The sequence below is a fragment of the Colius striatus genome, chromosome 3 (genome assembly GCF_028858725.1).
Source record: "Colius striatus isolate bColStr4 chromosome 3, bColStr4.1.hap1, whole genome shotgun sequence".
Classification (NCBI taxonomy): domain Eukaryota; kingdom Metazoa; phylum Chordata; class Aves; order Coliiformes; family Coliidae; genus Colius; species Colius striatus.
This window is the reverse complement of record NC_084761.1, coordinates 51,571,339-51,690,701: the sequence shown is the minus strand read 5'-3', so window position 1 is coordinate 51,690,701 and position 119,363 is coordinate 51,571,339. Positions and strand designations below refer to the sequence as shown.

Sequence of the window (119,363 nt, the reverse complement as noted above, 5' to 3'; positions counted from 1 at the left end):
CTGTTCCATGTTTTCAGAACTGCAAGGTGAAATATTAGTTCAACATAATTCTTTATAGCAAATGCTATGGTCAAAGTGTTCAGCAGAGCTACTAATGTCATCCCTCTCAGAATCTGTTGCCTAGATGTCTGAATGTGCATGTCTTTTGTTGGAGATATGAATTCCTACATTAGATCTGGTATTTCTTATCATTCATTCAGGAAGCAGCTTCCATGTGCTGCTACAGAGCCCCAGGGTATGCAGGTGGGTGGCACTGGGTGGCTGCCTAGGATGGCAGAGCAGAAGCCAGCTTGGGAATTTAGTAAAATTGCCTAGAGGAGTTCAGTAGAAACTGAGAGAATACTTCTGTTGAAACTGTTTGGTCTCAGAAGCATGGGAAGCCAGCACACAGATGAAAGATGCCCTTTGTGTGAAACATCTCATCATAAAGCAGATCATTAAGGAATGAGCCTCTGAAATGGTGCCTGTTATGGATGCTGATAGAATCTATTTCATTTCATTCTATTGCTGCTCTAAGCATTTTAAAAACAGTCTGTAATTATTTTTCCTGTGATAATTAGGTTGAATTCGAGATAGCTGTCCCTTACATCCCTATCTCTTAGTCATTAGATAAGCTGTCCTATCACACACAGTTAGATGAGACAGAAATCTAAAGATGACTTATCACAAGCTCTCACTAATCCTCCTGCCTCTCTTCGTTCTGAAGGCGTTCTTAGCTACTGAGGAATAGTTCACCCAGATAGACCAGTAAGAGGCATAATATTTGAGCCCAGACACAACTGATGATCAGGATAGTCGGGAGTAGTAAAGGTAACATAAAATTTAACAAACAGCGTTTGCCAGTCTCAAATGTTGTGTGATCAGTACAATTGTGCAGTGTCTCTAGTGAAGTTTAAGAAATATTTACAACTGGTTTGTATTTTTAGTAATTATAAAATGTAGCAACTGTTATACTTTTGGTCACCAGTTTTACTCCATGTAAATCTCAGGATTTCTAAATAAATTCCAGAAATGTTCTGCTTTCTGTGATTCGGGGGCATGCCTGCAGCAGTAAAAAAAAAATACTGTTGCAGATAAAATGACCAACCACATCTGCATATGTGAAATAGATAGCTTTTAGAAGAACTCTTTTACTATAAATTTCTATACCCTTTTTTTCATGTTACTTACTTTAAAGGCGTATAAGCATTTGTCCATTAAGGGAGGTTTATGCAAAGAATTTAACTACACTGCAGATTTTAAATATGTAACATAGAAACAGTTTAATTAAAAAGTCAGGTCACTGTCAACAAACCAGAATGCTTGTTATAAATTAAATGACCTCTGAGCTACTCCATTTTAAGATATATATTTTTCAGATGCAATCTAGATATCATTTCAGTAAAAAAAACCTATACTACATTTGCTTCTTAGGAAGAGATCTAATTTCCAGGGAAGGTGTTAGAAGAGAAACATGTCCTGTTTAAGATTGAAGAATAATACAGGAGTGAGTTCTGAGTCATGTTATATGCTACATCACAGCCTTTCTTCCACATCTTCTGTGAAACATAGGAAAAACAGAAAATCTGCTTTAAATCTTCAGAAAGCCCCTTTAAGAATTTTCTCTATACATATCCTAAAATATTCATAATAAGAAAGAAAAGCACTATACTTTAAATGCTTGTGAAAAATCATCAGTTACTTCTACCTAAATTATAGTTCACCCAAAAGGTACAAACCACACTTATCCCTTAATGTTTAAAGATGTCCCTAGGCTTTTTTGAGATATAGTTTTGCTTCAGATATTTTGCTTCAACAGACAAATTACAATTTAGTACCATTCTAAAATCATTAGTATGTGAAAGATAAATGTTACATTTACATGGATAGAATCGAAACACTTGGCTGGACTGGTAACTAATACAAATATTTCTACAGAGTGAGAATGAATATGTTACCTTTGAGTGCTTCAGTGACAAAATGAATACAAGAAAGAAGGAAAAGGAGCTAATGAATTCTGAAATGTCTGTACTTTGATGAATAGAAACAACTTAAAAGATTTTGTAATGTATCTTAACTGATATTTACTGATTTATATGTTTCAAGACAACTTTTTGAACAAAAGAAAGTTTGTTAAAGAAATTATATAATAGGATTTAGATAAAAACTCACCTTTGACAATTATAAATTAGTGAATTATGAGACAAACCAAAACAGGTTCACTGCTCCTTTAATAAAATTATTTTTCCTCTCTAAATCAAGATTTGGTTTGTAGGGGCCTGACACTAATTTTGAGAATAAGTCAATTCACTCTGCTTCTAAAGTCGGTGCATTCATAGTCTACAATTTCTCAAATGCTGTAAAATGGCACAGGTCAGCACTACTATCAAAAGAAGTAATCTTGCCTTCCTCCACCCATTTTGTCCTTCCCTATGCTTCCATCATCCCTGATGCAGCCAAAGAAAATCTGTGCAGCTGTTCCCTGATCCAGATTAAAACTAACACCACCACCTTTTTTATGGTTAACTTTAACATGGATCAGTTCTTTGATCTGGTTCACCTGACACCACATAAATCCTTACCCTGGCACAAGAAAGAGAACAGCGTGATGGCAAGAATGAGCTGAGGCACCGTAAATTAGCATAAAAAATATGCAAAGCTCGAAATATGATTCGAAAAATGCCTTTTAACAGATAGGCATCTAGAAACAATTGTTCTCTATCCTATTGTTTATGATTTTTTTGCTGGAGAGTGTCTAAAGAACATGCTATAATATATCCTCTGCATTATCTAAGAACTTCACTTTGTCCTCTTGAAATGCTCTCTTTTTCTCTTCATGCTTTGAAAACACTGAGCTGAACCCTGGACTTGTGCCGTAAGTCCTTCAAGCTGTGTACTTGGGGAGGAGGGAGGCACTAATAACTTTATTTAAAAGAAAAAAAAAAAATTAAAAAGCCTCTCTTCTCACAGAAACAAGAGAAAACCTCCTTCCTTCTCTGTAGGCTGCTACTGATGCAGGGTATTTGCAGGATAGAATTTTTTTCAGTATCTCATAGATTTCTTTTGGATTTGCTACACCATTCTTGCCAGCAAAGATTTATGTCTGGACCCCAGCACATCACTTACCTTAAGAATACAGTTGAAGGATATTTAGCAAAAATATATCCCTAGAGGACGGGTAGCAGTAGACTCTTTAAAGGCTTGTCCTCTTTCTCTAATTACAAGTTATACTTCAAGGTCCAATGGGAGCTTCAGCCAAGAACTACATAATAGGTTTTCTGATAAAAATCATGTTATCAGCATTATTCTGCTTTTTTGGTTATACAGACTATGATTATAATGAACATGGTATTTAAGAAAACAGCTGGAGCTACTCTTCCATAACCTATAATTTGCACCCATGTCACATCATAGTCAATAGTGGAATAACATCCACATTTGCTGTCCTTACTCTCTTAGAAGTCATAGAATCACAGAATGGTTAGGAGGAACATTAGATATCATCTAGTTCCAACTCCTCTGTCATGGGCAGGGACACCTTCTGCTAGACCACATTGCTCAAAGCCCCATCCAACCTGGCCTTGAACATTCCCAGGGATGGGGCAGCCACAGCCTCTCTGGGCAACCTGTTGCAGTGGCTCACCATCTTCACAGGGAAGAACTTCTTCCATACATCAAATCTAAATCTACCTTCTTTCATTTTGGAGTCATTACTCCTTGTCCTATCCCTACATGCCCTTGCAAAAAGTTCCTCCTCAGCTTTCTTGTAGGCCTCTTTAGGTACCAAAAGCCTGCTGTAAGGTTTCCCTGAAGCCTTTTTATTTGACTGAACAACCCCAACTCTTTCAGCCTGTCTTCACAGGAGACGTGCTCCAGCCCTCTTATCATCTTCATGGCCCCCTCTGCACCTGCACCAACAGGTCCATGTCCTCTTTGTGTTGAGGGCCCCAGAGCTAGATGCAGGACTGCAGGTGAGGTCTCACAAGAGTGGAGCAGAGGGGGAAAATCACCTCACTCAACCTGCTGGCCCCACTGATTCTTGTGCAGCTCAGGATACAGCTGGTTTTCTGGGCTATCAGTCACATCTGACAGTCTGGATTTAATTATTTCATTATCTCAGATTTTTAAAAGAACAGAATGTTGACAATTCATCAGTAATTTCAGTAGACTGCAATAGCACTATTGAACACTGTCTCAGATACAAAGCCTCCTCCCAGTTAATTACCATGTGAGCTATGTAAATTCCTTAGAGAAACACTTACTTATTAATAGCTACACAGTATTCTCCCTGTTTTCATAACATCTCAGTTTTCACCCCTATATTGCCCTCCCGAAGTCACACTTCTGTCTGCTTTCATGAAACCTTCCACTTTGTTCTCCTAATACACCATATTTGTGGTAGGCTCTCTAATCACTGAGCTACTGACAATGGGAAATAGGTTACTTGCAATATGGAAAAATCCTGCAGTCTGTGTTTCACAAAGCCTATCTTTCACATGTGAAATCAGACACATTGGATTTTTTCCCCCTGAAATAACATGAATTTGCACCTGCTGGATTTTGTTTCTGAGGTGAGGAGGAAGAAAATGTTATAGTGTATGAGTCCAATGGTCTCCAAATAGTACTGCTGTCCAGCTGTGTGCCTGGGAAGATGCAGTGACAAAACAGGAAACAAAAAAATCATACAAGTCTGCACATCTCTCTTACACTACTTAAAATACAGTGAAATATTATTAAGTAGCATTCTTATGTGAGTGCATGAATACTAATTTCCTCTATGAATGGACCAATACTAGATAGGAGATGAACTATTCAGCTGCTAGGTAAAAAATCTATAGTGAATCAGAGAATAATTCTTAGCACTGTTTTGTTCCTCTGCATGTGCTTTTTAGTTCCTTGCTCAGGCTTGACATAAAGTGATTCTTTGCCATTGTCAGATACTTTGTGAAGTCAGTAGGTATTACTTTCTACAGAGAAAATAAGAGAGAAAAATAAGACTTGCAAAGGAGGAGAGCTTTGGCTTGCACTTCTTGCACATGATGCACAGAAAAAGATTTTTTTCTTGGAAACTCAGTTGCTTTTAATGGTTTACACTGTAGCTTAAGTTCTCTTCAGAGTTTAGGGATAACTTTAAGAGCCGTGAGTATGAAGAAGAAGCCTTCAACTAATATTACGAAAATTTGGTTTTAATTTTTTGCCAATAATGATTTTACTCTTTCCAAAGAAATACTCAGTGCAAGAGAAAAGCTGGGAACCTATCTTTGTGTGAGATTAATTACTTAAAACTCTTAGAGCAGGCAGTTGGACAGAGACTCTCAGAAAGAGACTGAGAACATTCAAGGCAAAACCTCCATTATCACAGAAATATGGCCCATATTTTAAGTCCTTCTTTGTTCTGCAAAGTATTCAATAGGAAGTTTTACTGACATCCTCAGCAATTTGCTGAATCGGAGGTCAATAGCCATTTGGAGATTTGTGGTCAAATAACAGCATTAGTATGTGCTCACATTCTTTAAAATAAAATCCTGTTGGAATTTTTTCAAAAGCATCTGTCAGGTGAGAAGTGCTCATAACCTTTTGCATTTAAAAATCATTGGATAAAATGTGTAGACAGCATTAGGATCAAAAACCAGGCTCCAAGTCTCTTTCTCTCCTTTTGAGAGCTAGTTCCTAGCTGCCAGCTGGTACAATCACGTTCCTCTTGCTTGCTCTTCTCAGGCTTATGTTCTTTGCAGCTTAGTGCCCCAGCTTCAGAAGACTCCTCAGTTTTTGTATAAATTGAAGATGAGTTTCTTTGGCTGAGTTAAAATTAATCCATGCTCTTTTACTTTGTAGGCAAACAGTCTATTAGTACACTATTTCTAGGGCCAACAGCAGCTCCTCAGGAGCTGTGCTTTAAAGTCAGCTCCCTTCAGCTCTTTCTAAGTGCAGTTTCTAGACTCTGGGTCCTAAATATAAAAAGCTTCATTTGTAGCCCCAATTCATACATTGAATGTCCAGAGAGGACAGTATTGCAGTTACACTCTTCTGTATTGCATAGCCCTTTAGCTGTCTCTAAGCAACTCTCTGCTCTGCAGAGATACCTTGGACGGCCTTTTCACGGGGTTTGTTCTCCCCATGCAGTCCATGAAGGATCTGTAATGCAGGTATGAATTTCACTCTAGCATCTGAAAGTTAGGCAGTGCCACCACTGTTGGGAATCAGGCCAGTAACTGAATGCAAAATAGAGAATCAGACATAGTCAGAATTGTATTTCAAGGGAATTTGTCTTTCAGGTGTCTTTTTAGGGTATTGCGGTTGAGTTCTTTTGCTTTTCCTGGTTTTTTTTCACGTATTTATCTCCCCAAAATGAAATTCTGTAGTATTTTACTTGCATTAAGGGAAACTTGCGTATGCTTTGCCACGTACCCATACAAAAGAAAACAATGTGTAGTTAGTACCCTAAATAGATTGAATTATATAATTAAATGTTATTAATTTTTAACTTGGAAATAGGATCTAACAGTATAGTATGAATTGTACACACTAGTTGTAGTTTGCACACCCAAGAACTTCTATATTTACATAATGCAAGCTGCCAAATACTAGTGTCCTGGGATTCTTGATTGTGAGAAATTATTTGGTCAAGTTCAAGCTTGTTTAAAAAAATATCATCTTTAGGGAGTCCATCCTTTAACGTATAGTCATTGGAAATTGCACTCCTGATGGAATTCAATGTTTTTTATTTGTTTGCTCTGTCAGCTGTGCATTAGTAAAATAAATTAATTAAATAAACAGCAACATCTGTTCCAGTCACTAGAGGATTATTGCTGGAGTTATCTGCATCGAATAGGAGGAGAAGTTCTAGTAGAGTAGCAGAGCACAGAAATTAGTGGAATCACTAGGAATAAATATTTAGAATTGTGTGACCAGTGGGAAATATCTCACCTGCCAAATGATGATGCTAACTAGTATTAAAGTCTGAAGTCCTCTAGTATCTATTCTGCATTGTTCATATGAGTAGGAATCCCTTTATATTCAAACAGCTAATATGTTATTAGTCTGTATCTTACTAAAAAGAAAATCTGTGGTGTAGTTGGGCAACTAAGGCTGTAGGGCTTTTCTTAGTTCATTAATCTCAGCTCCAGTATACTTTATGTATGTGCATTGACAGTATAAATGTCTGTGCATATTTAGGAATATACATATAATTCTTTGTATTTATGCATGTGTGAGTGGGACTGGATAACACACATGACATTACATGCTGTAGTGAAGGTACCTCTCTGCCTTATTTTGGTTAAGCAAGAAACATTGGATAGCTGTGATGTACAGAAAGTAAGAAAAAGGGATCTAATAATACCTCAGGATTCAAACTCCATAAAACTCTCCATAAACCTGTGAGAGCAGTCACAAAGTATGTATTCCTATGCAGGTATTTCTGTGCTGGTTTTCCTGCCTGCTAAGTTAATGAATGCTCTGTTACAACTTTTAAAAGGATGCAAAATAAATTCCTAATTAGCCAGACACATGTAATTTGACAATTCCATAAAAAATTGTGAAAGTAGGATACAGCTGTATGAAAAAAAAGTGGCAGAAGGAGACAGAATATTTTACTTCCTTTATTGGAATTGAGAAACTCGTACGGAAGTTGCTTGTCAGTGTTGCAACTACAGACAGAAATACATGCCAATATGTATTAATATTAAAACTGAAAAGAAAACAAAATTGAAGTTTAGAGACTTCTGAAGATGTTTGTGCTGATGAAATGCTGTAGTTGTACAGTGCACAGTTGTTTCAATTGGCAAAATCAGATTTCTATAAAACCAATCCATACTGAGTCCTAAGTGCTTAAGAAAATAATTTATGGTAGTTAATCTGTTCCTAGTTGGAGCCTGAAACTCAAAATTGCTCTTTTGACAGCAATTGCTCTCTTCTGGGAAGGTAAGCAGTTCCCCACCTTCTTTTGGTTGTGCAGACACCTCTTTGGGTTTAATTATAGCGGTCACACTCACAGAAACATAGAATCATCCAGGTTGGAAGAGGTCTCTGGAGCTACCAAGGCCAAGCCCCTGCTCAAAGTAAGAACAAAAAAATTAGGTTGCTCAAGGCTCTTCCAGTCCAGCTTCAAATATTTCTAAGGACAGAGATTCCATAGTCTGTCTGTTCCCTTATTCCAGTACTTGACTGCTATCATGATAACAAAGTCGTTTCAAACACCTAGTGAGAATATTCTTTGCTCTAACTTGCACTCATTGTCTCTTGCCCTGTGACTCTGCACCTTCAGTAACAGACAAGGGCATGCTGCTGGATCACATTTAACTTGTCCAGCAAGACCTCCCGATCCTTCTATGCAGAACTGCTTTCTACCCAGTTGGCTTCTAGCCTGTCCTGTTGCATGGAGTTATTCCATTCCTGACACAGGACTTTGCATTTGCCCTTGTTAAATGTTATAAGTTTCCCATCAGACTGTTTATCCAGGATACAGAGAATCATAGAATCGTAGAATGGTAGAGATTGGAAGGGACCTTTAGAGATCATCTAGTCCAACACACCTGCTAAAGAAGGTCCACCTAGATCAGGTTGCATAGGAACGTGTCCAGGGGAGTTTTGAAAACCTCCAGAGAAGGAGACTCCACACCCTCCCTGGGCAGCCTGTGCCAGGGCTCCCTCACTCTCACAGGAAAATAGTTTTTTCATATGTTTAAACAGAACTTTTTGTGTTCCAGCTTCATCCTATTACTCCTTGTCCTTCTAAATAGCAGCCCTGCCCTCCAATGTAACACCCATGTCCTCCAGTTTGGTATCATTCACAAACTTTCTGCGTCTTTATTATCCAAGTCTTTATTAAAAGTGTTGAACAGTGTTGATGTTAGTATCTAGACCTGCCTGAAGGCACCTCTAGTAAGTGATGGCTAGTCAGATTCTGTAGCACAAGAAGCTGTCACGGCCTTTTGATGCTTATTCTCTGGCATCCTGGGATACATCAGGAAGTGTGACCAACAGGTCAAGGGAGGTTCTGCTTCTCCTCTACTCTGCCCTGGTGAGGCCTCATCTGGAGTCCTGTGTCCAGTTCTGGGCTCCCCAGCTCAAGAGGGACAGGGAGCTTCTGGGGAGAGTCCAGCACACGGCCACCAAGATAATCAGGAGACTGGAACATCTTTCATTTGAGGAAAGGCTGCAGGAACTGGGGCTGTTCAGCCTGAGGAATAGGAGACTGAGGGGGATCTCATTAATACTTGAAAGCATTTAAAAGGTGGATGTCAGGAAGATGAAAGAACATTTGTATATGTAGTGTCCAGAAACAGGACTAGGGGTAATGGACAAAAGCTGGAACACAAAAAGTTCTGCTTAATCGTAAGGAAAAACTATTTTACTTGTGAGGATGATGGAGCTCTGGCACAGGCTGCCCATGGAGGTTGTGGAGTATCCTTCTCTGGAGGTTTTCAAAACTCCCCTGGACATGTTCCTATGTGACCTGATCTAGGTGGACCTTCTGTAGCAGGTGGATTGAACTAGATAAGTTTTAGAGGTCCCTTCCAACCCCTACCATCCTGTGATTTTGTGATACCCATCTGGACAGACCCATCTGTGTGAGCCATTATAGAGTACTTTAGTTCCATCTCTTTTCACATTAAAAGCATGAAAATATCAACAGGCTAAGTGGAAGTGGAGTAGAAGTTGAATGAAATAAGCTGTTGACTTTGGATTGTTATCCAGAAGGAAGCTGAGAAGGTTGGAGTTTGTCACTTTCTTTTCCATTCTTTAGAAACATCAATTTACTGCAAGCAGCAGCGGCAGAAGGGAAAGGAGCAGAATATGAACCATTTACAGTAATTTTTACAGCTCTGGGAAGAATTATATTTACCAGTTTTCTCTGCTTTAAGCACTGAGTGTCAGCCAAGTAAGTCAGATGGATATGTGTGGGTAAAAGGGATATGTGGTAATTGGAAGGAACATGAGTATGCCAGCAAAGGCTTCTCCAACTTTGCATGAATGTGCTTTTCAGTTTTCAAATTATATCTCAAGTTTGATAGGTAATTTTCAGACTTGCTGCAGTGAAAGTTGTTCACATGGAAGTATAATGCAGTCTGTATTTGATTGTTAAGTGGTTTGCATTTATATATCCACTTTTCTCAGTTTTGTATTACTTCTGATCTGCAAAGAACATCAGTAATATGTGGACATCTCAGATATAGAAATTAGAAATTGCAGCATTAAGATATTTATTGTGTAATAATGAAATTTGATAACTGAAGCTATTTGAAGTAAAACTATAAATGGTTCATATAAAATAGTTCTGGTTTTAAGGGTAATGAGCTATATAATTTAGTAGCATGGGAACTATCTTCTTTAAAAGTTGTTGTGGCTAATGCTTTTTTCATACTAATTTCATGCTATTAAAACTCCACCAGCATTAATGGAGTTAACGCTGTTTTTCATTTACACAAATGCAAAGAAAGCTCAGCCTCAGTGGTTTTTTTTACATACTGTTTCAAGTATGCTCGAAACTGCTAAACCCACTTAATTCCACATAAAAATAAAGCTTAGTGCAGGGAGATCTAATTGTGCTTATTTCACACAAAAAGCTCTGTGGCAAACAACAGAACAATGATATACTGTTCTTTGACATTTTAGATCTGCAATACTGGTTGAACATTCAGAGGCTTTTTGATCAATGAAAAGTCTGTGAAAATACTTAACTAAAAATTAGCTTGTATCAATGTAATCCTGTCCACTAGCTTCCACAGATGATGGAAGTACTAACTACCTGTATCAAAGCAAAGAAAAAGCATTTGATTTTTAAGACATAAATCAACTCCTTCGTTTCTTGGTCTTTGATCAGCTTTGCTTATACAAGCACATAATCTGACTCCCGTTGCCATCTAATTTTCAACCTCCTTCCTCTCCCTCCCCTTAGTATTGAGCTTTTATCAAGGCCAGATTTTTTTTTTTTCTCCAGGGACTAGTCATGCTTTATTCATTTTTCTCACTAGTGTTTAGAAACCCCGTTGCAATGTTAGACCATTAGGAAATACCCACTTGGCACATCAAGTACAGATTGGTTGTTGGGTTTTTTTTTGTTACTAGGCTGCCGCTCTATGGCCAAATGCATAAACTACAGGTTTAGTTCTGAAGAAAATTATATTGGAGGAGTTTCTGAGATTTTGTGATAGAGCATCTGGGCTTCATATTCTATGATGAGAGTATGATTACCTAAAGAGGAAAAAGGAAAGAATACCATTTAGCCTATAGGTACCCAGCAGCGCGATATCTTAAATACATTACAGGCTATCTTTTTTGACCATTAATATTGTGTTTCAGTGCCCTAACATGTTATTTACTACTATACTGCTTACCCTGGTTGTCTAAAATACTGCTATTTTGAGCTGAATTTTCAAATTAGAGAATATTTGATCTTTTATGCCAGAAAGCAAAGGGATATGCTTCCAAAATATCCTAGCTAGGAAATCAAGCAGATGCTTAGACTGGAACATGCCTGGTGTCCGTCCTAAGTATGCAGTTTGGATGATGTTGAACCTGTGAAATAACCGAGTCGTGGAAGTGAATCAAACTGTGTTTTAAAAGTAGACACCTATATGTAACCCTACACAGTGGTTTACAAATGGTTAAAAGGAACATCAAAACTTCTATTCTATGAAGAATTTTTTAACTTATGCAAGGTTAGAATACGCTGTCCAGTATGTTATTATGGAAGTCGTTATTTTCACATTATCTTCTGAAAATGGATAGGAGTGAAAATTAGCAGATGTGCCTTCTGGAGTACCCTAAGCAAGCTGTAGATTTGTCTACCTGTAAGCACTTCTTGCTCAAGTTCTACAGTGTCAAGACCTTTCACAGCCAAAGCTCATCTTGAAGAGAGTGGGAATGGCACTATGAATATGGTATAGTATTATTCGTCATCCTTGGGCAATTTTGCATGCTTCCATTAAGAAAGTGGAATATGAGCAAGCTTGAAATGCTTTCCTGCTTTCATTTTTAGCACACCCAAGCTAAGAGGAAAACTCTAAGATTGATGGAGTTCTAATTTCTTGTATATAATAACATCAGAAAACCACAGTCCATGGTCGACATCCTGTCAGTGACCATCAGTTATCACTTAAAATATTGCAAGGACTTCAACGTGATACTGTTTTCTGTATAAAGAATATCTACCATTTGAAAGCAATTGGAAAAATTGAAGTCTGACGCAAAGGAAATAAACCCATTCAGGTGAATAAAAACCAGAGAAGTTCTGTACCTTGATAGCAAGCTTGATATTTTTAATATGTGTTTTTCTTTGAATATTCTCCTGTATGCACTCCTGGGCTTGTTAGAGGGCAGAGGGGAAGGAGGATTGTTAAAAATTAAACAGCTTGCTCTTACTGAAAGAAAAATCCATTTTACAGTCATCATTGATTTAAACTAAGACAGGTGCTGACCTTTGGCCATGTTAGTAACATTGTTCCAGAGAATCTCTACAGCATTTTAATATTTTGTCTTAATATAGATTAATATTTTAACAAGGGATAAAACTTCTTAGAACAGTATTTTCCAGGATATTCAGCTGTAAGGCACTTTTGGTTCCTAAACAGAACTTGCTGTTCTGCCAAGATGGTAACTTTGCCTATGCCTTAATAAATCAAACTGTAATATATATTAGGAGGCTCTGAATGCTGCAGTTATATCCCCCCATTTAGGAAGATTGAAAGTAAAATTTACTATGAAGAGAGATTGAGAAAGAAGGGGAAATCGCAAAACAGTATAAAGCAGGAGCTCAGAAAGAAGCTGGATGAGAGACAGTTTGGATATGAGAACTAAAGCAGTATAAAATGAGATAACAATTACCTCATTTTCTAAAGTATTTCTACAGCAGGCAGTGCAAGCAAGAGCAACATAAGAGGTGTAGCTTAAAACCATGCACTGAAGCTGCAACTAACAATATTGAAATGCAATGAAAGTATTTTTAAAGAACAGAGATGCTGACCAAATAGCCAGAGGTTGGAAGGCAAAAGAAAGCAAGCCTGCCCGAAGCATAATGCTGGCAGCACAGTATTCTCCTCTGTAGCTTATTTGTTGTAGCAGAAGCATTGAGGTCCCTGGAGTATCGATCTGTGCTGTGTACAAACCTAGTAAGTGCTGCAGTGCAGCAGCAGTCTTTGACACCTAAGATGCAGCTGACTCAAGTCTCCCAGCAAGGATAAAGAATAAGATTTAGAGTACTAGATAGTGAGAAAACATCAATGAATTTTCTGTTGAGTGGCACTGTGTCAGTTAATATGCACAAGCAAACTATATGTGCAGAGGCACACTGCTAGCAAAAGCTCAGTTGGTTGTAGTTTGCAAGAATTAATTTACTTGTTGATTTTTAAAATGGTGAATTGAACTGCAAACCAAACCAGATCCTATAAAAGTCAAAACAGTTTTTGAGCTGCTGTGATAAACTTAATTATTTCCTTCACATGGAGATACTAAAAAATGTCCATCTTGTACAAAGTGTTGGGGTTTCTCCTGGAACTTTTCAATAAATTCATTGCCATTTACCATTATTTTTATTCTGCATTTTTTCTAAATGGTTGTAAGTGGCAATGCACTGTATTCCAGATATGGCTGCATTACAGCTGCAATGTGGTTGTATAGAAGAGTATTTATGCTGCTGAATTCCAAATATGATCCATGACTTTTCTCAAAATGACATTGTTTCTTTGTTTTTACAATGGCATGTGACAGGCCTGGATTTAGTCGCATACTTTTCACCTATCTGGTCAGGTTCTGCTTCTGAGACAGTAGGTGTCCAAAACTGATGTTTCTTAGAAATAAAATAACATGCCCTCAATGTTTTAGAAATGTAAAAACATCTTAGTACTACCGTGTGATCCTAATCCCAAGAAAGAGACCTCTTCTTCCTAGTGCATCTAAATTATTCCCAAGGGGAAAAGGCCTATAAAACCAAATCAACTTTAGTGTCAAGACATGGAAATACAAATAATTGCTTTTATCTTATGTTGCTTTTCTCTCGTTCTGTTTACTAGAAATTAGTCAGTCAAATATATCCTGTGTATTTATTTTAACATAGTGCCTGGGTGAATTAGTTATATTCAGAATTCTGCTGTGCCAAAAAAGAAAGTGCCTACAGGACCCAAATGGAGTTTTCCCAGTTTTCCTGTCACTTACCACCAAAGACGTTGAGTAGTGTTATTGAAGTAGCAAAGTAAGAGCCCTAGAGCAGCAGAGTTAATTACCTGCTTTTGCCATCCCTGGTGAAATATCATTTCGCTTTTCTGTATTTCAGTTTCTACATGCACTGTATTTCCTTCCTCTTGTCTTTTGTGTGTGTATGTGTGTCATTGCTTTGTTTTGTGATGGGTTTTCTCCATTTTTGTTTTGACAGTAAGCTCCTCAATGTAGGAAGAGTGGATTTATCCAGTACTTAACACAGAAGTGTCCAATCTGAGTTGGAAGCTCTTTGTATCAGTATAATCATGCTAACAAATTCTTTAGCCCAAGTACTCTAGCTCACTTCATCACTTTATTATCACTCTGTTTTAGTAGGTATGAGCAGATTAGAAGGAGCAGGCCACCCCCCATTCACCTTCGCTAGACAATGGAGGTCATGGTCAGATCCAATTAAGAACTTAAGAGTTGGTATCCCCTTCAGCTACCAAATGCTCTGCCCTCTCTCACCCCAGATCAAGTTTTGCATTGAAATAATTTCCTGTCTTGATTTTCCTGCTTTGTTTAATTATATGTACTGTTTGTACTACTTCTTTTCATGTTATGTCTATTAAGCTACCATTTATTTTCCTGTTGGCTTGACTGCAAAAATCTTATCCTGAATATGCATGGAATCCAGTACAACCTTCAGGCAGTGGTGAATCTCCAATATTGTTATTTATAAAAGATATTTTGTGGACAGCATACACAATAGTAAATTTATTGAAGCGTAAAGAGAAAAATTGCTCAGTACAATGAAACACTTTAGGAACACATTTTGGTATAGCTTTCAATCACACACAAATATGAAGTTATACTGTCTGTCATGAAAGAATTGAATGTGATACATTCTGTGAGCAGTATATTAAATATAAAACTCAAAACGTTAGCCACTTTCACACTACCAGCTTCAGGAAGGTGGCTTGATTTCCCTTCAGTCTTATGTTTAACAAATTACTGTGAAATCATGTGGGTGTTCTTTTCTCTTAAAAAAACTAATTTTTTGAAACGTCACTCTTTAATGTTTTCTGTTTACATCCTAATAGACAAATACTTGTATCTCAGAATTTCCCACAGCTGGCAGAAATTGGCAGCACTGTTGTTAGAAGAGAGGCAAAGGACTGAAATGAGATAGCATCATTGCCCCACAAATATGATCTCATCCAATCACTCTGCAGGTCTGGAAAATTCATAGTTCTTCTGTTGGATATGCCTAGATGAAGTCGGTAGAAAGACTCCATTGTTTTGGTTGTAACTCTCTGGAGCAAGTGTCCTCATCTACTGACACAGATTAAGACGGAAGTATAGAAATACTTGTATCAAGCTCCTATGCCTGTGCTTGCTTACAACATGGAGAAAGCACTCATATTTCTGCTGATTTTTTAAATGAGGAAACCCAGTCCTGATGTAGAAGACAGCAATAATGATTGGGAGGAACAGCAAGTTTGTCCGCACTTTCCTTCTTCTACTGGTATCCCTTGCTACCTGGCTGTTTTGCTTCCACTTCCCTGTTCCTTAAAACTGATTGTACTCATTAGCAATCACATCACATCACAGTCCTTCGTCAACAAAGTCTTATGAGATAGTCTCCTTTCTCCTGATTCCTCACTAGCCCTTAATAAAAGTGATATTTCCAGTAGCCTATGAAATTCCCACTTAAAACAAGCTTTTGAGTAGCATGTGTGTATAGAATCATAGAATCGTTTTGGTTGGAAAAGACTTTTAAGATCATTGAGTTCAACCACTAACTTCACACTGCCAAGCCCACCACTAAACCATGTCCCTCAGCACATCATCTACATATTTTTTAAATATCTCCAGGGATGGTGACTAACAACCCTTTCAGTGAAGAAGTTTTTGCTAATGTCCAGTCTAAACTTCCTTGGCACAACTTGAGGTCATTTCCTTTTGTCCTATCACTTGTTACTTGAGAGAAGAGATTTGCCCCCACCTCACTACAATCTCTTTCAGGTAGCTATAGAGAGTGATGTTTCCTCCTCTCAGCCTCTTCTTCTTCAGACTAAACATCCTCAGCTCTCTCAGCTGCTCCTCTTAAGACCTGTGCTCCAGACCCTTCACCAGCTTCATTGCCCATCTCTGGACACACTCCAGCATCTCAATGTCGTTTTTGTAGTGAAGGGCCCAGGCTGACTGAAGACAGAAGTAGTAAGAGAACTAAGAGGCTGGTTGATTAATATTTTCAATATTAAAAGATTCATGTGACGTGACTCTGGAAACAAGACATTAGACAAATAAAAAATTAAGTCCAAAGGGCATAATTTTTAAATATTTGTACTTGTTTCAATAGAATCTATTCCGTTTTCTTTCTCATGAGATCTGTGAACGTCTGGTTTTCCTATTTCTTCTTGGCTCACTGTTTGTATTCTGGTGTCACTGAATCACAGAAAAAGATTGCCTCCTGGAGAGTTCAGTTACACATACTATTCAAGTGATCCTGACAAGGATGAATGATAATAAAAACCCTCAGTCCTTTGAACGTGATTTGGATTACACTGCAGAAATTATATGTCAATATTGGATAGAGCTGTATGGGGCATATACATGAGGAAATATAGGGTCCTTCCTCTCTTGACACCACTCACTCTACATGCCTTTTCTTTATTTATAGGCAAGAAGCATGCTGACATTTCCATATTCCTTCAGCTCAACAGTTCAGGATACAGTCACAGGAAGAAAAACGACATGTGTAACCAGAAATAGCCTGAGATTCTTTTAACTGGATTTTCTAAGAATTTAATTTTAAATTGAAAGGTAAGCCTCAATGCTAATTTTATAGGAGTTTTGTAAAGGGGAGATCAAATTTTAGCATAAAAAAAAAGAAAGGATATGTGAAAAGCATTCGTAAGATAATGGAGAGACTAGAAAATGACACACAAAATTCCCTTTACATTAGTAATTACAAAAGTCAATCTTATCTTATCCCTATGAATTATGTCTTCATTACTGACAGAAATAGGAATGATCATGCATACAGAAACACATGCAAATGTGGGACACAAAAAACAGTTGTGCTATGGTAATTAGAAAGATGAAAAAATGTATGGATTGAATTAGGCTTCAGTTAATTTTGTTAACATGACAGGTATTGGTATCAGGGGCACATGAGAAACAAGAGTGATGATTTTCCATCTCTGAATGGAAAATATAATTTTCTTAATACACTAGCAAACTATGAAAATGTATAGTTAGTCCCTGAAAGTTTTGACTTGGTAATAATGCAGAATGAATAGGATACTGCTGTAAGTATCCTAAGATACTGGAAGACTAAGAATGTCAAATTATTTCAGAGTAAATAAGATGGAGATTACATCTTGCAAATACAAGATATTGGTATATTAATATAGCAAAAACTGTTGCACTCAGGTAAAAATTCACTTCCTGGAGAGAACAGGAAGTGTCATCTCAGTGTTTTTCCTCACTAAACCTGTTTTTTAACTCTCCAGGCAAAAATCAGACCAAATACCAAAAAACAATCAGAATGTCACTTTTCCAGTTGTTAACACACCAGGTGCAATGTTAGCTCACGTGAACCTGTCTAATGCTAAGCAGTTACTTTTTTTTTCAACAAGACATTTGTCATCAAGAAACAAAACCAAAACTCCTGCTAGACTCAAAAATCTCTAGTTCAGCCAACATTATGTCAATATTATTGGGCTTCTGCTGCTAACAACTTGCAAGCTGGAGAATTAATAACCAGACTCAAGTTGCCACCATTCACTAATGAGGCTGGAACGTGACCTGCACACCTAGCCAGCCATGAATAAAAAAGAAAAAGCTCAAGGCTCATTTATTCCAACTGTCAAACTAATGCATTTTCCTTAGTGTTACGCCAAAAAGGATGAGCCTTAGTGCTGCAGCAGCATATCAACATTCAACCAGTGTAAGCATCAGAGTAAAACAAGATACCATTTACTCCAGAAATTCTCAATATTGTTTTCCTTTTCTACAAACATTTCTAATGTCTTGCCCTGGGACTGGATGATAAACGTCTATTTATCCCTTTGGAAGGTTGTATTTCCTGCAATTGAGTGAGATGGGACCATGGTTTTAGGTTGATATTTTACATCATCCTTTTGTAAGTTTTTGCATTCCTTTCTCAATCTTAAATCATTACTTTGCTAATAATAATTGTGTATGCCAGAACTATCTGCATTATGAAATTCCATATGTTGCCACATAGATGAAATGCAAAGAGAGTAACTCAAACCTACCCCTCCAATCTGGGAGAAACGGGGAATGTACTGTAAATTTCATAGCTGAATTCTAGGTCAAAAATTGTGGTCTATTTACATTTTTAATTAAATCAGAATTTCTCACTTGTTTTCTCTCACTTTGAAAGAAGTCTGAAATTGTTGTCCAGGTACAAATTTGGGCCATGACCACATCCATAGATTTTCAGAATTTAAAGGCTGTGCTACAACCTTGAAGGTTTTGTGTAATAAAGTTGTCTCAGAGAGCTGCTTCAGGCCTGATAGTTTATTCCTGGCTTCAGCACAGTGCTGAACACACAGCTTTTGTGAAAGGATCCCAGAAACTGTTTCTGACACTCTCTTCCTTATTTTCCAGACCATTGAACTCTTACTGATCAGAAATTGAACACCATAGAAGTCCTTTAAACAACTTCTGGCATAAGGAGAAGGGAGTTCATACTAGTTGTAAAAGATTTATTTCTGTGAAGCGGTTCTCAAGCTGATAAAGTTAACCTGAGATAAGCATCTAGAAGATTTTGTCCACAAAGAAAATTTAGTTAGTCAATGGGAAAAACCAGAAAGAGTGTAGAAAGCAGACGTGACCATACCTGGAATACTTTTTTGCCCTATTAATTCCTGGATGCCACTTACTGTCCTTGGAAACAACAAAAACATGTGTAAATTAGAGTAAGGTCCTTTTCAGAGAGAGGAGGAGTTGTCTATACCTCCTACCAAGGTGTAAAACCCCAGGAAATTCTACCCAGGTTTTTTTCCATCTTTCTTGCTTTCCACACTCCCAAAGCTTTCTGCTCAGCAGCTCCTTGAAGAATGTGACCTTTCCTAATGAAGTTTCAAAAAGTAGCTGTAAGATTTGGACTGAATGGGTTGTTAATCTGTGATAAAAGAGTGAAATTTTTTTCTGGGTAAAGTAATAAATATTCTGAAGAATAAACAGTATGAGTAGCTGCAGCCTTGAGTAAGGCAGAGGTTTGGGCCAGGCTAGAGAGTTACAATATATATGCATTGGGGAAGAATAAGAGAGACTACAGTGACATAAAATGTTACAGAAAAGAAGATATGAGAGAAATCTAATAAAAGGTTTGAAAATCACGCCTTAGGGAAAATCTAAGTTACTTCGATTTTCAGCTGAGAATTGATGTATACAGATCTCAGTGACTGGCTAGCACAAAGCTCTGATGCAAGATGCAAGTTTTCTGTGAGAAACTTTATGTGCAACTCAGGAATTTGCCAATAGTATCTTGCAAAAATGCTGGTAACCTTCATCTGTCCAGACCTCATTGGGAACTCCAGACATTTGGCAGACATTTGGTTTTCACTTGTAACTAAAATACAGGAAATGTGGTTACTGTTTTGCCATCATATTTTAAACTTTAACTTTGTATTTTTTATAATATCTTTTCTTTTTTTGAATGATGCAATCCTGTGATTATACTTGATGAGTATCAAAAAAAAAATTGGAACCCAGTGGATGTGCATATGTACATGCAAAGTAATAAGGAAGTGAAAAAATAGGATAAAAAGGATAGGATAAAAGAATAGTTCTGCAGCTCACTTTTTCATCTATCTGAATAGTATAGCTATCTCTACGATTACTAGGAGTTGTCAACTCATAAACTACAGTTGTTTAAATAAGTATGTATAACTGGAGTGCTATGCCTCTAAAAGCCTAGCGAGACAGATTCTTGCAAGCCTGAATGTGAAACACATAAACCTCTTTGTTGATGTCAAACCTTAAATCTCTTTAAAGCCAATATTTGAGGCCCTGATGATGAGGATGCTTGTCATAATCTATTCATCTATTGACATACAATGATTAGAGAAAGGGCTGTGCCATAACATTGAAAAAGACAGGACTGATACTATCACATTGGATTACTTTTATTTTTCCCTTAATTGCTACTGAGGAATGAAGGCCCTTCCTATCAGATAAATTGAAAAATAGATGTGTGAGAAACACTGCTACATCTTGCTTCATGTTTGGTTGGCTGGCTTAACATAAGCAGGTGTTACCCAATGTTTTGTCAAGGGTTCTAGCCAAGTACTCAATCAAAAATATCAAACTGTTTTTCCACTCTTTGTTTTTTATTAAAAACAATTTGTTTGAAGAAGTTATATGTTGTTCAATGTATGACTGAAAGACAATGTCTGTAAGATATCAAAATATTTTTTTATAAGTTGGAAACTCATAAAATACAACTTGTAGTTGTCTATTTTGAAGTTTAAAAAATAATATCATTATTTAATTGCAAAATTAACCTATTGCTGAATCTGAACGTACCTGTGTGACTCCTTTTGGTAAGTGTGAACTGTGTTGATGTTTGATACAAGAGAAACATGATAGGATGCCTGCTTGTTCACAGGCTGTACCATGGGAAAAAAACCCACAACAACAACCAGGAGACTGCAAATATTGTATTATATACTGAAGATTATCCACTTGCATGTCATATCTGTTTCCAGTGAAAGGCAGCTTGTATGGATTTCATGGCAGAAGAACATAAGAAAACTAGATAAAAATTACTCATATCTGTAACCAATTTCAGTACTGTGAAAAATATCTAAATTTACTGCAATGGATACATTTACCACCTTGCTTCACCTTTTGAAAATTCTTTAAGACTCTGTTTGCTGTCTTGCATAAGTTTTTCCTTTGTCAGCTCTTTGCACTGAAGTGCAAACCGCAGCAGAAAAGATGAACTCTCATCCTGAGGCTAGTATTGTGTATTCTTAGGTATGAAACTCACATCTGTGTCCAATGCGATAATACTTCTTACATCATGCTGTTGCCAGCTTGCTTAGCACATCAACACTGTCCACTGATAACTCTGTGCTTACAGAGTAAGCATTAATGCTTCTGGACTCAAGCTAAAAATCAGTTTGGCCCTGACAGCTTCTCTTTCTGAGAAGCATTTGCCTCTGAACCAGCTCTTTTCTGTTCCATATTTTCTCCCGTTTCCTCATTCCCTTTAATCATGAAAGCAGTAGAAACAGATATATTTATTACCCTGTGAGTGACAATACTAATAAAGAAGAAAAGTACCTTTAAGTCACACTTGTTAACAGGACAGGAGAGGAAAGGGTGCTTTTACTCCACAAAAGTTAGAAAACAGTGAAAGTAACCAAAATTTTTAGTAAAACTAATTTAAAAACAGACAACTTTAAGAATCTCCCTCTGAACAGGTTTTCCACACTCGACTGCCATTTTTTTGGTCAAACTGTACCATGTTCTCTGGTCTTTTGAAGTTAATAGAATTGATACTTTCACACTTCTCATTTTTCTGAAAGCAGTCTTAAAATCCCTTGTTTTATATAATTTTCCCAGTGTTTCAATAATAAAAGTCCTTAGTCAAGGAAACTGATAATCTATTTTAATCACTTTCACTCATCATAAAACCATTTACCTTTAGACAGTCATCATGGCGATATGCTGGGAGCCACAAGCAGTTGTAACAATGCAAGGAGAATCCGTACCTAGCTGGAGACCTTTCAGGAAGCCTGCAGGTTCCTGATATGTCATTCTCCCACTGCACTAAAACCCATTGGACCAGCTGAACACAAATGGAGATCAAATTATCAGATTTTGGCCCTCAGCAATGTCAGCTTCCTTTCCTGGCTATACTGCCAATGTCAGTCATCTATTGAACAAGATCCCAGTTATTTTTACTCAGAACAAAAATAATGTTGTCATGTCCAAAGGCTACATTTTCCCTTTTGGAAACACTCTTTTTCACCCTTTGCATTTTTTTAAAATCCTTTGTCTACATTCTTTTGTGGTCTGAGGTTCCTGTATCTCAGCCAAACACTGATACATTCATTGCAGGCTTCAGCTGCTTTGCAGAACCTGAATAGACACTGAGGCTACATGGGCGACTTCAATTAAGCAGTTCTATAGAGCTGATATTTTTTGTTGAAAAACAGTGTCTTTTTGCAGGGCCAAACAAAGTGGCAATTCCAGGGATGCAAATCAGAACAAAATACTTAAAAAATAATGACTACCAAGGCAGCTAATTGTAAGCATTCAGCAGAGAGTACAAAGACTCGTTTACCGAGTTGTTTCCTTCTGTTACTGTACCATTGTGAAATTCTTTATACGTACATTACAGCAAAGATGCATATGATAAAGGAGAACCTCAGTCAGAAATGTCCAGATTACAACAACCACACCGCAGTCTTTTTGAGACAGTGAGTTTATTTTCTTGGAGAAGTGTAGCTATGAAACTACATAAAAGTCTTTTTATTCCTACGCACATGTACACAGCAGAGATTCTCAGTGAAGTACAAGAATGCAATTATTTTTCCTTCACCCTGCTTGTAAGACACAAATACATTGTACTTCATGAAGGGCTTTAGAGCAGCATATGTCACATGCTGATGTGTTCCTCTCAACTACCTGAGACTACAGCAAGTGCTCTGCTTCTTTTTTGATCTTTTTTTCAACCAAACCTTCTGCAATTTGCTTCTAAATATACTTTTAAATAATTTCTATCACTTTATTTGGTGAAAAGTAAAATAGGATCTTCGTTCCTTGACTTTCTGGAGAATTCTTTAATTCCTACTGCACTTGAAATGCTTGGGTCCAATGCATGTTCCCTCCTCCTTTGTTTCCTTCTTCCTCTGGGCCCAGCAACCCAGCAGAAGCTTTTTTTGTGTGTGTATGTTCTGATCTGAGCCAAATTATAGTAAATCACTCTGTCTGGCCTAAGCTATTATTAGATGAGACAGCAACTGTGGCTCTTTTGATTATTTCAACAGCTGGTTTGTTGCGTGTCTAAAGACGCAAAAGCATAGCTCTTTCCTCCCCCTAGAAAGTGCTTACCCAGATAAAGAGCTGTGTCAGGATCTGTTCCAGGACTGCTAAGGTGGATCTGCCATTAATGCTCAGAAGCACTTCGTCAGACCCCATCTGTCTCCTCCAGATCTGATAAAGCCTACCTCCTTCCTAGGTGACCTCCATATACACTTTCAATAGAATCATAGAATCACAGAATGGTAGGGGTTAGAAGGGACCTTTAGAGATCATCTAGTCCACCCCCCCCCGCCAATCAGGTTACACAGATCAAGCCAGTGATGTGATGCTGCATTTGACAGAGCACCCCTAAAGCTGTTGATCACTTGAAAATACCAATATAAACTAGAAGCAAGGCATAGCTCACAGTCAGAGTATGGATGAGTGCATCTGGGAAGCACTCACGAGAAAATAATTACTTAAAAGAATTGGAGCTCTAGACATCCACCCCTCTGTCTCTAGTCTCTTAGAGAGTCCTTGCATATGGGCAGATTTTGCAGCTGAGAGAAATGAAGAGTCTATGAACATACTGCCTTACACATTCCTGTATGTTACCTTACATACACTTTTTCTATGGGCATTTAGAACTTAAAAAAATGCCTCTGAGTTTGAATGTTTCTGGCATTTGTACACCAACAGTGCCAGAACACCTACAACGTACCCTGAAGAACTCTAACTACTGGTAAGCAACCTTCTTTTGGAGGCAATGTGGATTATTAAATGTGTTTTTTTGCAATAAATGTTTCAGATATATGATTAAAGTTTTTCCTGCAATGCTGCATTGCATTTTTATTTTGTTTAAATGCTAATAATTTTTACTTGCTTCCAATGGTACTGATTGGAAGCTGTTTCCAGTAGTATGTTAGTTATTGCTACACAAGTCTTCTATCCACACATAAATTTTGTCATCATTTGACGTCCTTTTTGCTGGCAAAAACTGAGCTCTATCTATTCCAGGTATTTTTTGAATTGCTTCTCCAGCTCTAAATCAGTCCCTGTCCCAAGTGCAATTCCTACTGGCAGAGCTTGGTATACAGATAGGTGCTGGCTTCAGACTTCAGTACTTTACAACATTTAGGTGCTGCACTTTCAACTTTTTATTAGGACTTTCTCTGTGAACTCTAAGCAGTGATGACTGTCAACATGAAATATGCATGATCTTTCCATAACTATATTATTTGAGATTTTGGGGAATGTTTTCTTAGTCATAGCTGGAACTGCTCTGTTAAGCACGCTTTTTCTTAGGCCTAAGATCTCTCTGAATGTGTTTTTCAGTTTTATATGCCTGAAAGCCTCTGTGTTAATTTCATCAACAGCAACAAAAGAAGGTTTAATTCAATTTTCTGGTCTCTTTGAATTTGTGGTACGTTCTACGGTATATTTCTGGCTTTCTCCTTGGTAATTTTACATGATAGCAAGTTTCTTTCCTTCCTCCTCCAGCAGCAATGAAATATGTAATGTAAAAAGGAGGTATTAATGAAGTGGAAAATGGATGGTCCCTGTCACTGTGGTTAGCAGAGTTTAGCAGCTGAATACAGGTGCTGCATTTTGTCTCCATGGTGAAGAACTAGAATACAAACAGCACGTACTGTTTGTTTTATATGGGAGCTTCTCTTTTGTCTCTCAAATGTGCACATACTTGTGACTTCCCTCTCTTCTGCCATTCTTTCTCATACTTTCTGCATTGGAACTTTTTGCTGCTTTTCATTGCAGGTGAGGCTTTGCAGCACAGCCCTAGAGCATACCTGTAGCGGCAGTACCTCTCTGAAGAACTTTGTAACCAACTGCTCATCCAGTACAAGGCACACTAGTCTTGGAATTTGTGAGTTTAGACCCTTTGACTTACTGTGCAACCCATCCACACAGAGGTCATCTGGAGCATAAGGCTTTTGAGAATGCATACCTGTAGTGGAAGGTTTGATTTGCTTGTTACATAGTCTTGCTCCACACCCAGTTCTATGACTGGCCTTATCACAGAATGGTAGGTGTTTCCAAGGGACTTCTAAAGATCATCCAGTCCAATATAAAGCCTTATGTCCTTCTAAAGTGTAACTAATTACACTCCTTGAACACTAAATGTTACAGGGAAGAACAATGCTGTAAGGAACAACGATTGGAAAGTCAAGCACTGAAAAACTAAGAAATGCACAGATAATTGTGATCACATACATTTATTTCAACCTGCATGATTTGCTTTATTTTATTCAGTGTATATAGCAGACAGTGCTTAGTGAGTCAGCACAGATATTGCTCAACATTACGATTACTCAATGTTTTGTTTTTTCTTCCTTATCTAATTTGTGGTCACATACTTCACTTATTTATTGTCCTTATTCACCTGCTCTGAAGCCAAATTTAACTTCCTTATGTGATTTTTTTTAGTGGATTAAAAACATTTATGGGCTAGATTTACAGTAACTGTATCACGTGAATAAGCAATAGAATTTCAATTTTAGATATGGGCAAATAAGGCCCACAGAAAAGTTCTAACTGTCCAGCATGAAACGTGGCCAGACTTTTCATATCGCTTCTATGCTGGAAGTATGTACCTCACCAGTTTCAAGTATGTCCATAAGATCACTTCTGAAGTGGTTTAAACCACCCTAACGAACTCCACACCAAGAAACACACTCTCCTGGCCGCGAATTAGCGCCAGACACCTGCCTTCCCTGAGCCCCAAGACGATGGGCCACCCAGGGTCCAGCTCGACAGGGCCGGGCTGGGACGACGCTCTGCCCTGCTAGCATCCCCGGTGCTCCTGGGCCACCGAGCTTCCCGGCCCGCTCCCATTAACTGCCCTTTTCACCTCCTTACCCTCTTCACGAGGGGAGGATGAGCTCGGGCTCCCGCGTCGCAAGGCCTTTCTCTTCGTTGGCACGGGGGTACTCGGGCTGAGAAGCCGCCCCGCTCGCTACCAGCGGTGACCCCTCTCACCTCTTCGGCGCCCGGCCCCACGGGGCGCTGCGAGGTACCCGCCGACAGCAGAACGCTGCCCGGCGGCAGACGCCAGGTACCTCCCCCCGCCACCGCCTCTCCCGCCCCCTTTTGTGGCCGTGCCAGGCGGCCGCCGGGTTTCCTGCTGACGCGGGAGAGCCGCGGATGGGCAGGAAAGGCCGCCGTCGCCTCTCCTCCCGCCCGCCGCCCCTGCCTCGCCCTTGCTCGTCCCGCCAGCCGCAGCGCGGAGCGGCCCGGACTGAAAGCTCGCCGGGAGAAGCGGGTGGAAAAGGCGCAGGTGCAGGGCAGGCCTGGGGAATCACAAGGACTGGGCGGCTGCGCTGAGGGGAGGTCGCCGGCCGCGAGCGGACATGGCAGCCCCCGCTTCTTGAATGCTGACAGCCGCCCCTCTGCCGCCCATGGCCGAAGCCTGGAGGGTGGAGCAGGACGAGGAGGAGCTGCGGGAGGTCGGCAGGAGGTACCGGAGGGTCGACCTGAGCTCGGCGGCAGGTGAGGGGCAGGGGCGCGGCGGGCCGCGGCGGCGCGTGCTGAGGGATGGAGCCCGGCCCGGTCCTCGGGTCCGAATTCCCGTGTGAGGCCGGGTGGTGGTGACGGGGCCGTCCCAGGCGGCATCACCCCAGGTCAGGACAGTTCAGCTCAGGTGCAGCTGAGCCACGGGCCGGCGTGAGCCGCCAGCTTGCTACCCGTGGGCGCTCCGCCCCGGAGCCTGCTTCTTCTCTGAGGTAGTTGCTAATAAGGGCGCAGATACTGTCCACCAAAGACATAGACATGTCCTGACGCTTAAGATGCCTTAACGTGAAATAAAATACCAGTTTTTGTTGAAAGCACCGAAGTGGAGGAACATCTAGATAGCAGCTGTAACCGTGTCCGTTTATGTCTGGACAGCAGGCCTTGGCAAGCAGGAGGGCATATATTAGAAGATATGGAGACAGGAGCTTGGGAACAAGCAGGCAGATAGGTCTCATTGAAGAGAGACTTGGAGATCCCAACAGGCTTTTATTTGAAATGGTGAAATCTAATGGATTCTGGAGCCATCCTTGTTAATCGAGAAGCAATGTGTATGCCACCTTTCTGTAGGTGTGAATGAAGTGTTTCTTCTGCCAATGCAAAATCCCCTTCAGAATGGTTTTCCTGAGGTCTGTTCCCAGGGAAAATCTCAGCTGAAATCTAAATGAAAAAAATCTGTTTAATTCCCAATGTTCTAATTTTTAATAATTGTGATCCAACCTTAAAACCAGATTATTTTCTATGATACGTATAGTTTTGCATCCATTTGAGAAACAAGAAGTTGAGTGTCCTCTCCTAGAGAACAAAAACACACCAATTTAAGGGATCAAGGAAGAAGACTCACAACAGGCAGGCCTTGCGGCTCCCAGTGACCCTAGTATGTCACTGCGTATCTCGGCAGGTGCAGGATTAGCAGGAACCTATTGAAACCATTGTGGCTTGGCATGTGTGTAAGGTTTTGCCCTGTCTAGGGTAGGGTGAAAAAAAAAAAAAGTGTTTATTCTTGTATGGTTTCCTCAATGCTCATGCTCCTAGTCATTATATCCTTTTTTTTTAAATGGGAGGGCTTTTGTGGGTTTTTTATTAGAGGAAAAAATACAATTGGTGGTACAATTTATGTATGTGTATAACCTTTGTCACCTTCTTGTGAAACAAAGCTTGTTCCCAGAGTTTGTCTTCAGCACAAATCTACTAATCACTAGTAAAGGGCTGTGTCCTTCTAAAATTTTTATTGTTATTTTGTCCTGACAAACCCCTTTTGAAATGGGCTTGGCACTGTTTACCTTACTAGTGTAAAGTATGTGAGAATGAGTAGCATTCTGCTTTAGTTGTCCGCCTTCTTTCCATCTGTTTGCAAGACTACAGTGGAAAACCATACAAAGACTCCCAGTGGAGCATTTCTTGAGGCATCCATGAAGAGTATCACCCGATGTTGGATGAGTTTGCCCTTCTTTCCCTACTTGGCAATTATACCTTTACTAACCCATTGAAAATAAGTGGGTTTTGGCTTTTTTTTTTTTTTATGTAATAGGCAAAATTAATGTAAATAGGTGTTAAATAAACATGTGGGATATTTTTGCAGTGTTTAAGAAATGTAGTTGCATCTTAGCAGACTGTCAATTTAAGCATTTCAGTCTGCTAAGCTAATTGTGAAGGCAAGCAACCTAAATTTCTGGTATGTTCGGCTTATGCATGGAAGTACTAAGGGCAGTTGCTCACCTTTGTCCTGCATGCACAAGAGATGTAGGCAAAGTGGTAGTTGAAAGGTGAAAGTTCACAAATGCTTCTGACGTACTAAACACTCAGACATTGTAATTAGCACTGCTTTATTGGAGGACCAGAACTCTGGAGAGCGTGGAACAATGAAGTAGTATTTTCCCTTGAACCTAGTCACAGTTGTAGCATGCCAGGGACTGTAGGATGAAGCCAGGTAAACAAATATAATAGCTTGCCACTGTTAGAAGTGTGATCTCTTTTGTGGATGTGCACTTCAGCTCTCTTGTGTGTCAGTTCTGCTGCTTCTCTGACCTGTTGGTGAGTGAAGTCGCTGAAGTTGTGGTTTGGTGGCAGCTTGGGCTGATCTCCCCAGTGGCTCTTGAGGCCTCTCTTGGAGCCCTTGTGCTTGCTAGAGCCTGCACCAACCTGTTGTGGTGCATTGACTGAGCAGAGAGCTATTTTCTTTGTTCTTATCGGTGGATGGGAAGCTGCTGATTTAGCTCGCTGGAATAGTTTTGTACAAGTTCAGATGAATGTTGAAGCTGGCACAAGGGAAAGAGCAGGATCATGCAGCCACAGGGGAGGTAAAAGACTATGCCAACCAGGAGTTAATTTGGCTTAGGTTGCTGTGAAACTGCAGCCTGGGAGCTGTTAGGGATCTACTCATGTGGGTTTTTTTTTTTATTTGGTTATTTGGTGGGCAGGTTTGGGGTTTTTTGATGAACTGGGTTGGGGGATTTTCTGCAGGTTTAATGAGCTCTTGAAGAGGCTTGCTTAAACAGTAGACAAGTGCCAGAGCTGGTGTTAAAGCAGGGAGTGAAACTTGGAAACATGAACAGATGAGATTGGCAGAACCATCCTTGTTTGTGGAGTAGTTGTAGACAGCTCAGCTGACTTGTCTGACTGCCTGTTTTTACTCCACTGCACATCATGATGAGGGAATTGTTTTCTCTGAATTCAAGGAAGCTTTTTAATTAGCATGTTCCCAAAATCAGAGAGAAGATATTAAGTGGAGCATTTTGCAACTCTTCTAATGAAATGATTTTCCCCTTGAGAAAATGCTGATTGATTTGGTTTGTTATATTTATAGTTTGTATAAGTGATAGGGAGGAGAACCAGGATACATTCTTTAAAAATTGAGAAGATTAAAGGAGATGCATGAATTCATTAAACTGAATCATCGCATCACCTGCAGTGGGAAAGGATGCCAGTCTTGCTGCAAACCTGTAGGTTTTTTTACTGCAGTATAAATAAGTAAAATAACATGATCGGTTTCTACCCACCTTGTTGCATGTTTCTGTCACATACATTATTGTCCTGGTAAGTAATGGAAAACACTGGATTTTTACTGGATTATTGTTTATTTGTTTATGTTTGTTTAGAATGTTGGTATATTCATTTAATTTGTTTTTAATAAAGTGGAAGCAAAAAACCCCCAAACAAACAACAACAAAAAAGATGAAGTAATCTTATTCTTGTATAGATTTACAGGCTCTCTTTAGTAAAAATTTGGACCTTAATCTGATGTGCGCTCCTATTTTGACTAGCTTTTTATTCTGTGATTATGGAATAAAATAAGTGAAGTTGCAGGAAAGATTATACTGAATATAGCTAATCTTAGTTATTAACTGTATTGGTTAATGATGTGTCCTTGCCACTGCATTAGGGCTGAGGGAGTATCTCAGTATTCTGATGTTATCTAAAGTGCATAAAAACTTTTTCACATATTTCATATTTGTATTATTTTACTTGGAATTCTGGTCAGTGTTCTTTGAGAAAGAATAGTCTGTTATGTATGTGGCATACGTTTCTTAAAATAAAATTGCTAAATATAGAACTTAATAATGAAATTTATTTGAGTTCGTAATGAAGAGCTCTTGTGATTTGTACTCTAATGTGTGATTAAAAGTACAGATGATCAATAATACAAGGAAGGGCTTTGACTTAATTTAATAGTACTGTTTTACGCATCACAAATGCTTGTCTGTGGTTTGTTTCCACATAGTGACTGTAAATTTGCACACAAGTTTTGCTATGCTGATTGAAACATCGGTGTAGAGTTTTTTTGTGGTTCCCTCCCATTTATATTTCTTCTTTCAGATGTTTTCTGGAACTTTTTCAACTCTAGTGGGAAATTTTAGACTATGGGTGAAATAATCTATTTTTAATGGGTTGATTGACTGAGTTCTTGGGGTTTGGGATTGTCTGTTGTTTTGTTTTGTTTTTTTTTTTTGCCAAAACAAAATGTGGTTTAGAGTTGGATTAATTTTTTACATTCACACAACTCCCACATCAAACTAGTGCTGACTTGTTTTGGAAGCTGAGAACAATGAACTGTGTCTTAATATAACAAATTAAGGTTGAATATTTCACTGATCAGCATGCTGAGAAATTATAGGACTACATTTGTGTAGTTTGTCTAATGAAAATCAGTGAACATTATTTGCAGGTATCATGGACTTTTTACAGATAAATGAAGAATTGGAAACAAGAATGCTTAGCAGCTGTTCCCATGTTAATGCAAAATATGTGTTTGGCTTCAGGAAGTAAAGAATAAGATGATCTGAAATTCTTCATGAATTTTTTAGGTCTGAGACTTACTAAGTGATGATGTCCTTTAGGGTTCACTGGATCATGACATGAACATCTTGACCGTAGTACTTCCCAAGGGATGCAAGTGATGCTGGAGTAGAGAGAAAGCATGATTAGGACAAAGGTGGCTCTAGGAGATAGTTGCTCTGTCCTTAAAATCCTAACTAAATCTTGTATTTAAGAAGCAGAAAGATCTGCATTTGATAGAACAGAAGTCAGCATTGTCCAGCTGTAAACTTCTTTGTATGCTTGTGTCCTTCAGTGCTGCTCTGGAAGCTGTTCTGCTGCTTCTTAGTGAGAGTAGCCATTTATTGTCTTTTATTCAGAGAAGAAAAAAAATTCCTGGTAGAGAATATCAACTGTCTTGAATAAAGGCATCAAGTCTACCTATGATCTATTCGTGTACACAAGAAGCCCTTAAAAGAGGGCTGAGAGTAGAGTTGGGTGGGGTGGGAGCAGGTATTTGTTTTATTTATTACTTTATTTAATCAATTGGCTCAGAAGTTCAAGAAGTGATAGAGTTGATAGAATTGGGCATCTATTTCTTCTTTTTCCTGGCATTTAGTCTGTTTAGTTTTATAATCCCGACAAAGGCTTAATGGCTTCAGTTTTAATAATTGAGACACTACCGCAGAAAAACATGTAAAATTAAAGTAATGCAAAAAATGTAATTCTTTAATAATTTCTAACTAGTGCTAATATGTTGTATCATGTAAGTATTAAAAAGTTTCCCTGATTAGACTTTTCCCATAACTTGTTGAAATTACTGCACACATTTCCCCTGGATTTCCCAGTCTTTGATTGTAGCTTGCTTGAGGTAAATAACTTCCTTTGTGGAAGTTAAATAATGTAGCTTATACATGGAAATTCACCAACATATCTTGAACTTTGAGTGTAATGTCAATGGCAAGGAAAAAAAAAAACCTGCTTGCAATTACTTGGCCAAAAGTGTGGGCTGAACCACAAAGAACTTTGTGTCTTCTGAAAAAGCAACCCTTTCTAAAAATGAAGGTCACTGTAAGGAAAACAACTGAATAACTTCTGATAGTCAACAGCATGATTCCCTGGCCAAGGAAAATATAGAAGGACAAATAAGATGGCTGCTTCTTATTATCATCCAAAGCAAGGCACAAAAATGTATCATTGCATAAAGAGCAGTGAGTTTGTAACCAGGGAACAACCCATTCAATTACAGTTGCCCAAAAACCATGCTGCTGTGTTGCAAGCAATTGTTTCCTGTCAAGGTAACAAATGATAAATCAAGGTTGTTGCATAAAGAATAGGGGTAGACAGCGAGGGGCAGAATAAGTCATAACCTTATTACAGGAAGCTCTTACTGTAATGATTGTTCTTTACAGATGGAAAAAACCTTCAATATTTGTAAATAAATTTGTTGATATTTACTTTTGACAGAATAGCCTTGTTAAATCTGGGAGCAGCAAAGCAGAGGTGTTGACAGTCTCTCCATTAAAAGCTAACGTTGTTCTGCATGTGTAGTTTCAATTAGTATCTTACAGTATATGCAGTATGTAAAGAAATTTTATTTTGATAGCACAAAGCCATTTGACAGAAATTACTTCTATTAATGCTTATTCTCTATAGTTGAATGTAGTGTTTTACATTTAACATGGTTTGGTTTCTTTGCTTTGATGATTTTGTGTTTGTGGCTGTGGAAGTGTTGGCTGGAAGGGAGCCCTGGGGTAGCCTAGTCCAGCCTCCTGCTTGAAGCAGGGCTATTGCCAAGACTAGATCAAGCCAAAGCTTTGTCTAGCCATATCTTGAAAAGCCTCTCAGAAGAGAGGGATTTACAGCCTCAGTGGGTAACCTGCTCCAGTGCAGCACTACGGCCCAGTGAAGGAATTTTTCCATGCATTCAACCTCAGCCTCCCAAGCTACAGATATGACCATTGCAACTTGTAATATTGTCCACTAACACCAGGAAGAGTTTGAATTTGAGGTCTTTCTTGCCACCCTTCAGGTAGCTGGATGCTGTGATCATATAGCTCGTTTGCCTTCTCTTTGCTGGAGTAAATAAGCCTGACCCCTTCAGCCTTCTCAGTGCATGGTCCTGGCTTGCTTATTCAGGTTTCAAACTGTACAAAAATTGAGTGAAAGCACTGGCTTCATTCCTGGCCAAGATTTTTACTCTTGTCTTTGAAAACAGTGTGCACCAAAGTTACTGAGGCATTCCAACAGCAGACTTGGGAAGACAATATAGCATCTGTTGATCTGTGGTTTATGCTTGGCAAGCATCTTTCCCTTCAGTGAAGGACAAAAATAAGTTTTGCAGGAAAGCATAGATTTAGTAGGTGATGGCATATAGCCGGAAAACTTCCTTTTCCCCCCTCAACATCATATGAAACACACAGAATTTTATGGATATTGGTATTTTTAAATTGACCATCTGATGTGATGCTGTGCTACGCTGACTGCTTCAGGTGGTGGTATTGTATGGATTGAATGTGTTATCCTAAAGACATCAATTTGATGTTCTGACTTGAAAATTTAGGATCTTCTTACAATATGTAATGGAATTTTAAATAAGATGCTTCAAAGATGAACTTGATTGGTTTATAAAGTCTTGCATATGTTACAAAACAAATCTATACCTATGTTCTACAGCTGTATGTAGGTGTATTTGGATCCAGCTTGAAGGATGAGCTGAAAACGTTCACACCACAGTAGGAGCTGAACGCAGCATATCTTATTTTTAATTTCTTGTGGAACATCTCTCTCTCTTAGAGGGAAAGGCTGTGGAACCTGGGGCTATTTGGTGTGGGAAAGAGAAGACTGAGCAGGAACCTTATCAGTGCTTATAAATACTTGGAGGACATATGTCGAGAGGACGGGGGAGTTTTTTTTCTGTAGTGCCCTGTGACAGGACAAGGGGTAACAGGCATAAGCTTGAACACAGGAAGTTCCACTTGAATATGATGAAAAACTTTTTTACTGTGAGGGTGAGGGAGCCCTGGCACAGGGTGCCCAGGAAGGGTGTGGAGTCTCCTTTTCTGGAAGTTTTCAAAACTTTCCAGGATGTGTTCCTGTGTTACCTGATCCAGGTGGACCTGCTTTAGCAGGGAGACTGGAGTCCCTTCCAACCCCTACCATTCTGTGATTCTGTGATTCTTTCCTTCTGCCCTTTTTTTCCCCCTGTTTTTTAAAAGGTTGTTGTATTTATTTTGTGTGTGAGTCACCACCTCAGCTTGTTCAGGCTTTTGAAGAAAACGGGATTGGAATGGAATGTGCAGAAGATTTCAAATGCAGAAGATTGACATTGTCACTCCCAGAATGAATATGGTATACTGCCTCAGCTTTTCAGAGCTGTGGTAGTAGCTCTTATGTGCCCCAGTTGCAAACTGGAAAAAACATGGCACAAGAATTTTATAATTTTCATGTCCTTAGGAATGCCAAATTGCATCAGACAAAGGTTCAGCTTCTCTGGTGACTTGTTTCTTACCATTGCTTACAAATATCTTCAGGAAAGTGTGCAAGAAATATCTCCTAGGATTCAATTTTTCACTTCCCCTCTGCAGTTAACAAATTAGCAGCTTCTTGGAGGCTGCATCTGAAAGGCCCTGCTGAATCATTGCCAGTGGATTTTTATTCCACTAATTCAATTTGTTATTGGAATCCCTTAACACTTTTGATTTTCAAATCTTACATGGTAGAAAGGAACACAGTTATTCATTTTATAAAATCAGTTACTACCTTTTATGTGTTGGTTGGTATTTGGGTATTATTATATTGGTTGGGTATTAACTAGTTCTTGAAATTTTATGATAAATTTCTTGGCTGTGTTTTGCTTTTTAATATAGTTTTGGCCGTGGTGATTTACACTCCTAAAAACCTTGGTAAATTCTCAAGCACTGTGTTTCCTACAAAGAAATTTCTCTTCCATTCTCCTTCTAGACAATACTGCGTGCACAAAAGAAGCCACTTGATTTTTTTTCTTCAGCTGTAATATTTGGTTCTATTTATAAGAGAGAAGCTAAAATTAATATCAGTTGTTTTCTTAAGGTGATAAATTTGTATTCATTGTGCACTCTTTCTTGCATTAAAACCTGAACAGTCAATATCACAAATCTGCACACAAAAATTGATTCAGGTAGTGCACATCTGTGCTAAATCATTTACAAGAGTTTTTGAGTGTACAGTGTGCTGTGATATTACTCATTATTAAAATACTGTTGGCTCATCTTATTGAAACGAGGAGACATAAATGCCTGGAAACAAGGACAGCATTTTCATAACTTTCTCAAAATAAATTGCCCTGCCAATGCACTATATTTATTTTATAACTGCCTGCACTGTCAATCTAGGGTGAAAAATCAACAAAAATATGAGACTTGGGAACAAAATTAAAGTTTTGGGAAAAACCTCTCTCCTTCTACCTAGTACTTTGAAAACAGCATCGTCAGATGCCACAGGTAATCTGATGGCTAATGCCACTTGTCATTTGTCATAAGTTTGTCAGCCTTTGCATGTACATCTGATGGAACACCCAGTGATCTCCAGGCTAGAATGATGAAGTTCACCAGAGAATGGAGTTCCTGAGAGTAGGACATCTGCTGTAGTCTACTGAATCTGTTGTTTAAGCAGATCAAGCAGTGCTTGGGAGAGTGTGACTATCAGCGTGGGTATCACTGAATAATGAGGTGGGATAATGCTGCAGACTTCACATATCCAGTGCATGTATGGATATAACTTCATGATGTCAAAATCTGTTTTTCCATACTGGTGTCCAAAGCTTGCTTTAGATTGCCAATATCATCTCTGGGAAATGCATGGTAGCTGCTACCATGACATTAAGCTTGCTTCATTTCTCTTAATTGCCATTCACCGGCTTGGTGTTGGTGGATCAAGAGCTATTTAACTGAGGTGTGTCATTATGGTATTTTACCTTTGGCACCATAGCAATGTAGAGGCACTTATTACTGTATTTACAGAGGCTGGTTGCCTTTCATAGGATCTGTAGGCCTTTTTGGTGTGTGCACAGGAGTGGGAAGAGGACAGGTATTTCTCTAAGGTACAGAAGAAATGGAAGTCTCTGCCAGCATTACCAGAGGGCTCAGGAAGCATGAGTTTATCTGCAGTAAACACAGGGTCCTTTGTTTTGAGAGTTTCTGGATGCTTATGGCTTTGCCATCCTTTTGCTTGTTCATTTAAAGCAGCCTTATGGTTGTTGAAGCCTCTCATTGGACAGTAGGGAAACTGCTTTGTGCTACTGTAAGTAGCAAGGAAATGGGTGGAATTTGCATTTAGAAGGCTGATGACAAGATGCACTAACTCAATGTCAAGGCTGAAAGCAACTGAAAAATTACTTTTATAATAACTACTTTTTCTATTATGTATTTTTTGAGAGGCTGTAAGGAGGAAGAAGTAGAATTGCTAAACATTTGGAAAAACATGTAAAAAGTCTCTGTAATTTCTCAGGCAGCCCAGAGATAGGTACAGTGAACTCTTGCCTTAAGTACAGGGGTCACATGTGGAGGATGAAAGGTGTATGTGTCTTATATGAGTGGTTGTTGATAACACGTTTCTTAGGATTGTGACTTGCAGCTTTCATTTTATACACACAGACACAGTATTTTTATTGCAATTTGTATATTTTAAAAAATGTGTTGAATTCAACCATGTTTTCAATTTTTCATTAAAACCTGCTTAAACTTATTAGGAAGTGGTGTAAAAGCTTGTACTCTGGAAGGGTTGTCTGCCTCTTTTTCATCACAGCAGGTGGTATTTCTGTTTTGCAACTTAACTATTTCCTTGTCCTCTTTTTTGTCCTGCCTTTCCTCTCTATAAAACATTTTTATTTTCTTCTCTTCTGGAGCTTTGGAGAATATATATATATAGAGAGAGAGAGATATCTATATATACGCATATATATGTTCGTCACCAGTTAGGCAAGTGGACCTGTGTTAAGAACTGTAATGGCACTGGTATCCGACAACTGCATCTTTCTCTCCTTGTCACACTCACTGAGGATCCGTGGGCTTCCTCTGTGACTAGCCAGGACTTCTGGTGCACACTCACTTTTTAAACTGGACTCTCCTTTCAACTTCCTATTTAAAGTTGTAGTAAGACCCTAATTTAGTCTTGGTCAGATGAGTCTGCACACCTTCTTTTTTCACATGGGCCAGACTGGTGCAAAAGGTGTGACTACAGAGATGGCATGTACTGCACAGACACGCCTACTGCATGACGTGAGATCACAGTGCAAAGGATCCAGCTGTACATAATGACTTCTGGGCAGGATGGTCCTCAAGGATCATAGGGCACACGTCTAGATTTACAGGCACACGTTACACCATTAACGAAGGACTCTAAGGTACCTTAAAGGCTATTTGGTATATATTTAACTCTTAGCTTGAAGTGGACATGGATGAACTCGTTTCACACTGCAGTAAAATATCTTCAGAATGCCATGTGGTTCACATTTTTTAAAAACAAAAACATGAGGTACTGATGTCTGTGTTATCAAATGGTATGTGTCAAGCTATGACACATTTCAAGAAAGGACAAATGCAAGGCTTCCTGTTCTGTGGAATACTAGCGTAGAGTTGCACAACTTTTAAGCATATGCCCTGAAATAATAGATAGTTAATCTCAGGTTAGAACAAAATATTGATATATACCAACATTATTAAATCAATTTTTTATGCCTTTGAATTAATCCCTTTTATGATGTTTCTAGATCTTGTAATCTTTGTTTTGCAACAAAACGCAAGAGATCTTTTGGGGAATAATCCATTTTGTGGCACTTGAGAAAAATCCAATGCATGTGAGAAGCAATCGTTACATTCACTTTCCCAGAATTTTGTATTTCTGTGCAGATGTTGAGCAGAATTACCAATGTCACTGGAGAAAAATAATTTGTTATTAGGCTGGTGTCAAATGCACTTCTATAGAAAATTAGTACTTGCAACAAAATCATTGAGGTTTAGGAGTGTTGTCTTATGTGGTGTCTTTATGTGGACTTGGTAAACAATTTTGGGATTCTTTCATCAGAAACAGTGACAAGGGGCCACAAAATATTCCCAGAACAAGCCCTTGAGTATTTCAATGGTGTCTTATGAGAAATAATTGTTTTTATTTGCCTGGTACATTTCTTCTATTTTTATTGAGGTTGTTCATTTATGGTTAAATGGTTTACAATCTTTTAATAAGTAATTTTCTTTTTCTCTGAGTCACTTCATCACCCCAGTCTCCAAATTCCTCCCAAAGTGAAGACCTAATGCACTTAATGGCACTCACCATAATGTCTAATTCCTAAATTGGAAGCAGTGTCATCTCTATTGCTGACAGTGGCTTCACAGGATGAAATAATCAAGAAAGGATTTTTCTCGTTTGTTTTTAAAGCTGAATTAGTTTCCTCTGATAGAGAAGTAGAAATATTTTCTGATGTTATCTGTGTCTCATGCATGTTAAATAAGACTTAACATCCAAACACATAATGTGTAAGACTACACTGGAGACATTTGTTGTTTAGTTTTGCCATCTTAATAATAAAAACATATTGTTTTGGGTAAGCAAATTCAGAAAACTTTTCATTGCCCAATGAGACAGGATTGTTGGGTTGACAGGAAGGGTGGGAAATGTGACACTTGGAAAGTGCTTTTCATCCAAGAATAAATATCCTTACTATATAGCATAGTAGAGAGAGAGTCCATCTTTTAAATGTAGTAAAATAGGGTGTAATTTCCCCCAAATGGTAAATGATTGCCTGAAATGTACGCAGCAAAGACTGTTTCTACCACACATGGCTTTGTACTGTGGAGGTCTAAGGAAACTGCTTAAATGATGGAAGTGATATCCCCTGCAGTCATAGCCTCAAATTATCCCGCCTTTGGCCAGGAATGCACAAGTTTAGGAAACTGTGGTTTAAAGGGAAAAAATCCAAAACAAACAAGCCAAATGCCCCATAAAAGACTTAAAGAAAGTCATTATTTGTATACTGTTTTCAGAAAGCCTTTTATCAGGATTGGCTCAATCACTCAACAGCACTGTTTCACTGTGTATATTTTAGGTCTCCAGGCATGGAGTGTGCCCTAAGTCAGTGTGGTAGGGGGCATGCTGTGACAAGTAAGTGTACCTACGCACCAGATGCTCAAAGCTGGAGGCTCTTTTGTTTCTGGATGGACTGGACAAATGCTTGAGGACACAAATAACTGAATACATTTGGATTGTGAAAATATAATGGGTGAATGCTTATATAATGAAGGAACCATGAGTTTATTACATACGCCTAACTGTACTGCGTTTGTTGCACGTTGTGTAGCGGCACCCTATGACAGGCAGACATACTGTAAGTCTCTGAGCTCTGTTGTCAAGTTGAGGAATATGCAGAGCATCTATAGGCACGCTGAATCTCTGATCTGGGAAGAAAGAGTTGATAATATGCTTTTGAAGGGTAATTTGCTTTTACAGACAACACTAGCAACATCAGAGAAACGTTTACCAGAGATTTCCAAAATGCCTAGAGAGGAAGGTATTTTGTGGTTATAAATCTTTTGTTTGTCAAGAAGTTGACTCAGTTGCTATTTTTCTCAGGAAAGTATATTTAAAAAATAGGTAGTAGAGCTTGTGTTGTAGTTCCTACTGTGATTCTGGTGTTGTGCAGACACTGATGTCTGCTTGAACCTGAAGTACTTAATCTAAGAATCACATTGCACTGATCTCCTGGGGTATCTCATATGAAGATGTGGGGATTTGTACTTTCAGGAGTTACTAATTTTTTGAAAAAAAAGAGCTTTAGAAACAACCAGATCCTAAATTTTCTTCTTAAACAAGAGTGGTAGAAGGTACAAGTATGGCAACATGCATATACTGGATGTATTTGATTGCTTATATATTTTGTTTATCATTCTGAGCCTGAGACAAGACTGGTTCCTGGTGCTGAGTTTGGTGTAGGTTTTTATAATACGGACTTTTTTGAGAAACACAGTCTGTTTCTTTTCTCTCTTGTTTTTGCAACAGCACTCCTCTTTTTACTGGCACATATGTTCACACTGGTGCATGCACACTTTTGCTGTTGCAATGCAGGAGTAACATAAGAGCAAGAATGAGGGAGTGGAAATTCAGAATCACAAAAGCAAATCAGCAGCAAATGTAGCACTGGCAAACGTGGCTTCTGTTGTCCAGTAAATTCTTTTTTCATATATATAGTACAAGTGCACAAAGGGCTTTAAAGGTGATTATACTTTACTGTTCATCTCATTAGGAAGTTAAAGAGGTATAGTGTTTGGATAATTGCGATGGTGGTTGGTAGATTTCAAGGTTAAATACCTAACTATAGAGGTTCAGTGCATTCTTTGGTATCTGTTTGGGTCCCTCTCTGGCCATATATCAGCCATGCTTAAGAGTGGAGAAAAAAGCATTACTCCAAGTATTAAAAAAAAACAAACCAGGATTTTTTTGTGCTTAAAAGATTCAGGTGCTGTTCAGTATTAAAACTGACAAGACTAGTTTAATTTCATTAATTTCACTTCCGCAGATTTGATTTTCCAAAAATTTACTGCGCTGGAATTCAGCAACATACTGTAGAATTTAAGGCAAGTATGAAAACTGTCTGCCTTTAGCTGTAAACTTTGAGTGTGTCCTGGTTTCATGGCCTTTTGGAGTAAAGGGAAAGGTATAAATAATAAACTAAATGAAAACAGTTTCTTCTAAGCCTCTCATTAATGTCTCCTTGAGCCTTCTGTCTTCTAAACTGATAAGGGACTCTGCTGTTACAATACTAAAATACAGAAATAAATGTTTGGTTTTATGGGATTTGTTGTGTAGAACTTCCTAATAAAATTGACTTAAATTTATAGTAGATTCTATGCAGCAGAATAAATCTCTATTGTTCTGACTCTTTACCTGAGAGAAGTGCTAAAAACAAGGAAGAGTCCCTGTGAGTCATTGCGCCTTAATGGAATGGAAAACAAAAACACTGCAATATCAATGGCAGTTACTACTTGCCTCAGTCCAAATAAAACAACTAGCACTGAAAATCCTGCACAAAGGCAGATCTTTTACCCAGAAAATGTGCAATTTAGTTTGAGTGAGGCCTCCTTCTACATTGGCAATTTGAAATTGCTGAATGTATGAATGTCGTTGGCTAACAGGGACTGTTGCACCATTTAGCTGTGATTCCTGAGTAACAGTCATGATACACATTACTAAAATAATGTCAGAAGCCACTGTTTCTTCATGGTGCTTTTTAAAGCTGCTGCAAGAATCTTGGCATCTAGGATTGTTAAGGCCTGGAAGTTTACAAAATTCCACTCACTGGAGCTTCATGCATTCAGATTAGGGCAAGTTGTACAGCCTCTTCCAACAATTGCCTATTCTGACAATATGACCTCTGTCCACATTTTGTATTTTGGTATTGCCAGCACTGCTTAAGAACCCGCTGCTTCCATTGCTTGGTTTACCTAGAGGTTTACCATTGTTACAGAAGCACTGTTATAAGCATGTCATGCTACTTTTCATTATGAAACCACTGCTGTGCTAGCAGAGGCAGATGACGGTGACAGCTGGTTGTTCTGACTTTTTCCTGAAGAGTGTTCAAGACCCATAATTAAGATGAAAAATGTGATATTTCCCAGAAATGGAACTGGTGTGTGCTCCCCTTTGCTTCCCTCAGCTAATTCAGCTTTTAATAGAGATCAAGCTGTGGGGTTAAGAGTAGAAGTTACCTACTTTGGGGGTTGTTGCATTGGAAGATCCCCAGTAGCTTTGCAAGTTTGAAGTGGCTGAATATGTGTTAACTTTGCACTCATTTTTCAACAGCAGTTCATGTTTAAACTTAAATTTTTTTCTAGTGAGACAACATTTTTCAGTTGAAGTCACTCTTAGCAACAAGATACTTTGAAGAAGCTTGCAAAATAAACAGAGAAAAAAACAATGGCTCTGTTTGGTGTGAGTTGCCTTTTTTCCTTTTATTTGCTTGTCTTCCAAAGACAAAAGTAAATGCCTTAAAAGCTATTGTTTTCAGCTTTGGTGGTCTTTTGAGTGAAAACTTAAGCTATTCTGAGTTTGTGGAGCAACTGAAATAATGTTGACTCAGTTATTTGTCTCCTGATGGTTTTGTTTATATTTTCCCTAAGAAGAAAACCCTTCTATCATATTACAAGCAAACAAACAAAGAAAATAGTTTTCCCATGCTTGAAGAGTAAGAGAATCACCAGTTAAAGAAACCTGACCCTTTTTAAAAGCAGCTGGAGCATGGCATTTCTGTCTGTTGCTCAGTCTCTGCTGAAAAAGGCAAAACATATCTAGCCATTGATGAAATATACACAGCATGATTTTGCAAAATAAACACTACATTTGTCAAACAATTGTGGTATGACTAGCAGATTGTTCTGTGTTGATGTTGCCCTTGATTCTGCTTCAGTGCTTAAAACTTGGTGCCAGTCTTCCCAGCCTCAGATGTGAGTCTCTGACTTCTTCCACCTCATGTGCTCCGCCTGCAAGCTTCTTGACTTCTTGCAGTGTATCCTGCTGATAAACAAGGATATTTCTCCTGCATTGACTCTATTTGCATAAGGGCAGCAAAGGTTTTGTAAAGAGTAGATGCTATCATGAAGTGGAGAAAATCTCTTTTAACTACAGATTGTGGTAAGTTGGAAGATGGTCACTTCTGAGAGACTGCAAGTTTTTGGCTATGCAGGTTGGAGGACAGACAGACAGGGAGAGCTTTTTTTCTATCTGAAGAAGAGCCATCTCTGTGGTGTATGTCTGTGTGTCTGAGCTATCTAACTAGCTCACAAAATATGCAATAGTAAAATTAGAGAGATGCTAGCACACAGCACCTCTAAGGTAGTTGTCAGTAGATCGAGACCTCTGTGCTAGCACAAAGCTCCACCTGCACACTGTTGTCCTCTGACTATCAGGTTAAGGAGATGGTGATTTTCGAGAAAAGTTCATTAAGCAAAATAACCTTAGAATCAAACAATCCAGTTCTCTTGTTTGTGGGTACTAGCTACTTAGGAATTCCTAGCCTATTTGACAACAGATGTATGCATGATAAGGAGCTGTATTACTTCAGCAACAGAGGTGTCTTGTCTGTGGAAGCTTATGTCTGGAAGGTAGTCCCTCTCACTGGAAATTTACTTTTTTTCCTGTCAGTTTTCTGTGCCAGAGTGGGGACTGCCTTATTTGTTGATTATGCATGTGAGTCCAGCAAACCCTCAATGTTTGCTATAATCTGACATGCAGTTTTGACTTTCAGAGTTTAGAATTGAAGCATATGCAGTATTGTGCTAGAAAGACTTGATGTAGTGTTTTATGGTAATTTATGTCTCTGATATGGAAAATCTGTAGTGCAGGATTTGGTTTTCAGATCTTTAGATCTATACTGTTGTCCTGGTTTAGGCCCATCCAGGGACAAAAGACCACAGTTAGACTCAAGTATCACAAACTTGAGAATTCCTAAAGGGCAAGGAGGGCTTAATTGCCGCTTATGGTCCCAGACAAAACAGACCAGGCTACTGGGCTTGGGGTAGAAAACAGAAAATAATGCTACTACATAAAACATAACCATGAAACCCCAAAACACAACCAACAGAAAACACCAGAGTGGTACAACAATGAAGAGCACAATCAGCCCTTTAAGACCACCTTCTGCCCATCTCTCCCCTCTTACTGGGCTCCAAGCCCTGATCCTGGTGTCTTTATCTCCTCTCCCACTGAACCGCTCAGTGGGACAGGGAGTGGAGTTTTCCGTCAGTGCTGTTCCTGATAGCTTCTGCCATTTATCTCTCCTCAGGGCAGGTGGACTCCTTGCTGGTCCTCCCTGCTGCTCCACAGGGTACATCACACACACGGCAGCCCTGCACAGGCCATTCTGACATGCGTTCATCCCAAAGGCTGCAGCTCCTTTCTACCTCTCGTGTGGGTCTGCTCTGCAGCGTGCAGGCTCTCCAGCATGGCCTGCGCCATGGCTGTCTCCCCACACAGTCTCTCACCCATCTGGGTGCACTCACATGGAGCTGCTGGTGGCTCTCAGGCCTGCCATGGCCCTCCATGGGTTGCAGGGGTACAGCTGCGTTCTCACCACGGCTTGCAGAGGGGTCTCTGGTCTGCTTCTGCTCCTTCCTTCCTCCTTTCCTGACTATGGGGCCCACATGGTCGCCTCCGTCTTGTACCACTCTTACACCTCCTGCCAAGCACTTAGTGATCACAGAGGCGCCAGATTGGACTGGAGGTGAGTCTGAACCCAAGAACTGTAGGAAAGTCCAAGAACTTTTTACAGGGTCTGCCCTGCAGCCCGCTCCCCCTGTTACCAAGCAAAAGTGGCTCCTTGCTAAACCATGACAACTGTTTTCTTGCTTATTTCTGTTAAAAAAAAAAGAAACAAAACAAATCTCTATGTTGTTGAGGTAACATATATAGAGTAGAAGAGAATCAGCTGTGGGCATGCACTTTTGTGACCCTACTTTTGTAAGCTATGGGTTTGCCTGCAGAATGCAGGAATGGAATCTTGCACATGTGTGTGCTTAAATGTAGATCTAGGTGTATATGTATTTAAACAACAGCAAAAAAAAGATTTGCCTCTTCTGGAATTTCATATTGTGGAGGTATGTGACGTTATTTGGATTGTTGCTTGTATGTAATGCCAAAATAGCACCTAGAATTGAAAAATTTAAACACTGAAGTGAAAGATTCAGCTCTTTGAGTCTCTTATTACACTTGATGCCAAATTGTATTTAAACGATTAAGTTCACAATATAATTGCAAAGGTACAGGTTTTATTTCTACTTCAAAATGCTAACTGCATGCTTATAGGATTACATTTGCCTTTGTTCTTTTTAGTGTGACTAGTGTACCTGTGGATGATGAGTTTTCGCTAAGTTTAACAGTAAATAAAATGTATAAAAACAAAAGCAGTAAGTTTTGTTTCATCATTTCACTAAAACGTAAAGGGAAAAGGGAATTACATTGATTTCCTGAGAGAGTCGGTTGCAGTAGTGCCTGTGGGTTGTGGTGGATCTGGTGACTGGACATGGGCAGAGGGGGAGAGCTCCCAGAGGCTGTTTACATATCATAGAATCATAGAATGCTAGGGGTTGGAAGGGACCTTTAGAGATCATCTAGTCCAATTCCCCTGCAGAAGCAGGGTCACCTAGACCACATCGCATAGGAACATGTCCAGGCGGGTCTTGGAGACCTCCAAGGAAGGAGACTCCACAACCTCCTTGGGCAGCCTGTGCCAGGGCTCCCTCACCCTCGGAGCAAAATAGTTTTTTTCTTATGTTTAAGTGGAACTTTTTGTGTTCCAGATTCATCCCATTACCCCTTGTCCTGTTACTATCTACCATAATAAAAAGAGATGTCCCAACCTCCTGACACCCACCCTTTAGATATTTATAAATGTTAATAAGATCTCCTCTCAGTCTCCTCTTCTCCAGACTAAACAGCCCCAATTCCCGCAACCTTTCCTCAAATGAAAGATGTTCCGGTCCCCTGATTATCTTGATGGCCCTGCTCTGGACTAGAATGCTGGTAGACTGTGGCTACATACATAAAAGTGAATACTGATAACAAGTAGGAAGTCCTGTCTTTTTTTCAGTGCAGTCAGAAACAGAATAAATTATGACAACTCAATAGGAGCACCTATGGATGGAAAAAAAATAGATGCTTCTTTGAGCACTGTTCACATGCAGTAATTTTTTAGCACTTTAATGAAGACATAATTAAATGAGTACATCAGACTTGTAGAGGAAAATATTTCTTCTGTACATGATAAAAAGCTACGCAAACAAATGTCTGCTATTAAGAGAATAAATTTTGTTCAAATACAGAACTCAACACTTGGGCCACAACAACCCCATGCAATGCTACAGGCTTGGGGCAGAGTGGCTAGAAAGCTGTCCAGCAGAAAAGGACTTGGGGAGTTAATCAACAGCTGGCTGTTGTCCCCAGATGGCCAAGAAGGCCAATGACATCCTGGCCTAGATCAGAAATAGTGTGACCAGCAGGACCAAGGAAGTGATTGTCCCCTTGTACTCAGCGCTGGTGCAGATGCATCTTGAAAACTGTGTTCATTGCTGGAGCCCTCAGTACAAGACGGACATTGAGGTGCTGGTGTCCAAAACAAGGCAATGAAGCTGGTGAAGGGTCTGGAGCACAAGTCTTATGAGGAGCTGCTGAGGGAGCTGGGAATGTCTACCGTAGAGAATAGGAGGCTGAGAGGAGATATGATCACTCTGTACAACTATCTGAAAGGAGGTTGTAATGAGGTGAATGTTGGTCTCTTCTTCCCAGTAATGATAAAAGGAAATGGGCTCAAGTTGCGCCAGGAGAGGTTTAGATTGGACATTAGGAAAAACTTTTTCACCAGGAGGGTTATTAAGCATTGGAACTGGCTGCCCAGGGAGGTGGTGGAGTCGCCATCCCTGGAGAGATGCATAGATAAGATGCTGAGGGATATAGTTTAGTTTTGTGATGAGCTTGGTAGTATGAGGTTAGTAGTTGGACTCAATCATAAAGGTCTTTTCCAACTGTAATGATTCTATGATTCTGTATAGACAAGCTTTTCAATAAAGTACTTACTAACACAGGAAAAATAGCTTTCTGTTTCAAATCCACAAATGGAATCGGAAGCAAATTTACTGTGGTCAGGGGAGATTATATATAACTCTAAGAATATCCTTCTAATTGTATAATGGATCTTTCTGTAATAAATTATTTTTAAAATTAATAAATTAATAAAATACATGTATTCTAGGAGGTCACAGATCTCAGTTGCTTCTTTCAGGTAGTTAAAAAGTTGTGATAAGAGATACTCCAAACTTAAAATACAACTGATAATACGTGAATTCTAATAATACAACACTGGTTATTTTGTGATGCTTGTATGATAATTTTAACTCTTAGGAGAAGTATTTTATACTTTGTTTGCATATCAGAGGTTTCAAAAGAAAAAAAAAAGCTTTTAGAAATTTATCTTTAGCTGGCTTTAGCAACTGAGAAATTGTTCAGCAAAAAAAGTTTATAAGATTGTACTGTGTAGATTTTTATTTGCAGTTCAATCTCATCAGTGCAAATTATCTACTAGAAATACAGGATACACGAAATCCTTTCTAAAAACACTAATTCAGTTTCTAGAATACCCAGAAGTCAAAGAGTTAAAGATGGAGCTGCACTGAATTCAGTGTCTTTGCAGATGTTGCTGCAACCAACTGCTGATTTTTCTCCCATCCTGTCAGGGAACTCTGCCAGCTGTGATTCATGGAATGATTTTTTTGCGCTGAGTAATCTGTGGTTTTTTCTTTTTTTCTCTACCCTCTCCCTTATTTTTACCCTAAACTAAAGACCTATTCATTTCAGCTAAAGGGAGGGGAAGCTTCCAGAGCCTTAATACAAAACATTAAATGCACTGTGTTTTGAATAGAGCAATTTTAACAAACGTTAAATTTGCAGTAATTTTACTTGGTCTCGAGCAGGGTAGGCCAGTGCAGAAAAGCAGTTTTATAACAGAATCAGCTTTTGGTTTTTCTAATCATATGGTGTCACAGTTCTTTTAAGACTTCTGTACTAGTATTGCTAAAGAACATCCAACTTTTGTGCTGATATTATGCCTCCTTTCTCACAGATCGCTCTGAAAGAAATAAACCAGACTGCCGCTCTTCAGGGTAAGAACCATATTTCTGCATTTATTCTGCCCTTCTTTTCCTTATTTTTTTCCTCTTATGGGATGAACTAGGAAATTAGCCAGAAAAACAAAAATACTGTTCTTCTGCTTCCCTGTTTTGGTAACAGTAATGATATACCAAAATAACTTTATGTTAAAGGTAATTGGTTTGTATTTCTTATGGGCAAAGTTTTTCAAGGAATTAACAGGGCTTAGTACATTGTAATTGTATGCACTTAAAATCCAAAGGCTTGCTTATGTATCATGTACAGGATTGTTTGGTAAAACTATGGTTTAAGACAAGAAGCCCTCATGACTTTCGCTTCTTTGGACTGTTTGCTTCTGTAGCAAGGAAAATGATTCTTGGTTCAAGTCAAGAAGAGCAACGCTTTATTATTTACTCCACTAACTTTGATCTCACCTAAGCTTTCAAAACTGAGAGAAGCAAAGAAATGGATATTAAGCAAAATATACGCAAAAAATGTTTGTGTTTAATATTTCCATCTGCAGTCAGAACTTCTGAGATATTGATTTGCAAGGCCACATTTTCAGTTAAGCTCCTGAGTATTCTGTAGTTCTTACCTCTCAGTCTTTAGAAAATTCTTTATCTTTTGCCTTATTTCCAAACTCTCCCTCTCAATTCTCCACCAGGGAATAGGATCTCATCCATATCCTGTATTGGATAATGGATTTTTAACAAAGTGAAGTGGTAGAGCAGACAACCTAACACCGACTCTCCCACTCCTTTGCAAAAAGCTTTTCCAAAGGATGCCCCTGGTGTCCAGCATTCTGACATGATATGACCATTTCTTTTGTTTTTTACAGTCTGCTTTTTTTTGTTACATTTTTTCAGTCCAGTGGGGTAGCTTTTATAGCTAGATGAACAGAGGGAACTGTAGCCTTTTTTACAAAACAGTTGTTGTCTTATCTACTGTGTGATGAGATGAAAGAGAGGATGTGTTTCTCTTCCATATCCACAACAGCACTATAGCTGTTTCCAGCAATGTGTTTAAGTTGTATTGCCTTTTATTGCCTATACTTTTAAGAATATTGCCTTTGTCTTTGATTACTTATATCTACTTAAAACATAAATCAGTGTTTCCTTTTATAATTAAAAAGACTTAACTTTTTTCTTAAATTGATTCAGTTACAGTCTACATGTTTGAACTTTAATTAGATCATGTCATATTACAGTAATGACAAATACAAATCATTATCAAAAAGAAATCTAATTGTATCAGAATGGTTAGTTTAAAGTTGAAACAGTTTGTCTGTTGCCCTTTCTTCTGGCTACTGCACCAGTACTGTTTTACTTTAGAGAAGTTGTAAGTTGGAACCAAAAGCAAAGTAAAACTTCAGATTTTTTTTTTTCCATGGAATGGGAATTTCAAATATGGACCAACTCCGACAATAAAACACTGTCCTGAGTTCTCTAGGTTACAAATTCCAAATTCTCATGAGAAAGCACAGAGAAATTGACAGTATAATGTAGATTGCTCATAATGTTAAGAAAAATGCGACTTTAAATAGTCTTTGATTCCTGTCAGTAGTGCATATGCTTTCTAACCATATCTGTATATCTTCTCCCTTATCAATCTCACTGGCCATTGTGTCACAATAGTTGTAATTTCCAGAGTGAGCTGTGAGGAAGAAAAGTAATTTTTTAAAGGGTAGTATGGTTTTGTGTATGTCTCGCTGCTGCTTCTACCCTAGAGCAGGAGCAACCTGCCTTACTTAAAAGACATACTGTGCTAATTGATGATGCTACACTCTGTGGTTCATCTCTCATTATAGTTGGAGGCATAATCCTGTGGTGACAAATTGCTGGATGAGATTCTTATCCCCAATCTGGAAAGTCATATCATGTCTGGAAAAAGAGCTGCAACTGCGTGAAGACCAGAGGCCCTTGCTGTAACAGCTGAGGGAAAACTAAATAGTGAAGTATTCAAGACTTAATAAGTGCAAAGCATGCTTCTATTTTAACATAGGCAGCATTTCGGAACTGAATGACAGTTTAATGACTTATGACAGTTTATGAGGAGCTACCGCAGGCATGACACTTTCCTGTCTGAGGGCAGCTCATGAGAAAATGGCTCAAAGGCATCTTGTCTACTTTTTCCTTAAGCTACATGTTGTGGAATGGATCTCTTAAAAGCAAAACATATCATCTCTTTCATGATCTAAAGAGGAACAAAATGACCTTGGAGATCTTTGCACTGGACTCAAGGTCTAGTAAGAATTTCTGCACTAGTATTACTACAAATAATGGAGGTAGACATGGGGATACTAGCTGACCAGATGAAGACATATGCAAGGAGCCTTAAAATAAGGTAGATGTCGTAAGATGAAGTTGTGAGTGTAGACATTTCCATGTTTCCAAGAGAGAGACAGAGAAGCAGAAGTTTATTTCATACAAGGCTCTGGTAGGTCTTGCCAGAAGTTTGTCCAGTCTAATCACAGATGTGGAACACTATGATAAGAAGAGACTAAAAAAAAGCCCAAACACCACCACCAACAACTCCTCCTCAGACTCTGTAATTTTAAGTTTTGGTCTGGAACATGATCAGCTTAATAAAAACATCATGTGACAATATTTCTTGTCATTGCAGAGGTCTAAAGCTTGTCCTTTACAACACCATGTTCTTACATGTTTCTATATCTGTATATTTCTAGATCAGTTTATGCTTGGGTCTTTGCAGTAGTGGGGATGAAAAGCTCATATACATTGAAACAAGAACAGTTTTAAAATCTAGTTTGAACATAATTCATTTGCAGTGAGAAGCATAAAAAGCTGTTGTAGATAGAATAGTCTTTATGTCGTTCTTTTATTATCAGATGATGCCTTTAGATAGTGCGAGGTCAAACATATTTATAGTGGTATCAGTAACTCAGACAAATATTCTGGTTTTGTTACTAGACTATCAAATGTCTAGTATGGGAGAAATACTACAGGAAGGTGAAATATTCTGAGTGGTGATGCTGGGATCTAGCATGACACTGGGAAGGAATTTGGAGAGTGACTAAAGACCATAGGCAATAGTTCAAAAGGAGGAAAACAGACTAGATAATGCTTACAACATGTGCATTTGTACACTATCTTTTGCCTCTTTTGGCAATTAGCAACCATCTGCCATGCAGGAGAGTTTATCTAAAGTGAAGAGTAGCAGAACAGGGCCTGTGGATATCTTCCTCATGTACTGCTTCACGCTAATTATTTTGTTAAATATTACCACATAAGTAAGATAAAAACACATGCTCCTGAATCCAAATAATACCTATTGCCATGTTAAACTTTTATGAAGAGACATTGAAGTTCATGACCTAATGTTAACCATCTTTCAGTTGTTATATTTAGACAGTATTAAAAATGTATCTGTACTGACAACAGTGATCTGCAATTATGATTATTCCTCCATTTTACTTCAGGTCACACACTCTTGGCTCTTATCTTCAGTCATGCACTGCTGTAACACAGGTCAATTGGGTGAAAAGAAGTAGGCCCTTTAGTCTTAGATCTCTAAATGTTTTCAAACTGAAAATTATATGATAGTAATGGAATAGAAGATTTCAGGCATGCACATATGTGCAGTTAATCCTTGAACATGAATAAAGTTCATAGAATGGACTGGATTCATTTAATTATGGTGATTGGTTTTTTTCCTCTGGAGTAAGAATTATAGATCAAAAAATCCCAAAACAGTTTTGTAATGTCATATAATTCATTGTAGTTGCCTTGACCTTGCAGATTAGAAGATGAAGGCAGCTAAACACCACATCAGTGTATTGAGATATTTCGTAGCATATCAATCACTTCAAGTAAAGTAAGAGATTTTTCATTTTTAAAATATAGGCATCTACTGTGAAAGCTCAAAATTGGGAGGGAGAAGAAAACAATTACTTAATTTCTAGAAATAGATTCTAATTTTTACTGAGACATTGTCTGCCCTGTGATTGTAGTGTACTAGAGTTCTTTTACAGCTGGTTGCCTTCATTTGATTGAACTAAATTGGGCATTTTAATTTAAAATACATCAAGTCAACAATACAAATAGATGCAACCCTTCTTTTGTTCTTTTACAAAGAGGCACTTAAGTGGCTGATCAAAGAGGCTACAAATCCCTTTAGTGAGGATCTGGTTATTCAACCCATTATTTTTATGAATGGTATTTTGTATTTTTCATTGGTTTTAGGGAATTTTATGCAGCAGAATTCCATTAATGAAGCTTTTCTGAATTTCCATTTCCTCTGCTATATAATGTTGATCTTGTGAAATTGCATTGAATAAATATTACAGTAGCCATCTGACTATATCTTAAGAACGTGTTTTCCCAGATCAGCTGTGAAGCCTGAAAGATGCCTTTTCATTATGATCTTAAGCCTGTAACAGAACATGAAGGGAGTTTTAAGGTACAGGCGTCAGACTGTAGTGGAACCATCATCACTTTATAGGCAATATTCTTTTGAGGTCTTGAGAAAACAAACAAAAGGATAGATTTTTCTGTTGTAACCATTATGGTCAGTCTGCAGTCAGACCTTTAATAATTCCAGTTTTGTATATCTGAAAGGGACTATGAGAGCTCTTCCTTCTGATGCAGAAATCTTGCTAGCTAGAGTTCTAGTTAGAAGCCTCTCACAAATTACTGTTGATATTTATGCAACTTTTATTGTTTTATCCTCAGGAATAATTTCACTACTAATTTTTGAGGCTGCTTAACAAATTTTGTGTATTTTAGTTAAATTTCAAATCCAGGGTACTGTATGGAAACTGGACATTCTAAAATGTGAGAGGTGCTCTTGTACCCCTACTCCAGACCTCTGCTTCTCTGTTGTGCCTTAGTCAAATGGGCAGTGAAGAGAGACTTCTGATGCTACTGTTGCATCTGTACTGAGAAATCGCAGAACAGGGGAAATATTGGTGGGAAAGGATTTTTGCAGGTCATGTAGTCAAACACCTTGCTCATAATTGGAATATGATAACACTAGTTCGGGCCAATGATGTCTTTTTCTAGCTAAGTCTCAAAAACCACCCAGGACAGAGAGACTGAGCCCACTTATTGTCAGCCTGCTTGTCTGTCTAGAACTAAATCAATTTCCAAATGAACAGTCTAAATTTAGTTTTTTAGTTCAAACACTGGACTACCCAGAAGGACCAAATTCATTCCCACATCCTGAAATACAGTTTTTCATTGCTGTTGTTCAAAAGCCTTCTATTGTCTGCTGGCAATATGTGTGTTACCTTGTCAATGCAGGTGTGTCACACTGAAAAATTTCATGCTTTTGTCCATCCACCCAGTGTTGCAGGCTGTAAAACAGATCTGTAAGCTTGAGACTTTGAACCTTGCTGACACTTCATCTGAAAGGGAAGGGCTGTATGTAGAAGAAAAAGCAAATGTTAGGGAATGACATTTGTTTTACCATTGTTCTTATTCTTTATATTTAGCTTTTATGATATTTAAGGCTAGGGATTAGCAGGTTATTCTTAGTTTTAAACATACTCTGAGGTTGCAAAAAGAGGAATGTCCTGCTTTTGTACACTCCCAGTAGATCAGAAGTTGATATAATGAAAAATATATAATCTCCTTCCCAAAGCCTTGGGGTGCAGTTTCACAATTGCTCTGAGCTGAGCTAAGCCAGTGCCACTCCAGAAGGAAGGATCTGCTTCCCTCCTTTGGACTGTTACCAATGCTCTTGTGATTAGTTGGGTCAGAATGCTGATCTCCAGGGAAGAAAGGGAAAAAAAAAAAAACCCCGTGTTTCCACTTTACAGAAGAGGCATGTTCATTAGAGGAGGGCAGAGTGATTTGTTGCGAGTAATATAATAAATCAGTGGTATAGCTCGAAGCATGAACTTGATATTGGAACTTTTGGTGTTGTCATCTAAAGACTGGGATCATATGTCTCCATTTTTTTCATCTGAGCGCTAGATTTTGGGCTTAGTCCTTCAGAGCATGATGTGATCCCGCTGGTTAAGTATGGATATAAACTGGTGAATCTTGAGATTGGAATCTGCTTATATATCTTTTTTCTGCTCATTATGTGTTTCTGGTCAGTGGCACATGCTGTGCATGTCAGCGATGTTGCTCCTGGGAGTAGCACAAGCTGGAGCAGTTTTGTGCAGCATATTTCTTCGACACCTTCTTTTACACTATAAATCCTTATGTTTAATTTATTCTTTGCAATGTTATTTTTTCCACGCTCAGTTTATACTTATCTGTAAATGAGAAAAAAAATCACTGGTAGAGCAGAGGAGTAAATGGCATATGGGTGCAGCTTAGTTGTTGGCAATTAGGGATTGTGTGGGTATCTACAGCCTGTGCCTGTGGGTGTTTGTTTTAGTGCCACCAATTCATCACTATTGCTTTGGGGATTTTGGCTATTCATCTCACAGATAGCAGTAAAGAGTTATTGTGAGGGATGCATCCTAGACAGCCCTCCAGACTCCTTATTCCTAAAAAGAAAAGAGGGGTTTGTTTTAATAAAAGAGTGCTCTGTTCCTGGTTCCTGCAAAGGGAATTTTAAAGGATTGTTTGCTTTGGTGCACTGAACAACTCCTTCCATTGTCTGAGCTGCTCTCCAGTACTTCATAATAGAATTAATTCATAATGGAAAATAATGCTGAGAATGAGGTGGTTGTTGAAGGAATAAAGAGAAAAAGCTTCACCCTTCTTCTCCACTGAAAGAATTTCAGTGCTTATTTGGGCATCTTGTGTACATAAGCAAGTATCAGTGTCCCGTCACCTTTTGGAGGAGACTCCTCTAGAAGATACTGAGAACCATCCACACAAGACGATGCTACTTGTGCATTATTAGAATTCTCTGAAACGTAAACAACCATGACAGACCTTAGTTCTAGAAAACATAGTTCCAGGATGCACAGAATTATACATCACAAGTTTTTTTCAGTCATGGAGCTTTTCTTTAAAAGGTAATTTTGAGAAGATTTCATTTTTTTCTTTATCAAATGGCAATAATTCTCTTTAAAACAACTGCATCACTTTATCTTTTAACTTTGCTCCGAGATGGATGGAAAATGTGGGGAGAACTGGAATTCTCTTAAGTACCATGTGATGTGCCAAATTAATCAGTCATGGTTATAATTCTGCTTCTTTATGATTATTCTTTTTTTCTCCCCAAGATATTTCCATGACAGATAGCACATAAAATTCATCTTGTGTGTGGAAAAGAGGACTGGAAGATAATTCTTTCCAAAAGTATTTGTAATAATCTCAAAGGAAACAGAGGAGGAGGAAGAGCTGCTAAGGGAAACATACGGGGATATACTGCTAAGGGATATGTATCAGGGCTGAGGAGGCAGACTCGGCAGGTTGTAAACTTTCAGCTTAGAAGCAGTAGTGGTTCAGTTCTTTCCAAAAGAATTTCATGTTGATATTTTAAGAGTGCTGAAGCTGATACTTGAGCTTTTGTTTATCTCCCTAAGGACTTGTGTAGGTTTCTGTCTAGGCACAGGTCAGTACCTACATTTTCCTTTGCCTCTGGAATTTGAGTGGGAGAACTCAATTTGCAGTTCTATTTTGTTGGTTTCCATGGCGTTTTTCTTACTCTGATGTGCACAAGAGAGAAGAGATTTTTACTTTTTCCTTTTTTTGTTTTCTTTTTCTGCACAGCTAACCCACTTTGTCATTTCACTGTAAGTTATTCTTTGATGTCGGCAGATCATTCCAGTATAGGTAATCTATTACCTTAAGTAGCATCTGATTTGGCAGGTTGAACATTGAAATGATTGATCAAGTACTTGTTCAAAGTATGTTACACTTGCATCTTCACTACATCATGGGGGAAAAAGTATTCCTAGCGAGGCCTGTCGCACTGATATTTTCTTCCTTCTTCCTGTATTTCTATCTAATGCTTGCTGTGCAGTTTGTGCAGCTGTACTTTAGGCTCTGATCCTCTCATTTGTAAGACATTGCATTTCTGATTTTACTACAAAATTTATCTTTTCAGAAGCAGCATTTTGCTCAGTGCAAGTGTCACCGTTTAAATTTAGACCATGTTTATGCAGAGTATTTGTCCAAGTTTTGTTTATCTGTGGCAAACCACAGACTTAACTGAGCTAGTGTTAATCCTTAGCGTTAGGCAAGGGTGAGGTGTTTTGCACCTTTTTTTCTTTTTCTTTTTTTTTTTAAATGGTAGGAGTTGGAAGGGACCTTTAGAGATCATCTAGTCCAACCCCCCTGGTCCAAGGAAGGAGACTCTACAACCTCCCTGGGCAGCCTGTGCCAGGGCTCTGTCACCCTCAGAGCAAAATAGTTTTTTCTTATATTTAAATGAAACTTTTTGTGTTGCATCTTCATCCCATTACCCCTTGTCCTGTTGCTAGCTGCCGCAGGAAAACAAAGGGATGCCCCAACCTCCTGACACCCACCATTTAGATATTTGTAAATGTTAATAAGATCCCCCCTCAGTCTCCTCCAGACTAAACAGCCCCAGTTCCCACAGCCTTTCCTTATATGAAAGATGTTCCAGTCCCCTGATCATCTTGATGGTCCTGTGCTGGACTCTCTACAGAAGTTCTCTGTCTCTCTTGAGCTGAGGAGCCCAGAACTGGACACAGGACTCCAGATGAGACCTCACCAGGGCAGAGAAGAGGGGGGAGAAGAACCTCCCTTTACCTGCTGGCCATACTCTTCTTGATGCATCCCAGGATGCCATTGGCCTTCTTGGCCACAAGGGCACATTGCTGACTCCTATCAATCAGGACTCCCAGTTCTCTCTCTGCAGAGCTGCTCTCCAGCAGGTCAATCTCCAGCCTATATTGGCACATGGGGTTGTTCCTTCCCAGGTACAGGACTCTGCACTTGTCCTTCTTGAACCTCATGAGGTTCCTCCCTGCCCAACTCTCCATCCAGTCTAGAACTTACTGAATGGCAACACAACCTTCTGGTGAACCAGCTAGTCCTCTGAGTTTTGTGTCATCAGTGAACTTGCTGAGGGTACACTCTGTCCCCTCATCCAGGTCATTGATGAAGATGTTGAACAAGACTGGCCCCAGAACCGATCCCTGTGGAACTCCACTGGCCACAGGCCTCCAACTTGATTCTGTGCCATTGATCACCACCCTCTGGGCTCTGTCATTCAGTCAGCTCTCGATCCACCTCACTGTCCACTCATCCAAGCCACACTGCCTGAGCTTTCTGATGAGGATGTCATGGGAGACAGTGTCAAAAGCCTTGCTGAAGTCCAGGTTGATGACATCCTCTGCTCTCCCCTCATCTAGCCAGCCGGTTATGCACTCATAGAAGACTATCAAGTTGGTCAAATGGGATCTCCCCTTGGTGAATCCATGTTGAGTCCTCCTGATAACCATCTTTTCCTTCATGTGTTTAATGAAGACGTTGAGGATGAGTTGTTCCTTCACCTTTCCAGGAATGTAGGTGAGACTGTCCCACCTGTAGTTTCCTGGGTTGTACTTCCTGCCCTTTTTGAAGACTGGAGTGACATTGGCCTTTCTCCAGTCCTCAGGCATCTTGCCTGTCCTCCATGATCTTTCAAAAATGATGGAGAGAGGCTTAGCAATCACATCAGCCAGCTCCCTCAGCACTCTAGGATGCACCCCATCAAGGCCTTTTGACTTAAGAGCCTTAAGCTTGGCCAACAAATCTTTAACCTCTTTCACCCAGTGCCAGTCCTCTGCTGTCCACGCCATCCTGTTATCCCTGCTGGACTGGGTTTCCTGAGGGCCAGCCTTGGCCATAAAGACTGAAGCAAAGAGGGCATTCAGTAGTTTGGCCTTCTCTTCATCCTCGATCACCAGGGCACCCTCTCTGTTCAGCAGCAGGCCCACATTCTCCCTAATCTTCCTTCTGTTGTTGATGTATTTGAAAAATGCCATATTACTGTCCTTAACTTCCCTGGCTAAATTTAATTCTAGAAGGGCTCTAGCCTTCCTGTTTGCACCCCTGCATGCCCTGGTAATGTTCCTATACTCTTCCCAAGAAGCCAGCCTCTGTTTCCACCTCTCATGGATGGCTGCTTTCTGCCTTAGTTGTCCCAGCAGATCCTTGCTCATCCATGGAGGCCTCCTACCTCCTTTTCCTCCTTTCTTACATATTGGGACACACTGATCCTGTGCTTGGAGGAATTGATTCTTGAAGATTGACCAGTTCTCTTGGGCACTTCTGCCTTCTAGGATCTTATCCCATGAGATCCCTCCAAGCAGGTGTTTCAACATGCCAGAGTCAGCTTGCCTAAAATCCAGGGTCATGGTCCTGCTTTGTGTCCTACCTCTTCCACATAGGATCTTGAACTTTACCATGTCATGGTCAGTGCAGCCGAGGTTGCCTCCAACCTTCACATCCCCAACCAGACCTTCTTTATTTGTCAGCACCAGGTCCAGCAGTACACCCCTCCTTGTTGGTTCCTCAATCACCTGTGACAGGAAGTTGTCATCAACAATCTGTAGGAACCTCCTGGACTGCGTGTGCTTGGCTGTGTGGCTATCCCAGCAAATATCAGGAGGTTGAAGTCCCCCATGAGGACCAGGATTTGTGATCATGAGGCAGCTCTCAGCTGCTCGTAGAAGGCCTCATCCACATCCTCTTCCTGATCAGGTGGCCTGTACAACAATATCTCCTACCTTGCCCTGCCCCTTAATTTTCACCCATAAGCACTCAACCAGCCCCTCATCTCCACCCAGGCAGAGTTCAATACGTATTAATTACTCCCTCACGTAGAGAGCAACTCCACCATCTCACCTTGTTAGCCTATTTTTCCTGAATAATACATAGACCTCCATGACTGTGCTCCAGTCATGACAGCTGTCCCACCACGACTCTGTGACCACATCTGTTTCCAGCTACTTCAGCTTCAAGAGAACTAAATTCCCTACCATTCTATGTTTCTATGAAAAGTCATGTTGTCTGCTCCTTTGGAGACTACAAACAAGGCAGGTCACAGTCAGGTCCCTTGCTACAGAGGACTGAAATTATACCACACAACCCCAAATGTGGAAAGTATTCATGTAAGTATGGTCTTTATAAATATACATTGTCACCTTAATTGTCATCTTAATCTTGGGAGGGTTGTTACGAGAGGTCTGTCATCTGTTCTGGGTATAGTGGACGTTCCCTTCTCCTGAGGGTTGAGGCAAAGATTGACTTCTAATTAAAGAGAAGGTCCAAATCTAATCACAGTGTTCCAACCACAAAGAATGATTATTCTGTTAATTTTTTCTTTTGATCTACGACATAATACCTAGTTCAAGCAAAAGAAGTACATCAGTGATCTCATGTTATCTTGAGCAATGCTTTTGCTTGGAGTAAATGCTTAGGGGAAAGAAATAACTCTGGGTTTACTATTATAATTCTTCTGTTCCATGTTGTCTGGACTTCTGCTTCCCCACCCCCTCATACGCCAGTAATGAGTATTAATACCATATTAGTTCAAACAGTCCTGATCCTATTTTATGATTGGACCACATCAGGAAGTTTTCCTTGTCTCTCAAGAACAATTTATTTGTTGTAACTGCTTTTTAGCAGCATTGCATTGTTTTGTTATGTTGTTTCCACAGCTCCTTCTAAAATACTAGGTCAGTGAATAGTTAAAAAAGCAGATACTCCTCCTGACAGTTGGACACTGCACACCTAGGAAGGAGAGCAGTATTGTGCGACAAGTACAGTAATGACAGCTGTGGGAGAGGCTTTCTCAGCTCACCTTACTGGTGTACAGGACAGAAGATTATTTGCATTACTGCCCAATCTGTCTTCTTCCTTCTGAGGCTGTTGACAAGGAAATGTGTTCTATTAAATGAACATTTTATAGTGTGAACAGACCACCAATGCTTTCTGTTAATAACAGTATTTATTCTTTTTTCCATCTAGGACAGATCTGAAATGATGACACAGCTCTCTGTATTTCCTATCCTTTGTAGGCTTTTGTTAGTATTTGAATAGACAAAATGTATTTCTTATTGTGGTAACTACCTTGCTGCACATGCTAAAAATGGTGGTATAAAACAAAATCATTAGTGTTCTTGGAGGGCATAAAATAGAAATTGCCAAGATGACTTTCGCACTTTAAAAAAACCATGAATTTTCAAATGTCTTTAAAAAGTAAACAACCTAAAATATATGCTTTTATCTTAAGATTTTTCTTAATAGAACAACTCAAGTAAGTGGAAAAAACAGCAGAGCTTTCAGACGAGTGACCTTCTTCCATTCTGGAAGACAACTAGGAGTGTTAAGATGGCCTTTGTGGAGCAGACCAAAAGTCCCTCTATTTTGGTATTCTCATTCTGTCCTTTCTTACATATGAAGCAGAAGCCTAGGAAGAAGATAAGGAAAAAGCAAAAGTGCCCCGGAAAATATTCATGCGTTCTGTCAGCATCCAGATTTGTGTGGCTCAGGGAGAGAGATGATGTTTTGTATTTAATAGCCCTCAGTGGGTTTTCTTTAGGATTTTTTGAATTCATATACAGTTTTGTCACCCACACTGTTTTTTGGCAAGCAGTGCCACAACTTAACCTCACATTGCACGCTGAAGTCTCTGACTCTTTCAGAAACGATGTCTGCCGGTTTCATATAATGCTTTTTATGTCCTGTAGTGTAAGAGACTGAGCTGTCACTCCCTATAACTATGCTGCTTCTTGACAAAGTTAAAATGCTGTTATTTTGGATTTAAATAGATCATGTTAATCAATTAAGCAGTCTTAAGGAAGAGGTCACTCTTACTGTTGGAGATAAAGGTCAGAGATTAAGTGGTTGTTGTAAGAGAAGGGTAACTGCACTAATTGGTGTTTTTTCTGTCCTTTCATTCACTTGGGTAAACTGAACCTGATACTTTGTGCCTTTTCATTTCCTCTGCCCAATTTACCTGATGGTATATGGTACATTGATGGAAGTGTGTGGAGAAGCATGTGAAAGAGGTGTGTGTGTGGAGAATTCTTACAGACTAGGGAGGAACATTGATTTCCGTGGCTGTGAAATGTTTTGGCAAAGTGTTTCTTGTGACTGTTGCTCCGGAAAGGTCCGGTTCGATCTGTTCTACAAGGTGTTTGTTTCTGAAGCTAAATTTAGTTGAGTGGCAAAAGGTAATGATAGTGATTATTTCTTCCAAGATAAAACCATTCATTAGAGGCTTCAGTATTTATTGATCACCATATAATTTGAGTACTGTGATGTTGCAAGACAGCCAGGGTATATGATTGAGAATGGAGGAAGTTCCTCTTGTCTTGTGTGATGACTTGCTCAAAGATGGGATCTTTTTTTCTAGAGAGGTGTCCCAAGCAGTTAAAGGCCTTCTCCCAGATGTATTTTCATTGTTCCTACAGGCAATTGTGATGTGCTTACCTATCAGGGTTTTGCAGTGTGTTTGGGATAGATGCAGGTTTTTAGGTGTGTGATTTAAAACATTTGTTTGGCTCTGATAGTTGATGCTTCTTTTTCACACTTGGAAAATAATTTATGTATCTAAAGTCTTGGCTGGTTTCCCCCAGTTTGGACTAACAAAGATATTACATTTACCTATACACTATAGGTTACCTACATCTTTGTAGAATCATAATTGCAACACTTGAAAAACAATCTTTGATTTATATCTTTTGGGAATGATTGACCCTACTCTCAGAGATGCAGAATCTTTGTGAATGAATCAAAAGGGACTGCATTTTAGGGTTATATTTAAACTCAGAGGTAAACAGTGTAGACCTACAGATGTAGAATGTATGAGCTGTTGTTATGTAGTGCAAGTTTCTGAGGAATCATTTTCTGTCAATATCTGTGGTACAGAAGAAAAGGAAGTGTTGCAGTGTTTTTGAAGGTCATGTATAGGCAAACATGCCATTTCTCTGACTGAGCTGCATGCAGGACACTTTCTGGAAAGACAGGTTTGATGAAGGGTGTGGTTATGAGATTTTATTTTACAATTTCTGTCCCTTACAGAATGCACAGTGCACACTGTTACAAGTTCATGGACTTTGTGTACTGTAGGGTGTAACTGGGTGAGTCAACAGTCCATTGGAACAAGATGCAATCACACATGAAGACAGTTTTATTTTTGTGAGACTTTAACATGGGAGGGTTGCAAGTGAGTGTTTCTACTGCTGGTTAAATGATTTATTTACAAATGGCCAGTTTGAAGCCAGTATGTCTCTTTATGCAGATGACCTTGTAATATTCTTACACACATGTTTTTGTCTGCCTGTTCATATTTACAATGTAGAAGCATTTTGGAGGGGAGTTCTTAGATTTAAGTGATGAGTTAAGACTTCATTAAGACTATAATTGATGTATATGTATTAATACATCTGTTTTATAGGCTGTCCCTTCACAACAAATGTCTTTGCTATCAACATGCATCTATAATTAAAACAATGAGAAAGTTCCTTTTGTTTCTTCACAGCTAAAGCTTAAACTCCAGTACATTTCAGATTGCTTACTTGACTCAGATGACCTATGAAGAAGTTGAATTAGGCTAAAGGAGCATGGAAGTCCAACAGTATGGAACTTATCAAAGAGCTCAGCATTGGCTGTTGTTGTACTTTGAAATTCTCAAAGGTACTCAGATAAGTTTTTGGCACTGAGAGTTGTAGTTCTGTGGCTTAGGTTGAACTTTATATTTTGGATGCTTCTCATATGGCTGGCTTCTCTGTTACAGATCTGGAATTGTGTGCTGTTTGTCTCTGACTAGGCAGGATCCAGATCCTATCTTAATTGCTGAGTGTAGAAGCTATTTGGTACTGTACTTTGGAAGTGAGATTCAATTGTCTGTTAGAGGCTTTAAGATGTTTCAAGATTCCCCAGGAACTCCTTCCTCAGGCATACACTAATTTCCTCCTCAAAAGATACTCAATAGTTGAATCAAATGGGCCTGTATTTTGCAGATTATTTTAACATAAAAACCTTGTTCCCTGTTTCGTTTACTGCTCCGAGGTCTTTGAAGTCTTGTTTGCAAGCACCTGAGCATTCTCTGGATTCTTCACCTCCAGCTCCTGCATCCTCAGTGTCCTGCTGGGTTCCTGTCCTTGCAGACAGCACCCTTTAGTTCCTGCTTGGTCAGATATGCTCTGTTGTGTTTCTATTCCCAAACTTCTGAGCCTCCATATTTTCAAAAGGCCAGGTGAAGTACACTTACCTTTTCATGACTTTGAGTATTTTCCATCTTCATCCCCTATTCTTTTTTCTTTACTGATCTGCAGGTAACTTGTTTAGGAGAGTTCTGAGATACTGATATAAAGTGTTATCTCTTTGCTAAGTAATCATTATTAATGTTTCTAATCCTATGAGGACAGTGACATATCACTTTCTTCCTTTACAAAACTTTAATGGTAACTGTAACACTACACTTATGTATCCTATAAAGTACACAGATATTTGAAGAAAATCTCACATCCATACTTTAGAATAATTAAAGCCCCGTAAAATTACCTTGAATACTGTGGACCCAGATCTATCAGTTTTCTTTATGCCTTTTGTGCATTTATGCCTTTGCCTTTATGCTCATCGTTCATGATTAAACCAGGTTTTATTCATCTGTGATGTCTATTACAAAGGTTCTGGAGTTCATTCAGCTACCAGATGGTATTTAATGTACAGAGATGTATGAAGCAAGCAAAATGTCCTGTCAGTGGCTAGCAGGGTGTTTTGATTTATTTTTTGAAATCATTGAATAGTTTGTATCAGACCTTAAAGATCACCTAGTTCCAACACCTTCATGCACACAGCTGCCGAGGAGGTGGTGAGTGCCTGTGCAGCAGTGTTGGACACAGCAGTGCTACACAACACACTAGCAGCGCTGGGGCTCATGACCTGCTGTCTGCAGGGGCCCAACCCTGCCCCCCATATCCCTCACAAACCCCTGGGATTTGCCAGCCTCCTGGATGTCCCATAGCCCCCAGGGTGCCTCTGACCCCTCCTATGCACCAGAGACTTCCCTTTTCCTGAGTGCTCCACAACTCCCTCCCCTGGGTGCCCCTCAGGGTCCCCTTGATGAGCACCCAACTCTCTCCCCCAGATTCCCGACCCTGTGGGTGTCACGTTACTGTCCTGGGCTCCCTCACAGCTTTCCCACAGGGTCTCCAACTGCCCATGTGCCTCATAACCCCCTGAGTACCCACAGCTTCCCCCATGCCTGCCTCAAACCCTCATGTGCCCCACAGTCCCCTCTCTCACTGCCTCTGACCCCATCTGGGACCTCTCTGGGGCTGAGGCTCCTCTTGGCACCCCAATGGAACTGAGCAGTGACTGTGGCCACATGCAGCACACTATCCCATGCACACTGAACACACAAAAACCCACAGCACACAGAGACCATACTCTGTGCACACATACACATACCACTTAAAGCACAACACATACACACTGCACACACACCCACTCCTACACACGCACACTTGCACAGCACAAGCACGCACAACACACAGAGTGCACACACACACGCTGCATGAACACACACACAGAAATGAGTCTTTTCTTGAGTTTAGATGAGATTTCATGTGTGTTAGCTTGTGGTTGTCACCTCTTGCCCTGTCTCTGGGCACCACTGAGAGGAGTGTGGCTGCCTTGTCTTTCATTCCTCCCCACCAGTTCTCAGCACACTGATAAGCTTCCCCTGCCGAGTCTTCTCCAGGCTGAACGATCCCAACTCTCTCAGCCTTTACTCTTATGAGATGTGCTCCAGTCCTTCCTCACCATCAACTCTTTGCTTGTCTCTCTCCAGTATGTTTCTGTTTCTCTTGTACTGGGGAGGCCATCATTAGACCATTTCCAGGCAGCAGTCAGCAAATCTGTAATAGCAACAAGTAGGAAAAGCCAGCATATGGGGCTGGTGCCTGGAAATGAAGGAAGGATTTTTGCATTTTAATGATCCATTGCACTGATTTCTTAATTCCTTTCTTGTTTAGGTACCTTCACATCTGGCCTGTCACAGCCAAAAGTAAAGCCCCAGGTCTGTGGTTGCTTCTGCCTTCTAACAGCACAGAGAGACAGCAACTGCCACCTCTGTTTTGTGGGTGGAAGTTCAGTGGCTTTCCTGAGGTCACAGAGAAAGTCTGAGTTCAAGCCTCTCACACCCTATTTAATGGCCTCCCTTCCCATTTGGGTGTTTTTCTCTGGAGAAAGAAACCCTGTCAGTCTGGCCTTTTCTTGATAATCACCTTATTCTTTGCTTTCAGCTGTACGTCTTTCACGTTGCAGTGTGTCCTGCACAGTGTGTGCAGCTCAGCATAGGCTGCATTACAATAGGCAACCAAACCATTCCCCAGTCAGCACTATATTCCACCAAGAGAGCAACAATGAGTGTTCTGGATACTGGCCCAAAGCCAGTGTCCGAGTCATACCTGTTCATATGTCATGCCTGGAGTTTGCTCTGGCAGTGGTCAGGCTGCTCCTCTCACCTGCTGTATTAATTCCTCAGCCAGGAACTGGGCTGTTGCTTGTGTAGTATGTGCCCAGGAAGCAAATAATGCTCGCTCACACGCTTCACCATGGCTCACAGGCTTGCTCGAATATTATACTTTAGGTTGTATTAATGTTACTGCAAATAGCTGAAAAAAAGAACCATTCTTCAGAAATAAGCTTTGTTTCATTTTTTAACTGTAGACACAGTACACTGTCATCTTTCACTATTTGCAATAGCAGCAGACTTCAATGGTAAAGAATTTCCATCAGAAAAAGCTTCAATTTAGAGCTAAGTTATTCTATATGAAAGAGCTGGCTTTTGCCTTTAGATTTTTAACCCTTACTTCTGTGTCTGAATATCATGCCAGCTGGGCCCAAATATGTTGTCACTATCACTATGAGAATTTAATGATACTTGCATTAACATTTACAACGCTGCATTGCTGTTACGCTGTTGTTAAAATTATAGGTGCATTCTACTGCTAGAACTATTTACTACCATAGTTAAATTATTATTAAAACTTAAATACTACTTACTAATTTTATTAAAAACATCCTAGCAGGGCTATCACAACATTGAGTAAATATACACTGACAGATGGCATAGAGCAGAATCTTTTTATCTGATAGAGGAGGGCCAAAGTTGTCAGTAAGCAGAGCCTTCAGTTCTTGTAATGTATGTTTTATTGGGAGCTGACATCAGTAAATATACAATGAAGACAGAATAACTTGAATCACGCTCTGTGCATTTGCTTTCCTGGAATGCATGTGATCATGCAGTCATCTTCAGGAGCAAGCTCAGGTTGTCTGAAAGAAAATGGTAGGGCAAATCTATCTAGCATGTCTGTAGGTCTGGAACAGGAAGGAGTTCATTCAGAACAAGCTGAGGGACTCGGATTCAACAAAAAAAAATGGGAGATGTTTCAGCTTCAGGGTCTAAACTGGACATTATTAAGTGTGGAAGCTGTTGCAACCTCATGACTCCTAGTTTGCCACGAAAATTAGAGAGTGAAATGTTATCATTTGCTGCCATGATCTGCTTTGACTTCCTGCCTGTTTTTTGCCTTAAAATTGAAGGTTTGATTGCTGAAATGTGATCCTCAAGGATGACAGTGACAAGCACATGAATATGCAATAAGTGGTGGAAGAAACAGCTAGAGAGCAATTCCTGAAAAAATTTCCTATGTTGATCAACAGGAGCTGTTTTAGTTAGATGAGCGGGTCGTTTTTAGTTTCTGCTTAGCTCCATCCTTGCTGTCCAGCTAGTGGGAAGTTGCAGTTGTGGCGTTTGTTAAGTGATGCAGAAATAGACATCCTCAGCATCGTGAAGAGGATTGAATTGTCACTGGGCTTCATTACTGGTTCAGGATTACTTGCTTTTGGGGCTGAGCCTAAGAGAGAAGTGAAGTTGTACCAGGGTGAGTCTGATTTCACATAGATGACCAGATCTGGCCTATTAATCATGTGATGTTTTAGGTGAATGGGTCTTTATTAGCCTCCTGTACCCATGACTTAGCAGAGAATGTGAGAGTGCATCTTCATTTTGTGGAGAGGACACTGTGGTGGCAGACTGCTGCCAGTTGCTTTTTTCTGGTGTTTGTGTCATTTCTCAGTAAACCAATCTGGATGACCAGCACTAACAGCAGAAAAAGGAAAAGAAAGAAAGAGTGGATCAACTGGTACTGAAGGGTGAGAACAGCTGACCCCAGGCATAAGGCATGGCCAGCACTTGGTGAGTTGCTGTCAGATTAGCCGCAGAGTCCCGAACTTTGGTGAGGTTTGTTTTTATGAGTAGAGACTGAGCTGCTTGCCCCAAAACTGCCACTGGCTTCACCAAGTGCCCATTCCCACTGCTTCTGCAGTGTCACCCTGGTGCTTGTGTGGCTTTGCAGCTAGTTGGGGCAGTCAGTTTGTCTGGCTGAAAACTAATTGGGATGCTTGGGATGGGATGGTTTGTTATTAGAAAAATCACTCGGCTGATCCAGCAGACTTGTGGCCATGTCAGCATGAACACAAGAGAACTGGTGGAGGTCGTGAGTGTGGGGAAGGTGAGACTACTGGCTGTACAGTCTCCACTTCTCTTACGCTAATGGGGAAACTGCTCCCAGAGTCCATGAGTCATGCAGTCTAATTCACACATATCAGTTGCCGGGCTGGGAGTCCTCTGCAGTGGAAGCATTGAAGAGTCTGGATGTATTTTCAGGGTGGAGTCACATAATCCACAGGATTGGTACAGTTTTGTCTACTGCATCCTAGTCATGAAGATAGGCTAGCTATGACTCTTCTGTCCTGACTTTGGGAGCTTTTTGATCTAACTGATAGGTTTCTCTTTGGCCCACTATTAGAGTGGTGGTAAGTCTGACCTTTTGCACCACCCTGTGACTCAGTCTGTAGTGAAATCATTTAGGTGGCATTTTAAACATTTTGTGTTTGGAATAGTGTCTTTTAATAAGTTTTTTAAATGTTACAGGATAATGTAACCAGCACACTGATGAACAGTTTACAGCTCTTTGCCCAGTCTACTTTGTGGCAATTTTATTTCTTCCATACACAGATCTAAAATATGTTTTTGAAGTGTTTTCCTCAAGTGTTTATATTTAGAAAACCTATCCTTGAAACCCAGAATAAAGCCTGCCAGGATGAGTGAGTAGGTGTTTAACAACTTCAAACACGCCACTTCAGATTCTTTATCTTTCAGCAGTGGTGACCCTTGGGACCCTTTTCATGTTACTGCTGACTGAAAGTACCTAACTGCTTTCCACATAGCAGGCACAGCAGCTTACCGATGCCCTCTAAACCTTTTGAGCGGGTATGTTTGGGTGTGTAGAGAGCCTAACGGAGGTGGGCTAGTTCCCTCTTTTGAGGGGCTGGCAAGTGAAGCTCCGCAAGGCAGAAAATGAAACAAAGACTGTGTTTTAAGTTAACAGTGAGCAAGTTCTAGGATAAATGTGCAGATGTCAGAGGAGTTGCTCTGGTTGTCTACTGCTGCATGCTAAATCATATGGGGGAGAATGGATGGATGGATAGTTTACGTCTTTACTTATTCCATATTAGGTCTAGCTGGAATGGTGTTGGAGCTAAGGTTTATCAGTCTTTAATGCTCTGAAACTTCCTGTTGTCTGCATTGTTTTCTCCCAGCAATATAAGTTTGGATTTGCTTATGCACATTACAGGGCCACACAGGAGCTGCTGCCCTGTACCCTCAGGGCCTAGTTATTGTCACACTGTCCCTTCAAGTGTTCAGATGTAACTGTCCGGGGAGTTACTGGGACTAGGATCAGAGGTCACCAGTGGATCAAATCTCTTCACACTGTTTTTCCTTTACAAGTGTGTTTGTGGGGATTTTGTGTGCACCATGGTTTCTTGTGCCTTGTGGACATGAGGAGGTGGTAGGAAAGAGGCAGGGACTCCATACAGTAATTATTGCAGCTCTTACCTCATCAAATAGGAGAATTAAATTTGATTTGGTTATGTTAATTATTTGGATAGCTTGGGAGAAAATGTGTCAAAATGTGTCTGTGGAACAAAGAAAGATATTAGTAACCTTATCTCTTCCCTCTTTATGAGGAAGGACAAGAGACCAGAAATTGTTGCCTGTAGAAGAGGGAGTAGGGGATTAGCTCAGCATAAGATATGGGCAAAATCCTCAGCTGCCCCCACAACAGGATCTTATTTAAATCAGTGGAGTTTAGCATGTAACAATGGTATGGAGTTTGCAGTTCCTGTACGTGGCTTCATGGGAGGAAAAAAAAAAATCTGCATCCACTCCCATTTCCATGTTTTTAAAAGGCTTAAATAATTGTAAGGGAAAAGTGAATCAAACTATCCTGGGAGTAGGAAATGTACTGCTTTGCCAGAAGGTTGTTGATGGGTGACCTGTTAATGGAAATTGCAAAAGAAAAACTATCTGCTAACAGCTTGTTTTGCTTGTGAGCTCATAAATTTTCCAACAGAACCATGTTATCCTGGGTTCTAAATTACATGGATAGTTGCACACTTGAACTGCCTTGCTCTTGATATATCCATACTTCTATTTCATAGGGTTGGTTTCATGGAAGATTTTGCTTCTTTGTATTTTTATTTTAAAATCATTTTCTATACTCTTTTGGTACTCACATGGCATGGAATACTTGGCTTTTGCCTACATGATGGCTCCCATGATTTCTAGCTAAAAGTAGCTGCTCGTATCTGAAAGTGCTGATCAGATTCTGTGGCAAATTGCAACATGTCAAAGGGCTCTTGCCAGCAGAAGAACTTGTTCCTTCTGGTTCTTACTGGTACTGGAATATGCATACTTCATAGATTTCCTACTTTCCTGCTATAAAGCTTAAGTAAATCTTCAATTTTGAATATATAAAAGGTTTTGCTACTCCAGAATATTTCAGATTCATGTTACCAGACTTCAGTCTCCTTCCTGTCTGATATTAGTTATTCACAACAATGAAAGCAGAAGAATAAAGCTGAAAAAAAAGGACATCCAAAATAAGGAGACTTGAGTTACAAGGAATTAGGGGTCTGGGGTACATCTAGGAGGAACATACAACTCAAAGTGTTTCTTAAAGATAAGGCTGTATTATGGTGGAATATTTTGAAGGAAAACTACACTCCTTTTCTGCTGAGAATGCACAGTAAAATTTGACTGATATAAATGTTTTCTAACACAGCTTTTCTAGCTATGTGGATAGGGGCCAAGCCACATTTAAACTGTTTCTGAAACCAGACAAATAGGCATTGTTTATCCTAGACTAGCCAAAATATTTCAGAAAATGTTCGGTCAGATCAACATTCATTTCTAGTCTTAATTAGTTTTCAGAATGACTGTAGATAGAGGACATTTTTCATCCATGTCCTTTTTGACTGTCTCTTTCTTCTCTCTTCCAAATCCACTTATTCTTCTTCCCACTGGAGTAATTGCAGTCATCAGCAATGGCATGAAAGTGCATGTGGAGCTAAACCAAGCCTTGACAGAGTTGGTGTGCCTCATGCCTGCTGCAGGCAGAGGGAGAGCAGTGTTCAAACAATAATGCCCTCCTGTACTAACATTCCTGATGTTATACTGTTGATGAAGGCAGTGGTGGAAGGTTTCCAGAAAAGTCTTGATTAGTGCACCTTTCTCTTGTAATTAAGATAACATACTAATTTGAATCAGAAATAGTGTGTTTATTTTCAGCCTTTACAAAGATTATTCAGCACTTCCAGAAGCTTCTCACCAACAACTCTTTTTTACCTCTTGTGCTTTAAAAAAAAAAAAGAAAAGAAAAAAAAAAAGAGTAAAAAATAGTTGTTTTCTGAAGTAGTTGTGTGATTTGGGTTTGTTTTTTTTGCTCCTCTGTAGCTTTCCATAAGTATCGTATTATTAATACCATCTTGAGGAGTTATTAACACTTCTTCAAGTTAGCAACACTTTCAAATGATAATCCTGAATTTTAATTTTTATCTTCAAAAATAGTGAGGACTGCTACATATCTGTTAACTACAACCTTCAGAAGAGAGGCATTAGAAACCTTGGTCTTACCAAGAAAGTAGATGAGTTGGCAAAAGGAAACATTTTTCTGTCTCTGTGTATAAACACATTTTTGGTCATGTTGTTTTTCCTGTCTAACCCCACCCACCAAGTTATTACTGAAAAATGCAATCTTAACTGAAAGGGAAGAGAAGTTGTGAAGTAAGTAATTGTTAAAAATATTTAGCAAAGGGGTTGTAGGTTGTTTCTTGGCTATTTAAGTTTTATTTATTTACAAGAGCGTTGTCATTAAGTGTTTATAATCTGAGAATATGCACACCCACGTGGACTCTTCTCTAAGCTTTCCTGTCAAGTGAGACAGAATGTGAACTTCAACATAGAACTGAGAGAAAAAATGGTTTTAATAATTGTCGTTTTGTCTTTGCAAAGTCTTTCAGCTAAGCTGTAACCTGGTTTTCATTAGAAGGGGTTGGATATGGTTGTATACTCAGAAGTTTTTGACAAGTTTCTGTAAGATAACAACCTAGGGGGAAAATGCACTTGGCAAACCCTTTACAATGTATGAGAAATTTCTGCATGATTTTAGCTGTTTTGACACATTAACCACATTGTAATTTTTTTTTCTTCGTTAAGCCAAGGACCTTTGTCATCCATAAGAGCAGCAATCAAGAGATGTAAGTCTACTTTTCCTATTTTTTGAGAAACATAATACTGTAAGATGTCTATGTTTTTGTTTTTAGTAACTATTTAACTTTGTGTGTGAAAATGAAATAGCTAGCAGGTTTTTGGGGGGCTATAATTTCTTTGTCACTCTTTTTTGCTTTACATTAAACAGTCTTTTTAGTTTGCTGATAGACTGCTCCTTCTTGCCAGTTACTAACATCTTCTTATTTATGCACTAATGCATTTGTGCACAGATGTAATCCATCTCTGAAGATTTGGGTTATACGTGCCAAATTCGTAGTTCACTTGACAAAACAGAAGATATTTCTATTTTAGTAGAAATCTACAACAACTGCCCGTTGATTATACTGGGTACAGGATTACACTCATGCACTGGGGTCATTTTGGAATACAAAATCCTTGGTTTATTTAGCTGCATCTTCCAAAGTATTTTACGCTGTTTCTTTCTTCTGCTTTTCATTTTTATTTCCTTTCTGTTCATGATTTCAATTCCATATTAACGAAACAACCCTCAGGATACTGCTATGGGAAAAAATAAATTAGTGTATGTGCTACTGATTTGTTTCTCCTGGACCTATTAGTCAGGGGTTTATTAGTAAAGATTAGGTTAGAGGTAGTCAAAGAGTATTGTGAAAGCTTTATTCAGAGCAAGTCTACATGATGCTGTAGTTAAAATGCAGCACTTCATCCATGCTGTTGCTGCCATAGATAGAAAACTGGAAAACAGAGAGCACCACGTTACAGAGGACCTTTTGTGGTGGAGTCAGAAATTGATTCAGACTACTTAAGCCCTAGTGCCTAAAAAACTGTTGCAAAGATCATTAAACAATTGATATCTATGGCTTTGAATATATAACAGCAAGTGGTACTTTATTTTGAGGTACAATCAAGTAAAAAAGTCTAGTTGAGAAGCCCTGGTCTGTGTGTTATAACATTACACTTAATAATATGTAAATAGCTGTATGATGAAATGTAAGTATCGTGTAAATTACTCAGATAATAAGCTAGAAAAAATCTCCATGGACATATCAAGGCATTGTATATTAAACCATAGTTCTTTGTATGCCTATAACCATACCTATGGATGGACCTAAATTATGAATGGACCCTGAGTAATTCCTAAGTCCTCTTGCCATTAATCTGGAAAAAAAGTATAGTATTCTCTGGAAAAGTGTTTCTTAATCATAGCTTCTGTGGGGTGTTTATCTCTAACTTTCAAGAATCGTGATCAGTATGTGCAAGATTTCAACTTTGCAGCCTGTAGACAATGCTTTATATGACTTTGGGTCACTAAGTCTCTCCCTGTCTTGTTGCCAAAGAAGAAATGGGTTTATTTTCTTTTCAGACACTCTGACTACAAGTCTGTATAGAAAGATAGTAACTTTTTTGTTTCAGTTGTTTGACAGCTCAGTACAATTCAGAGAAGTGAGCTCAACATGCTTGAAGAAAGCAAGTATGTGAACATGAAATGTGCTTGGGAGTAATTTTTTAATATCAACTCTTCAAAAGTTATCCCTAGATTTTTAGTGATGGTCTCAGGATACACCACTAAATCCAGCTCTGACTGAAATCAAAGTATTTCCATTGATGCCAGTGCAGCAACATGCACAAGAATGCCAAAGAAAGTAAAAAGGGGCAAGCCAAGTACTGCTGTAGTGAGACAAAGAAGAATGTTTTTGCTTGCTTCTCCGCTCATCCAAAATAGGATACTGTTAAGTATCAGGGCTACAGAAGCAGATCTGCTGCACTAATACATTGGAAGAACCTGCAAGCTTGTTCCATTCTCATTCTGTCCTAAGCAAATACATAGCTGAATGAGGGATGTGTAACAGCTTGTATGCACTCTGAGGCTGTGGCTTCCCATTTGGCAGTTTTGCAGCCATTTTTGGCTGAGGATTTTGTTTGCTTTTCATTTTTATTTTGTTTTGCTTGGGGGCTTCCTAGGTTCTTTTGGCTCACACTTTTTCCCAACCAGATCAATTCTGTGACCTCATTCTCTCCCCATCTGCACAAACATTTGGGCTGGCATAATGCAGGGAATGGTGTAGAGGCAGAAACATACAGCCCAAGGAAAGGTGTAGGAAGAAGTGCCTTCATAAATCATTATTGTCAAATTTGAGTGAAACTACAGGCTTGCTTGAAGGGTGTAGTTAATGCAGATTTTATTCAGCAGCAATGCCAGCCTCTGTGGTGCCCAGCAGTTTCATCAGCTGGGAAAAGGGTATTTGATGTCACTTAGTGCAGGAAGAGAAATCCCTGTTGCCCCTCTAGGTTGTTTTTGATCAGTTCCCTCACTGAAGTTGCACAGATTAAGAATGGGAGATAGGAAACAGAGGCAAGAAACAGAGACTGCTGCTGGGGATGGCATGTGGCTTTTTCTGTGCTGCCAGTGGTCAGAGCCCCAGGTGAGCAGGTTCAGAGAGATAAAATGGACAAAAACTGTACAGAAAGTGCTTAATTTTTATTTTAGTACTCTGAACTGTGGGGTTGTATGAGTGCTAATGTTCGTTCAAGAGGGGACAAAAGTCTACATTTAGAAGGGGAATTGGGCATCAGCATCTCTTTTAGCTACATTCAAGCATTAAATCAGACCAGCTCTAACGAGACACCTTTCATTTCCCTGAGGTGCCTGGAAACAGAACTAGAAGGAAAGGAGCAAGACCTCCCCCTTGTGCCAAGAAATAGTTCAGGAGAAAGCTTCAATTCTCCTGCTTCAGAGATGCACGAAAATTTCCAGTTGGTTAGAACCTCTGCCTCTGCAGCAATACTCTAATCAGTTCTTCAGTGAAATCAGAGGGTCTTTCCTGGTTTTTGGCTTGAGGATTTCCTGATCATTTTAGTGTTCCCTGAAGAAGAGCCTCTGCACTTACGTGACACGTTGGTATTGCAGTAGACTACAAGTGTGGCCTCTTCAATGGGACCGTTCTCTCAGCTTTTCTAGTGTGTTACTTTGTAGGTAAGGGAAGGAATGTTTAACTACTTCTTGAGGCTCTGCTTGAGATACTGTCATGAATAGCTTTTATTCCTAGGCAGGTATATAGTGAGAATAAATTCTCAGTCTAATAGTCTACATATTTCATAGGATTTATAGTAGAAATGTCTAGCCTACTGTTAGAGAAGCATTGAAAGAAGCTGTGTTTTCAAATATTAGTACATGTCCTTATTGTAGATAGTAGTAGTAGTATTTTAAAACCTTTTAAGAGTAGTTAATATGAATTAACTGAAATAGTTAATTGGTGAGGTCATATTTACTTACAGCTGCTGGAAGGGACAATACATAAAAATAGTTCATTTCCCATGAGGCTTGGGCTATTTGGGGCTATGATCCCAATCTTTAATTCAAAATGAAATTTGCTTTTAAAACGCTCTGCAATTACAAAACTGTTCATTATTTCATACAGACTTGCTAGTGGAAACATATGAATATTATTATGCAGGGTCTATATTGTGGAAGCACTCCGCGCTCACAGCAGGATGCTGTGACACCGATCCTTGAATGAACTTTGTATTTGCCTTAAAAGATTGCCTTAAAGACTGTAAATTCTAGCTCAGCCCCCTGTTACAAAGACTCAAAAGTGCATGTCAGACATCTGTTGCTACCAGCTTATCTGTAGCATTGCAATTAATGGTTTTGTGGTATACTGGTAGTGGTACTTACACAGGCATCTTGATAGCTTAAAGGGCCCCCTGCACCATAATCTGTATATTTCAAATACAAATGACATATGAAGTACACTTGAAAATAGTACCCAAATTTGAAACTGGAGAGGAAAAACCCCTTTACCACTGCATGTTCAAAGTAATTCGATAAAGCCTGCTAAATAGTGCTTGTAAGAAATATGTACAGAAAAAAGAATCTGTAAGTCACTGGTCTGTCCTATCTACAGTGGTATTATTAATCCTTTACTTGCTTAAAATTTATTTTACTCGGTTAAAAACATTTTGATGCCTCATTGATGCCAATGGAATCATTGACAATATGATGAGTTGAGTTGACATTTTTTTCTTTCCCCTCAGACTAGTTAAGTTATAAGATGAAAAAGTATGGATTTTATGGGGATTTTTTCCTCTCCCACCTTTTCTGTACCTTTTATTTAAATACCACTAAGCATATACTTCTGGAAATGTCAACAATCTCACTCTGAGGCTTTCATAGTATAGAAGTTGAAGAGCCAGCTGTCTTCAGTTGTCACTGTGTAAACCAGCACTGTAATACCTTTCCATTGACTCCCCTGATGGAAGAAAGAAGGAGTGTTTTAAGTCTTAAAGCTGTCATAATTTGAAATGGGGGGAAAAACTAATAGCATGCTTTTTCAAGGGAATCCACAAAGGGAATGAATAGACTTACAGGATCAAAAGGCCTTAAGGACAGAAAAATGGCTGCAGGATTTTTTTCCTTTGTCTTTAAATCAGGTGTGTGCTGTATTTTAAAAATTCATGTCTTCTCTCATATGCTTTTTAATTTGAATTGATTTCTTTGAAATGGTAAAGGAATAAAAGCTGTGCAAGTCTACAGGCAATGATTATTTAGAAAGTTTGTATTTTCCCTAGCATTTCTGGAACTTCAGGGAATACGTGAAAGCAGAAGATGCAGTAGCTTTCACCTGTGCTCCTACTGTGGATTTAAGAGTTTCCAAAACAAAAGATGTGTGGTTGTAACAAAAATGTGACAGCAAAAAGAGGGTAGCAGTTGATGGAAGGATGCAAGAACTTTGTCATTGTCCTTAAAAAATAAATGTTAAATGTTTGTGTACATGGAGGTAGCTTGATTCCTTCAATGCCTGGGAGTTTGTTGGGTTTTTTTCAAACAGAATGAGCACATTCTGAAGATATATTTGATGGCTTGGATATTAGCCTTTTTGAAGAGACTTCTTTGTATCTACTAGTAAAGTTGGTTTTATAAAAATATTTAAAATGTGTAGGTTTTAAATGAGTTTACTTATTTCACTTGAAATTTGGAGTTTGATGGATTACATACATGCCTCACAAGGCTTTTTTGCTTATGTTAAGAATGGGAAAGGTATTTCAGATTTTGTTTAGGTCTTGCTTATTTGTATTAATAACTTTAATGGACAGAAGTACATTCAGAGTCTCACAGGACAAAGCAACATGTAGAATTTGTCTAGAAATAAGGAAAGAATGAAAGAATTTGACAGGTTTTACTTCCCCCATTAATTAGCTTTTATTTCTAATGTCCTTATCATCGTAATTGAGCTATACCCTGAGCAGTTGTATTGAATACCTTTACCAAATGAACACTTTTTTCCAGCTACTTTGCAAAAGTTATCTTCAGATTGGTTGGTTTTGGTCAGTCTGTTTTTTTTAACTGTTTGTATTGGATCAATGATGTGTTCAGATCGCTGCAGAAGAAAGTGAAGGTGTGGGGTAGGGAGCTTTTATTTACTTACTTAGCCAAACAACTTTTACAGAACTTGTTTAGAAGATGTGCAGTCATGCCTGAAACTTTTGAGGTGTGCCTCTTACTGGGATCAACTTGTCTGCCCATACATTTTTGGTAGGTGGCAGTATGAATTATGGGATTGCAACTTTTTTGCATCTGTATCAACTCCTCAGTGTAACCCACTATTTCTGTAAGGGAAAAAGTGCAGACCCAAATAAACCATGATTAAAACTAAATAAAGCATTCAAAGACAAGTGACTTCCCTCTTCTCATTCCTACAGTGCCTCATTGTTGAACCATACAGTGGACATTTCCATATTCAGTTATATCTTTCATGGGAAAACTTCTGAACAGCTGTTGTTAAAATCAGTGTAATACTATAAATGAAATCTAATTCTATATTAGTTTTTAAAGACACTATATTGTGAATAAACATTTCAGTTTTCATCTTACAACACTGGCATGTGTGCTGCCCTTGTGTGACTAACCCATTTGATCATGGTTTCTAGCCCTCTGAAGCCCTGCTTTGTTGTCCTTCACCTCCTTTTCCTTTTCTGTAACCCATTGTTTTTTTCCTCTAGCACTCATGAATAGTGCACATCAAAAATGCCCTGTAGAAGAGGTATGTCTGACACAATACTATGGGACTCTTGAATCAAATATGCTTTGGCAATTTCAGCAAATGTCTCTGTAATGGTACAGGAACAGCCTAATTGTCAGCTTTTGCACAATAAGACTACTTCTTAAATTGCTCTTGCTATGCAAAAATTTATGCCTCGAATCATTTCCTTTTTTCTCTAAAGAAATCCAAACAAAAATATAATGTGGCCATTGAAAAAATTATTTGAAATTAAATAGGGGAAAAAACCCAGAAGAATGAAGAGGTCAGGGGTTACTTATTTTATGTAAATTAAAACACATGGTTTAGAAAAAAAAAGAAATGCTGCTCACTTTTAATCTACAAGTGATTAAACTTTAGGAAATTTCTAGCTGGGAACAATTAATTTTTTTCTTTTTACCTAAAGGAGAGTGAAATGGCTTCTTAGATTTTCTGCCTTAATACATTAACATTTACAAATATCTAAATGGTGGGTGTCAGGAGGCTGGGACATCCCTTTTTTCTGTTGTCTCTAGTGACAGGACAAGGGGTAATGGGGTGAAGCTGGAACATAAAAAGTTCCAATTAAATATAAGAAAAAACTATTTCACTGTGAGGGTGAGGGAGCCCTGGCACAGGCTGCCCAGAGGGGTTGTGGAGTCTCCTTCCTTGGAGGCCTTCAAGACCCACCTGGACATGTTCCTATGTGACCTGATCTAGGTGACCCTGCTTCTGCAGGGGGATTGCACTAGATGATCTCTAAAGGTCCCTTCCAACCCTACCATTCTATGATTCTATCATTTTCTTTCTGTAAAACAAATGAAAAGAAACAATAAAAAAAGATTAAAGAACATCTCAGAAATGAGCCATCAAAGCAAATCCAGATGTGTTTAACACTTCCTTTGGTGTTATATTCATGGACTGTTTTAACTAGAGAAAAAGAAATTTCAGCTCTAGGGTCACCACAATACAGAATACAGAAGCATGTGGCAAGGAAGAAGAAAAAGGGACAGGACCATTTCTCATGGTCATAACTTGGACATATGAAACTTAGACTTAGGAAACTGCATACTACACTATTTTGTTGTAATTTCTTCTCATATTTAATAAAAATAATTTTTTAAAAACTTGGCCACTCTTAAAATCTGAAATTTGTGATCAGTTGCTGTATGTTTTCCATTTCACTGATGGTGAACTGGTAAGAGCTCTGCTATTATCCTCATCTTACTGCTGTGACAGTATATGTTAACCTCTTCAAAACTTTTGTTTCTTTTCTTTAAATAGCTTCTCGGACCTCTAGCCATAGTGAGCAGCAGAGGGATAGAAGGTATGAAACTGTTATTTATGTTGCAGTTAGATGTTAGTGTAAAACTTGTTAGATTGTGTCACAGTATTATTTGATGTGGCTTTCTCTAGCTTGTGGTTTGGGGTTTTTTCCTTCTCTCTGTCCTTAGTGTATTTCAAAATAAGTTAAGCTTGGAATAAAATGAAAATACTGTGATTCTTAAGAGTTTGAGGAGTTTTCTCTTCAATTTTTGTATGTGTCCTCAAAAAAGAATGCACCCAACCATCAAATCTCTGCAGAACTGTTACTTTCTTGACATCTATTAAGAGGATCACTTCACAGTGAAAATAAGCACACTTTCAGGCCTCTTTCCAGTTTCTCAAAGGGTACTGAGAAAGGAGGTCACCAACCTGGCTAGCTGGTGAACCAGTTCTGCCATTATTTCAGGTGTGAAGGACCTGTAACCCTGTTTTTAAAATTCTTGTAACAACAGTTTTAAAAGTTATGCTTCTATAGGTTTTTTTCTGTTGGGAGACAGAGGTTTCTGTAGCAGGTGCTTCATTTACTTACAAAACACACTTCTCAAAGTGTATTTCTTGTGAGACTCTAGAGTGATTACTGATACTCTGAAGGTTATAGTCTGGGAACGTAGGCCATAGCTGCACCTTATGCTCTAAAGCAGCTGTTTCAGTGATAAAACAGGGTTAATACCTACAGTCCTTAACTGTCACAGAAGTCCCTATTGTATTAGATGCAGTAAGCAAATAGGCCCTCTCCCAAGGGTGTGATGAGGCTTGCTCTGCCTCACTTTAGCACAGTGGGAGGTTTTAGGTACCTAGGCAGAAGCAGTTTTAACTATCCTACTGTTTTCAAGTTGTAGTAGACTAAGGGCAAACACATGATTAGTTCTTATTATCCCATGAAGACTAAGACTTCCTCCATTTAATTGAGTTACACTTGTGTTTAAGTACTTTAGGCATGTAAATTATTTCATTGAAGCCAATAAACCTACTTTTTGGCTTAGGTATTTAATTAGGTGCTTTGAATGGAAGCCTAAGTGCTTGTTAGAAAGGTCAGGTAGGTGACTTTGAAATAATGGAAAACCATCTTGGGTTAAATAAAAAAGACCCAAGCTATTTTGATTTCCTATGCCAAGAAAACCTTGGTATTTCATATTTAAAAGAACGATTTCAAAACATTTTTGGTATTTAGTCTCCTTTGCTTGGATTTCCAGGCGTCCTGAAATTACAATAGTTGCTGCTGAACCCCTCCGGACATCATCCTGGTTTCCAGGTGCGAGCCCTGTCACTCCTCATGGATTAGGATACCCTTCTGCTTCATCTCATGCACAGTGGAGGAGAAATGAGCGTATTCCAGCTGAGGTGAGCATTAGTTTACGTGAGGTATGTTTGATTTACAGAGTTAAAAACCATGTTAAATTAGAGAGGAATGGAGTCTTTGCTTACTTAGACTTTTACTGTGTTAAACAAAAGACTATGGCAGTATACCCTGCATATCTTAATGTAGTATTTTTTAATTTGTATGCTGCTTTTTTTGAAAAAGGATCACATCAGGACATAGATTAATATTTCTCTTTCTGTATTGTAGCTTCCACCATCATATGAGCAGGTAATAAAAGAAATCAATCAGGTTCAAGTCAATACAACAAATAACAATAATGCTGCTGCTCCTAGACATACCACTACTTCTGCAACACAAACTGACTTTCCAGAGGAACCAACCAGCCATTTGCCAGGAAGTAATGTAAAAACTAGTGTGCCTACACACTGGGAATCTGCAGGCTATCCAGGTGAGGTTTTTTTGATCTCTTACTGATTCAAACCTTATTTTGTCCCTTTAAGCTATTTTTTATTATTGGTCTGTGCAGCATTTAATACGAACAACAGTTAAATTTCTGTGAATGATTGCTGCTGTAAATTTCTGTAAAAATCCTCTCTTCTGCAGAAATGCCGTTGCATTCATGGCCAGACTTTAATTAGATCTTGGGAGTTTTACTCAATTCACCTGTAATGGGAATTGCTTTGGGGCCAGAGGGGCTCAGCTGTCCAGTCAGAATTGCAGCAGTGTTACATGTGCAGACTGAACTAAGCTGAGGAAGTTGTTGTACTACTCTTTGGTCTAGATGTTTTTTGCATGCCCCTCCTACTGCAAGCTAACAAGTAGTTTTGAACTCACAATGTATAGATACCATGTATCTAGGTGGACATGCTTCTGCGGGGAGGTGGGACTAGATGATCTCTAAAGGTCCCTTCCAACCCATACCATTCTATGATTTCAGCAGTCTTCAGCTTCTTCCTAGAGTTTCTATATTTTTTCATTCATCTTTTTAGAAAGAGAACCGCAGTCTCCCAAGCAGCAGTAAGTTCTGAATGAAACCCATCATGTTTACCTTTCTGATGGCTGGCAAAAAATAACATAAATGAAGTGTTCTGGAATAGATAACTGAAACCTTTTCTTTTCTGTTATCAGGGCAGGGTCCTCTTAAACCTCCAAGGCCTTCTGCATCTCTTCTGAATAGGTCTCCTTCAGAAAATGAGAATCCCTTAATAGTCTTTGAAGTTTCTGAAGGTCAGAGGTGCCAAGAAAATGCCAATGCTGTGATATGTCCTGTGCCAAAGCCAAGATCAAGAAGCAATCTCAGACCTGTGGTCAAAAATACAGAAAGGAGTGTAGACAATGGAGAAGTGAACCAATGTAGCACAGAAAGACACCAACCTCCAATTCAGCAGTCACCACTCTTAGATGATAGCCTACTAGACAATCACTTGGCAATGGACAGCATGAGTACAGAAAAGAGCCAAAATAGTATTGTTTCAAGGATCAAAGTTTTTGAATCCCAAGGAAATAATGATACCTCAGGATTATCAAAAAAGCCAGAAATTGCCCGTCGTTCACTGCCCCCAAGACCTGTTACTGCAAAGAAACCAGTAGTTGCTCCAAAGCCAGGGGTAAGCAGAATTTCTGGAGACTGGGATGCATGGACAGAAAGCAAATCAACACCTTCCAAGGAATTTCAGCCTCAGCCAGAAGTAGCTGGGAGTAGTGCTGTAACCAAACCTGAACTGCCAAAGAAGCCCAAATCTGGCCTTGTTAAAAGTAGTAGTAGTGATATTCTTGATGCAAGGAGTGGATTAGTTTCAGAGAACAGCGATGGACACAAGAAATTTCCTGTTCCTGCTCCAAGACCTCTCATTCCTAAAAAGTCACGTTGCACAGAAAATCCTGCTCTTTCTTTGGCCTCATTAAAACCGATTGCTGCTCCCTCACGGGCTTCTGTGTCTGCCCAAGAAGACGTTTTCAAGTCTTTGGGGGAATCATCACCTGCAGCCCCAGCCAACTCCTCAGCACTTGCTTTGCAAAATAAACTGGATGTGGAAGGAGATCTCATCAGTTTTGATGATGATATTTTGCCTCTAAGTCCAGCTTGTGTAGTTAAAGATGGCATCGGTTCTCAAGCAGCAGCAGGTAAGAAGGAATCTTTTTAAACTGTCACTGTGTTAGCCTTTGCAGGTATATGATCCTGTGTGAGTTATGTCTACCCGTCTTGACAGGGTTTATGTTCTGTATATGAAATTCTTGGTTTTCTAGCATGTCAAGATCTCTATGAAATTACTTGGGTTTTGAGACTTGGGAGGTTTCAAGGCCATATAAATCTCAGAACTTGTCTGCTAGATTTATTACATGATTACTAAAATAATGAGAAAAGGCTTGGTGTTATACACCAGATGTCACCTCTAGAGTATATCACTATTCTCTCTGGGGAATTTGAGACATCTTATCTCATCTTAATCTGAGTAATTTATTTGGGTGCCTGAAGTTCTGTACTGGAGACCTAGTCATGTACAGAAGCAGCAATGTTCATTGCATTTAGGGAAATTTGTAATCAAATATACTGGGATACTCTATGCCTACTTATTTTCTCTTTCCTATCTTTGTGTCTTGTCATGTAACTGTATGCTTGTTACGCAACTTTTTTTTAATGTAGTTTTTTCCAATAATGAAAACAGTTATTTCATATGGACAGATTAAGTGCTACAACTACAACCTTTTCATAAACCATGTTTGACCCCATTAAGCACTTGGTGTAATTTTTTAATGCTCTTTTAAATAGTTTAAGACACAGGTAGATGTTAAATTTTATAGCAATAGCTTTTTTCCTCTTTGTATTCAAGTTCTGTTAAATATCTTGATCAGTGATTTGGATGAGGAGTTTAAGTACACCCTCAGTAAGTTTGCAGATGACACCAAGTTGGGCAGGAGGGCAGGAAGGCTCTTCCAAGGGATCTGGACAGACTGATCGAGAGGCTGAGGCTAATTGTATGAGGTTCAACAAGGCCAAGTGCCAGGTCCTGCAATTGGGCCACAACAACCCCAGGCAGTGCTACAGGCTTGGGGCTGAGTGGCTGGAAAGCTGACTGTTGGAAAAAGACCTGGGGATGTTAATCCACAACTGGCTGAACTTGAGCCAGCAGTGTGCCCAGGTGGCCAAGAAGGCCAATGGCATCCTGGCCAGTTTCAGGAACAGTGTGGTCAGCAAGACTAGGCAAGTGATTGTCCCACATCTCAAATACTATGTCCGGTTCCGGGCCTCTCACTACAAGAAGGACATTGAGGTACTGGAGCGTGTTCAGAGACGGTCAATGAAGCTGGTGAAGAGTCTGGAGAACATGTCTTATGAGAAACGGCTGAGGGAGCTGGGGATGTTTAGCCAGGAGGAGGCTGATGGGAGACCTTATCACTCTCTACAACAACCTGAAAGGAGGTTGTAATGAGGTGGGTGTTGATCTCTTCTCCCAAGTAACAAGTGAGAGGATGAGAGGAAATGGCCTAAAGTTGCACTTGAGGAGGTTTAGATTATGTACTAGAAAAAATTTCTTCACCAAAAAGGTTATAAAGCATTGGAACAGGCTGTCTAAGCAAGTGGTAGAGTCACCATCCCTGGAGATATTTAAAAGACATGTAGCTCTGCTACTTAGTGACATGGTTTAGGGAGGGGCTTGGCAGTGTGAGGTTAGTGGTTGGACTTAGTGATCTTTAAGGTCTTTTCCAGCCTGAACGATTACATTGATTCTAGGTATGTTCTGATTCAGCTTACCAGCCCTATGGCAATCCAGGGAGAGTTCTGCTTTAAAACAGATGATGTGTCATGTAAAATGCTTGTTTAAGGGACCAGCTATGATTTTTAATCTTTTTTTTAACTTCATTTATCATTAAATGTCTCGACTTTCTGAAGAGAAGCATAGATACTGTGTAGCTGTCACAGCAAATTGATATTAATGATTGTTAACAAATGCAATTTCTTCACAGTTTGTGGATTGTATCATTAGGTGAAGTTTTGATTTGTTATTCTTCTTCCTCTGTATTGGCAGAAAACCCCAAGCCAGATTTAGAAAGTCCCTAAAAGCCATAAACTTTTAAGATCAGTATGTACAGAAGCACAGATCTCGGGAGCTTATGAAAGCAGTCAGGCAAGTCCTGCAGGAGACTCAACATGGTTATAAATCCATTTTTTCTTGGACTGACAGATTCCAGGGACACTGCAGGTGCTGTACCAAACCTGGAAGGAGTACAGGGTGACTGGAGAGACATTTCATATATATGTCAAGGAAGTGTATGATTGACAGTGTCCATCTGGGAACAGTCATTATCAGTGACTAGAGTCTTGCAACAGCCACTGTACATGTGGTGGTTATAGAAGAAAGTTAGAAGCACGAGGGTTGACTCTTGTTTTCTGTGTGTTCAGGGTAAAATTAGTCATTTTATTTTGATTAATATGTGCAACAAGCAGAGGGAAAATAAAAGCATAAAAAGGAAAATGATGTTTTGGCTACATACATTAAAAGACTGCTTCGCCTCCAACATGGAAAAAATAAATAAGATTAATTCTTCTGTTAAATCTGAGGTTGAATGTTCCCAAATGAAAATCACCTGAAAAAACAGTTTTCATGATGAAATAAGAAGAATGCTAGTCTTCATCTTTCTGGTTGTTGTCCTAGGTGTTTTTCTTGATTTCATTAAGAAGAAAATGCTTTCTGTTCTCATAGTTAATAGAATAATTATTCAGATAATAGTTTCTCGACTTCCTGAGTTGCGTGTCTGTAATTTTATTAATTCAATAAAATGGCATATTTGCTACAACTCCTTCTTACTTACTAAAGAGGGAATGACCACTTTATTACACTCTAAAACTAGGAATTATTTCAAATTTTTTCAGGTATTTATTAGCTCATATCCTGTACTCTTGATTATGAATCCCATGCTGTATCTTGACAAAGCATCCACAAGAAGAACACTGACTTTCTGAAAAATGAGGCAGCACAGAGCACTAACATTAGCTATTTCTCATGTTCCTGTAGGAACAGCTTAAGATTTTTCAAGATGAATCCACAGTTACGTGTTTTGTAAAGGCAGGAAGGAAAGCTCTAATCTTGCTCCCATCTCCCCAGACCTTTGCATTTCTTACATGTTTATCATTGTCATTACTTAGCAAAATGACAGCTCACTGGTTGTTGTTATGGCAACCCCGGGAAAGGAAGAAGGCTTTGATGCAGCAGTGTTTGAAACTAAGCACCAACAGCTTGTTTGTCAAAGAGCAGTGTTACACCACAGATTACAGCATTCACAAAATGAAGTTTTATTCTCACACAACACAAATGCATCTGGTACTTAACAGAACTGGATGGATCGATCACTGCCGCTGCTGACTCCTGATGCAAAAGTGAGATGGTGAAGCATTCAGTGATGGTGGGTGCGGAAGCTGAAGCGAGTGTATGAATGTAAAGGTGAAATGGGCAAAACACATTCAGAGTCTCCACAGCAGTTTAGTTGACTGACATAAGACATCAGCTTTCTCTAACATGGGGCTACTATCTCCACAGTAGTGAAGGCTACTTGGATGTTATTTATGTGCTAAGAACAACAAAACAATTTATAGTTGGTAGTTTAACTAGCAAAGTTAGCTGGATGGTTTTCTGACAAATTTACCTCAGGCAATACCATGGGTTCAACAGTGTTTGACAGCATTTCCAACAGCACAGCTGTTAGCAGAGTGAACTTGCCATTTAGCAAACGTTAACGATTTTATCTCTATCCAACCTGTATAGAGTTGCTCCAGTGCAAATAGAGACTCCAGGTACCAAGATCCCTTTCAAAGCTTTCAGCATCCACTCTGACAGTTGAAGTCTGTGGAAGCCTTGGAAGCTCAACAACTCTGAGATTCAGAGGTGAACTGTGACAGAACCTTGCATCCAACTGGTGTCTCTGATGCTAGCCCAAGGGAGTTGCCAGGAAGGAGAAGTCAGGAATGACACATCTATAGAACTTCTCCTTTTAGTAGCAGCCAAAATTGATGCCGGTTTCAAGTGCCATATAATTTGGACTCAAAAAATAGAGATAATGTTCAAAGCCATTGTGGGGAGTGGCTGACACACCAGAAGGCTGTGCTGCCATTCAACAAGACCAGGACAGACTGGAGAGTTGTGCAAGGAGAAATCTAATGAAATTCAACAAGAGCAAGTATAGAGTGTTGCATCTGGGAAAGAATAACCCCATGTACCAGTACAGGTTGGGGAATGAACTCTTAGAGTGTAGTATAGGGGAAAAGGACCTGGATGTCTTGGTGGGCAGCAGGATGACCATGAGCCAGCAACGTGCCCTCGTGGCCAAGAAGGCCAATGGCATCCTGGAGTATAGAAGGAATGTGGGCAGTAGGTTGAGAGAAGTTCTCCTCCCCATCTACTCTGTCCTCATGAGACCACATCTGGAATATTGTGTCCAGTTCTGGGCCCCTCAGTTCAAGAAGGACAGGGAGCTGCTGGAGAGAGTTCAATGCAGGGCCACAAAGATGATGGAGTAGAGCATCTCCGTTATAATGAAAGGCCAAGGGAGCTGGGGCTCTTCACCTTGGAGGAGACTGAGACATGACCTCATTAATGTTTACAAATACATAAGTGACGGGTGTCAGGAGGATGGAGCCAGGCTGTACTCAGTAATGTCCAATGATAGGACAAGAGGCAACAGGTACAAGCCAAAACATAAGAGGTTCCAAAGAAACATAAGGAAGAATTTCTTCACTGTGAGGGTGAGGGAGCACTGGAACAGGCTGCCCAGATGGGTTGTAGAGTCTCCTTCTCTGAAGACATTCAAAACTCACCTGGACAAGTTCCTGTGTGACCTACTCTAGATGGTCCTGCTCTGGCAGGGGAGGTGAACTAGATGATCTCTGAAGATCCGTTACAATCCTTAAGATTCTATGATTTATATCCTAGTGAAATTACTCCTGTTCAAGTCAGTCATTGAGAATGTGAAAGCATGTTTGGGACTCTTAAATCTTGAGGTGCTAATGCTTGAATGACAGTTTTGATTTTTAGGATCATCTGGGGTATTTTTACATTTATCTTTTAGTTGATAACAGGGATTTATGCTGTTCTTGAAGGTTAAAAGTTTTGGTGATCTGTCAGGTAGGCTCTCTTCTTGTGAATCCATTTTCACAAAGGCTTGGAAATGAAATTCTAGTGCAAGTTGAACTGAGTGTAAATTCTATGGCTCCAGAAAATCTGTGCTTTTACCCAAAACTTGTTTTAGTTGCTATGTTAAAGCGTGTAGGGTATTTGCTTGCTAAATGTTATGAGAATGTATGTTTTGGACAAAGAAAATAAGGTGATGGTATTTAAAGCACATATTTACATTAAAACCTGGAAGTGATCTTGCTAGAATATTTTCATTCCTTTTTGCTTGTGGAGAGTTATCCTTTTCTCTCAACTTCTCTCTCTCTGAGACAGCATATATTTCACTGATTACTCTAAGCCTGATATACCAGAACTCAATTTAAACCCAATTCTTTGAAAAGTACTTCAAAGACTGCCTTACTTTACCAGCAGGAGACAGCTCTCTCTTTTGATAGTTTCATCATATTAGGGTCTCTCAATTCTCACAGAAATCTACTACTGCATTTCTTCATTGTTTTAGCTATCTATCTATATCTGTCTATTTCATTGTGGTATCAAAGTTCGTTTCTGTCTGTATGGCAAAAAAAAAAAATCTGCAACCAAACCAGCGCTGCCATCCATTTGTATGTGTTATTATTTCTTGTGGCATGAATGGTGGAATTTGTGTCACACTGTAGTCAACTCAGAAAAACTGCTGCTCAAGTAACTCCAAATTTGTCTGCTGTGGGGATATTGCTCAGCTGCTTGTTTTTAATTGCTTCCTCAGGAAGGAAAAGAAAAAAAAAAAAGAACTGAAATAGTTCTAACTGATAGATTAGTCCAGGCATATCTTCAAAATAATGTAGCTTTTCTTAGGGTTCTGCTGTGTTACTTCTGATGAATCTTGTGGTTATTTTTAAGTTAATTTTGGCAGAAGTAAAAAAGGAGACAGGTATTAGGGTGAGCTGTCTTATCCATTTAATCTTTTTCTTAAATCTCCAGCAAAACCAGGTTTACCTGAAGACATGCTTCTGTAGGGTGGAGTAGTGCAGGTATGGGTCTGTACTGTGTCTTGTTGGTTTTGCTGCAAATTTGGCAATCTCCAGCAGAGGTGGTAACAAGCACCTGTTAACTCTTCAAATCTACAGATGTTTGCTTAGTAAACATAAATTGGAGCCTTCAGGGAGCTTGGAAGTGACTCTATATCTAGTTTCAGGGCTTTATATCTAGGGCTTTATATCTACTTTCAGGAAACAAATTATAGAATCGTAGTATGGTAGGGGTTGGAAGGGACCTCTAGAGATCATCTGGTTCAATACCCCCTGCTAAAGCAAATCCACCTAGATCAGGTCACACAGGAACACATCCAGACAGGTTTTGAAAACTCTCCAGAGAAGGAGACTCCACAACCTCCCTGGGCAGCCTGTGCCAGGGCGCTATCACCTGAACAATGAAAACGTTTTTCCTTAAGTGGAACTTTTCGTGTTCCATCTTTTGTCCATTACCCCCTGTCCCATCACTGTACACTACAGAAAGAAAGTGTTGCCCCATCCTCTTGACATCCACCTTTCAAATACTTATGAATATTAATGAGATCCCCCCTCAGTCTCCTCTTCTCTAGGCTGAACAGTCCAAGGTCCTGCAGCCTTCCTTTGTAAGGAAGATGTTCCAGTCCCCTGATCATCTTGATGGCCCTGTGCTGGACACTTTCTAGATGTTCCCTGTCCCTCTTGAGCTGAGAAGCCCAAAACTGGACACAAGACTCCAGATGAGGCCTCACCAGGGAAGTATAGAGGGGGAGAAGAACCCCCCTCGACCTGCTGGCCACACTCTTCTTGATGCATCCCAGGATGCCATTGGCCTTCTTGGCCAATTGCTGGCTTATGGTTATCAACCAGGACTCCCAGGTCTCTCTCTGCAGAGCTGCTCTCCAGTAGGTCAATCTCCAGCCTATACTTGCACATGGGGTTGTTCCTTCCCAGGTACAGGACTCTGCACATATCCTTGTTGAACCTCATGAGGTTCCTCTCTGCCCAACTCTCCATCCAGTCTAGAACTTACTGAATAGCAGCACAACCTTCTGGTGAACCTAGTCCTCCCAGTTTGGTGTCATCAGCCAACGTGCTGAGGGTACACTCTGTCCCCTCATCCAGGTTGTTGATGAAGATGTTGAACAAGATTGGCCCCAGAATCGATCCCTGTGGAACTCCACTGGCCACAGGCCTCCAACTCGATTCTGTGCCATTGATCACCACCCTCTGGGCTCTGTCATTCAGTCAGCTCTCGATCCACCTCACTGTCCACTCATCCAAGCCACACTGCCTGAGCTTTCTGATGAGGATGTCATGGGAGACAGTGTCAAAAGCCTTGCTTGAAGTCAAGGTAGATGACATCCACTGCTCTTTCCTCATCTAACCAACCGGTTATACCTTCATAGAAGACTATCAAGTTGGTCAAGCAAGATTTCCCCTTGGTGAATCCATGTTGAGTCCCCTGATAACCTGGCATCCAAGATTAGTTGTTCCATCACGTTATCCAAGATGGAGGTGAGGCTGACCAGCCTCTAGTTTCCTGAATCCTTCTTCTTGCCCACTTTGAAGACTGGAGTTTTAAAGGGTTTTAAGTCATAGCTGCAAAATAGATGAGGAGCCCTTTAGGTTGTCAAATGCAAATGAATTTGCTTTTGAGTTCCATGCCTATAGATGCTTTTAAGAGGTAACAGACAAGTAATAATGATCCTAATAAAAACTCTCTTTTCTGAATATTAAATCTATTTCTATTACAATAGCACTTGAAGTGCAGATAGCCTTTTATCAGAAAGATTGTCACAGAACAACGATATGCTATTTTAAAAATGTTTATAAATTAAACTATTTTTTCTTTTGCTGAAAGTATATGTGAAACTTTTATAAGAGGGCAGATAGATTTTAAACAACATTATAAATTCCCTGGTCTTTCATATTTTTACAAAAAGGATTTTGCATGCCCTGTTGCTTTCTGTCATCAATCCTCTGCTTTGGAGATTTCCAGCTTATCTTTTTTGGGGCACTTGGGTGGGCACCTGGCAAGAATGGACAAGGGTGTGTTTCTTATCTCCAGAGTAATTTGAGAGTGGTTTGTTGGTTTTTTTTTGTCACCCATTGTATGTCCAAATACCATCTGGCATCCAATTTTTTTAAGTTAGACAAGGTTATGCAATCAATTTCTAACAACATGACCTTGTGGCTGATATGTTCTGGACAGGAGGTTTGATTAGAGACATCCTGAAGGTTCTTGCAATCTAAACTATCCTAGTCTTACTGCAGCTACTAAAATAGATTAAAGATGTAGGAGCAGCCTCTGAACTCTCAGATCATAGCCCATGCTGGTATAAGCAGTCCTTTTGTGCCAAAGGTGATGTCACTACTATCACCTTGACTAGCATGGGCAGATTATCTGTGAAGCAGGTGGTTGTTTTCTGCTGCACACAGGTAGTAAGTGTGGGTGTTCCTGTAGTTTGGGAAAGACATGCTGAAAGCTCAGAAAAGATCCATTTATATCTGTCTCTACATATGGTGTAGCACTGTGTTTTTCTGCCCTACAAATGCTTGTATTGCCATTGTCACGGTAGCCCAAGAAATTTTACTCTTCTAGCGCAAGATTTTGTTTTATCTCCTCTCCAACTTTCTAAAACTGTGGATGAGAGATTTCATTGATCAGTTAAAGACATCTTACATTTTCAGCAAGTACATTTAAGTTGGATGTTCTGTTGCATCTCTCCACATTTTTTCCCCCTATACTTTACAGAGAGTATCAAACAGAAGATAATTCTTTGTGCATTTTTGTCATCCCGACGGCCAGACTCCTTCTGCAATCTCCATATATATCCTATAAATGTCATTAATTCTTTGAATTGGACTTGTTCTTCAAAACTAGCAATTGCTAGCCTTGAGTTGCCTTGCTTTTTCTGGCAATCCATCCGATGTCAGCAGCGAATGAGGAGTAATGCCTAAAACCTATGCAAGTAGTTCACTACATTTTCTCTGCTCTGAGTAGCAATAAATGTTGCTGGCTTAAGTCTTGAAGTCTTTGCATAATTCTTCTTGAAAAATCTTGTTAGTGTGTGAGAAGTTTGAAGTTGCTGTTTTGGCATCTGGGCATATTGTTTCTGTGAGGAAATAGAATCTTGGTGATAAAATTTTCTGAAATTACTGTGTGCTTGCTCTGTTTTTTTTGTGCTTTTGAGAAAACAGCATAAGCAGGTGCAGAAAACTAATGCTTTGATAGCCACATTGGAAAAGCTACTTATATGTAAAGTTTGTTACATATAAGAGATTTTTATCAGTCTGCTCAAATAATTCCTTGACTAGATGTGCCATATTAAGTAAAGCAAGTCTCTTTGGCTTGATGAGATATAACCCTTTGAATAAAGCAGACCTGCACAGTCTGTTCATAGCCTCTGCTGAAATAACTAGGCTAGTCATGAAAAACCATGGTGTAGACTAGGGAGAAAAAAAGGTCAAGAACATTGTGATAGCAGATTTTTTTGTCTGTTCCAAGTTTAGGTCTGAGGCCATACTAAGTCTACTCCTGAAAATTGTATTCCTTTTATTTGAGTCAGCTGGTCTACTCTTCTAATGTTAGAAGAATGGTGAGAAGCCTGACTTTCACCGGAGCTTACTTAAAAGATACAGTCATTACTGGATCATGGCAGTTTTCCATGCAGAGGGAGCTCCATATTATTCTCTCTGGGTCAGAAGTACCATTTCTAAGAGGAATGAACTGTTGATTTTGGTGATGGAAAATATTGGAGAAAACTGAGATTGGGATAATCGCTGATGCTGGAATGTAGGTAGGATACTTGCCTAACCTGTCTATTTATAGTTGTAAATAGGTTGAGATTTAGATCGTCTGAGTGAACATCAGACTTCTGATTGGTTGCAGTATTTCTTGGACCTCATTCCTTTTTGGAATATCTGTCAGGTTTCCATTGAATCTCCACCTTTATTACTAGGAGGGGCCTATTGTTGAAAATCTTCCCCCAAATATGGGTTAAGTATGCATCCACAAACACCAGAGTGGTTTCATGGGACTATGTTTTAATAAACTATTTGTTGAGGATGCTTGGCTTTATTCTCTTCCTGGAAGACCCTGATAACAATGCCATTCTGTGTGGAGAGAACTTGTGAGCCTTGCCTTTAACAACAGATTTAGTTTATAATTAAACATTGAAAATAAACACAGTTGCATACTTCTGTAGTGGCAAGTGTAATGTCAGCATCAACACTTTTCATACTATGCTGTTCTTATGTGTAATGAGAGTACTTCTTTCAGGACTGAGCATCTTCACAGCAGATCCTACTATTCTGTGCTCTTAACTTTCCACATCTGATTTGTGTGGAGATTCTCCTTATTGCTACTGAGGTAGCCATTATCTTATTATTACCACTTTCTTAAAGACTACCAATAAATATTCCAGATCCATATCCATCTGTCCTGCTCACATGGGCAAAACCTAGTGCTTGATTTGTAACATCCTATTTTTATATTTTAAACAGGAATCAAAATGAAAGTGAGGGTAAAAAAGCTGTCTCCCCTGAACTGGTAAAAGTGAGAGACTATAGTGTGTTTGAATATGCAGCTTTCGTTTGTCTTTCCTGCAAACAAGCATAATAATATATGTAATCACATAAATCTTTGAAACAGAAGCTGTAGAAAAGTGAGACTGAGGAACATGTAGACTTTAAGCATCCTTGTAAAAGTTTAATTTAAAAAAAATCGATGTTGATATGTGTTATGAGAAATGCCTTGCAGATTAATTTTCTTGAGCTGAGAAGCTTTAAATGAGTATATTAACAATTCTGTTTTCACACCTCCATGAATTATGCTCAAACGATGCCCAATTGTTGTTAAACAACATAAAAATTTGATATGTTGTCAGTCCTGTTGCACAAAGCAGCCCAGTCGTTTGCTCAGCCAATTTCTGCTGCAAACCCAGCGCTGGAGAATGGAATAACACAAACAAGGTAATGAGTCTTAAAGTAATTATGAGGTGACAACGGTATAATTGAACATAAGATAATGAGTGGAAAATGAAAGTTCATCAAGTGTTTTTTTCAGTATTAGAAATTACTTTTCTCAGACTTAAAAATTACTTCTCAGGCTTATTGATTTAGAGACCTCTGCCAACTGTTGGATGGTCAAAAAAATAACTTCTACGCATAGCAACGCCTAAGAGCTGACAAGCAGTACAGTTTTGTACAGTTTTACATCTCCCATAAATTACAAGAATACAGAGCTGTGATTGGTTTGGATGTTCAAGGCATTTCCACTTGTTCTCTATTTCTCTATGTCTATACTTTCAAAAGATGGAGACTTTGGAAAATTGCTTCCTCCTTGTTCATGCAGAACTTCCTAAACCCTTGCGGAACCTTACCTTCAGAGGTGCTCTGTGTGCTGGTATATTCCTTATGGTCCTGCTGTGTCAAGGAGCCTGTGACTTAGCCTTGCCTTTCCTCTGCTTGCCCTGTGTCTCCAGCTTCCCAAGGAGCCCGTGCAGCTTTGAGACCCCACTGCCTTGCTGTCTCTACTGGATTGTTCCTCAAACCTGTCACAGAGCTGCCAAATAACTGCTGAAATAACTTTTTTTCAGCAGTTCTAAAGTCACTCTGAACACAAGTATTAGAGTTAAGATTAGATACATCTTCTTTTTTTTGTATGTGATTCATATGTCAACACTGTAGCTAGCTGACTTAGGCATAAAGGAACAAAAGACAGTTACAACTGCAGGCTTGCTCCAAGAGTGGAATTTTTGTTTCTTGTAATGACCGTACTGCTGGAATGCTTACGTCCCTCTTGTGATCTGTTTCCAAGGCCTCTAGAAAAACCCTTGCTCTGATGCAGTTTTCATTGAAGAGATCCAAATCTTTTACTTACTAGTGCTAATCCATAACTTAAGCAGGATGTTATCCTTACCTTCTAAAACATTGTGAGTTGCCTGTGTCTAGTTTCTGGATGCACCAGTGTCTTTAAGCTCAATGTAATGGAGCTGTCTTCTGTCTAGGTAGTAACAGAGCTTATTTTTAACTATAGCACATATGCCTTTATCTGTAGACAAATTATTGACCTATCATGATCCTTTCTACCTGAAGTGTACAATCAAAGCTTTTGTTCAAGCAGCTTGGCAGAAGGAATTGATGTGCTTTGATCTATGATTAAAATGTGACATGAAGACACACAGGCAGATTTCTGGGTAGCCTGTGGGCAGGTAGATGTCTCAACTTTGAGTGAGACCGTGGCACAAATCCCCATGGCACACCTGTATGTGATGGATACACCTACAAAGAGAGCCTTAAGCTAGTGGCTAGTGGAAAGTGGACATCTGAGCAGAGGTGAGCAGGCTGTTCAGCATGTGATCCCTGCTGTTGGTATGGCTCTGTGCAGGCTGCAGGAGCTGGGGAGAGCTGGGGGCATGGGCAGAGGCATCTGCCAAGGAGGAGCAGCAGCAGAGGCTGCAGGTCTGTGACCGCCAAGTCCTGTGCATGCAGGAAGGCAATCTGTTACACTATAGTTGGGCAGCTCAATAGTACAGTGTTTTCTCTCTCTGAAATTAGACTATTCTGGGTTAAAAAAAAATGCACAACAGAGTTTGATGTACTTGGTCTGAAAATGCCAAGGCTTTTAAAATAAAAATGCTAAGAGATATTTAATGAGGTTGCTCATAAATTAATACCATATTACTGGATTTTCTTAATTCTTATTTGTATTCCCTGATGCAAATTTCTAGTGTCTTGATGAACTGCATTCTATTATACTATAAAAAATTATCTATAAGAAATCATGACTTCATATTGCAAAATTTAAACTGTCTTTTTATGTAAGCATTGAAGATGAAATTGCATCAAATACAGGATTTCTGTCAGAAAGCATGGCGGTAGTTCTGGGAAAGGGCTGGTTTTTATACAAAGTCCTGATAAGTTTAAAGAGATGCCCAGCATACTTCCTCTCTGAGACTCTGACACTCCATAAATAACATCTCATTGAGCTATACATTTAAAACGCCATCAGGGGAGATCAAACTAGGTTGTTGGGGCTATGGATATGTTTCATGCAGAATGTATTGTCTGGAATGCTTTTCCTGTTTTTACTTTACACTTTTATGATACCGTTAAGCTTTGCCATGTTACTGCATTTTTTTGGTCATTTCAAAGAAAAAGGTGGCAGTTGCCAACAACAGAGAAGAGGAATAAATGAAGGATTGGTCTTTGACATGACGGTGCACTTGAGAAAGAACCCATTGATTTGGATTTTATTTATGTACAAGTATTTTTACAGCTGCCTTCTACATGCACATATGTTCCCATGCCTATTAATAAAAGACCAATGCTTACGTCTCTGAAGCATAGAAAACATTGCTCCTGTCATACTGATGGACTGATTGGGTAAGCTTGTAGGGAAATGTGATTCAGGCAGGGGCAGAGCTCAGGCAGGACTCCCAGTCATTGATCTGAACCAGTTTCCTCCATGATACCAGGCTTATAATCAGTAAAATGATGCAGAATCTTCCAAGGAATTAATTTTTCTACAGCAAAGACATTCTGTCATCAGTAATATTTAAATGCTTTGGTTTGGTTTGTTTTTCTGTAGGCATTTTATCTGCTGCAGTGCTGACTGTTTAGCTTTTGCATTATTTTATTAAAGGTTTTTAGTGAATATGTTCACAACTATGGCTGAATATTAGATCAACTACTTTGAAAACATTTCCCTAAAGCCATCCTGATTTCAAGTCCATTACCAAGCAATCCAGTTCCTGTTCTTCAGTGGTTTATATAATCCCAGAAGGCATCTGGAGCATGTTAAGTCAACTATGAATGCAGATGTACAGAAAAGACACGTTATTTATGAAGAGCTGAGTATGCTATTTCCATCTGCCTGATTTATGTATTTTTTAATGACTTTCTTCAGTGTGAAATATAAATGTCCTTAATGAAGAAAGCAATACCCAGTGAGATCTGTGATCAACAAATATTAAATATGTTGTTTGGGCTTTTTTTTTTCTCCTTTTAGATCCGTTTCAGTTCCTCACCAAAAGTGAACCTGCAAAGGAACAGACAGCTCAACCAGCTTTAGCCCGGAAACCCACTGTGATCCGAATCCCATCTAAACCTGGGAAACGTAAGTTCTTCTCCTGCCTTATCTGAGAAGTCTCTGTAGCTGCTGCTTACTAGCTATATTAGCTGCTAAAGGAACCTGTAGTACAGTTTGACAAGACAGAGGAGCCAACCTAAGGGCTGTGGTGGGAAGGAGAAACAGCTGCCAGTCATGTCCCCGTCTCCCTGCCTTGCAGCTGCCTCATCTGGCTCATTCCTTTGCACTAAGTTTGATGACCCTCAAACTTTGCAGAGCTGGTGCATATCAGAGGTGGAACAGTAGGGGACTGATTGTCTAAAGGTGGGCAATGAAGAGCTGACTGAGACCCTTTTAGCAGAAGCAAGCTTGTTTTATGAGTTAAACCGTATCACTGAGCTATACCTTTGGTCTAATTGACTTCTGTTGTGACATCAGCTGAGGATATTTTAAGGCTGCTCTGGAGCTTCCTGGGAGCAGAGCTCCCACTTGTCAAAGCAACACCGTTAGTGTATTAAACTTTACATTCAACACAGCTTAGTTAGGATGTAAGCATAGCTTTCACACTTACATCAAAAAGTTCCCTTGACCCTTGTTAGATTTGAAATCTGTGGCCATTCCAGCAATAGTGTTTTCGTAGCAGTTGAGGGTATAAAAATGGCATGGGAGAACTTGGATGCTAAAACCTAATGTGTCCAATTTTGTGTCAAGGTCTTGACTATAGTTTTCTGACTGTTATTGTATCCCTAATGCCTTCCACTTGTACTAATCCCTTACAGCTTTACAAATTATAGTGAAAGTGGAAATTTATCAGAGAGCTGCAGGTCTTCGTGTTCATCTTTGTATACTGGAGTCCAAACTTGCTCCTGTTTATCCTTGTTTTATTCTCAAAGCTTAGGGAGAAATGGCACAAGATAGCTCCTAAAACTCATATTTCAAAATCCTGTTTTACTACAGTGAGTAGATGTAGAGCCAACTTGTAGCACCTACATGTCTGGCTGGCTTTTTCTCTCATTATTTCCTGAGTTTCCTTCTCTCGGGTAGCACCACTACCCCAGTGCTAAAATCCTAGGTTTCCTTTTTCCTCTGCATATGTCAGAAATGCAGTGGAAATGATTAAAACCACAAGGAAGACCGAAGATAAAGCCATAAGGAAAAGTCTTTCCGTTAGTACTTGATCATAAATAAAAGCTCTTTTCAGTGGAAGAATGTTTATGAACTATTGTAAAAGAACTGAAGACATAATTATTCTCTACAAAGGAAATTGTCATTTCCATTTAAAAAAAACACAAAACAACGACCTGACAATTATTTTATTTTCCTTGATTTTATTCCTTGATCTGGATCATTTTGAGCTTGTAGATAACTGGTCCCTTGCTGCTCTCTAGTGGTAACTGAACTTTGCACAGGAGACTGCCAGTCATACTGTACTTAGCTGCAATTGTCAGGGGAGTATGAAGGACTGCTGCATGGAGGGCTGTGACTTGAAGATTAATGGGATGGGGAGGAACAGAAGCAGGTTCCAAGACAGCAGAGTAGCCTTTTGTAAGATAGGAGCTGCTGCAGAAATGTAAGCTGTTCAAATAGTTTTGAAAATGAGAAAACTACAAGTGTATAACATGGATGGATATAGTAGGATTTATCTTGTAAGAGGGCCCCATAATCTCAGTACAAGGAGACTTTAACCATCATGGGTATTGAGGGAGATTAATTCTGTCCAGAGCCAGCACAAACTAAAAAGAAAAATTCCAATAAACAAACAAACAAAAACAAACAAGAACTAGCCAGCACTACCAAAAAGGGGACAGATCTGGATGCTTTAGAATTTGAACTCCGTTAGAGCACTCATTCATCATTTGCATTTTTGTCAAGATTTGATTAGAAAGGAAGCATTAAGCCTCCACTTCAGTTAGTACACTTAAAAATCACAGAAAATAACACCTGCTTTCTAGTTCTTCGTTTGGGGTTTTTTTTCTTCCTTTATTTCCTTTAATGTTGGTCTTATACAGAGTAAAGGTGAGGAAATTAGGCCATCTGTGTATATATCAAGATTTGAAGTGGTATGAATAAATAAATCGCTCAAGCTTTTTATATATCAGCAAAGTGTGATAAGATTTCTGTTGCAATTGCATTGAAGTATTGTTTTTACTTTTTATCTGGCATACCAATTTTTGAAGAGTGATAACCTTCACTAACTTTTTTCCCCTATGCTTGGCACTGCCAACATGGTAACTGTGAGCCACATCTAAGAATGAGGGATTTATCCTTGAACCAATTCATTTTAAAACATCACACCAGTGTTTTAGATCATAGTAATGAAACTGAGGTGTTAAAAACAAACACCACCTCTCCTTCATATGTGTTGTTGAAAGTCCTTTTCACAAAATAAGCAACTGGAAGTTTTCATTTGGATAGAATCTCTCCTCGTTTTGATCATCTCTAGAAACATCCAGGTTGTCTACATATATTTTTATGTAACTCTAAGACTGGTTGGAATTCAAAAGAGCTTAAGTGTCTGAAGTTCTTGGTATAAAATGAATTTTCTTGGTATACAAATACATTGTAAAATAGATGTCAAGTCTCCAATATATAAAGACAAAACAATTGTCAAATGTGCTGGCAAAACCTGTCCAAGGGCTTCACAAGTATCAATGGCAGAGACTTGAAAGCAAATATCATATAATTAGCAGGTTTTTGTGTTCTTTAACAAGTCCAAGGACATTGTCACTCTTCACTGATAAAAGCCATACTGTTTCCTTTACCATGCCCTAAATTTGAACAGCTCCTTAAAGACTACCAGGGAGCTTCCATTTCTGCTTCTTTCTGTAACCCTGAATTTTGTAGCAGACACCAGTTTCTTTACTTGCCTTCGCTTTTCTGGAGATTCTTCCATCCAAGTCTCCTGATCTTTCATGGTTACTTGAAATAACCCTCAGCTGTTTTCCAGGCCAAAGGATATTCCAGGAGATGACAGCTGAAAAAAGTGAGTCAGTTTAGAAATGCAGCTGGGAGATGGTGATGGTGTTTCACAGTATCCAGTAATGAGTTTAACATTCCTGGGTTAGAAACTCCTCTACTAGTCTAATATTCTGTCAACAAGTATTGCAGCTGAAACTCTGAAACCCTAGAATAACTTGCTAATGTCCTGAGAGCAAAGTGAAGATATGTTGTGCAGGATGGGAAGTACTCCTCACAGTTGCAATGTTCCTTTCATGTCCCTTTCCTCTTCACAAGTCTTTAAGTGGTCATGCCTTGGCTTTGAGAAAGGAAGTTGCGTCCACAAAAAAAAAGCCTCAAACCAAGGTGGATTCCCTTACCTATTATTGGTTCATGTAAAGAAGCTATTAATTAGATTTTTCATTTGGAAACTTTTGGGTTTTTACAGCTTTAAATGAAATCCCGCATAGCCCTCCACCACTTCCTGCTGAAAAGCCTATTGGGAACACCTCTGATATCACAGTGGGAAAACCCAACAGTGGTGACCTAGTGGTAAGTTAGAACTATTTTCCTGTATTACCACTGTTTTGGCTAACAGATGCCTTGTGATTCTGAAGCATTTGTTGAGTTAGTTATTTGCAGGACAAAAAGATGAAAAGGACTACTCAAAAATATAAGGCTTTTTTCTTTTAATTGTGTTCTCTAATTTAGTTAGATAATTTAGACTGCTGTCAGTTCTGAAAAGTGCTTTGGTGGTTTTACTACGCTTTGATCACATCTGTCTTCAATTTTCTGTATTTAGCAGCAGGAATCAGGATAGTCTACGATTTACTTTCAAAAGCACTGCAAAGTGGCTCAGAGTCCAATGAGAGTTACATCTGTGAAATATTGTCAAAGTCCTTTAATAATGTAATTTTTTACCCTCATACATACAGTACCTCTCAGCATCTGCTAATTTCCAGGCAGAGGAACCTTTTCTGTAGATGAGCGAATGAAGCTAGCTCTTTTCTAACGGTCCTGTCAGAGCCTGAGTAGAACCAGCTATTTTGGAAAGTAAGGCTCTGTTCCTTGCTCCTGAGCACGTAGTAACGGTAGACATTGTAGCTGTGTACGCTGTATGCCCTTTGACATAGATTTACAAAAGGGAATGAAAATAAACTAGGAAATAACAGGAGAATTTCCAAACATTGAGTGCTATGATGGCAAGAATAGCGGAGAATCTTGTGGAAACCACAGGCAGTAAAAAGATCAAATCAAATCAAAAGCCCAAATGGACAGCTGCCAACAAATGTCTTTGTGGCTACCACTGCTAATAGGATAAAAGCATTTTTCAATGTCATGATGGAAGAGGCTATTCATAGAAGTCCCATCTTTTCTGGATAATGCTGACATTATGCAAGACATTAAATAACATTTTATACAATGCAACCTCAAAACTTTTACAATGTCATCCAGGTTATTGTGACAGGCATGTGTAAGTTTCTGAGGAGTTTTAAAGAAAAAGACTGCACCAAATACAGTTTAAGTCTTATCTTTGGAAAGATAAGGACTTCAATGCTTCTGAAACTAGTATTGTTTGTCAGTGGAAGTGATTAACCAGCAACAGTAAAAACTGTTGACAGTAAGCAGCAGTTGGCACAGATTTCTTCCTTTTCACACAAAAGTGGAAAAGTTTTGGTATGAGGATAACATCCCCATCTGAAAGTGGCAGGTTGTGTTCTTTCTAGTCAGGGTCATTTGATCAGGAACACTCAGTTGGGGACTTCATCAAGGGTCAAAATTTTGTCACAAAATATGTCTAAGTATTTTCTAGGTGAGAAAAATCACAGAAATTGTTTACCAGTTTCAAGCATATGTATTGCTAATTAAGTAGGCAAGACTGTTCAGACCTATTTAAAATTACTGGTTCAAAAGGATACTTTTGAACCCAGAGTCAGCACTCTGATTTACCACACTGTTCCACAAGCAGCTGTGCTTGTTCAGCAAAGCTATCGATGCTTTCTGGCACTGAGATGAAAATGAACAACAGGAGGCAGAAAGGATGGTAACTTGTTAATCCATTGCTGTGGTCCAAGCCCTTCAGACATGGCACACGTTCTCCTCTGCTGCCTCTGCTACGGGGTAATAATGTCTGGCAGGGTCAGGATGGGCAGCTGGGGCAAGTAACACCTTAATCTGCCAAGCTAAATTCATCAGGGTTTATCTGTTAGATCTCTAGGAAATGCACTTAGATGCCTTATTTAATGAGAGCTAATGTTGTTTGTAAGAGATGTTATCCTGTGTGAATTGCATCAATGTCATATTTTCTGCTTTAAGCCTGTTCACAGGGTTTCATTTGTCAAAGTTAAATGAACATTTATAGTGTAACTGCAGCAGTTGGAATCCTGTGGTCAGTGAAATTGTACATTTGTATGACTCTCCTGAATTTGTCTCTTAAGCCTTGACTCCCATGTAGTAGGAAAAGAGGGCTGGGTCATACCTAATGCACAATGCAAGCTGTGATTCAGATAGTCAGCCAGGTTTTCTCCCTCTGTCCAACAATACTTTAAAATGCTAAAACACACCGTAATACTTATTACTTTATCTCCAGACCTCCAGAAGCTCTTGTTTTTCTTGTCTGTAGGATACAATTTAAGAAATGCATCATTTAAACATGATCATTTTTGTTTCTTGGGCTTAAGGAAATGGCTTTTTTCTTTTGAATCTTTGTAGGAGTTGGGTCATTCAGAACAGGGTGCAGGGCCTCAGCTAGAACCTGTACTACCCCCAAGGTAAGTGCAGTTCTTCAGCAACTGACTTAAAAACTATGTTTCTGTGTTAGTTTGCCTAGTTAGTTTCAGTGAAGACACTGCCAACTCTAGTGGAAGTCAATAGGCTTGGGTGGGTAGTATGCTCACTAATAAATAGGCAGGATCAAGTTGCTCGCTGATTAATACTTGTTCGTACATTATTGGTATGAGCAGGGAGATTATAGGAGTACAGCTGTTTGGCTCTTCAGCTAATGTACAGTGGCTGCTGACAGTCATTCCTTTCTGCATCTTTAACCTTTTCACCCATAGCTGAACGTAGCACACCCCCTCCTACATGTCTCTGACCTTTTGATCAACAGCACTTGCACTTGTGGCTGGGTTTGAGTGGTGAAGGAATGGAGGTGGCAGATGCTGCCACCCTGAAAAGGGCAAATGCTGGGCCAGTGCCTTCCCAGAAGCACTGTCTAGTTAAAATTCACTTCAGACCTAAAATGCCTGTAAAGATGCAGAATCAATCATAACCTTGGTTTTTATTCTTCTGAACCAACAAGGAAGGTCTGCAGAGGCAAAAGTAGCTGGACCAGCCTCAAATTTAGGTCCACTGAATGCCAGAGATAAACCGGAGGGAGATGAGGCATTGACTGGCCAGCCTGCTGCAGCTACTTCAGCATTTGCACTCTAAATCCGTGAATTCAGACACAAAGAGTTTGCTCTGTTGTATCAGGACAAGAGAATCTTTTCATTAGTTCACCAATAATAACAATAAACATTTGTGAACAGGAAAGAATGTGGTTGTACCCACAAGGAAACCTCCTCGTTATTGCTCCTTATGGTCTTGTTACTTTCCCCCTTTCTGTTTAGCATAACAGCGTCCCTGATTGGCAGGTCTCTGGAGCTGCAGTCAATGTTTAATCGTTACACTCCTTTGCTCAAATGGATTTTTGTTTTTTTAAGTAATCAGTGATAATTCTCTGAATTGCTTGTTAGGATTTTCTCATTTAGTTGAGTTGCCTCACTAACCTATGGGTTGGTTTGTTTCCAAATTTAATGCAGTGCAACTTGGAATTTCCTTTTTTGTTAACATCAAAAATCCCTAGTTTAGGGTGAGGCCAAGAAAGGAGAGTGGTTGAAGTTGAACAGAAATGGACTCTTTTATTATTTAAGAAGTAATCCATATTCAAATAGTAATAAAGAACTCTTATTGGGAGCATCAGTAAAGCACAGATATCTTCTCAAGTGGTGGATAACACTCAAAAAATGTTTCAGAAGGATACTCCAACAACCCACTAGTACACATTTGTCATGGTTGATAATTTTTACAGACCCTTGAGGTATTTGTGCGAGCAAATAGTGAAGTTGAATTACACGATATGAAAAAAATGAGAGACAATTGTAGCAGAAACTTGCTGCAGCTGGCCAAAGATTTCACAATAACAATCAAACAATACTGTATTTTTGGAATAGTGGTAGTACTGGGGTTTTTAATAACAGGAAGCCAAACTTTTATGTACATAATGCTTGTTTATAACAGAGGTGATTTTTAATTAGCAAATTATTGATTTGGCCACACATTGATTCTAAACATCATGGGTCATGTGTACTGTATAAGCAGCTTTTTTTATCGCTGCTTAGTATGGGGGATTTAAATTTTTGTTTGTTTGTTGTTAATTACCACTATCACTTAGTAGTGCCTGATTTTGATTTCTAAACTATTGGTAAGCTAATGAGAGTGTGATACCTCCAGAATTGCCAGAAAACTTGAGTATTTTCACCAATGGTTTCTTTCTGCAGTAGATATCTGCTGCATAAAATTGGTAAATTCTGCTATTGGTGCCATTGTGCAAAGTGCTGTTCATATGTCTTGAGTTTCAGCAGAGGTCCAAAAGTCACCTCAGGTTAAGTGCCACCCCAGGGAATGATCTAAGCTGACTCCTGAAGACCAACCAGATCAGTAGAGCTTCTCTTTAACTAAAGCTCTACACTGGAACAACTCCATCCTGAGGCAGCTTCAGACAAAGCTCTTCCTAAAGGTGGATTGCTGAAAGAAATCCTGCTTATGTAGTGACCTGCTGAGACAGCTGGCAGGAACTTGCTAAGCAAAAGTGATGAGCAGATGAGGAAGTAGTTAGTCAAAGAATCAAAAGTCTTGATCATCCGGTTCCAGTATTTGAAGAGTTCACGTAGTCCTGGAGAGCTTCAGATACTATACACTTGGCAGCACAAGTCATCATGAGTCATGTTTCCTTATTGCATGCTCTGTAGGGCTGTGGTGGAAGATGAGGTGGCAGTCCTACATTAATGTGCAAATTTCTCTGACGGTTTATCCAATTTTTAGGCCTGTGGATGGAAAAATTGTACCTGCTCGACCTCCCCCACCTAAAGGTGCTCCTGGAAGGCCACCTCCACCAAAACTGTCTGCAGCCAAGATCTCCTCCCGGAAGGAAGCTCTTTCACGATCTACTTCTCATATTGCTCCTGATAAAAAACCCAACAAGTTCAGAGTGGGACCCAAAAGATCAAAAAGCCAATTCTTTAAAAATCCAGATCCAGCATTACCTCCTAGGCCTAAACCAGGTCATCCTCTCTACAATAAATACACGGTGAGATCTGAGAGACTCTGTCCAAGACTGTTGTTTATAAAACAGTGCTGGTAGTGAAAAAGGTAGAAAGGTAAATGTGGTTTTCAAGCTGCACCTATCAGAATAACTTGCCTTAGAACATACTGATAGACAAATAGTAAGTACTGTAAGGTAGTACTGGAGAAAACAATTTATACACAGAAAGTATAGGTCTATGTGTGGGGGGGGCATGTTGTGTATATGTAACTTATATAGATATATATCAGTTTAATGCATGGCTTTTAGATTTGGGGGTTCCATTCACAGTCACCAGTTCTAAATTCCATTACAACACTTAAAATGATACTAAATAATTGCATTTGTATATTGATTTTCTTTCTATATGTCAAAATGCTTGAGAAAGTTGGGAGACCATTAGAACTTAAAAAGTAGTTTACCTTGCTTAATCAAGCCTGCAAAAAGTACAAAATGTAACATTACTTACACTTTCATCCCATCGATGCCATCCTTTTTCATTATAAAAATGTTTCTCTTGGGTATTACATATTTTATTAGGCAATATTAACTATAAAGAGATCAACATTATGGACACAAAGGGAAGAGTCTTTCCCCAGATACTTGAAACTGGTCAGTAACCAGAACTGATGACCACTTGAACCAGTGGAGGTGTGCAGAAAGCACCCACACAACTGCAGCATGGGCAACATCGACATTCAGCATGAAGTGGAAGCTTTCTGTTGCCTTCTTTTTCTCTTCACTCTTACTTTTAGATCCTTTGTGACACAGAGGAGCAAGAAAGAGAGAAAAGTCTATCTAAGTTGATAATGGGAATAGTTTTGAGATAAGGGAGGCACGTTGCTTCTGCTTCATCTCTGGTGTCTCTGGTGTAGCCACACCTATTTATGTAAGAAATTTGTGACATATTTTTCAGGTGAGAGGTTTTTCAGTAGCAGATCACTAGTAATTCCCTACCCTCAAGTATTACTGTCAATGAAATTTTCCTCTCAGGTTGTTTTTCCAGTGCTTTCCATGACGAATATATTTCTCTGTGTGTTGATGAACATCATTGTACCATGGTATGATACCAGCTGGGTGCCTAGGATGCTCTTGAAATGGATGGCAACACCTGAGTTTCTCAGAGTGGCAGTTCATATCCCCAGCAGCCAGCTCTGTATTCCTTCCAAAGGAGCTTGTCCTCTTCCACAGGACTCCTATGCTATTTACTTGTAGTGTAGGTGGTTTGAATTGCTCATTTCACTTGCAGTGGAAATTTCAAGTCTATAGAAGTGAATCAAACTTCTCCATTTGCCTCTGTTTCTATTCAAGCTGCCTGCTCCTCATGGAATTGCCAAGGAAGAATGTCTTCCCAGGAACACTGGAGAATTGTCCTGTAAGGTAAGGCTTTTTTTGCTTTTTTTCCTGCTTGTTATAATATCTAATGAACAAGACTCCAGATGCATAAAGTATCAAGTGCTTTAGGCTTTAAAGGTTACACTGAGAAATGTAACAGTAGTTTATTAAGTCCTCGTGTTTCTTTAATAAAAACCTAAACAAAACCCAATAATGGTGATTCGCCTTATAGCACAGGGACGTGCTGCTCATGGAGCAGTGCAACAGTCATTATTTGGAGTGCCAGAAGGGAGAGGAAACTGGTAATATTCCTCTTCTCATTGGAGGATAATCATTCATTTGGCTGAGTATCTGAAAAGTGGGCAAAAGATAAGCAAGTAGTTTTATGAAGTGCCATACATGATAGTGAATTGCCTTTGACACATAGAATTCAAAGTATTTTCCTTTCTCTGCTTCTGCAGAGCCTAACCTGGTTTTAGGGCATAACTATATTAATATTAAGTAGCTAGTAAAAATTATAGCTATAAGCAGCCTTTTTGATTTGTTATCAGAAACCTACATGGCTGAAATAGGTTTCTAGGCAATCTGTTGTTATCTGCTGTAATTCATATTATTCTGGCCTTATCTTTGTCCATGTTGAGTTTTTCTGGCTGGGATTTTTGTACACAACGAATTACTTTGAATGTAATTCATGCAGAGTGATTGTCATCAGTACAGTCTAAAAATTCCTAGTGGTTGGGATACGGAAGAAGGCTCAACGTTTTGAATACCATTTCCCTTTATAAAGATGCCACAACAAAATTGTAATTTCCCCTCAGTGCTATCCTGTCAGCAGAGGCCTAGTGACTTGCTTGCTGCTCTGAAATGCTTGGTGGTCAGCAGATGTACTGCAAGTATGCTGGGGAGAGTTGGGCTGGGGTCTTCTCTCCAAGGATGGGAGAGTAACTGGCAGCACACAGTACCAAGCAGCAGTGCAAAATTTGGCCACAATGCTTGCAATGAGAGTTGCTATTAATGCTCCAAATTTCTGACCCACAGAGAGCACTGAGGCTTTATCTATGCTGGGAAAAGTTCCCTTCCTGTTACTAGCTCAAAAGCAGATTTTGGTGCAAACCATTCTGGTTTACCCCAGCAAATGGCACACCAGACCTCAGACCCATAGCTGTGTGACCAATACCAACCATTGCCTCCAAAGGAGATTCTGTGATACCAGAACAACATTGTGTCCCAAGTACAGAGTACATAACAGTTGAATCTCTGTTAGTATCTTCCATGATTTATAAACTTCTTTGTTGTTGTTGTTATCAGGATTCAAACCACCCTCCAAAAGTTTCTGACACAAGTGCACCTCATGCTGTAGTACTACATGACTTTCCAGCAGGTAAGTAAATGTAAATATTCTGGAGGCTTTTTATACTCCCAAGACTTTCAAATGGGGATTTTCCTAAAGAAATAGAGCTTATAAATTATGAAGAAGCTCAGCCTGCAAGGTCTGCATGTAGAGTTGTTCAAATCCATGGGTTCAGCTATAGCTTGGCCAATCTTTTAGTTAAAGCCAACTAGTTTATCAAGTGTAGTTAAGACTTGTTGAAAACTCCTGGTTTTGTCTGCGGTATTTATATTAAAAAGGCTTTACTCGGAGAATGAGTGTGACAACTATTGTTAACTGAAATGATACTGTCTTACAGAGCATGCTGATGACTTGGACCTTCATTCTGGAGACACCGTTTATCTTTTGGAGAAAATCGATACCGAGTGGTACAGAGGAAAATGTGGGAGTCGCACAGGCATATTTCCTGCCGGCTTTGTCAAAGTAGTTGTATGTAGGCTTTTGGTGCTACTTATCCTGTTGAATTTATCTTCTGGTTCTATTTTACTATAGCTCCTGTTTGTTTAACTCTACTCTGTATTTACATAATCTTTGTTCCCTCTGGCACCATAGAAGACATATCAACTTGCTTGTATGGTATTAGAAAGATGCTTGATTTGGCACGACCATTTTACATTGTGAGGATTATTTTCCTGTTAATTTGAAGCCAAGTCAGAAAATCATGTTAACCTGTGTAGTTTCTCAGGGTCTACAGAGCAGATTATTTTTCACAGCTACATGTAAGAATCAACACTCAGTAAGATGATTGCTTTCTGTGCCTCCTCCCAGCTTATCTCATTTTCTTGTCCCTTGAACTGCGATGGAATCACCACTTTTATAGCCATGTAGTGAATAAGGTCAAGGCAGCAGTTGGGCCCAACGAAACGTGGGGTTTTTCTTCCTAAAATATTTTTTTTCCAGCTGGATCAATTCACCTAAGTGGCTTACTGAGTGGCTGCACAAATGGTTTTGCTGGCACAGTGCAAGGAGATTGTGTGGTGGCAAATGAGCAGCTTAAAGCAATCCTGTTACTGAATGTGACACTTGACAGTAAATGGCAGGAAAGAGACGGGTGCCGTTTTGGAAGCCGACAGCAATTAATTCAGTGCCTTATCTTTAAAAGAGATACAGTATGGTCAAAACCTGCGTCAAATCTACTGCAATCTATTGCAAGTCTGAAGTCCATTTAGTGATAGTACAAAGGGCCATCAGGCTATCGACAACAGTCACGTGGAGACGGAGGAATGCAAACTGCACTGCAGGCTGTAGTGAAGGCCTGTGGCTCAGCACTGCAGTGAGCATCTGTGGTGAGCCGAGACCACCGGCAGAGATGAGCACTGCTGCTCCACGGGCACTACCAAGTATTGGTAACCACCAGATTTGTAGGGTGACTGTTTAGTTTGTAATGGTGGTGTTGGAGGAGAAGATTTTGAGAAGTGCTGAAGAATTAAGGCTCAATTCGGAGTTAGTAATAAAGGAACCATGCTCAAGTCACTTTCACAAGATGGATTTGTTGGCTAACTTGATAGCTGCTTCTACACAATAGTTTCATTTAAAAGCTCGTGTTAGTACTGATAGTTAATAGAGAAAGATTTTATATTAAAGCAGGGGAACAAGTGTTTCGAGTCAAATTCAGCATTGATACAGACAGGTACAATTTCACACAAGCTAGGGAAGATGTGTTTCAAATTCCTATTTTGGTTGTAAAATGTGGTTCCCCTTTGAGTGCAAAAAAATCTTTTCTTTCAGCAGCATTTTTTTAAAAAGGAAAGAAGAATGCAGTACATGAGGCTGATTTACTGAGTGAATTCTCCTCAGATTTAATCATTCACCTCAGATTTAATCTTGATACAAGGTCTACATACAATACCCTATAGTGTGTTTTACAATATTGAGCTTAGTAGGGGGTAGTAACTTAGGTCTGGACACCTAACAATGACGCATGATGATTATTCTCCTAGAACCTTCACAGTACCGCAGGTACCAGCAAGAGCACAGCAAAGATTGTTTGTCCTAAAAGACAGTATGATTTCCTCCAGTCCTTTGCATAAGTTAATTAAACATTCTCGTTGATTTTTATGGGAACTGGCTCATACAGTAGTAAGCTGTTACCCAAAGCTCCTCACCAGGATCTCTAGGCTTGTAGTTTTACGATTCTCACAGATCATCCTTCATGACACATCAAAAATACAGTTGAAGTCCTCTTACAATAAAATACTTGATTGCTCTCTGTTCAGTATTTGTGATTGACTTTCTAAGCTATATTTCTCCAATTAAAGTGAGATTTGTGACATGTACTTTTATTTGGAGGACAGCTGGCTACCCAAGCCCAGAAAGGATAAGTGTAAGCAATAATTTTATCTATTATGTTGTATTGTGCTAGTAAATAATAGAGAGCAATTACCAACTGAAAGTTGGGAGCTAACTGCAGCAACATGTAGTAGCATTCAGTCTCATATTTTGTCAATCAATCATACCACAAGTAGAAACAGTAAACCAGCTTCATAACAGAAAACATTGAATAGTGCTCCTTGCTTGCATGAAATTGAAAAATGAGAAATCAGGTGTACAAAACCAAAAATCTACATTAATATGGTCATACATCAGCATGCCAGTGACTCTAGAGCATCACATGGATAGGCCATAACTGAAGCTTGATGCTTAGCTGGAAAATAGATTAGTTATGTTGCTGTGAGCTTGAAATGAAAGATTTTACTTGTTTTGATGTTTTATCAGATTGACATTCCAGAAGAGGAGGGCAACAGGAAAAAAACACCCTGTTCATCACAATGTATTAAGTGAGTCAGATACCTCTAATTTCCTTTCTCTTGTGGATTTCCTAGGAGGTAAAAAAGAAAGATAAGTTCAAAGCAGGTATTACCTGTGCTGAGGTTAATATGGTTAACAGTTTCTTCGCCCAAAGTACTTTTTAATAAGCTCTTAAAACTGAAAGTTTATGATGTTTAAATAAAACTCATGTTAAAGTATTAAGAAAAAAACCCCTAAAAACTCTCTTCATGGCTTCAAACAATTGGTAGATCGCTCTATAATAACTGCTTATATAGATATGGTCCCTTTCAGTCCTTTTGCTTCCTCTTATGAGCTCTATTAGAAGAGCATTTCCCTTTAGCTTTTAATGAAAATTGGTTACAGAAACTGTGAACCAATCTGATTAACTTCAGCGCCACTGCACTCTCCTTTCTTTGCTCCTGGCCTTGTTACTTTCTCCAAGGATCCTCTTAATGTTTAACATGTTAGGGCTCTTGAAAGAACAAGACAAAATGAGACAGAATATAGCTGTACTTGGTAGAGAAATCTATCTAACCTGAAAGTGTGTAACTCTACAGGTGAATCTAACGCTCCCCAGATCAAATTATCAAATGTTATTTGATTTTGTAACCATTTACTGCAGCAATTAAAGCAAATTCAGGCAGAGGCAGGAACTGCTGCTGTCACTGGGATCGTTTAGTTTGTGCTCTGGATTGAGCTTGGCTTGTTTGAAACACAACTTTGTTTTTAAAAGCTGCTTCTGCAACTGAAAAGAAAATGCTGGCTCTGTCCTGAAGCTTTTGTGAAGATATAGGTGTGGGACATGGGTGGAAATCAAGCTTTTTACATTGGTTATATGCTGTGATGCTATAAAAATAATTAAAGCCTATTATCACCTTTTTCCAGCATGGTATTTCTAAAAAAAATTTTCTTAGAGCAATTTCTTAACTTCTAATTTATTATTTTATTCCATTATTAAATCTGAGTAAAACATTAATAAGTTTTGTTCAGTATTATACCAAATGATATAAAAATTATCAGATGCATTCATGTTTCTTTCTTAGATAGGCAAGTTGTTTCCCCATGGCTGGGACAAACTTTACAGAATAAAGTTTGTTGAAGTACATAAAAACTAGCTTCCCCCTGTGGAACCTCCATGCATTTGGGATTTGTGACAAACACACAACGTACCTCCCCACCCATGTTTGATTGCATTTAGTGTGGAATTGGATGCTGGCTCCAAAATCCATCAAATTCTTAACAAAAGCATATCAAAACACTTATTCGGATAAGGCAAAAATATACAATGGGACAGGCAGCCCAGCAAAAAGTGATAAGATTTTGTTGTTGTTGTTTGGAAAAGAAGTAGAGTCTTACGCAAAATACTGTATGATGTAATACTGGGATGCAGAAGTTGCGTCCAGCTCCTCCAGACTCCCATCATCATCCTGCTCAGAAAGCAGAGACAAGAACCAGGGCCAGGCCCCAACTTTCTGCCTGTTCAATTTTCAGTGTCTTCTTTCATCACTTGAATTAGATATCGATCCATATTTTGTACAATGCTGTTTTAAGTGGAAAATAAAAATAAATAAGCAAAGTAAGTTTCTCCTTTGTTTGTGCAGAGGCCCAAGATGTGTAGCACGATTTGAATATATTGGAGATCAGAAAGATGAGCTCAGTTTTTCAGAAGGTGAAACTATTTCACTTAAAGAATATATAAATGAAGAGTGGGCCAAAGGAGAGCTCAGAGGCACATCAGGAATTTTCCCCTTGAACTTTGTGGAAGTAATTGAAGATCTGCCTGGAACAGGTATGAATATGTTTGCAAAAATCAAGAACAGGTTTTTGTCTTGCATGCATATAGGCAGCATGTAGGAGAAAAGTCCAAAAGGACAATGAATGCAGAACAGAGGCAGAAAGAGGGAGAAGACATTAAAAAAAAATCAAAAGGAATAGTAGGACTCCTTAAGAAACTGTTCTTAATAATCACTTGGAATATCTTAAGTCTCTGTCATTACTAATATTTTGAATAGTCATTGGTGATGTTCTAAGTTGTGCTTTACTTACGCAGGTATGGGAGCAGCACTGAAGAACAAGGTGGAGGTTTCTTCTTCCCTTCCTCAGGTAAGAGACTTTGATAGGTAAGGGCCAGAATTTACAGAGCAGTTTCACAGATTCACACAGACGTTCTCTGTACAATGTCAGATGAGCTGCACGACTTTAAAGTGGAGCCTAACCCGACTCGCACAGTATGCACAGAGCTGCACGGCCACATTTAGAAGTCTGACAGTTGGCCTAAACTGATTGAATTCATAAGCTTCTGCCAAATTAACATAAGTAAATTTTTATCCTTTGTGCTTAAGCAAACTCTTGTTAGCTCTATTTTAAGTCTTGCTGCAGCAATCTAATTTTGAATGTATTAATGCCGTGCCCTGCCGCCAACGCTGCAAAGGAATGTGTCTGAGCCTCGATGAAATGCAGTGGCAATTGCTGAAATGCCATTCCAGTCTACATCTGCAGCCACACGCTTGTCTGAGAGAAAGCCAGGACACCCGTGTGCTGTACAGCTGCTTTCACCAGTGTCCATCAGCTTCTGGGCTCCATTAATGCCTCCAAAATTAATGCATTTCTTCTGTTCACTTGACAGAACACCAGACGCCCAGGGGAGTGGTGTGAAGCGCTCCATGACTTTACAGCAGAAACCAAAGATGATTTGTCCTTTAAAAAGGGAGACTACATCCAAATACTGGAACAAGTAAATCCAGAGTGGTATAGAGGAAGGCTTAATGAAAAGGAAGGGATTTTCCCAGCAGTTTTTGTCCAGATCTGCTCAGGTACAGTGCTCCTACTCGATGGCAATTCATTATTCCTCAGGTTGTGACAGCCATGGCAGTTCTGAGATAATCCATTGCATTACCAAGCCCCACACCACCACAGTCCTTAATATCCTAAAGCTGAATCAGGTGTTGAAGCACTCTCATATAATGGCAATATAGTGCTGTAGTCAGTAAGTAATCTGGGAGGCGATACAGATGCCGGGGTTGTTTAAAGTGTGATTTGGGCCCAGCCAAACCAAGACCATTGAGCTGTCTTTAACAGGAATTCAGGGGTACCAAAGATGGTGGAGGGGAGCCAAGTTCTTCCTCAGCTGAAGACAGAGTGTGGCACAGCCAAAGAGCAGGTAGAGCTGTAGATAAGAGCTCTCACAGCTCTCTGTCTTGGCACAGAGTTGTTGTAGTAATTTCCTTGGTGAAGCAAGGAATGAAGACTGCTTGCTCTCTTCAAGCTTCTGGTGGATCCTCAAATCAATGCAGTCATAGCCTTCATAGAGGACAAAGAAAATCACAGGTTTTATTCCCCATAGTTTTTGCAAGTAAAGTGAAACCCGACAGGAAATACATTCCACCTAAATTCCACCAAGTGCTGCTTCACCTCCACGTACAAAGGGGGAAAGACAGCTTTTATTAGATAGCACTATTGGAAAGTTCAAGTAAGTGAACTTTAAATTTAGTCCTCTCGGAAGCAGAACCATGAGAATGTGTTAGTAGTATTGTAAAAGGAACTGGTGTCAGTAGAGATTTGTATTCCAGTAGCAGGGTGTATTATCTAAGTACCAGTAGTAAAAACATCTGGACACCCTGTAGCACTGTAGGGGTGCAAAACCCACAAAAATTGACAAGAAACCTCTCCAGAAACAAAGATCTGTTTCACTCCAGTCCATATAACTTATCTTGTCCACATTCTGCAGCTAGGGTAGAGTTGTCACAGTCTGGAGGAGGGAAGAAAAGCAAAGCCAAAGCTCTTTATGATTTTCATGGAGAAAATGAAGATGAGCTGTCCTTCAAAGTAAGTATGTCTCAACACAATTTTCCAGAAGGCCTTACGCTCCTAAAGAATGCCAAAAAATAAGGCTATCCACTGTGAAAATAGGTACATAGCCACAGTGTGAAAGAATGAAGCACATAAAATAGGCACAGATGCTAACACATTTGATAAATGGTCCCTCTGAAAAAAATTGTTGCCCGTATCTCTTCTATTTCTTCAACTGAAGACTTTGAAAAGAGGTTGCGAGACAAGGACAGCAGTGAGAAAGAGGATAAGAGTGCCAGTGCTACAGCAGCAGTGCTTCTGAGGGACATCTAGTACAGCAAAATCTAAGCAGAACAGTACCTAGTTGCTGTGGGAGCATGGGGAGGAATTAAATACTTGCTGCTTGCCCAGATAATATTAAGCAGCATGAACGAAAAACCGGTAGATTCAAAGTCATGATTTAGGTAGCTGTGTCCTCAAAAGCAAGTTTGTGAGATACAGCAGACTTCCACAGCAGGCCCAAAATTGTGTTTAACAGCTGGAACACACCATTTCCTCTTCTAGAAAATCAGCAAAACAATTAGTTTTAGTCTGAACAGCTTGCCGTGCTGAAAGGCTAGATGATTCTTTAATGCAAGAAGTGGGGAAGAGAGGTACTGGAAGACAGACCAAGGCCATGACAGTATTTCAGACAAAAGGTTCTGGCATGGGACAATGAGTACAAGAATGAGGATCAAACATGGGAGGTGCATTTAACAGCCACACTGAGCTACTTACATGACTACTTTCCTTTTTGGGAAAGGGAAGTTTCCAAGTGCTGGAAAATACTGGGGCTGTGTTGAGAAAAAAAAAACCCCAAAACCAGCTTTGAAGTGCTTCAGGAAAAGGAACATTCATAACCAGCAGGGAAACACACACAGGTAACAAGTAAGGGAGAAGCCTGTGATCCAGCCCTCTAATGTCCTTGCCTACCAGGAGAGCTTAAAGATGCCAAGGAGTTACCCAGCAGGGCTCTTTTCCCTTCCGGAAGGCGCTGATTTTTCACCATAGACAAGTCTTTACCTTAAGAGAAGCTTCAGCTGGTTTTGGCAAAAAACCCCACAGATATATAACCAACAGAGGAGACTAGCCCCATCCCACTTCTCTTCTCTTTGATTGATAGTAATTGCTTCTGAGTAAGATCAGCTCCGTGCATTAACATTGCTCAGCAAGCTGTACTGGCTCACATTACTCCTTCTCTTACAGGCGGGTGATACGATAACAGAGCTGGCATCTGTAGACGAGGACTGGATGAGTGGAGAGATACAAGGAAAGTCTGGGATATTTCCCAAGAACTTTGTTCAGATCTTAAAAACACCATGAAGTGTTGCTTGTCTTTGTACTCCCCACACATAGGAGAGAATGTTTTCTATCCTAAAGACACAGCAATGACATCAACGTGTTTAGACTGTCAATGTTTTGCACTACTTTTTCTAGACAGTCATACTCATATCTCTAAGTCAAATAAGAACATTTTAGTCTTTTGTGACAGTGTATGTAGTCATGCTTCACAAATGCTCTGAGAGCAAGTAAAAAGCAGGATTCTTAGCAGTTTCCAATTAGGGAAATACTGTGGTGCAACACCATTTTAACTTAAGTAGCATTCTAGTATGTTTACTATCTGGTATTACACTTATCATGCCAAGTCTGCATAAAGTCAGCTTCTTTGGGCTTCTTTAAAAACTTTAAACAAAAACTGAATGTAAAATATTATTGTAAGGGTGTAATTACAGCATTCAGTGGTAGATCAAGTTTGATATTCAGATTTCATTACTGCTCAACTTCCACGTTAGCGGTAGTCTCCCCTTGATTTATGACTTAGAGAATAAGGACGATAACTGATACTTCATAGCAGAAAACTATCAGATCTCATACTGGTAAGAGGGAAAACTCAGAAGCAAATCCGTGTGTAGTATTCTTCTATTCTTAGTCCAAGCTGCTCATTCAAGAAGGTGACAAAAGTAAAACTTTTAAGTATTTTGCCTCTCAACAAATAATGTTCAAATTGATGTGAATCATCTTCGACCTTCCTCCTTTGCCCTAAATCCTTTCCAGGTACAGGTTTAGATTTTCTGCTGCCCTCTGTTCTATGAGCACCATCGTACCCTTCTTTCGCAGCTGAAGTTCATTGTGACAGCCAGCATTTACTGAGCTTTCTCAGATCCCTTCCATACAGTAGCTATACTATTCCAACTATGTGCCCCTCCACCCCCTTCATCTAAGTGGAAAGCCAGTCCTCACTCTGTCTGCATTTCATTTGTTGCTCAAGCACTGGAACATACTTCAAGAACCCTATTCCTATCCTTAACATGAAGGATATTACACAGCCTTGGTTTCAGCTTTCAGCAGACAGGGGATTAGTTTTCAGTTTGTTACCACATACCAACTATATACTGAGCATCATTATAAATAGTATGGCGATGCCTTAAGGGAAACACGCCTGACAAGGGCTTACTTCAAGAAGCTCTAACAAAGGCATTTAGTAAAAAGCAGCAGTGTGACTGGAATGACAAACTAAGACAGACATGATCGAGGTAGCTTCACATTATAGGAACTTCTAGCAGTAAATCCCTTTTTGCAACACTTGGTTCCTGACAAAATACTTAAATGCACCTTGATTAATTTAGCTGCTAACTCCATCAGCCTAGAGTAGAAAAAAGCTATGCTGCAGTTGACTCTCTCAGTGCTGACAGTGTGCCATCACTTTTGTACTCCAACAAAAAAGAACCAGTGAGCTGTTGGCATGCGTCATCACTTCAGGGAGACGGAGGTCACTAGGCAGCAAGATACCCTTATGGGGTTTTTCTTTGTGGGTCTGGGAGTTCAGGTTGCAAAAAGGCCAACAGTTATGGGGTAGATGGAGACTGGAATCATCGTGACTGACCTTGGGATAGATAGTTTTGACTTGGCCATGTGCCTGCCTGTAGCTTTATCAATACCAGGTCTTATGGCAACCAAGAGCTGCCACTGCAAAAGATCAAGGTACATCTAAATGAGTGTCTAATGGGGTAGCCTTCCGCTCCTACGCACAGCCAGTACCATCACATCAGGCAGGAACAAGCTGACAACCAAACCTGAACCAAAGGACTGTCCTGCAGAAGGAATGGGTGTCCAGTCTCAGCAGCAGGCTGGAGCTCAGCAGAAATGAGCCTGAGGAACATGCAGCACCACTTTGCTCGTCCCAGTCACTGCTATGTCACAGTACTTGCAAATACAGACACAGGCCTTAGCCCACAGGGTTGTTGGTTTTTTTTTTTCCTCTAGAAGCTACATGAATATGAGTGTTGTGTATTTAAACTGCTCCAATACCATTCACACAGCTGGGAGACGGAGATCTCACAAAGTTTTAATGAGCTAAGAACTGGTTTTCTATTTTCATTCAGGGGATTAACATTCCAAAACCAGTTCTAAATTATGTGCCATTTGAGATGTGTAGAAACAAAACAAGTTGATGCAGCTATTAGTCAGTTTTACCATCCCCAAGCAGGCCTCTGCACAACTCCCATGGAATCAAACTTTAACCCAAGTCCACCTCCGAAGACAGCCCTTCCCACTCTCCAAGCTCTCTTGTCAGGAGAGTCCCAAGGTTCTTATTGTTTATTCCAACAAAAGAGCCATCTCCTCTTAGAGAAATCCAAGGAAACAAACCTACAGCTAGGCAGCTTTCCTGACTTCTGCAAGCCCACCCAAAGACTTTTCAACCATAGAGTGGGTCGCTCTATTACAACAGACTTCTTTCATGACCTGTGCCAACACAATTCCCAACCCTCCAGCGAGGGCTGAGGGGGGTGAAACAGCAGAACCAAGCAAAGCCCACACCAACAACCACCACCCAGTTCCTCCACCAATGGGGCCACATCGCCTGCGTGCTGGAGGAGGCTTCAGTGTAGGATGTTTACTTACTGTTTGTCTGGCAGTTTTCTAAGATTTTGATACCAGCCTCAAAAGCAGAACTGATTTTTTTATATTTTTGGGTTTTTTTCAATTTCCTCTTGCCCGTTTTTATAAGTGTGTATTGACCTGTTGTTTTTGTAACTTCCACTGAATGTGTAACGTCAGTGCCTGTCAGTGGATGAGAGCTGCGCTGCGTTCCCGTGCCGGCTGCTCCCCGCGGCGCGGGGCGGGAGGAGCAGCAGCACAGCCTCACACCGCGGCCCAGCAGCGAGGCAGGGAGGGCGTGAGTGCCCCCTGAAGGCTGCCGGCCCTCCTGCAGGCAGCCGAGGCCAACGCAGCCAAGTTCCATGCTTGGCTTTTATGGGAAGGCCTTCTCTTTAAGACTTGATGCCTAATACCGTCACGAAGCTCCGTGCAGATCGTAGCCTATGGTGGACAGTACATGCTCTTCAAAAAAGCGAGAATGAGGTGGAACTCATCCCTCATGAGGTGGAATCCTAACTGTGATAAAGTAGCAAGTTTCAGCCGTAATCTTGAAATTCAGCTAGACCTTAGTATGATAATCAAAGCCTCATTTATCAAAACATTTTCTGTTTGACCCACCCTCTGGAAATATCTTCAGGAAGGTGGTTTTGCTCCTGTGTACAATTAACAGCGTCCTAAGTCCAGTAAGTTTGTTATGGTACCTCTGTAAATTAAGAATGTATTTAACCAATAAAATTTTTATAATTAAACCACGATGCCATATTTATTGTCTCGTGCTGTGTAGAGCTGAGCTTGCCCCTTGGGCTTAGAATCATAGAATGGTGGGGCTTGGAAGGGACCTTTGGAGATCATCTAGTCCAACCCCCAGGCTTGATGGATCTCATCCCACTTATATATTTAACCCAACATAAAAAAACCTCACCCCATACTCCCAAACAGATAATACAGTAATACCAGATTTCTTTACAAATGATGCAAACCCCTCAGAGAATCCCAGGGGCTCGAGAAGTTTATTCCAGCCCTCAGGCTCAGGTGCATTTCACACTTACACTCACTGCAGGATCGATGACACATGCTCTGGCAGCACCAGCCATCATCACACCTGGCAACCGGTGAGGACGGCACAGGCTGACACTGAGCCCACCAGCAATTCTACACGCTGTAGAATTCATACAGGTCATTTGCCAGCTGATATTTGTATAGAGGTTCTTATATTTTTTTCCTTCCTGCTTGCTTTTTCCCCCATCTGAAATCATTTTAGAAAGCTTACATCTACCCAGAGCCCCTATGTCATAACACCAGCAGCCTACTGCTCCAAAAAACAGAAGAGGCAAGTTGTTATTCTTTCCCCAAATCTCTCAGACTGGCCTTTTTGCAACAGCTGCTCCTCTGAGATACAGCTGAAGTACAGTATCAGCATAAAAGACAAGTTTTCAGAAGCGAGCTCACTTAGAAACACCACCTCAAGATGGCTGACTCTCCTGCTCTTGCAGTCCATTCAGATGGCATTGGTGGAACTACTGTGAAGCCGAGAAAACACTGCCAGCACATAGCCATGACTAGAAAGCTTCGGCAGATCTTGAACATACACCTGTACATAGTTACTTGTACGCATCTGGAGTAGGTTCAAGGATCCTCAACCTCACCATGCTTATCCTGGACCATGCCTTGTTTTTCTAACTCCGGCAACAAGTTATTTTTATAGTGAAAGGGCATTTCTTGCAACTTATGTCTTCAAAAAAGTGACCGTGACTCCTGGAGGACAAGGACACTTGCCTCAGGCGTACCGATGGAAGGAGCAAAGCAGATGTTGAAAAGCAACACTCTTCCTTCCTGCTGTCTCAACTGTAAGCACTCGCCACCCTTCCACTACACAAACTGGAAAAAGCAGGCCCGTACTTACAACCCGATAAAAAACAGTTACCTGAATCATAGAACCAGGGCTCCCTCAACCTCATAGTAAAAT

General features: G+C 39.5%; 1 protein-coding gene across 4 annotated transcripts; it reads left to right on the top strand.

Annotated features, from left to right (window-relative positions):
- Positions 1 to 26,261: 26,261 nt before the first annotated feature.
- Positions 26,262 to 118,119, top strand: SH3D19 (SH3 domain containing 19). 4 transcript variants are annotated; one of them, XM_061993061.1, is made up of 20 exons: positions 26,262 to 26,634; positions 47,543 to 47,582; positions 71,029 to 71,069; positions 78,363 to 78,405; positions 79,598 to 79,745; positions 79,972 to 80,173; positions 80,854 to 81,849; positions 95,856 to 95,963; positions 99,301 to 99,404; positions 101,565 to 101,623; positions 103,938 to 104,202; positions 105,508 to 105,576; positions 106,840 to 106,912; positions 107,220 to 107,350; positions 109,637 to 109,698; positions 111,292 to 111,479; positions 111,741 to 111,793; positions 112,317 to 112,503; positions 113,418 to 113,515; positions 114,725 to 118,119. In XM_061993061.1, the coding sequence occupies exons 1-20, from the start codon at positions 26,517 to 26,519 to the stop codon at positions 114,839 to 114,841; spliced, it is 3,102 nt and encodes a 1,033-aa protein (XP_061849045.1). In that variant the 5' UTR covers positions 26,262 to 26,516; the 3' UTR covers positions 114,842 to 118,119. The 4 variants fall into 4 exon arrangements, with proteins under 4 accessions (XP_061849045.1, XP_061849046.1, XP_061849048.1 ...); XM_061993062.1 differs by lacking the exon at positions 26,262 to 26,634 and adding an exon at positions 77,062 to 77,102; XM_061993063.1 differs by lacking the exons at positions 26,262 to 26,634; positions 47,543 to 47,582 and adding exons at positions 70,545 to 70,596; positions 77,062 to 77,102.
- The last annotated feature ends 1,244 nt before the right edge of the window (positions 118,120 to 119,363 follow it).

What these genes read in the sequence shown, in the direction of transcription:
- SH3D19 (XM_061993061.1), top strand. Translation starts at nt 26,517, where the DNA reads ATGCTGACAGCCGCCCCTCTGCCGCCCATGGCCGAAGCCTGGAGGGTG. An exon ending in ATGAGCGTATTCCAGCTGAG is followed by an intron (nt 79,746 to 79,971) that starts GTGAGCATTAGT and finishes TCTGTATTGTAG; the next exon opens with CTTCCACCATCATATGAGCA. An exon ending in CTGGAGAATTGTCCTGTAAG is followed by an intron (nt 105,577 to 106,839) that starts GTAAGGCTTTTT and finishes TGTTGTTATCAG; the next exon opens with GATTCAAACCACCCTCCAAA.